The sequence below is a fragment of the Cryptomeria japonica genome, chromosome 2, assembly GCF_030272615.1.
Source record: "Cryptomeria japonica chromosome 2, Sugi_1.0, whole genome shotgun sequence".
NCBI classification, from domain to species: domain Eukaryota; kingdom Viridiplantae; phylum Streptophyta; class Pinopsida; order Cupressales; family Cupressaceae; genus Cryptomeria; species Cryptomeria japonica.
The window spans coordinates 478020-622046 of record NC_081406.1 but is presented as its reverse complement, the minus strand read 5'-3'; the positions used below and the strand labels follow the sequence as shown (position 1 = coordinate 622046).

The 144027-nt window shown below is 37.4% G+C and overlaps 1 protein-coding gene across 1 annotated transcript; it reads left to right on the top strand.

The window, feature by feature from the left end:
- The first annotated feature begins 24015 nt into the window (after window positions 1-24015).
- On the top strand, window positions 24016-98464 carry LOC131073814 (myb family transcription factor PHL7). Its single transcript, XM_058010330.2, has 7 exons — window positions 24016-25224; window positions 26331-26535; window positions 26730-26806; window positions 26967-27006; window positions 62275-62332; window positions 97504-97573; window positions 97666-98464. Exons 1-7 carry the CDS (start codon window positions 25000-25002, stop codon window positions 98086-98088), a joined length of 1098 nt encoding a protein of 365 aa, XP_057866313.1. The 5' UTR covers window positions 24016-24999; the 3' UTR covers window positions 98089-98464.
- The last annotated feature ends 45563 nt before the right edge of the window (window positions 98465-144027 follow it).

Here is a 144027-nt window from a genome sequence, read left to right as displayed (position 1 = left end):
GCACTGTGCACTCATTGCACAGGTGATATCTCCTAAGGCCTAAAGGAGATGCAAGATCTTAGGAGGAGTAATGCACATTGAAACAATCATTCACCTCCTCAGTGAAGAAGGCAACTTGGAAAAACATGTTGTTGTCGGTATGAAGGAAGAAGATGACAAGTGTGTGTAGAAGTTTCCCTAACTACACGCCTACTGATCAGTGTTGGATCACCATTGCATGATTCAAGAGTAAAGGTTAACAATTGGAATTAGGTGTTAATCGGTTTGTGCAGGATGTTACCAGTTTGAATGCTAATAGGTACTTGCAGGTTATGTAAGGTCCAATGAAGTTGGAAATTCATTGCATTAGCCCCAGTAGCATGGAATGTGAAGTAATGTCTCAGGTTCAGGATCATGTCATAGGTTGTGGTAAAATAATGGAGCTGAAAGATCATCAGATGATCTCATATGCACAACTAAACCAGTATATGGTGGAGATTGCAGTCCTAGTATTGTACCTGACCGAAGACAAGGACCTGAGGTGTAGTTCAAGTGATCGTGAATGTAGAGCTAGCTTGCTTGAACTTGCAGGGATACTGACAACTCAAACTACAGGAGATGGAAATTGCAGAGGTGTTGCAGGTTGATCGGCAGGTGAGCAGTATTCACTGACACATCAACAATTGGTATCAGTCATTCTGCAAAATGAGCTCAAATGGTTTAGGACCCGCATACTCAATCAGTGTCAGTTGATGGTTAAGTTCGCCATCTCAAGTGGTGTGACTTGAGAAGATGTAACAACTGGTGACAAGATAACAAGTGGTATCAAAGGAAGTGTTACATCCAATAAAGACAAAGCAGGAGAAAGAATTTTGTAAGTGACCAATAAATACAGGGAGGAATGATATCCTGACAGTTCCCTTTGTCATTATTGTGAAAGGGGGAGAAGGATTATGTAGTATGCAAGATACATGTGTTGACATCAATGGCAAAGGGGGAGATTGTTGGCATTGTGTTGTCATTGATGCCAACCAGTATGGGATGACCACTAGTAGTAGAGATGTATGTGCAACACTGCTATGAAGAAGTACAAGATGAGATATCTTGCATATCCCCTTGTGTTGTAGAACATCGGTAATGGTAAGGAAGATGACCTCAGGAGTCACCAGTGCAACAAATTAGTGTCTGACTTATGTGATGAGATAGAAAGGTGTTTGAGCGGTTGTTTGTGATGAAGAGGTAGAATATTACCTGAATCCCATCAACACTAGAAGAGAAGAATGAACCAGTATGCTCTGAGGTTGCAAAACAACAGGACTCCCACTAGATGAAGATGCAGTCATCATGCGAAGCAATGACTAACAATTAATGTGCCCACATCAGTTCACATGTGCCTATTTGAAGAGATGTTGCACAACAAGAAAATCACATGAGCTTATGGCAGAAAGAAGATGGTGGTACTCCACCAAGTAAGTGGAGCTTATCTCCTACTATGCATGATTGAGATGCCAGTACAGAGGAAGTGTGAAGTGTTTGTCACCTTGACAAACTGGTAGAGGAAGGAACAACATTAATCAGGAAGAAAGGCTGAGTAGATGAAAACATAGGAATCTGACCTCACTGAAAGAAGACAGAGTCTTGTGAAGGTTGATGACATGGTGTCATCAAGAGTGGTAACCGGTATATGAGTCTACTGGTTATATAAGCAAGGTGCAGTTGCAAAAGATTTCCCAATTGTGTAAATGAGAATACTTTGGATTTACCAAGTTTGGAGACCGGTTTGAGAGTTCCATCGACATTTCAAGATGAGGGCAGATATGATAAGGTAACCAGTAGAATGGTTGAGACTGGAAGGGTTAGCAAACTGGAAGAAGTAAGGAAGCGGTAGAGTGGTTGGTCGGTGATCCTACTTGGATCGACTTGAAGTGCCAAGTTGGCAGTTAGTCGATATGGATGCCACAAGGAGTCAACGTGGCAAACCTGCATTTGGATAAAGATGAAATGTACATCGACAGGTTTGTTGTAGGGTTGGTCGGCTTTAATGAAAGGTCACACAAATCATGAGACTTGCTGCAAAGCGATTGCAGGGGTTTGAGGCTTGAGGTCTGGAAGACAACTACGAGTCTGCCTAGAGTGATTGAGAAGATCGAGGTGATAGAAAAAATAACACAACATATCTTTCGTGATTGACCAAGGGATCAACTATTAGGGTAAAAAGCAAGTCGCCAGAGATGGAAGGCATGATCTAGGAGATGCGAATATGACAGAGTTGTGCATTTGGATGTCAGAAAGATCAGATCATGCAAGATCTGATTGGATTTGGTTTGCCTTGGGGATGGTGAGGAAACCCTAACCGCTTATATTTTGAATTGGTTTTTGGAGGGAAAATGAGTCTCCAAGTGTGTGGCTGAAGAGGAAGTTTAAGGCTATGGAAGTATAGAATATCGTGGGATTACGAAGTTGAAGGATTCAGAAAGAAAGAAAGAAATTAGCCCAGTGCTCTAGAGCATATGAGAAGAGAGTGAGAGAGAGGGAGAATCTGGTTGAAGCATTCAACCGGTTGGAGTGAAGAACCAGTAGTGTTCAAACCGGTCAAGCAGAAGAGAATGAGGTTGCAAAGAAGGTAAACAAAGAGTAGATCTGGTGAAGAGCAAAGAGCTTATGAAGGAGATCCCATAGAGAAGCAGTAGGTGAAGAACAACAAGAAGAGTGAGTCGATGTAACAGAGAGGATATCTCACCGACAGAGCAAAATATATGAAATGGTTGCAAGATTCACTTGTAACAAGATAACCACTTATGTATTTGATGTTTACTTTGTGAAAACTGAGTTGTAGCTCAGTGCAGGGGTTGTAGCTCCTTGGGTTGGTGCCCTAAAGTTAGGGGTTGGTGCTCCTTTGGGTTGTAGCCTATAAATCAGGTAAGGGTTGGTACTCCTTGGGTTGGTGCCCTAAACTTTGTAACTATGTTTTACTGTGAGGTTGGATTGGAGCAGTAGACTCCAACAACATTGCTCACCGAGGTTTTTCCCATCTTGGGTTTTCCTCGTATATGTTGGTGTTATGTGATGTCTCTTTGTGTATGTGTGTGTATTTGAGTTAGTTTCATCACTAACCGGTTAGTCTGCATTGTGTTTGATTCACAAACCGGTATGCTCACAAAGAAGAGCTAAGGGAAAGGTTTTGAGAACCACAGATTCACCCGCTCCCCCTCTCAGTGGTGCATTGTGTCTAACAACTTAAGACACAATGCTCATTGGAGAACAACTTAATTTTTTGACATGAGTTGACACGAGATCTAGGTTCCCACCCAAATGATGTTACCATTAAGGGGCCCACAAATGGGCCTTCATTGGGAGGACTAGAGCACTGGGCACTCTGGTCCCTGCTAGCGCCCTAGTTCTGACCGATTAGGGACCAATAAATGAAGGGAAAAAGGAGCACATGTTGAAAAAGATGAACTTATTGCATGGTGTGAGAAAAATCAGGGCTCCAATCAAGCCTCGGGACACGAACGCCAAGGTGAGGGCCCAAATGAGGACAAAATTGTAAGGGAGTACAATTTAGGACGCTATAGGTGCCCTTCGGATATGTTGTTAATTGCATTATGGTTTAGTGGATCATATTATTTTGGTCCGTATATGTGTGGGAAGATGTCTTGAGATGTTTATTTGGGTCTCACTTTGGTTTGTCGAGATCTGCATGGAGTATTTTGCATTGGAAGTGGTTATGTGGCCGATTGGTTGATTATATCTACATGTTATGCTTAGTAACGTCCTTTGGAATACGTGTTAGCAGGTGCAAATTATTAGATCATTCATGGGATGATGTATTATGATATGTTTTGGTTCCCTCTTTCTCCTAGGGTGGACCAATGTAAGTATTTTAGGTTCGAATGGCTTATTTTGTGTAATATTGTTTATTCTATTTTGGTTGACCCTTGATTAAGATTTTAATATTGTATATCATATATAAGATGTGCGGATAGATGAACTGAGTATGGATGAGAAGCTAATTGTGTGAGAAGTGCATGGACATTATTTGCAAGCATATTTGAGTTTGTGGTGATGCGAAAGTTTGTTTGAGAAGAGCTTTTAAGCTAATATATTTTTCAGGACAGTGTGTTGTGACAGTGGAGATCATAAGAGATGTTTTCCATGTTACTGGTCACTTGATTATTATTCAAGGATAATTTCATGATTAGGATAATCCTTCTCAATTTTAATTCAGCTATTTCATTCGTTGTTGATTGATAGTGAGTCCTTTAGCAACAATTTGTATCTTATCTTGAAGAAGTGTTCTTTTGCGATACAAGTCTTTTTGTATCTGGCCTAAGACAATGCACCTTAGTTCTACAAGTCCTTCAGGTGTTGGTTCTCTTTGGCTACAAACCTAAAATGTTGTAAACTTTGTTATTCATATCGTGAGTTAGATTCTCAATGTGGTTTTTTCCTATTAGGGTTTTCCACGTTGGTGTTCATATGTTTATGTGTTTTTGCTTGATGTGCTGATGATTAAAGTGTTGATATTAAATAAGTTGAGTAATAATTGTTTTTGAAGTTCCAAACTGATTCATCCCCCCCTCTCAGTCTTGTTGGGTGTTCAAAAAATATATACACTTTTACCCTTTTCAAACAATTATGCCTACATCCCTTTCAATATATGATTGATACATGCTAGTGCAAGTACATAACCACTTGTACAGGTGAAGGTGGAGCATACCAGTTCAATTGTAATACTTTAACACTATGAAAACTAAACTTGAGATACACCAAATCATCTATGACTTGAATGGAACATACATTGGACAATCATGAACATATCCTCAAAATTTCATGGCCATGTGAAACAGTACGATGAAATGTAGAGCATTTTGGCTTGACTTTTGAGACTCTTTACTCTAGCTTAGCACAGTTTGATACACTGTCATCTCCAAATTTCTTTGTGAAAGAGATTGTGACATGAATCTTTTGATATAACACTCTTTCAACATTACAAGCTTGACTTTTAAACCACAAGACAATGTTTTGCTATGCGGAGGAATGCAAATTAGAAAACAATGTATTTGCCTTAGTAGATAGTCTATTAATGCCTTAGATAATTTTTTCAGTGCCTTACCACTATGTGCAGCACGCCAAACTAATAAGATATCACAAAAAATCACTTCAGACATGTGTACTTGCTACCACATCAAGAATGATCATGTTTGATATAAAACTCATAAAAATATTGACTTATCAAGGATACATAGTATGGATATGAACTTCAGAAGGTAAGGTACAACTGTGTATAGAAATTACTTACTCCTTGTCTTCCACATCATCGCAGTGCTGAATATTTGTCTTTCACATCTTCACAAGGCTAAATTGTAGCATAATGATAACATGTGGATCTCATATCTACACTAATCTCCTCCTTAGTTATGTCATAGGTTATCTGCACGCATCTCTTACCCACTGTACTGCTCCTATCAAACCTCTGGGAATGATGGGGATCCGATACCAATCCTTTGACTGCTCTTTCTCTCTCCAGAATGTTTAGTCATATAAATGCACCTTTGGTTAAAATTTGAGTATAACATGGGTTGACATCAATGACAACATATTGTTCCATATTTGCAACAAAATGAGCTAGAGGGTGACTTTGATCTTGCAAAAGTGGGGACCATAAAACATTAGGTTTATTGAGAAAAAAAGTCATCCCTAAAACCAAATCCATTCCAAGAAAGCCAAGGCTTAACAACATCCCAGGCACGCAAAATTCTTTTTCCCACCAAAGTTCTCTTGATGTGTATTGCATCCTTTATGGTAAGAAGGGTTTGAAAACCAATCCTATTCTAGGTAGGTTGATCAACTAGGTAGCCAAAGGAGATGCATTATTGAAGAAAAAAATTCAAGGCTTCATTTCCAATGAGGGCACGGATAATCCATTTGACCAAAAGAGGCAACCCTTATCGTTGAGTGGATAATAGTCCCACCCCTCCAAAATCATGGGGGAGGCAACAAACATCCCATCAATCTGATAAAAATCCTTGTGGTTGTCGAAAGAAGCCAACAAAAAACCTTGGATAAGCTTTTGTAACTTTCGATATGTGGCTTTTGAAGGAGCCAATAGGAGAAATAATAAACAAGAGTGACCACAAATTTTTTTGGAGCAAACTTGGAATTTCCTTGCTAGGAAAAAGGCTTTGTAATTTGGTAAGAAAACTTCTTTTGAATTTTGGAGGGAACGATATATCATAGGGCCACTTGAGAAGCTTGTAAAGCAAAGAGAATGCCCAAAAATCTAAAGATTTCACCATGGTTGATTTACTTCCAACCGAAGGATTGGAGGAAAGGAGGCATTGGAAGAATAGATTGATGCTAATATTGAGTCTCATGCCTTTGAATGGCTGAGCTTGACGCTTGATAGAAGTTGTCCAAACACTTGAGATTAACTTTGATATTTTTCTCTTCTTCAATGAAAGTGAGTAGAAAATCATCAACAAAGTGGCCATTAACAAGTTTGCTAGATGAATCAAGCAATGTAATGGCCTAGATTAACTCGTGGGAAACTTAGCGAGCTAGAAGATATCCAAAGCCTTTAGTAACAAGAACATAAAGAGAGGAGGCCAAAGGGAAAGTTTGGTGAAGGGAATAGAGAAACCAAAAGCATTAGATTGACAACCATTGATGGTAATAATTAAATGAATTAGGGGCCAAACTCCAAAGCTTGGAGCATAACAAGAATAAAAGGCCATCCAATATGGTCATACGATTTGGTAACATCAATTTTAAAGAAAAGGGTTTTCTGCTAACATCGTTGAACCCATTTGATGCCTTCCTAGGCAACAATTATATTATCTAGAATATAGTTGGATTTTATGAAATTTGTTTGTTTAGGATGAACAATTTGAGAAGAAGATGAAACACTTTCAAAGCTAAAGCTTTGATAATGATCTTATAAGACACATTGAGCAACGTGATGGGCCTCCAATCACAAATATCTTCAAGATCACCAGTTAAGTATGAATTTAATATTTCCTTCATTAATAAGTTTCATTAAAGAATTAGAATGTAAAATTGTTAAGTTTTGATCGGATTTGAATAAGTAGGTAAATTTTAAATTTTATAATACCTTGATCACAATCAGAGATCAATTCGAACTAAGAATTCAGATATGAATTCGATCTTCTGAATAAGTATGAATTCGAACTATGAACTCAAATATGAATTCGATCTGTAGAATAAGTATGAATTCAAACTATGAACTCAGATATGAATTCGATCTGTAGAATATTGGCTTGTAGAGTGTTTATATAATTTTTTGATTATATGTACCTTCGATATTGCTAAAGATTACAGACTACAGTATGTTGTATGCCACAATCTGCTTTATGCAAATCGAAGTCTTTTGCTGTATGCGTATTGTGTCAGTCTTATTCCCATTTCGAATCCGAATGCCAAAGATATATATACATATGTATCAACCACAATGGTTGTCCAAAGGGGTCGTGAATTTTCCCTAAGTCTTTTGCTTATGATAACCGAAGTTGGTTATGAATAGACCGATGCATAACACATGACTTGTTTTGTTAACAAAACCCGATAAAATAATATTCGATTTAAAACATAAAACTCGATAATACATACGTATTAATAGTAAGAACCCGATGATGCATATTCATATTCATAATAGAATTAGGAGATTAATAAAGGCTAATAGATTTGATCAAATGTGTAAGGTCGATAGGCCACTTACACATTTGATCTGCAAAGACGGCCTTATAGGATTCCGACTGCTGCTATATTATCAACACTCCCTCATAGGTAGGGAGGAATCCTTCTTAATCTCTACAAGTCACATCACCTCATCATGATGACTAACACAATGACTACACTCATGTACATGAATGAATCTTATCACCTCGTCATGATGACATATTACCTCATTGTGATATTTGACCACAATGGCTACTCCCATATGTGAAACAAAAAATTATCACATCACTGTGATATCAACCATCATGGCTTATCCATAGATATCACTTCATGTAATATCCACCATTATGGCTTATTCATAGATATCACCTCACGTGATATCAACCATTATGGAAAATCCATAGATATCACCTCATGTGACATCCACCATTATGGTTATTCACAGATATCACCTCATGTGATATCAACCATTTTTGTGAGATTGTCACCTCATAATAATGGTGAGATGTACAGGTGTTCATCATTGTGAGATCGTCACCTCACAATGATATTTACCATGGCTCATCCAAAGGGTAAACACACAAGTACAAGAAAATCATCACGTAATCTCTCACGTGATGTTTGTCATGGCGTCACACACATGACATCCACCATGAACCATATAAAAGGGTGTAGATAAGGGCTTTCACCTTAAGTCTCTCTCAAAGATAAACACAATAACAAGAGTTTACACTTTAAACATCTTATAAAAATAAGAATATATTAGTACAAAAATATAAACAAATCAATGATGTTGAGACTCAATCTCAACTAGGGCTTCATTTTCCACCATACCAAGCTTACCTCGAAAGTATACAAACTTATTTTGGTGAGAGGATTGGTGAGAATGTCTGTCATTTGCTCATCAGTACTAATGTATCTCAATTGAATAGCATTCCTTTCCACCATGTCTATAACATAGTGATACTTGATCTCTAGAGAAACCATCTTGACATGGTCCACTCCCTCTGAACCAATATGACCAAGATCCTTAGATATCAATTGAAGCACATCCTCTTAGCTTCTCCCTTTGTCACAGAAGAATCCCTTGCTCACATGGTCCCAATCATGGAAGATATCTTGCTTCAGGAGACTCTCATCATTTGGTATGATCCTCATACAACTGGAAGTGCTAGATCCAAAGCCACCATGGATCTACTGTCATAAGATCGAGCCCTAGGCAGGAATATGACCATCTTGAGACTTAGAACAAAATCTCCTTGCAATACGCTCCCTCTCACTGGAAGAGCCTTCTTGTCTCAACTTGCTTCATAACTCTAGATGCTACCATCACCTGCATAAATGCCTCTATGGATTTCACAAGTGAACTGTTGCACTTCTACAGGTAAATATTTGTTTTATAAAAAAAATTGGAAATGCAAAATATCAGAATCTCCACTAAAGTCCTTTGCATATTCTTCCTGAATTTTAATCTCTTCATCACAAATAAAACTTCAAAACTCTATAACTTGAAAAGCAACAGGTTGTGATTCTAAAGATGTCCTGTATGTAAGGGACAAGTTTCTCATAGTAAATTGAAGAAATTTAAAAAACAAGATATCCAAATGCAGCTTGTCGTAAGTGGACATCCGTTGACAATGTTGTTTCACAAATAACACTCATAATGCAATTGCATGAATTAATAACTACATATGAAATTCATGAACATCATTCAACCATAAAACTTATCTATTTCAATCAGACAATGAATCCATCTGAATCCTTTTGTGGAAGAGTCTCACCAACATCCACAATGGAAGCTTGAGGCATAGTCCTGGTTGGACATTTCATTGTGTAGTGACCATATTTGTCACATCTAAAGCATTGGATTTCTGAAATATCCTTCCTTATTTTGAAGTGTCCTTTCTTACCTTTCTTCTTTAAGGAGTGAGAGGCAAGAATAGGAATATCTTCATTTGTAAAACTTTGACCAATGCCTCTTGTGAGATTTTGCCAAGATCAAGGGCACAATGAAAAGCATAAAAAAAGAGACAATAGAATGACAAGAACAAACTGTATTCTCATCAATATGCAAATGATCATCTGGATTCACCTATACAATGAATATAGGCCTACTTATATAGGCAAGGCCGTATGGATGTACGAGCACACAATCATGACATGTGGCTCAATGAGAAACAAGGGTAGGCAAGAAATACTAGGGGTAGGTAGGAGAAATAATATAATATTCCACATGAGGTGGATGACCCACCGAATGTGGAGTATAACAACAAAATAAGACCACAAAAGGTGGAATTTCTCCTACAAGCTCTATCCCTATGTGCACACTTCCCTAAGTGTCTCAAATCCAAACTACGAAGAGATGCATTATCCTAAGTTAACTTAAGTAAAGTGTAATAATATCCATAATGAATATTTATTTACACCAACACCCCACCTTAAGTGCAACTTAGGGGAAAGAAGACTCAAGTCAACAATGCAAGATGGGTCCTGACAACTAGGCCATGATAGGTACCCATGTACAATATGCAAATGCAAGCAAAACTATGCAATGCAATCTCTCACAAACAGAGAAAGGGAGAAAACCCAGCAGGAAAAAACTCCTCCCCAAAAGAGAGATGAATGTACAAAATAACTCTCAAAGAAGAAGGACAAAGCCTCAAAGAGGAAAAGTTCCCCCCATAAGAGAGGAAGGAGAAATCAGCTGACTCCCCCTAATGACACATCCCGCACCCCCAAGAGAGCTCGCAACTCCTAGAACTTACTCTCGATGAAAGGTTTGGTGAATATGTCTGCAACCTGCTCCGCTGTAGGACAATACTGCAAATCAATGACCTGTTCCTGAATCAGCTCTCGGATGTAGTGCATATGAATCTCGATGTGTTTGGTCCGCTGGTGCTGGACCGGGTTCTTTGAGATTGCAATACCACTCTGATTGTCGCAATGTAGAACTGTCGGTCGTGGAGTGGTGAACCCAAACTCTGTGAGAATTTGTTGAAGCCAAATGGTCTCAGTCGCTGTGTTAACAGCTCCTTGATACTCAACCTTAGTCGAAGAGAGAGCAATAGCATGTTGCTTCTTGCTCTGCCAACAAATGGGACCTGAACTAAGGTGAAAACTGTAACCTGAAGTAGACTTACGATCATAAAGATCGCCAGCCCAATCGGAGTTTGTGTAACCAACTAAGTGAAGTCTTGTGCCTGCTGCATAGTGAATCCCATAGTGATGTGTACCCTAGATGTAATGCACGATGCGTTTGGCGGCTTTCCAATGAAGCTCATGTGGTTCCTGCATGAAGCAGGAAAACATGCCAACTGCAAATGAAATATCAGGGCGTGTATGAGTCAAGTAGATGAGACTACCCACAAGCTGACGATACAATGTGGCATCAACTGGTGGAGAAGAACATTGAGCCTCAAGCTTGACTCTTGAAAGAAAGGGAGTCAGGGTAGGCTTACAATCAGCCATATGAAAGCGTGCAAGTAGATCAAGAGCATACTGGAGCTGCGATAGTGTAATCTCGGAAGGTGACTGTGAAATCTCTATCCCGAGAAAGTAATGCAAAAGACCCAAGTTAGTCATAGCAAATCTGTCATGCAAAGCAGATTTGACCCTACTAATGATGGATGCGATACTCCCTATAATGATCAAATCATCAACATAGAGCACAAGTATCAAGTGAAAGTCATCCTGTCGCAAAATGTAGACATTCAGATCAGAATGACACCTGGTGAACCCTGCTGAGAGAAGAAAGGAATCCATCTTGGTGTACCAATCCCTGGGGGCCTGCTTAAGGCCATAGAGAGATTTCCTTAGTCTGCAAACCAAGGAAGTATCCTAGATGAAACCTTGCGGCTACTCCATATAAATCTCCTCATCAAGATCCCCATGAAGAAAAGCACTCTTCACATCCATCTGATGTACAACCCAACCATGAGCTGCAGCAATAGCAAGTGTCAAGTGAATGGAGTTCATCTTGGCTACAGGCGCAAAGGTCTCAGTATAGTCAACACGTGCAACCTAAGAGAAACCTTTCGCAACAAGCCGAGCCTTATACTTATCCACACTACCATCTACTACAAACTTAGTTCAATAGATCCACTTACATCAAACCATCTTCTCCCCTTAGGGAGATGGACTAAATCCCATGTGTTGTTCCTCATCAAGTAACTATACTCTTCCTCCATAGCTTGGTCCCACTCAGGAACCCCTGATGCTTCCCAAAATGTCTGTGGATCGAAGCGGTAGCAATGAATGCATGTGGAAGATCCTAATGCTGTGATCGAGTTCTCCATGTATCTAAAGGATCCCCAACAAGAGAACCCGCTGACTCAAGTGTTTGTCGAGCCCAATGAGGTCTAGGTGGAGGTGGAGAATGAGGCTCCTCAACTGCAAGTGTTCCCTGCGGAGGTGTAACCCTGCGAGTAAGAGTTGAAGGAGTCTCATCATCTGAATCACTAGCATCACTATCCACAATGGAGGAAGGTGGAGGAGGTAGAGAGGCTAAGCTAGGAGAGCTTTCCTCAAAGTGAACACTCCTCTCAATAAACACCTCATGTGTTTCATGATCCATCAATCTATATGCCTTAACACCCTCAGGATATCCAACAAATATGCAAGGCCTACTCTGCGGTTCTAATGCCTTGTGTTTCTGCGGAGGTATGCGAGCCCATGCTGGACACCCAAAGACTCTAAAATGTCTCACAATTGGTTTTCTACCAGCCCAAGCCTCAAAAGGAGTAATGCATTGCAAATATTTGTGAGGAACCCGATTATGGATGTGTGTAGCACAACTGATAGCCTCTACCCAAAAGGTAGGATCAAGAGAACGTGCATGTATCATACAACTAGCCATTTCTTCGAGAGTTCTATTCTTGCGCTCTGCAACTCTATTTTTCTATGGAGTGTATGCAACAGAATGCTGAAGATCAATCCCCTCAAATGTACAAAAATCCTCAAGTCTCTTGTTCACGTATTCCCTTCCGTTATCTTTGTAAAGAATCTTGACCACTTTCCCGAATTGCTTCTCCATGCAAGTCTTGAAGTCCTGAAATCTGTCAAATACTTCACTCTTATGAATGAGAAAGTAGACCCAAGTGAAGCGGGAGTAGTCATCAATGAAGATGAGGACATAGCGGGCTTTAGTAAATGAAGGTATTGGAAATGGACCTACTACATTGTTGTGAACAAGTTGAAGAACTTCCAAAGCTCTCCAAGCTTTCCCGTTATCAAACTTCTCCTTGGGATGCTTGCCCATGGAACAACCTGAACATACACCCTTTGAAAAAATGATTCGAGGTAGACTTGTGACCATGTCTTTCGTGTTGAGCTGCTGAAGATAGCGGTAGTTGAGGTGACCAAGCCGCTCATGCCATAGCTTACTTTCAAAATTTGAATGAGTAAGCAAGGCCCTAGAAGGAGAACTTGGCACAAAGTGGGAGAATGAATAAAGCCTTGATTTGTCATTGACTTGTCCCACTGCTACCAAGGAATCATTATCAATTTCCTTTACCACAACTGAATCAAGTGTAAACTCAACCTTTTTCCCATTCCCATAGTGAGTGATTTGGTAGACAGAGAGAAGGTTGGTAGACAAGTTAGGAACATAGAGAACATTCTCAAATGTTCCATCATCCATGTCAACTGAACCTTTCCCTTTAACCTCTACTTGTGTATCATCACCTATGTAAATGTGAGGTACCTTGGATGACTCCAATGAAGAAAACTGCTCCTTTGTAGAACCCATGTGGTAAGAGGCACCCGAGTCAAGTATCCACTGCTGTGAAGAACCTGTTGTAGCCACAAATGCTTGCCCTTTTCCCTTAGACTGTGAGGAAGAGGAAGGAGATGAATCCTTCTCTGTGTAGGCGGATGGCAAGTTGATGTTGTTTTTCTTGAGAAGATTTGTCAACTCATCAACTTGCTTGGTGTGGCATCAATGCTCATCATGACCATACTTCTTGCAATATGCACAAGTTGGTTTATCCTTCTTAGGTGGAGTCCCCTTCTTGGAAGAGGATGAAAAATCGCCTTGTGATGGAGAGGATGATTGTCCTTTTTCCTACTGTGGCTTTGACGTAGAGTGCTTCTTCTTCTTGTTGGAATCTTTGCCTTGACCTCCTTGATTCCCTTGATTAGCCACCAAAGCCGTGGACTTTGAAGACTTGAGAAGCCCCATTGTTCCAATATCAACATTTATGTGAAAGCATCAAATGAGGGCATAACATAAGAACTCCCCACTGTCAAATGATGAGTTTGGAAGCTAAACACAAATGCTGCATATTCTGGTGCAAGCTTTTCCAACAAGTTGAATATCAACTGAGCATCCTTTTTGTCAATTCCACAATCCTTAAGCTTTGCTCTTAGCTCATTTGCTTTGGTGACATAATCTTGGATTGTATCAAAACTCTTGGGATCCAAGTTGGTGAGCTCATTGTCAATCTTGTAACCTCTGATTTCATCAACTTGACCATACAATTTCTGAAACATATCCCAAGCCTCTTTGATTGTTGTACACTTCTCAATGTGAAAAATGAGGTCATCTGATACATACTTACGCAAAGTTCCAAGAGCCATGCAATTCTTAGTGAGCCATTCTAACTGAGCATTAGGTTCAGCCTTAGGATCAGGTGGTGCTGTTGTTGTTCCATCTATGTAATGCGTGAGACCTTTTTCCATTAATTTGCTCCATACTTTAATTTTCCTTGATGCATAATTATGTGGAGTTAAAGGTGGAAAGTTATGAGGACTCATTGCAACAAAAATGAAAGAGCACAAGGAAAGAGAGGCACAATCACACAAGACACCCCTCCAAATTCACTCAATCAAAGAACCCCCCCCCAAAAAGTGATGATTTGACACTTTATACTTAGTGCGTGTACAATGAAACACTTGCAAAAAATGGCAAAGTGGACTTGTGATTTCAATTTTCCAACTACCTCAATAAGGCCAAAAGAGACTCATACTAATAGTGCAAGAGATCTAAACCAAGATCCAAGCAATTTACAAGTACCAAATAGGCCAAATAAGACCAATATCTGAAAGTACAATTTTCACTCAAAATATCTAAAATCTGATCATAGATTATGAAAGTAGATGAAAAAACACACACTTAAAAAAAAAACGGCACCTGAAAAGAAGGTTGTATGAGCTCAAATGAGGCCTTTGAAGTTGTAGAATTGAGGATTGGATAGGTACAGCTGAGAGAATCCAAAATTTTTGAAAAACCTGTGCACTAAAATAAAAAAATAACCACACCACTGCAAAGAGCATGAAAAATTAGCCCAAATAAAAAAAATTTGCACCAAATAAGGAGCAAAATTGAGCAAGTTATGGGCCTCCAAAGTTGACCCAAAAATCCAAACTGCTCAACGGAGAGGGGTCTAAAAATTTCCAAAGAAAATGCTGACTAGGTGTTGACTGTGCACTGTTGACTGGGCAAAAAGATTTTCCACAGGAAAAATTTTTCGATTTTTTTTTTTAAAGAAATCTGGAAATTTCGTACTGTACTGCCCGAATTGGGCAAAATATTCCTCCACACCCAAAAATCGATTTTCGCCAAAATAGGTTGAGTTTATACTCAATTTTTATCGAAACGACTTCCCGGACGCAATGGTGAGGTCGAAAATGCTTTAAGATGCCTCAAAAAAATGCAGTCCCTTAGATCCGAAAATAGAAGCCTTCCACGATGTCTCCAAACACCAATCAATGAAGCCCCAATGAATCTGATACCATGTGAGATTTTTTCAAGATCAAGGGGCACAATGAAAAGCATAAAAAAGAGACAATAGAATGACAAGAACAAACTATATTCTCATCAATATGCAAATGATCAACTAGATTCACCAATACAATGAATATAGGCTTGCTTATATAGGCAAGGCCATATGGATGTATGAGCACACAATCATGACATGTGGCTCAATGAGAAACAATGGTAGGTAAGAAATACTAGAGGTAGGTAGGAGAAATAATATAATATTCCACAAGAGGTGGATGACCCACTGAATGTGGAGTATAACAACAAAATAAGACCACAAAAAGGTGGAATTTCTCCTACAAGCTTTATCCCTATGTGCACACTTCCCTAAGTGTCTCAAATCCAAACTACGAAGAGATGCATTATCCTGAGTCAACTTAAGTAAAGTGTAATAATATCCATAATGAATATTTATTTACACCAACACCTCTTGTGACCAATCTTGACTCTTCTTGAACGCAGTCTATCTTCAATTGATCAAACTTAGGGAGTTTTGATCTTGCGCTTATCCCTTGAATAAATGATTCCCAAGATGAAGGGAGACCATTGAGTGCCAACATGGTTAACTCTTTGTCGTTTATAGTGTGTCCAATGGTAGAGAGTTGATCTCTCATTTCAGTAATCCTCATGAAGTATGAGGTGATGGATTCTTCTTTCCTCGTTTTGATGTGGTGAAGTTGTTGCTTTAATGCAAGGGCTCGACTTGTGTTGTTGATCTCATACATTTCCTTTAATGCTTTGAACATGTCATATGTTGTCTCCAACTTGGAAATAATTGGCACAATGTGATCTTTCACAAAGTCAACCAACATCTTCTTTGTTTTGTGGTTCTTTCTCTTCCATTGAAGCTTCTCATCCTCTTTGGTTGGTTCTGTTATGGCTTTCTTCGTGAATTCATCTAATTCATTTTCACCCAAGGAAAGCATAATTCTAGACTTCCAAGATACAAAGTTTGACGCTCCCTCAAGTCTGTCTTCAACTCTAATTTCGTTCACCATCTTGACGTTGGTAGACGTAATTGATCTTGAAGGCAATAATGGAGGATAACCCTGCTTCTATGAATCTGATATGATCTTTTCTTAAGCTTGCTTAGATACCATGCTAAGTTTTGATCAAATTTGAATAAGCAGGTAAATTTTAAGTTTTTATAATACCTTGATCACAATCAAAGATCAATTCGAACTAAGAATTCAGATATGAATTCGATCTACAAAATAAGTAAGAATTTGAACTATGAACTCAAATATGAATTCGATCTACAGAATAAGTATGAATTCAAACTATGAACTCATATATGAATTTGATCTGCAGAATATCGACTTGCAGAGTGTTTATATAATTTGCTAATTATATGTACCTTCGATATTGCTAAAGATTATAGACTACAGTATGTTGTATGCCACGATCTGCTTTATGTAATTCAAAGTCTTTTGCTGTATGCGTATTGTGTCAGTCTTATTCCCATTCTAGATCCGAATGCCAAAGACATATATACATATGTATCAACCACGATGGTTGTCCAAAGGGGTCGTGACTTTTCCCTAAGTCTTTTGCTTATGATAACAGAAGTTGGTTATGAATAGACCAATGCATAACACATGACTTGTTTTGTTCAAAACCTGATAAGATAATATTCGGTTTAAAACATAAAACTCGGTAATACATAATCAATACGTATTAATAGTAAGAACCCAATGATGCATATTCAGATTCATAATAGCATTAGGAGATTAATAAAGGTTAATTGATTTGATCAAATGTGTAAGGCTGATAGACCACTTACACATTTGATCTGCAAAGTCGGCCTTATAGGATTCCGACTATTGCTATATTATCAACAAAAACTTCTAGATAAACTTAATGCAGGTACTTTCCAACACAATCCTAAAGAACATTTCAAAATTCATACGAAAACCCATCACACCTAGGGATTTTGTCATGCCATTGCACTCATAGCCTTTCTAAGATCAACAATAAAAAATAATATTTCTTGTTTTCACCTAGGGGAAGAGCACTAGTAGCCGTAATAGCTAACTTCACGCACCCACAGATCCTAAACGATATATCGAATTTTGATTTTTTTTTTTTGTTGTCTTCGTATGCGACTTAACTTCTTAAACCTATTGATTTGGCTTCTGGGTAGTAACAATCCGATCTCTATGGGTTGTTATGTGTCGAAAGGTCGAAAAGTGGTCATTTCAAAGTGTCGACCGATACTTGACCTCTTTTGCGCCAATACCCGCACACCAAAACACCAATATCCATTTATAAAATACCTAAAAACTAAAATATTTTTCACCTTTTTATAAAATATAATTAACCTAAAAAAATCATGACATGCATATAATTAAAAAAATGCTCAATGCTCAATGTTTAAAATGGGTGGTCAAAAAACATGTTGACCACCCATAACCCCCTTCCCGCGGAGGTATGGTGGCCCCACGTGGCACAAACTACCACTATCTTTTTTGCCCTAAAAACTTAGGGAAATAAAGAATTTTGAAGGTATTTGCACTCGCAACCTTCCATCGGCGGCCTCCTCCGCAAGCTTGGCCTCCTCTGCAAACTCCGTTGGCAGCCTCCTGCCCAACCTCAACGTCCTCTGCAACCTCCGTCGGTGGCCTCCTTCGTATCCTCGGCTCCCAGGTAACAATAACTTATCCTCCTTGCATATTGGATGTCCAATGACGGTTTTGCTCCTTTGCAGCTGCATAATGCTTTGTCTATTGATGAATTCTCTGTTTATAATGTCAAAATCATTGTAGTTAATGCGAAAAAAATTGATTATTGTTCATAATAGTTTGAAACCCCTTCATTATTTATCATTTCCTTTTATGGGTGCAATGTTAAATGGTTTCTCTCTATTTATAATGTCGAAATCATTACAGTGAATGCGAAAAAAATGATTATTGTTTATAATTGTTCGAAACCCCTTCATTATTTATCATTTCCTTATATGGGTGCGCTGTTAAATGGTGTCTCTCTGTTTATAATGTTGAAATCATTACAGTGAATGCGAAAAAAATTGATTATTGTTTATAGTTTTAAAAAACCCCTTCATTATTTATCATTTCCTTTTGTGGGTGCACTATTAAATGGTGTCTCTCTGTTTATAATGTCGAAATCATTACAGTGAATGCGAAAAAAATTGATTATTGTTCATAATAGTTCGGAACCCCTTCATTATTTATCGTTTCCTTTTATCGGTGGGCTGTTAAATGGTGTCTCTCTATTTATAATGTCGAAATCATTACAGTGACTGCGAAAATAATTGATTATTGTTCATAATAGTTCGAAACCCCTTCATTATTTATCGTTTCCTTTTATGGGTGGGCTGTTAAATGGTGTCTCTCTGTTTATAATGCCGAAATCATTACAGTGGCTACAAAAATAATTGATTATTGTTTATAATTGTTCAAAACCCCTTCATTATTTATCATTTCTTTTTATGGGTGCGTTGTTAAATGGCGTGTCTTTGTTTATAATGCATAAATCAGTACAATGAATACAAAAACAATTGATTATTGTTCAGAATTGTTCGAAACCCCTTCATTATTTATCATTTCCTTGTATGGGTGCGTTGTTAAATGGTGTCTCTCTGTTTATAATGTTGAAATCATTATAGAGCATGCGAAAATAATTGATTATTGTTCATAATTGTTTGAAACCCCTTCATTATTTATCATTTCTTTTTATGGGTGCGATGTTTAATGGTGTCTCTCTATTTATAATGTCGAAATCATTACAGAGAATGCAAAAAAGATTGATTATTGTTCATAATTATTCGAAACCCCTTCATTATTTATTACATTTATACAAATATACACACACACACATATGTGTGTGTGTGTACACGTGGCACAAACTCTCGTTATCCTTTTGGCCCTAAAAACTCGGGGAAATGAAGATTTTTTGTGGCATTGTCATTGTTTGCTCTGCCTTCAATTTGTTAATATACTCACTGTAAATATTATCAGGCATACCATACATTACTTCCAATAAATTTCATATGAGAAATACAACAACATCATTCAGCCATTTACTCATTTTATTTTCAGCCATATGGTTATTGTCTATATTATCATGCATACAAAAATAGAGACACAATACCATTTTATTTTATTCAAAGATGTTCAATGATGAGTTACAAAAATAGATTTGTTTTTCATCATTTATCTCAATGGCATTGAGGGTTTCATTTCAATGATCTCTCTCTGTATATATATTTATATGGTAGCATTTTTTGTTGTTGTTGAAAGATGTTCAATGATGTAATTGTTCACTATCTAGTAGAATATCAACAATATCCAATTTTCAATCACATCACAGTTCACTATCTCGTGCTTCTAGTTTCTCTCCTTGTTATGTGATGTTTCAAGTTTTCTACCTATGTCTGTGTGTCTATCTATATATATATACACACACACAACACAGTTACATACTTATATATATACACACACACAACATAGTTACATACTTATAACTCCTGCATGGCTTTTTTGAGTTCTCTGGCTATATGGTTATTGCTCTCTCTCTCTCTCTCTCTCTCTCTATATATATATATATATATATATATATATATATATATGTATATGTATGTATGTATATGTAGACACACATTACAGGTACATACTTACAACTCCCGCATGGCTTTTTTGAGTTCTCTGGCTATATGGTTATTGTCTATATTACAAATAGAGACACAATACCATTTTATTTTGTTGAAAGATGTTCAATGATGAGTTATAGAAATAGAACTTTTTTTCATCATTTCTCTCAATGACATTGAGGGTTTCATTTCAATGATCTGTCTCTCTATATATATTTTTACGGTACCATTTATTTTTTGTTGAAAGATGTTCAATGATGGATTTTTTCACTATCTAATAGAATATCAACAATATCCACTTTTCAATCACATCACAGTTACATATTTTACTCCCGCACCTCATGCTTTTAGTTTGTCTCCTTGTTATATACAGTTTCAAGTTCCTTGCCTATATGGTTATTGTCCATATATATATATATATGTATGTATATATATACATGTACATGTACATGTATATGTATATATATACATGAAGAAACACACAATAGCATAATATGTTCTATAACGATGGTTGATGCGAGTTCTCTGGCTATATGGTTATTGTCTATATATATTTTTATATGTATATGGACAATAACCATATAGCCACAAAACTTGTTGTAATCAACAACAGTTTCCTTATTCAAGGGCGGTCATTCAGATTGGTACACATTGAATAACTAAATTCCTTCTACAGTCAATGTTAAATGTTATAAATATTTCAATTTAAATTATATTGTTTTCAGTAAACCAACATTTCTTTCAATATAGTCATTGTAAATAATATTAACAGCCATGTTGGATGTCTAATAATGGTTTATGCTCCTTCGTAGCTGCATTATGCTTTGTATATTGACGATTTCTTTCTATGCGGTTTATAGTTTCATTTCAATGCTCTCTTACAGTTTAGTGTGCCTATGTGTTTGTCATCCACACACACACACATACATATATGGTTATTGTCCATACACACATACACACACATGTACATGTCTCTGTGTGTGTGTGTAGAATAAAACTGAACAATTCGAAGCAATGGAGGTCTGCATATTCAATATGACATGAAAGAATGTTTCCCACAAAAATTCAAATTTGAAAATTGGTAGCTACCACAATTTAATGCATTGCACATTCGAATTATATTATAAGACAAAATTTTTCATGTCACTTTGATTACAATCCAATTCATTGCATATTTCTGACTTCTGCAAATTCCCTTTGCACATTCCTTAGGTAACTCTTTCTTTGCAATATATATGTACGTTATACATATGCATATGCATATGTATGTACATGTGCATATGCATATGTATGTACATGTGCATATGTGTAATTCTATGTACATGTGCGTATGTATGTAGCTGGATATGTATATGTATGTACTTATACATTCAATAATGTATGGATGTTTTGTTGTTACAACGTTACGCTACCCTCGATTATTGTTGTTTTTTGCAGGCGTGCTAGAGCATCGAGGGAAGAACCATACTTGTGGAAGATCATCATATCAATATAAATGTGTTTATTAACACACTTCAATTCTTTGGAGATTATGCCTTTAATGCTTACATTTTATATTAATTTGTGTAGATATCTTAGGTAGTTATGCATTTCTTATTAAATGTGTTTCTTAACACACCTTAGTTTGTTTTGCATTTTGTTGTGATTGTTATGGCAGGCAATGATCTAAGACTCACTATGTCAAAGACAACAAGCATGCCTCTCAGGTAAAGTCTATATGACTTTACTTTGGCAATGATCTAGTAGACAATGCAATTTGTGAATTGTTTATGTTTCAATTTCTGAATTGTTTGTGTTTTATTTGTTTAAATTTCTCACTTAGTTCATATGTTTCAATCTTCTCTTTGTTGAAATTGTACTTTCGCAATGATCTAGTAGACAATGCAATTTCTGATTTGTTTATGTTTCAATTTCAGAATTTTGATCTTTTTCAATTTGTTTAACTCATCATTGAACATCTTTCAACAACAAAAAAAATGCTACCGTATAAATATATATAGAGAGACAGATCATTACACACACACACACAGGTACAAAACTTGAAACATTATATAACAAGGAGAGAAACTACAAGCACGAGATGCATGAGTGGAAGATGTAACTGTGATGTGATTAAAAAGTGGATATTGTTGATATAGTATGAAGATGCAGATTCATTTCTCAAATGAGTAAATGGTTGAATGATGTTGTATTTCTCATATGAAATTTATTGGAAGTACTACATGGTATGCCTGATAATATTATTTACAGTGAGTATATTAACAAATTGAAGGCAGAGCAAACAATGAAAATGCCACAAAAAATCTTCATTTCCCTATGTTTTTAGGGCAAAAAAGATAGCGGGAGTTCAACATATTTTTTTACCACCCATTTTAAACTTTGTAATAAAAGTTGTCTGGCCTGGTGTATATATATATATATGTGTGTGTGTGTGTATATGTGTGTATGTGTATATATATAGTCACTGTAAGTAATAGTATCAGGCATACACATTATTGTAATGATAAATAATGAAGGGGTTTCGAACAATTATGAACAATAATCAATTTTTTTTGCATTCACGGTAATAATTTTGGCACTATAAACAGAGAGACACCATTTAACAGCGCACCCATAAAAGGAAATGATAAATAATGAAGGGGTTTCGAAAAAAATGAAAAGATATTCAATTGTTTTGCCATTCTTTGTGATGATTTTGGCGTTATTAAACATTCTTTGTGAGGATTTTGGCATTATTAAACTATAAAAGAGCATTGAAATGAAATTATAAACCACATACAAATAAATCATCAATAGACAAAGCATAATGCAGCTAGGAAGGAGGTAAACCATCATTGGACATCCAATATGGTTGTTAATATTATTTACAGTGACTATATTGAAAGAAATGCTAGTTTATATTATTTACAGTGACTATATTGAAAGAAATGCTGTTTTATTGAAAACAGTATAATTTGAATTGAAAGATTTATAGCATTTAGTTAACAATATTCATTGAATAGAGGGAATTTAGTTACTTTGTGTGTACCAACCTAAATGTGCGCCCTCGAGTAAGGAATGTGCAGAGGGTATTTGCAGAGCTCAGGAATATGCAATGAATTGGATTGTAGTGAAAGTGACACGGAAAATTTTGTCTTATAATATAATTCAAATGTGCAATGCATTCGATTGTGGTAGCTAGCTATTTTCAATTTTAAATTTTTGTGGGAAATAGTCGGTCATGTCATATTAAATATGCAGTCCTCCATTGCTTCAAATTGTTCAATTTTCTTCCCTGCTTTGAATGAAACTTGGTTTTTTAAATTGGATTTTATGCAAATTCTTGGATATTGGGGAGCCTTACACTAGTTGTTGCAAATGCAGGTACCAATGCAGAGCCATTTAATGCATGAAGTTGTGAAGTGATATTTGGAAGAATGTACACTTGAGTGTCTAAGAAGTTTACAATTGATTGTTTTTATGTCATGTAATGCACCAATAGCTGTGCATATGTAATTGTAATTGGAGTACATTTGTACTCTTAAGCCACTTGCATAAAGTGGCAAATGTAAACATTAAGTTTTAAAAAAAATAAAAATGTTTATTATTTGTGCAAGATGTTTTGTTTTAAAATAGGAAATGTACCAGTAGTTGTTTATTTTTTTAACTTTTTGGTTTACAACTACTAATTCATTTGTGAACATGTATTGGTGTTAAAATAAATATTTACTGGTATTTTTTTATTTATGTATTGACATTTTTTTTTTATCTTTTGGGGGGTCAACATGGTATTAAGGTGACGGTTATTGGAACTATTTGAGCTATTGGTACTCTTCCCCTATTACTTTTTTTTATTAACCAGCTAAAATTAATTATAGTTATTGAATGAGAAAGCTTATTTTCCTTTGCAAAAATAAAACCAATTTCAAATTTCATAAAATGAAACACTGCTGGTCGGTTATTCGTTTTGTTGAATAAAGTAGTCCTAGTGCGCTTACACCTTTGCTCACCAATTTCTGCCACTTAGAACCTCTTCAAGGGCAAGAATAATTCTCAAGAATAAAGCCCAGTGGATTGCAGAACGATTCTTCAGTATAGGGCGGCTGAGGCTCAGAAAAGAAAAACCGCTTTCGTTAATATCATCAGTTCTGTTCTCTTAGCAGTTGTTTAAATCTCGTATCAGAACCGCACGGTCCAATTTTCCCGTGTACTTGTCAGAATTGTCTTCTGTGCCGCCAGAGGGTGTACAATTCAGGTTTTAGGAGACAAGATTTTAAAGCAGAACTGAGATAATTTCTAATGAGTTCACAAGTTAAATCAAGTTGTAGAGACCAAATATATTATGTGAACCATAAATGTAAAGCTGCGATGTGATGTAACATCTAATTGCGCAAAGAGCCAATTAAGAATCAAATTGCTTTTGGAGGATGGATCTACTATTATTAGTTGTTATTATAAATTTCTTGTTGAAGTATAGCCTCCTCAAAGATGGCATACATAAATTTGTCCCTCACATGTTTTATTTTTGTCCATAATATAGATTGACATTCCGCCATCTCCTGTCAAGTTAAGCCGAGACATACATAGGCGCTGCTACTAGTCTTGCACTATATAAGGAGCTGCGGGTTCCTCTGTTAAGGCTTTCTATCACTGAGTTATGGCCACAGGAAAACCAGGATACTTACCGAGGATGGAGTAGATATTAAAGGACTTCTGCAGTTCAATCTGCTGTGCAAGTCTTTGACGAGAATAATAACTTCTTTTAGTGCAGAAGTGATTCTTTCCCACTTATACGCTCTCAGGACTCGCATCTGTAGCTCCCCACTCAAGCACATACTCTTCACAGTCAGGGTTCACTCAGGCGTGCGAGGCTTAATCTGCAGAAGAAACTTCTGAATTTTCTTTCTTGGGGATTCGTTGGTGAATTAATGACGAAATTTAAGTGAAGCCTAGAACGAAGGATTATTTGGCTCCAATGAATAAGAATTGGGAAGCGGCACTTCCATCTCACGAGGGAATAACCATGGGAGCTCCACATACCCTTCCAGTTTCTGTTTCATATCAGAATGCAGAGGATTTGCTGAACAAAACTTGTATGGAAAATAATTTATCGTCCCTGCAAGCCAGACAAATGGACTGGCCGGAATTGATAGAGCAATATGATTGGAGCGATCTCCTTGTCGGGGATCCTGTTATGAATGTAAGCATTCTTCTTGAACTCTTTCATGTATTTTTATATTTCGAGTGTGCTACTCAGCTTTGTCATAGAGGTCTAAACGTAGGAGTGGAAACCTTTCGAACAATATAAAGGTAAATGGAAAACAATCAATCATGGACCAAAGTGGCGATTGGCTTGGTGGTAACCTAAAGTACTACCTCTACTGTAGTGTTTACTTAGTGAGGAAACATTTTGCTTGCTATTTCTTGGCTATTAACCTATTTTTTCAATTCCCCTGAACAAAATTCCTGGAATTTATCTGACACTGATGCACTATAATATATTATTCACAGTAATTTTGGGGGTATTGGAGAAATCAGTGTTTAGGTTTTGGAGATTCCAGGAAATATAATATCCAGATCGCAGAATGTAAGATTTGTCCCTATATTTGGTAAAGTCTTACCATGGGATCCTTCAAAATAATCATTTTCATTTGTAGTACAAAAGTCGTCTTAAATTAACTAGCAGTCTGTAACGACTTATATCCTCATGGAAAATATTCAAGAATTCTGTTCTTCAGTGGTTAAAGCCTCTGTGAACTATGTGAAATTGTGAAAAGCTATAATTTGTCTTCATGCTTAGAAATTTTTGTAGAAATTTTTAGGTTTAAATATGAAATTTGGTCAGGTAATACATCGAGTTCTATTGCTTGAGCGTTATATAAAATTCATCTATATTTAACTCGTAATCTGAAACCAATTACATCTTTGTTGTTTAAAAGGGAAGATTTGCTACTGAGGTTTTGGGAAAGCGATTTTTGTTGCTTAAAGCTACTAGGAATTATAAATAATCAGACTGTGGAAAGCTCCAACTTGTGTACATGCTTAACAACTCTTTGAGATTTAGGAACTAAGATTGGATGTTTAATGATATTAGGAAATTTTACTATTTGATTTTTAGGATTGATTTTCCTGTTTAATTGTCAATTTTATTAGATTCTCATAATACTAGAAATGAAATCTTATTATTGAAGGACTTGACAAATTCTGTATGTAGATATTTTGCTTGCATTGGTCTTTTTCAATATGTGGATGTGAAAAATTTGTTTATCTTTGATTTTCTTTTATACTAAACACATGATATGTCAGATTCCAAAGCCTTCAACTACAGAGTCTGCTGCACCACCTCTGACGCAGTCACAACAACATTTCTTTCCTTCTTCAATGGGAACTCATTTTATTGCAAGTTCCACTCCAGGTGGACCTGGGGCTTCTAGTAAGCCACGGCTGAGATGGACACCGGAGCTCCATGAGAATTTTGTAGAAGCAATTAACAAACTTGGTGGCGCTGAGCGTGAGTATGACATAGCTTACAGATGACTAAAATTCTCTCTGTGTCAGTGGATAACATATGTCATCAGTAGGCTAAGCATGATTATAATAAGTAATGCGTAAAATATGAAGAAGCAGATTGATTTTTTTCCTTTTTTTCTTTTCTTGTGAGATTTACAGGGTGTTTTCAATTATGACAATGTGATGGGCATGCAGGGGCAACTCCGAAGGGCATTTTAAAGCTGATGAATGTGGAGGGTTTGACAATCTATCATGTAAAAAGCCATTTGCAGGTAAAAGGCTCTCTTCCCTTTTGTCCACTGCTGGTTTGACAATCTTTCATGTTATTTGCAAGGATTTTTTCTTCTGTCTTGTTATCTTTCTAGGCATTATAAATTCTTTGTCTTGTGGGTATACATTGTAAGATTAATTTGCCCTGTGCCTAAATTGCAGAAATATAGGATCGCAAAGTATATTCCAGATTACACAGATGGTAAATTTATAATTCCTTTGTATGAACCAAATTTATGTTCATAGAGACTATATAATTTTGTCTTAAGCACTTCTATTCTTCTACCTATATTGACCACGTGAAAATTATAATTTGCCATTACTATAAGGAACTTTCTTGATCAAGACTTCAGCTGGATAAGCTCTGAGAATTGTGATCTTCAAGTTATCATATAGACTTGCATCGATATTATTTAGGATACATTATCATCAAAATACATACAATGGCTGCATCAATAATCTTATATAAGGGATAAAACTCAGCATTTTGGTAAATTGCTGAAGTTAAAACCAAAAATATTTATTATTTTTCCTGTTTTGGGGAGCCATCATAAAAGAGTCACATTTAAAAAAAAGCAGGCAGAGCTATTCTAGATTAGAAGGATTCTTCTAGATGCGATGGAAAAGAAACATTAATAAATGCATTCGTACTCATGTGCACTCATTTGAACATATTCCAGTGGAGATGGATTCTACAAAAGAGCTCTTTTCTTTTTAATTCAATGCCGATGTTGATAGGAAACTATCATTATTGAGGATACATGCAAGTTAACACTTTTTTGTAGGAAAGAAATCAAGGGAATTGTCTTCAATGTATGTTGAATGTGCAGAAATGATTTACATAATCATAATTTATTATTTTCATACACATGCCGAGGATTTCCAAAGCAAGAGGTACATGAAAATCATTAGGATAAAGAAGGATGAACTGAATACAACATGCAGTAATAAAAGGACAAATGATATTGATCTTGATGGTGTCATCACAATTATAGTATAGCCACTTATGTTTCGTATTGAAGATTTTGGTGTTCAGCATGCAAGAATTTCCTTTCTCAACGTTGTGTCATCTTCAGTACTATGTTCAAGAGAGAATGATGATTCTTGGAAGAGAGAAAATTCATGGTAGTCAAGCCAATCTTTTTAAATGCATTTAGCATTTTGAATGTTAGTTGGGTTGGCTCTAAGTGTCAAAGTTCATCTTTAAGCACTCTCAGCATTATAATTTTCCCAAAGTATGTTTATATAAGGTTTCGGTGCTTCACTGCTCCAATGTATCATCCTTGTTCAAATATATGAATGTAAATTCTTCTTCTTTAAGCATTTTCAGAATGCTGTATTTTCTGAAATATGTTTATAACTTAATAATAGTTTTCCATTCTTCACTCACTCCGAGTTCATCATCCTTGTCAAAACTAAATGAATGTTTTCCATTCACAATAAATGAAGCAATTTATTTTTCAACATATCCACCCATTCAAAATGCCTCAAATCACATTTCCTTTTACAATCTCTTACCTAAGAAGCTGAAAAGGAAACCCATGGACCAATAGAATCATGGACAAAAAAGTTAAAAGTTTTGGAACATGTAAATTAAGTATTATCTGGTCGAATGGCCTAATTAGCATCTTTAGAAGTTGGAAAGGAATTGCATTTTTATTTGAGAGAAGTGTTCCTAATTGGGGTAAGGAGTCTTGGTCACGGGGGAGATGTTCTCGACTCAATATCCAACACTATTAAGCTTGCAATAATCCTCTTAGTTGCAAACCTAACACAATTATATTTCTATGCTTATAGGTTATTTTGTGTGCAAGTTTTTTGAGTAAATTGTATAATTATTTTTAACATCAATGTTTTGGATCATGTTAGGAAAGGTTTGTTGTAAAACTTCAAATAATGCTTATTTTAATGTTTGTTTAATTGTGGCCCCTCTTGGAATGGAGCACTACCCTTTGAGGAATCTTGAGATCCCTTGCAAAATCATCCTGCCACTTGGATTGTATCTTATGATGCGTAAGAAGAGTTATATTGAATCTTAAACATTGGGGGCTACAAGGAGACTTCGAGGAACACCCTTTATTGGCTATTTTGGTTGTGTAAGAGTGTGTAAGAACATCTTGTGAGAGATATTATTGCTCCTATATGGAGCACTTGGTTTGACTAGGTGCTTCCTGATTTGGGAGTTATTATCTTTAGGGGGCTTTGGAGTTGGAAGCATGGATTAAAAGGTGCTCCATTTTGGGCCCATACTTGTTAGAAACCACCACTTGTTTCTTGGTTTGCCTATTGCCTATAATCAAATGCTTTAGTTATAGTTTGGACATGTTTTTGTATGATAGGTACATGTTGGATTAATATTAGACACAAGGATTGAAGACATTTTTTAGCATAGTTGTGTTGTGCTCCGCACGACACACCCCATCTCCTTAGACGGGGACTCCCTTTCTACAGCCTTCCCATTTGCTTGCCCGAATCTGAAATGAAGGGTCGTTTTTTATATTGCCTTGTAATCTTTGAGGAAATCCTGATGCTCAATGTTAAGATTCATAACCAAAAATGATAAGTTTGCGCATCCGTTCAAAGGGGAGAAGTGAAATCGCCCTTTTGTATTGGGTCTTCAAAACCCGAAATAATCTCGAAATTGCGTCTCAAGGCACCCCCGAAGAAACCCCTGAAGGCAGTTTTGTCCTGGTGTTGAGTTGAATCCATGAGGTCATTTCTTTTAGTCTTCATTTCGTGCTAGTTAGAACCCCCCAGTAGCAGGCCCGAACAAAATGCCAACGTGAAAAATAAGGAGAAAGTTTGGTGATTTTTGTGGCCCGATAAAACCAAAGTCTAAAATCGTGCCTTCATAACCCTCTTCAATCACCGAAAAACTCCCGAATTTGTTATTCATGAGTCGTGTGTTTTATATGCCCTCCCAATCGCTGAGGAAAAGCCAAAATCCTCAGGGTGCTAGTAGAATAAGGATTGCGATTAAACCCTTGCCCAATGCTTCTGCTATCGTGCCTATAAATCCTGAGTATTAGGCGACGTGGTGAGTGTAATGGGCAAGAAATCTCAGGTGTCTTCACATGCAGAGGTCAAACCCGACTTTGTTATCTCTAGCTAGTCGCCGAAAATAACCCCCCCATCTCGCGACTCCTCTCAAATCCCTTGCATATGCTGAACATAGCCTGGAAATGTTGAATGCCTAAAGAATTCGAAACTAGTGAAAAGGGAAAATTTCAGGCATCTGTGTAAAGAAAATGACTTGCGCCTTTGTCATTTTGCGAGAAGAATCCTGATAAAAGCCCTAAAAGTTTAGAATGCCAAATTCACAAACTCAATGCACAGTGATTGAGTTGAAGAGCATGCTAAAGCCAAAATTGCCATCCTCTTGCTATCATTGACAAATCCCCCTAGAAAGTGCCCAAAAATAATACTGGCTATTTGAGTGTTTTCTTTTTAAGTCGATGAAAAGGAAACAAAGCTTTGAATAATATTTTGGTTGTAATGGCTGATAAAATGCCGAGATGACTAAATCGCTAGTGCTAGGGAGATAACAATGAAGGGGGGTAAATTAAAATAAAGTTTGAAATATTTTAAGGCAAATCGCCTCCCCATACCTTCATTTGCTGAAAAATCCCCTTAAGTGCAAAACGTTAAGTGAAAAGTGAATAAGTGGGGTTTTTTGATAGGTTTGAAAGCATAAAGCACTTTTGGCACTTTCCCCTCAAAATGCCAAAATTTTCCCTTTAAAGTGGCACTATCTTAAGCCAAAAGTGAAACGAAGAATAGGAGGTCCGAATTGTTTTAAAAAGTAAACATCTTTTATTTTCCCCTCTTATTTGCCGAAACGAAGACCAATGTTGCCTTGAAAACATTTAATATTTGTCAAAATTACTTAAATTTTTTCAAGGAGATTGATTCAGGTTGAACTTGTTTTTGTAGATCAATGCCGCTAGAAAGAGACGAGGGAAAACTTAAAGCTCAGATTGAAGAGCGTTAGGGCTGGAGGATGAAGATGTTGAGCGTAGGATCAAAATGGTGATCATCGAGCATTGAAGAGCGTACCATAAAGTTGGGACCGAGGTGATGCTATTGTGAGTCTCTGAAAGGCATCATCAACAAAACACTCAGAAATTGCACGGCTGGAAATTCCAAAAAATCAGTTTGTAAAATTGAATTGTTTTAATGTAAATAGCTACCTGTGAGCCTTGTTTAATGCATTTAAAACAAGGGGGTACACAGTTTAGTTATTCCTCAGCTGCCTGATTGACCAAATTGATGCCAAACAGTTGTAGGTAGCTGAGGAAGTGGTTGAGAATGTGGCAGTTGGGAGGACAACTGAAAATAACTAAGCATGGGCTAAAGCTGCCAGGCTTCTAGAAGGCAGATTAGAGCCATTGGATGCAGTCAATCTTGGCCTTTGATTCAAAATTGTAAAATCTATAAAAGGCAAGGCCTCTCTCATTGTAAAGGGTTAGAATTTTAGAGTTAGATAGCTAGCAAGTTAGATTCTAGAGTTTATAGGTAGTTAGAATTTTTAGGAGTTGATTTTAGAGGTTAGATGTAGTTTGCAGATTAGGAGTAGAATAGAACTGCTGGAAGAAGTTGTTGTAATGGCATTTGCAATCAATATATGAACATTGAAATATGGTGTTTGTTATATTTGTTTTTTTTTCTGTTTGCATGGTTTCCCTTCAGCTGGTTAGAATTAGAGTTCAGTGATTCTGATGGTGAAGTGTGAGGGTATTTGATGAGGTTTCTGGTTCATACCATTGGGGGCTTGTTGATTGTTGGTTAACAGATTTGTCCTTTGATGAAAATGAAATAATCACAACTCTATCGCCCCTTTAAAGAACAAAATAGTAACCAAACAGTTGGGTAAACTTATGAAAGTTTCCCTTTGAATTTTTCTTAGATACAACTCCCTCTTAGATTTTCAATGAATGAAAACAAGAAAATAAACTATGCATATACTTTTAACAAAAAAGTACCAAAGGCATTTCCACATTTATACATCACTATGCTGTAAATGCGGTTTTTAGAAATATAGTTCTCAAATGACAAAACTCATAGGCTTTGTTATGTCTCACACCCTTTCATTCAAAAGAAACTTTTAGACTAAATTTTTCATCAAATGCATAACATTTCTTAAAGAAACAAGAGACTATTTTGACATAAATGAATTCCAACAGAAATTCAACTTCATTCATCAAATACAGAGATTTGAAACTCCAAAATATTCACTTTCATTTATTCATAGATAAATGAGTGTTTTCTTTTCAAAATATTATGCAACTGTAAAATAAAGTATATCAAGTTTGAAAGCCAAAAATTCTTGGACCTTCACATAGTCTTTTTAAAACATATATATAGCCACAGATTGGCTAACTGTAGTTTAGGGAAACACAGAGTTACATAACTCTGCCCCAGAGTCAAGATTCAGTTTTGAAATATAACCAGAAAACTAATTTCTAAAAAACCGTCCTAAAATTCATCATCAAATAACTTTAAAGGGCTTGCACGACCGAGATTGAAGCTATGGAGCAGGATCCTCGGGCTGATTCTGTACTGCAATGGTGACACGTTTCCATTCTAGATGAGCGGCCGAAGAACTCTATACAACAACAAAGTTTGGGAGTCCAATATGAGTGATCCTCTGTCACCACACTTCCTTGTCTTGTCGTACTTGGGCCACAATATCGCGTGACTACCCAGGTGTTTAATGCATAGAAATAGTAGGGACTCAATTTTTGCCACAGTTGAGAAATCTTTTGTCGTTAGAGTTTTTGCTTCTCTAACATAATTAATTTTTCCCACGAAGGGTTGGGTGATGACTTCCAGACTCTATTGTTTTCCCATCCTCCTTCAGACATCTGATTCCTATGCATTTCAAGTCATTTTGCATGGATAAAATGAGTTGAGCTAACTCGTTTCGTAGTTTGGCTGACTCTTCACATCCCTGCTTTACAATAGAGTTACGCTACTCAATGCTTTGGGAGTCCAATATGAGTGATCCTCTGTCGCCACACTTCCTTGTCTTGTTGTACTTGGGCCACAATATCGCGTGACTACCCAGGTGTTTAATGCATAGAAATAGTAGGGACTCAATTTTTGCCATAGTTGAGAAATCTTTTCTCGTTAGAGTTTTTGCTTCTCTAACATAATTAATTTTTCTCGCGAAGGGTTGGGTGATAACTTCTAGACTCTATTGTTTTCCCATCCTCCTTCAGACATCTGATTCCTATGCATTTCAAGTCATTCTGCATGGATAAAATGAGTTGAGCTAACTCGTTCCGTAGTTTGGCTGACTCTTCACATCCCTGCTTCACAATAGAGTTACGCTACTCAATGCTTTTCTTGCACACGTAGAGAACATTATCATCCAAGTCCTGCACAGGTTTTTCTGATAAAAACTTCATAATGCCATATGTTTGCACATCATTCATTTGAGCCACCACAACTATCCACTTTGTTTCCTCCTTTTTCCAGTTAGTAATTTCTGTTTCCAGCTCTCTCATTACTGTTATGTTTTCATATACTTTGCTCAGGTTCTTGAAGTACTCTGTGCCAGATTGAGTAATCCCATCCAACCATTCCAGAAAGACTTCTGTCACCATCTTGCTCTTTTGAATTTGACCCAAGAGCTTCTGATTAGCAGGTGACTTAGGGTCAAATGACGTGGGTGGCTGTGAAATTGGCTGGGGATTGGGATTGTGAATAGCATCTATATACTCAGCCATGTGCCTCAGTGTCTCCTTGAGATCCTGTTTATCTTTTTCGTCCTTCCATGTCCTGCTTATTATTCTTTTTTGTAGAAGCTTCCAAATGGTGTACATTAGCTACCCGTGATCCAGCGTCTAAATTAATCTTTTGAATGGTGAAATCCTTCGTTGAAGGATTTTCTCTCTCTTTATTTGAAACAGGACGAGCTATTTCAGCAGTCGAATTGCCAGTATCTTGGTCAAAATCCATTTTTGAAACTGTTTTAAGCTTTTTGGACTTTGGAGTCCTTCCCAAACATTTATTGACCATATCCTCAATGGAACTGAAACAGGAACCACATTTCTCTTTTTGCTGCTGAGAGTAGTTTCTAACCATGAGGAGCACTAGAACCTGCATCCTTCTTTGTTTGGGATTGTTCAGCACCAATATTTGCTAAGATCAATGAACCTCCAATATCTACTTCTTCTTCTTCAGGCTTCTCGGTATCACCAACTTCTACGGTGGACATCTCAGTGTTTTGCTCTGTCATTATATTCTCAGCCTCTGGAGACTCTTCTAAATCCACCACTACTGTATTTTCAGGTAGCTTTTTGCTCTTGTTTTTGGTTCTTGATCTGGTGATACGGGTTGGAAGATGTCCTACAAGTAGTTTTTTTGAACCTCTGGTAGTATCTGCCTCAACTTTAACTTTGGTGCCACCTGCAACACAAGTTTTAACGGATTTATTAGACAAAACATTTTGAACTGGAACAGGAGAATCTTTGATTACTAGCTTTCGAAGTCTCCGTTTCTGTAACCATTGCTCAGTCCTGCGAATAACATGGAATGTTCTCATTTGAATTTGATCCTCCTCTTTCTTGTCCCATTCTATTTCTGGAATTGGGGAACCCTGTACTTTCTTAGCATACTGCGGATCAATCAAGTCCTCGCCATTATCTACAACCCCTGTTACATTCATTTTGAGCTGAAAGGTATTGATCTGATCCATTGTGAACCTAGAAAATGTTCTCCTCCTTCAAATTCATCAGTGCAATCCTCCCAGAAGTCCTCAAGCAGTGGGATTTGAGAAAACCTTCTTTGAGAGCTAGATACGCTTGAGCATAACCTTTGCTGTCAAAATTAGGCCGAGCTGTATAATATTGAAGATTAAGCTTTTTGAAGTCAACCTCTAGGTTCAACGCACCAAAAACAATTTGGCAAATATAATAATCCAGTTCAATTGGGAAAGAAACACCTGAATCTTGCCTGGCTAGTGTCCTCTTATCAATGCGAGCAAGCTGCCTACAAAGTTCAATCAGCATGAAGCGGTCAAGGGCAAACCTTGGTAATTCAAAGGGTTCTCCTTCGAACCCTCCAACTCTGATGTAAGTGAACCGAGGATACTGAATTAAATAACTCCCATATTTGCTTATTAGTTGCATAGCTTCATTAGATAGTCTTTTGTTTACATTCCCTTGAAGTTCATAGATTAATCTCCCTACAAACACATCATGAACCCTTCGGAAATTCACATGGCACTTTTGCAGTTGAAGGTGTGGATGATAATCATAAATATTCATTCCATCAACCCATTCCTCATGATACAAACGAGGCCAAGGCCTGACACATGCCAAACAATAGAACAAATATGAAGACATATACAAGTTTTTACTCCCAAGGCAGTTACTTAATCCTTCACGTAACCTTTTAGCAATTAGCTCTGCCCAATCTATATAGCGTTTCTCATCTAATATGACCTGATGAAAAAGTACATCCAGTCTTCCCAATAGAATGCCCGCTGGTTCCCTTTCGCCTTGTGCAACAAAATAACAATGTTCCTTACCTCCCTGATCAAGTGCTCTTGGGTTAAGGGCTTGGGTAACTGATGTAGGAGCACCGGTGTAGTTCTTACCGGTTTAGCAGTTAGCAGTGGAATTGCTTGGAGATCGTGGCATTTCTTCATGTTTGAGAGTTTAGCATTGTGGTTTTGGGTTTATTCCCTTGAGTTCGTGGTCTTTGTCGTGTTCGAGTTTCATGGCATTTGGATTTGATGCCGGTGAGATATCGATTCCGGTTGATATGTTCTTACTGGTTAGTCTTGTAGTGTGTTGAGCGAAGTTGGATCGGGTTGCGGTTGATTTCTGTGACTTGCGGATCGTTGAGTTATGTTTCTTGTGCCTTGTTCGATGTTCCCAGAGAACCGCGTGATGTTTTGTGCATTGGAAGTTGTCCTTAATGATTTGAGCCAACTTGTTATTGTTTACATGTTTCATGAACCGGTTGGTCTTTGGACCGACTTGATCAAGTTATTAGTATTTGCAGATGGTATAAATAGAAGTTTGCGAATCATTTGAGAAGACAGAAAACGAAAGATAGAAGATAGAGTTTAGAGATCGAACGAAGATGTAGAACCGGCGAGATTCTGGTCCGGTGGATTGAAGCCGGAAGGGCTAAGGTCCGGATTGGGGTTGAATTGGCAGATTGTTTCCAGAGGCCGATTTAATGTGTAAATGATTAGCGGATCTTATATTTGTTTTGTAAGCATTGTTGGTATCCTAGACTGCGATCCAGCATGTGGCATATGTAATTCTTCAAACTGTTATAAGAATTGTTTATATTGTTTACCGGTTATGTATTCTGTGATGTTACTGGTTGTTCTTTCTGCTTTATCTAGTGTTGTATTACCGGTTACCGGTATATCTTGCATGTTGTTTGTGTTAGGCTGCAAGGATGGGATGTCCTTCATTGGATCTCCCTACCTGTTGTGACCATTTCACACATCGCCCCATTTGAAATGGGGACCCCCTCTTTTTGCTCGTTTTTGCTCGCCTTTCGCTTTGCTTTTTAGGGTTTTGGTAGTTTGTCAGTTGTCTGGATTTAGGGTCAAGCCTTAGGGTTTCCTTTTCGATCTTTTCAGACCAGAGTCCAGTCAGTCTTGAGAGCTTTTGAGCTTCCTTTTGTAGGATGCAAATTTTGAATGAAATGAATTCGCCAGAATGGTCTATTTTCAATTGACATTTTGAGTGCAGAGTCTTAAATTTGTCTAAGTGTTGATGATGAAATGTGAATTTTGTCCAATTGAGTAATTTTGACCAAATTTTGACCTTTTTGATATTTGATCCCGGGCATTGGAAATGATTTGTTTTTGCCTTGTGAAGTGATTAAATTTGTGAAATCTTGATATTTTGGCCTGTAGGAGCAAAATTGCTCCTGTCCCTCAGTGAAGGACCGGAGCTCGTTTTCAAAAATCTCACTGTCTCTGCAGGGTCAAGATGAATTTCGAAATGGAAGTGATAGAGAAAGGCGTGATCTTTCCGTTGAATATAAATTGAAGAATTTCACGAGCACGGAAATGCCTCAGGGAAGAAAATCGCTCCTGTCCCTCAGTGAAGGACCGGAGCTTAAAATCAAATATTGTTTTGTCCTTGCAGGATTTTAACGACTTGATGATTTGAAGAGGTCCAAGGAGAGATGTTTTATCAAATGAATATAACTTTAAGTGCCGTAGTGAAGGAGAATGACCCAAATATGCAAAATCGCTCCTGTCCCTCAGTCAGGGACCAGGGCGAAAACCATTGTAGCTCCTGTCCCTCTCCCAGGGACCGGAGCGAAATCCTTCATAGGGCATGTTCTGGGCAAAGATCAAGCAAGTTTTTGGTTTGAAGGCAAGAAAAGATGTGACTTGAACTCGTTGAAGACAAATTGAAGATTGTGAAACGTCAACAAGGGACCCAAATGCCCAAGTTCGCTCTTGTCCCTCAGGCAGGGACCAGAGCGATTTTTGTCTTAGATGATTTTTTTGCCAAGTTTGAGAGAATCTCAAGACATAAATGGATGAAAGGAGGTATAACAAGACAAGTGAAGATAATTTTTGAAGTTAGCAAGGTGAGATAAAGCCCACAAGAGCAAGATCGCTCCTGTCCCTCTCCAAGGGACCAGGGCGATGTAATGAGTATGTTGCCTTTTCTTCAAGTTCAAGACACTCCAAGTACCGGATACATGGTGGCAAGAGCATTTCGAAGCATCCCAATAAAGAACGAAGTATCCAAAGTTGCCAATATTGAAGGAATCACACCAAGACACCTAGTTCGCTCCTGTCCCTCATGCAGGGACCAGAGCGAAATTCTCATAAATGCCTAGATTTCAAAAGTTAAACAAGTATCAAATGATCAAGAAGGATCGAAGGACTTTATTTTACCCAATGAAGGCAGTGGCAAGTTGAAGAAGGCAAGCATGGACCCAGGACCTTGAAGTTCGCTCCTGTCCCTCTCCAAGGGACCAGAGCGATATCTATTATATTTGCCAATTCATGCAAAATTCATGCCAAGTCAAGGTTTTGCAAGATCGCTCAAGGTCAAAGGTATCTTTTGAAGATGATATACGGAGGTTCCAAACGTCAAAATGCTATCAATTAAGCCAAGGAACTTATATCGCTCCTGTCCTTTGGACAAGGACCAAAGCGATTTTCATTAAAACACTCATGCTCCTTCAAAATCAAGACAATGCAAAGATAGGCAAGATCGAGGACGTCATTTGGAAGATTCTGAACAAGAAACAAAGATTGAAAGTTTGCAAATTTGAGCCAGGACACCAGGATCGCTCCTGTCCCTCTCCAAGGGACCAGGGCGATATTTGCTAAAGCACTTGTTGTCATTCGAAGATTATGTCAAAACCAAGTTGCAAAAGGATTGAAACGTCTTTTGAAAGGTGATGAACGAGGAGTTAAAGTCAAGAACGAAGAATTTCAAGCTAGAAGACAAGGATCGCTCCTGTCCCTCTCCAAGGGACCAGGGCGATATTCCTCTAAACATCAAAGTGCCTTGTAGAATTCAAGTGAAACGAGAGTGGAATGGAAGAATAACATTGTTTGTTCCTCACAATGAAGATTGAAGTTCGAAGTTACAAAGATCAAGGAGAAAACATCTAGATCGCTCCTGTCCCTCTCCAAGGGACCAGGGCGATAGTAGTCATAAAAGGCATTTGTTCACACAAGCAAGACACTTTAGCTCGAAATCCCTAGCGAAAATGCCAAGTTCAACGTGGAGATGAAGACTTTGAACGTCAAAAATGCAAAGAATCAAGACCAAGATGATGGATCGCTCCTGTCCCTCAGTCAGGGACCAGGGCGATGAGGTTTGTAATCTTTCCACTTCTCCAAATTTTGGCGCTCAAACACAAACATTTTGAATTTATTTAAATGCTAGGAAAATCGATATTTAATTAAAAGCATTTAAATAGCGCATGGTATTCATTAATTAATTGTTTTTTTTGCCTTGTAAAGGAAAATCGAATTTATTGATAATATACGAAGGCATTTAATAATTAATTATTAATTATTAATAAAAAATTAAAAAAGAGCGCTGGGTTTATGAAAGTCGGCCTTCTATTTTATTTAAAAATTGTTTTAAATTACCTTATTAATTACCAAGTCGGCCTTAAGGTGAATATGAGGTGAGCGCTATAAAGGGAGGTGAAAGACTTTTATTTTCACATTATCATTTTATCATCTCACATGCGATCTTGAGGGAGAAGTGCGAATTGTGTTTGAAGAGTGCGAATTTCATTTCAAGCAAGGTGGTGCGAATTTATATCAAAGGTGGCGAAGTTGCTATTTTGAAGGAGAGATCACGTTGAAGACTATATAACTTCAATTTTGCCTAGGCGATTTTATTCATTTTGCATTCTAGAGTTAGCTCTCAAATAAGGTATGACGATTTGGTTTTATTGTTTTTAATTTTGTACGTAGATCGTCATAGCCTAAATTTTGAAATTTTGAATTTTGAATTCCTAGCTCAATTCGTTTTTAGGAAATGATAACTCTAAGACTTATCATGAGGTTTCCTAAAAATATTCTCTAATCTATATTATACATTGCAAGATCTAGTTTCTCATTATGAAATGTTGTGTAGGTATGGCGACCCCGAAGGCGGGAGCATCCACCAGTCGTTCAGCTCTTATGAAAGAAGATCAAAAGACTGAAGAAGTGGAGACCAAGATCGTGTCGAAGTGGAGCAACATTGGAGATACCAACTTGGGTAACTTTAGCACGAAGAAATTTCGAGAGGTCCCTTACATTGGCAAGCCATCACCTGTCGCCCGGAGAATAATCGAGAGTGGCATCATTAAGGCGGCCGGCTTTCCTCCAGCTGTTCAGTGCCATGAGTTGATGATCGAGTGTGCTCGTCATTATGATCCTCAGTCCAGAACGATCGTGTCCAAGGAGGGAAACACTTTGGCGTACCTTTCAGAGGAAGCTATAAGTGAAGCTTTCCATCTTCCAGAACACAGGGACATGATATACAAGAGCATAGAGGGAGCCAGGTCAATGTATGAAGATGATCCAGATGCTTGTCTAAGCATAATTAATAAGAACTGGTTACTCAAGAGCCGTCCCCGTCTAAGCAAGGTACCAAACACACCACACAGGATTGACTTCCAGGAGGAGTACAGAGATTTGATTACAATGCTCAACCGAGTCACAGGAGCCCCTCAGGCTTTTTACTTTGAAAAGTGGATGTTCTACTTCATCCAGGTGATTGTTCAGGGAAAGGGTACGATACATTGGGCCAGGATGATTAGCCATTGCTTGGAGGTACAGTTGAGGAGACTCAAGGCTACCAAGTCCTTCCACATGAGTTCATACGTCATCTATGCATTGATCAGGAGTTTTGAGTACGCAGGACTACCTCATAGAGGAATGATTGGAAGAGGACCCGGCGAGGTCAGAGCTTGTGATTCCTATGCCTACTTGCATCATCCGCTAGGAAGCAACTACAAGCTAGTTAATGATACCTTCACGATGAACATCACAAGGACGTTGCAAGGTGGGATTCACAACAGATTATCTCAGGATGCACAAGAATTGGTGAAGAGGTACGGTGCTTGGTTTATTCAATTTCCGAAATTCACTTATATTAGAGTGCATGGATGTCCTTTACCTCCATACATGTTGCCGAGATATCCGACAGACAGAATTGTGTTACTTGAAGTAACAAGACAGTTGGCAGCGTATGCGAAGGCATTCAGACACAGACATGGGAATGGAGTTCCAGTACCTATCATTTTGGGCAATTCAGTTGAGGTATGTCTTAATGCTTTAGCTATGGATGACGCAGAGAAGGAGTTAGCCTTGTATTCTTTTTCAACCTTTGCTTTGAGTGAAAGCTTTGATCCACATGGACATTTAGAGGAGACAGTCGGTAGGAAATTTAAGCATGAGTACCAAATTGAAGATTTTATGATGAATCTCTTAGATGATCTTGAAGTGAAATGAAAAATGCATTCTAGATTGCCTTTGGATTTCATCAGGAAATGCAGGATTTACAGAGTGGCCGACCAAGCACACGACAGTGGCAGACATATCCAGTCATCCTATGATCGAGAAAGCAAATCAATAAGGTTAGATTGGAATGAGCCCGAGGTCGTGGATTTAGATGCTTTAATGGCTCCAGTTTTGTCTTGTACTCGCAGATGGGTTGACGTACAGCATTAGAAGTTGAGAGAGCAAGGCATAGCTATGACTTTCACTTTGGAAGAGAAACCAGCCGAAGGTGGAGCTAGTGTGAGTGAAGGCAATCCTAATCCTAGAAATTCAGGTGAAGGTAACCTTCGATGTGCCAGTGAGGGCAATCTCCATCCAAGAGGTTCGAAGAGGAAGGAGAGACCTGGAAAAAGAGAATCTTCCAAGAAGAAACAAGAGGCTAACAGAGATCGATCATCCGGTACTTCTTCTAGACCAGAGAAGAGGACACTTCAAGTGGAAGAATCCATGGAGTCGATGGTACAGAACGACAGGCAGGAGGGAGGATAGGCACCGCAAGGGTCACCAGATGGATCTCTCCAAGATTATGAGTTAGATGAAGATAAAGAAGACAATGAAATAACATCTCCTCCCAGACAAGAAGAAATAGTGCATAAAGAAATTCAAGTTCAAGAGACAAGATCGGCTATCCCAGATTGGTTGAAGGAAAGATTAACCAAGGTGATCGTGATAGAAGACAAGGACAATGCAATTGATTTAGAGAGCCTTGTTGGACGCTCACACGAAGTAACAGAGAAGAGGAAGGCTACCATGATGTCCAAGATGATTCGAGATGAGACTGGATCCAGAAAACTGCAGATGGCTACACCGGCAGTAGACAAATATGAAGGTGAGATTCTAGCAGAGGAATATGATATACAGACTTTTGAGCTAGGACCATCCACAGCTGAGCAGACGTTGGATGATGCCACCGATTCATTTGAAGCATTGAAAGACAAGCTTAGAGAAGAGATGGAGAAGAATAGAAAGCTTGAGAGAGAGGTCGGTGCATGGAGGACATATTTCAGTCATCTCAATGAACCTTTGGGACGTCAGGATCCAGCTAGATCACCAGTGCAGGCACTTCCACTTCAATCAATCAATGAGGCAGAAAGATTCAGGAATATGGTCCAGCGTACAAGTACTTGGATGGATAAATCTCATACAGTTGCCATAGAGTTTGTAACAAGGATGATGAAGATTATTCATCAAGCTATCCAGGTTCTTGAGATAATCCACAATTTGATGATAACAGTAGCCGCATTTGCCCATACCAAAGATGTTATCATTCCTGTCTTGAAAGTAATTAGACACACATCAAGGAAGGTCTTAGTGCAAGAGAAGATCATGGATGGAGGACCTCACAGTTTGCTTCAGTGGTCAACCTTACTCCATATGAAGAGTGTTCTCTTCGAGGACATCAGTACTAAATGTAGCCAAGTTGAGGAGGTGATCAATCCTATCCAGGACAGAGTATTTGAGGTACTTCGTACCATTCTTGGCAGGAGGATCGAGGTCGAGACGGATGTGGATATGCAGGAATTAGAGGATAGAATCAAGGTCATCTTTTGCAAGGACGCAAATGTCACAGACGAGCAGTATGATCAGATGTTTGCCACCATGCTCCTGATTGAAAGAACAAAGGAACTTGAATCTTCATGGGACGCAGCTCTTCTAGATGCATTCGATCAGGTCATTCACTTAGAGGAAAGTATGAAGAATCTTCCCGAGATTCCAATTGCAGAGATCGAAGGAATCGTATCCAGATTCATTGCATATGCTAAAAAAGAGAATTGGAAAGGGAATAAGATTCTAGATGATAGGTTGTTATAGATGACATGGCATCTTAGTTGTCATTGGTTTATGTCTCCTAGGTTTTTGTGCCAAATTTAATATTTGGCTATGCATTTAATATTGTTCAGTAAAAAGGAGGCCATTTGTAACAAACCCTAATTAGGGTTTAGGTGTCATGATCTTGACCGTTGATCTACTTTCAATCTGGACCTTTCATTGTAATTGAGGATGCTATTTATACCCTCATTTTTCATTTCATTTGTAATAGAATAGATGTGAGAGAGATAATAGTTAGATATCAGAGAGTTTGTTGTATTAGAGAGATTAGAGTTAGAAGCAATTTTATTTTTGTAGCAAGATTGAGTTTTGAGGAAAAGGAATTCAAGCAATTGTTGTACATGATGACTTGGAAATCAATGAAATATTGAAGTTATGGTGTTTTGTTGCAATTTTCTTGGCTATCTTCATGGTTGTTCAATTTATTTGAATCATGCTCAATCAAAGTAGTGTGTTAATTTGAAGGACATAGTGTGAGACTTGATCTTTGGTGGGATTCGTAATCCAAACCACTAGCTTCTTGCTGATTGTAGGAACGCCTTGCGTGGTCAACTGGAGATATTTGAATCATTTAACCTTCAAACATTATTGTATCTTGGATATGTACCTTCGTGGTAGTGTCTTTGATCTTTGATGCGTTGAAAATCATTTGTTACCTTAGAAGATCGCATCAATTTCAATTAAGTTGTTATCTTATGGCAAAATTGAAGTTGGTTGAATCTTACCAAGTCTTGTTCACACGAAGTCACTCTTAGGGTTAGACTAGATTAAACTTCTTCCAAAACCCTATCCTTATGTTATTTTTTTGAAAAGCTTCTTAGTTTAGTAAAATCTTAACCTTTTGGAAGCGTAAGACCCCTTGAGGATACAGCAAATCACATCATACCACGGCGAGCTTGTCCACACGCAGAGACCCTACTAACCAGAACATTGGAGTCATCCTAACTGATCCTTCATGCGAATCTTCAGCAGTTAGAGACTTTATTCAAGAGAGGATAAGATGCTTTTAGGTATTTTATTCTGTGTATGATGGTGTACAAAATACACGTCAACACTACCTTGTTTGCATCAAATGGTATAAGAGCTGGTTTGTGAACCTATTGTTGGAGGAAGACTCGATTATGCACAAGTTGGTTGGAGAGGAAGTTGAGGCAACTTGTGGACTTGTTCAGATCACTGATTGTGAGGCAGAGCAAGGTTTGTAGGTAGACCGCCGATCCTAGAGCTTGAGCTTGAGGCAGTTAGTGGGTGGAGACTTGAACATATCGCCGATTGAGGCAGGCTGCAGAGTAGATCGGTAGATCGCTGAGGAGAGGCAACCGAAAGTTGTAGTTAGATCGCCAAACCCTTGAGGCAGTTGCAAGTACCTATTGATAGATCGCTGAACTAGATCAAGTGATGGGACTCACTTTTCAATTAACCCCGAGAGTCTGATGCGGGAGCATCAGTGCAGTTCTTACCTGTTGAGTAGTTAGCAGTGGAATTGCTTAGAGATCGTGGCATTTCTTTATGTTTGAGAGTTTAGCGTTGTGGTTTTGGGTTTATTCCCTTGAGTTTATGGTCTTTGTCGTGTTCGAGTTTCATGGCATTTGGATTTGATTCCGGTGAGATATCGATTCCGGTATTGGCCCGGTTGATATGTTCTTACCGGTTAGTCTTGCAGTGTGTTGAGCGAAGTTGGATCGGGTTGCGGTTGATTTTTGTGACTTGCGGATCGTTGAGTTATGTTTCTCGTGCCTTGTTCAATGTTCCTGGAGAACCGCGTGATGTTTTGTGCATTGGAAGTTGTCCTTAATGATTTGTCGACTTGTTATTGTTTACACATTTCATGAACCGGTTGGTCTTTGGGCCAATTTGATCAAGTTATTATTATTTGCGGATGGTATAAATAGAAGTTTGCGAATTAGTTGAGAAGACAAAAAACAGAAGATAGAAGACAAAGTTTAGAGATCGAGCGAAGATGTAGAATCGGCGAGATTCAGGTCTGTTGGACTGAAGCTGGAAGGGTTGAGGTCCGGATTAGGGTTGAACCGACAGATTGTTTCCAAGGGCCGATTTAAGGTGTAGATGATTTGCGGATCTTATATTTGTGTTGCAAGCATTGTTGGTATCCTGGACTGCGATCCAGCATGTGGCATATGTAATTCTTCAAACTGTTATAAGAATTGTTTATATTGTTTACCGGTTATGTATTCTGTGATGTTACCGGTTGTTCTTTCTGTGTTATTTGGTGTTGTATTACCGGTTACCGGTATATCTTGCATGCTGTTTGTGTTAGGTTGCAAGGATGGGATGTCCTTCATTGGATCTCCCTACCTTGTTTGCATCAGTAACCTAGAACCGCCTTTTGGAAATTTCAAGAGCCAGCTCCTGGCTATGACACTCCTATACTGTGACTTCTTTTCTATGAAGAATCCATAGGATGTGGTTATCGTCCAGTCCTCATACGGTTTCTTAGCAAGGATTTTCAAAACAGCCATAACAATTTCTCTATTTACATTCAATAAAACACCCCCATTTGCATTTCTAATACATTTGTGTTCTAAGTCATACCTACCCATGCACTCGAGCGCTAATTCTGGGTACGGTATAGCATTAGGAAAAACAATAGCTTCTATTAACCCACTATTCACAATCTTTTCCATCATGGGTGAACCAGAGGGATTCTTAGCTCTTTCTAAGAATTCATTCAAATTAGCATGAGCTAAAGATGTGTCCCCAAATTCTGAGAGAGAACAACTGAGACTTGATTATGGCCCTAACTTTGGTGGAGCGGGCCTCATTTTCAAATTTTACTCAAACTCAGCACACTAACATAGACTGCAATGACACACCCACTACAGCTACTACAACAAAAATTAACCAATTTCTTCTTTGAGGCATGAAAATGATAGAGACGGTGAAGATTTTTAACTCACCTTTCATGCAATTCAGTGTTTGCTAATCCTGAGAAGTGAGAAAATTACCTCCAACGCCAAACTCCCACCTTCCCTAATTTAGCTTCTCCACGAAGATACAAATCTTTTTGAGGTCGATATAAATGGCTTAAAACTCGGTTTCATGATTACCACATCTCATTCATTTGTGTCAAGTTACTGCTGAAGTGACACTTCTGACACATGGTTTTATTACAAAATACTTTGCACGATCTCTTATCAAGAAAATGATTACCTCCTTAAGTGAGAATTCCTTAAAATAAATCGCCGAGATTCCCGAAATATCCTCCTCCATGCTGGTCATTTCCCTCCTTTGGCCTCCTGCTTTTACGATGTTTCCATTTTGAATATTGAACTGCCGAACCATTGAACCATTGAACTCTTGAACCAACGAAGGTTCAAAGGTTCAAGTTCATTCTCCGCACGGACTTTTCTGCACAAGTTAGACTTGCTGCAACTAAGACATCATACACACAAAGACTCAATGAACCGATGAACCAATGAACTCTTGAACTAAACTCCAGTTTCAAACAAAAGGTTCAAAGATGCGAACACTTAGACATAAAGATGCATTGGCCGAGACAGACTTAAAGTAGAAAGATGACAACTTAAGAGAATTAATAATGCTGAATTAAACACACATTATCTCGGCACAAATATACCAATGTGAGAAAAATCAATGAGTGCAAAAATAGGGGGTAACACTGATTGTAGGTCACTGTGTATGGTTAGTCTGAACCTTACTAGTTGCTTAGTTCAACCGTAGGCATTCGTCTTAGGCTGCGCCAGAATTGGGTGCCTAAATGAGTACCTCAAGTCTGAAAATCCTTCATTCCCTTGGAGCTTGCACTATCCCTGTGAAGTTGTGAGTATATCTCTGGTGCTGTTACCATCACTGTCCTTAGCCCCCCTAAACCCTTCTATTTTGTTATTTATTTTCTGCAGTTTGAGAACCAAGGTATCGTCAAATATAGGCCAGCTTGTTGTAACCGTAAGCCCCTTGTGTTACCAACAAAACACATCAAACCGTTAAGCTATCTCGCTGTCAAGACCTGACATTTGGAACCTTGAGGTTATCCCCTTTGATCATCCAGAACAACATTAGGGATTTCCTTATTCAAGGGAGGATAGGATACTTAGCATTCTATTTTGTGTTGACTGGAAAGAGCCGAAGTACGACTTTAGCCACATCAACAAGTTGAAACTCTCATTGTATTGTAATCACTTTCTTGTTGATAATATATTTAGTGCTATCATGGGCTTTTTAGGTTTTTTCTCGAAAGGGATTCTTGGGATAAATTGTGTAAATCTTGTTATTATGTAGAAGTAATTTGGATTTTGTAATTAATTCAGCATAACTTTCATCTATTAGTTTTCTCTGTTGCTTTCCTTTGGCATAGGAGCTTAGTGCTTGTTTAAGATCTTTGAGAGAGGGTATTTTGGCCCTATAATAATCTTTGTTTGAGTGGGAGCTTTGTGTATGCAAATCCAGTTTTTAAGGTATAGAAGATGGTAAGCACTTTCAAAATGGAGGTCAAGAAGTTCAACAGTTAGAAAATGGAGGTCATGTTGATCATCTCTTTTTTCCAATCCACCTAGGTGACAACCAATTTGGATACCAATACTTTACATATTAGAATTAATAGATTAGTGAGTTGACACTTCTCTTAGCACATCATTACAACTTAGATAACTCAGATTCCCTAGCTTCCTCTCCCTTAGCATCATGGCTTTGCTCATCCTTGTTAGCATGACTCAACCCTATTATGACAACATGGATCTACTACACACTAATTGCCCTCTAGATGATGCAGTGTGGAATTAGGTACTCACAATAGGTAGCCAACTCAGAAAGCCATACAAACAAACAACTCACAATGCACTATAGAAGCAATCACAATCCATAACGCATTCTTTATTCCTCAATTTTGGATTAAAACCTTGCCTTTAGGAGTACACATTTCCTTTAATTTAGGGACTAATCATCACATACCAACAACTAACTTGTTATAATAGCAAATAAAAAATACTTATTAATAGCAACAATGTATGGACTAAATAGCTTATAATCCCATTTACAATCAATTAAGGCTTCACAAACCTAATAGGCTTCTAAAATTTAGTCCATAGTAAAAGTTACAAGATTAAATAGGTCTCTAGTGCTAGTTAACTACCTGTTGTGACGTATTCACACATCGCCCCATTGCAAATGTGGACCCCTGCTTTTTGCTTTCTAGGGTTAGTTTTCTTGGTCTTTTAGGTTCTTGGCTATTAATCTTTGCATTGGAGAGTTGCCAAAGGGATCATTAGGATAGCAGGGTCTGCTTGAGTTGAGGTGGGTTAGTAGGTGGTCCAGGTTAGGGTCTCTTTGAAAGCCTTCTCTAGGTCAGGCCTTGCTCTTGTTTCTAGGTTAAGTCTTGATTGAGCTTGAGGAAGTCCTTATATCCTGCTAGGGTGGCCTTGCCTTTAAGACCTAGGGCATTTAGTCAAGGAAGTGATGAAGAATTTGAGCACAATTGCCAAATTCACTCCTGACCCTTCCAAAGGGACAAGAGGGAATTTCCTTAGAAACCTCTTTTGCTCCTAGTCTAGACCTCAAAGCTTGCTCCTACATCTTGACTGAGTGAGGAATGACCTATTTTTGCCTTGTGAACAAGTTGGAACGAGATGGGATGAGGAAATTGAACCTAAAACATGAATTTCGCTCCTAACCCTTCCAAAGGGTCCAGAGCGAATTTCTCTAAAAACCTCTCCTGCTTCTAACATGGGTTAAAATCCTTGATTCCACGCCTTGATTGAATGAAAAATGATCTATCTATGCCTTTGGAAATGAGTTGCAACCAAGTGAAATGAGGAAAAGTGAGGAATTTATGCAAAAAAGCAAAATTTCGCTCCTGACCCTTCCAAAGGGTCTAGAGCGAAATTCCTAGATAGGTCCTGCCCTTCCAAAGGTACCTAAGCGAAATGGTTAAGATGCACTTTTGATCCAACGTTTTGAGCTAGGCACCTCCTTAAAGTGATTTGTTAGCATGTCTTGAGGTGAGAATAATGTGAATGAGGGTGAAGATTGAGTGTTTGGAAGGTATTTAAGACTAATTCCTCAAATTCGCTCCTAACCCTTCCAAAGGGTCCAGAGCAAATTTCCTTATATCTCCCTTCTTGGTCCTAATTTGCCTCATAAACCTTATCCCTATGGCATAGTTGAGAGAGTATTGATGTGTGAAACAAAGTGAAGTGATGAAAAGTGAAGGATTTGAACATAATTGCAAATTTTGCTCTTCACCCTTCCAAAGGGTCCAGAGCGAAATTTTTTTAAGCTCTTGACCCTTCCAAAGGGTCTAGAGCGAAATCCTTCAAATGGCTTATTTCTTCACTAGGGACATCAAATGGTGGGTATACATGGCAAAGAAGGGATTCAAAAAAGACAAGTCTAAAGCAAGCTAAGTGAAAAAGGATGAGAATTGAGCCAAAAAGAGAATTTCGCTCCTGACCCTTCCAAAGGGTCCAGAGCGAATTTCTCCATAAAACATTATATCTTGCTCAAACCTATGAACTTACTCTTTCCCAAGTATTTTTGAAGACAAAACACTTGTTTTTGATGATTAAAGGATGAGAAATGGAGTTTTGTGAAGGAAAATCAAGCAAAATGTAAATTTCGCTCCTGACCCTTCCAAAGGGTCTAGAGCGAAATTCCTAGCAAGACTCTATTTTGCGTAATATACTAAATAAACCTTGTTTTGATAGCAAATTGACTTGATGGTGATGGGAGGAGGTGTGATTGGTTAAATTCAAGGCAAAGAAAGGACGAATGGATGAAGAAATTTGGCCTAGGAAGAATTTCGCTCCTGACCCTTCCAAAGGGTCCAGAGCGAATTCTCCTAAAAACACTATTTTCCTCCTTGTTCAAACCAAGATCTTTGTTCCTAGGACATGGTTGAGGGAGGATGGATATATACTTGCCTTAAGAACTGAATGGAAGTGAAGGCAATGATGGATTTGAGGTCAAAAGACAAAATTCGCTCTTGACCCTTCCAAAGGGCCAGAGCGAATTTTCATAGAATCCTCCCTTTGCCTCAAATTTGGACTAATTTTGTGCTTTGAAGCCTTAGCTAGGATGTCATCATGCCTTGGAAGCAATTGAGGGGTGAAAAGGTGGAGGATTTGGGCCTAAAATGCAAATTTCGCTCCTGACCCTTCCAAAGGGTCTAGAGCGAAATCCTTAGGATAGCCTAATTTTCTTGCCAAAAACGTTGAAATGGACATCACTTTGAGGGTAGATGGGCTTGATAGTATGGGGGGAGGACCCAAATGCCTAGCCTAGGAGCAGAGTTCAAGGAAATGATGAAAGGTTGAGTGCAAGTGCAAATTTCGCTCCTGACCCTTCCTAGGAGGTCTAATGTTTTGCCTAGGTCCTTGAGCAAGACCTATTCCTAGGTAATTTTGGAGGCGAATGATTTGATCTTGGTAAGGTAAGGTTGAAAATGACTTCTAATTGAGCAACTTTGTCAAATTTTGCTCCTGACCCTTCTAGAGGGTCTAAAGCGAAATTGATCTTAATGCCTTCTTGTTGATGATTTAAGGTAAGAAATATCATGTTAGAATGAATATATTATGTATACTTAATCATCTTTTGTTTGTTTTGCAGATCAACAAAATCGAGATGGAGGAAGAACAGGCCAGGACAAGGGCGACCTCTTCCAGTTTCATCATCATCAAGAACACCTCAAATGCATGGAGGACTCAAAGTGCTTCCAAGTTGGAGGACTTCAAGTGTTCAAGGAGTTGCAAATAGTAAAGCTAACCATCCTCAAAGATCTCATTCTACCACATGGAGAAACCACAAGATATCAGAAGAAAGATCTTATAAACACTTCAAGGCTATATGAGCTACCAGAGAAGGAGTTACTTGATCGGGAAGGCGTCTTCATCAAACACATGGGAGTCAAGGAGGTACATCATTCATCGAGTACATCAAGGACGAAGGAGGATCGCCGAGGTCAGTGCAAGGGTACGTTGAAGAAGCAAATAGTTTCAGAAGAGTTAATCAGAGTTAGCTTCTCAACATCACCAAATTGAGTATCAAAAGAGATACGAGCAAGTACTCAAGGTGGCATCCTAGTCACTATTCCTCCAGTCAGATAGCTCCACCTCAGCATGTCCAGATTCAATGTACCTGACTCACTTGTGATGGCACAAACTTCGAGGCACCTAACCCTGCTTCTTATTGGTTCTCAAATTTTGAATTTAATTTTCTCATTGGCTAAGGGATTTTGTTGTGACAAACCCTAATTAGGGTTTTCTATCTTGTAATCCTAGCCATTGATTGTAAATCAATCAGAGCCATTGAAATGTAAAGAGCTCTCTATATAAGGCTCTGGCTCTTCATTTGTAAAGGTTAATAGTTAGTTGATAGTTAATAGTAAGTAGAATAAAGTAGCAATTAGAATAGATTAGGAGAAGGCAAGAAATTGTTGCCTTGATTGTAAATGAACTCCATTTTCATTGAAGTTATGGTGAAATGTGTCGTTTCTTTGCAATATGCATGGTCTCTTGTTGAATCTTCATTTTAGATGATAGATAATTAGATTGAATGAAGGAAGTCACTGAATGCACTCACGTGGAATCCACCTAGTCCAAACCACTAGCCTCTTGCTGATTGTAAGGGCGCCCTGCGTGGTCAACTGGCATTGAATGAGCTTAATCTCAAATTGTTATGCATCTATTGTTCATGCATTAACTTTAATGGTGATCAGTGTTTGACGGTGATGATTTGAACATCTTTAGAACTACCCTAGAAGATCGCACCGAGCTGGTGTTGAATTGTTTAGTTTGATGGTGAGACCTAGCCCAGTAGGACTCCACCTAGTCGTTCATCTATCTTCTTGCATTCTAGGTCCTAGAATAGATTTCTTGAACCCTCAATCTTTTGCTATTTCTTCATTATCCCAGTGAGTAGATAGGACTTGAGTTCCAGCAGATTAAACACTCAGGCAATCAAACGTAAGTCCCCTTGTGATTCCAGCATAATCACATCAGACCAAATTGAGCTTATCCACACGTAGAGACCCTACATATATGAACCTTGGAGTCTTCTCGAATGATCCTTAGGCAAAATCTTCAGCATTCGAGGAAATTTTGTTCAAGAGAGGATAAGGTACCTTGGTATTTTATTCTGTGTTCGCATGTGCATGAAAAACACATCAACACTACCCCATATAACCTCTCATTCCACTTTACATATTATCACCAACTGAGAGGAAGGACTTAATTTGCATCAACCGGGAGTTATTAACATTAGAAAGGAAGCCTCACTTCATAGACTAAAGCCACTAAAAGTGTAGGTAGGATATCATCACAAACACCAACAATGCCAAGCAATGAATTGTTGACAACATGACCATATATGGGAATAGGTGAGCATTGGTAGAAGATTGTTAAGTGCAATTGCTGACTAAAAATTGAAGGCACAAATTGCTAGTCAAATATTTCTAAAAGTTGTTGCTAGGAAAATTGTGATCATTTAGAGCTGGCAGCACATAAAGGAAATAATTCTCACAATTTTATATTAACTGCTTAGTTTAAAGGAAAACAAGAAATGGTGAGAACAATATTTCTAGGGGATGCAGATTGCGAGAGCCTTGGATGCTCTTGCATCAGAAACACCAGGTAAGAAGTTTTGGAACATAGTTCTTCACAAATTTTAGCTAAGTGTAAGTAATACCCTTTTGGAAAGTGCATTTTCTGCAACAAAGTCCATTACTGACACAAGTACTTCAAAAGATTTCTTTCATTCGCTTCTTCCAACACTTAGCTGGAAAAAATCCCACTTCCTTTTGCCAAATTTGCTATCTCAAGCCTCCCATGGACCTTTGTCCACATAAATCAACCTCCACCTCACCATCTTCTTCCTCTTTATGTGGGATTCAACCCCACCACTTTACCAGCTCCAGAATCATCTTTACTTGCACTTAAATCTTCTTTGTGGGATTCAACGCACTATCATCCATCCACCTTCACCAAGACTTCTTTCACCATTCTTTACTCTTCACTTCACCTACATATAGACTATCACAACTATTTTTAGTTTTACCAAAAATAATCACTTCCTTATCTACTTCTACAAACACCACTTTATCGGCATTAACAACGTTATGAAAATTATAAATATTTATCACCATCTCTTTATGTAATGTCCCCTTATGTAAATTCTTAGGAATGAGGGACTTTCAACTCATAAATCAATTGCAAGAGACTTCTTTCCAAAAAGACAATAATAACACTTAAAATGATGATAATTAATGCTACTTAATTGCAAGAATGATAGATTATGATACCACTTATAATGTGACGATATATGATATATTACTAATCAATAGGAGAGTATTACTGCTATCTCTGATATATCTATTAGATCTATGCAAGGATGATCTCTTGTTCTTATCTTATCTGCACTTCTGCTATAACAATAGGAATTGTGCAATATGAATTGTGTAATCAATGTTGCTGATAGCTATCTCTGATATGGCACTAAGAAATATGCTTCAATCTGCTTATAGCAGATTATGTATTGTTCTGTTCCTGATTTATCTTTATGAGTATGCTATTATATATTGGTGCTGTTCCTGATTTCTCCTTGAATCTATGCGACCTGATTAATGCCAAGAGGCTGGTGCTCGATCGAGCCAATCCAATAAAGGATATGAATAGAAGTAAAAGACAAATTCTGATGATTCCCCCTTGAGAATGGGATTGATCCCCATTATATATCTTGCAAGATCGAATGGTTGCATCCTTTGAACGTTTTAGGGACATATCTCTTCCTAATTGTATCTCTTCATGACTTTATACAAATCGGTTTATTAAGCAAATCGCGTTTCAAAATTAATTGTGTAATCGCTGCCTTCTATGTTTAATTGTTATTTGTTATCTTTGGTCTAATTGATATTCATTAGTCTCTTCACTCGTTGTTAACTTAATCATCCTTGATCGATCCTTAATCGATCCTTCTTATGCAGCGATAATATGTTTTCTCCTTGCTTGATATGATCGATCCAAAGCAACATTAAGTGATGCTTATGATATACAGCGATATGCTTGCTGATGGTAACATAGTGTTTGTAGACTGATTTTCTTAGCAAGTCAATGGTAAACGATGCTTGATTATTCTCTTTCTGTTATCTTCTCTTCACAGCGATAGTACTGATGAATGCTTACGATGTCTTCCTTTGTTTGATATTGATATCGATGAGGAGTTGTCTTCATCTATGATTGATGCATATAAGAGTTTCTCAGGAATTGTTGCTATGATACATACACTTCTGTGTGGTATCTGTATTATGATCCATGAGTATTACTAAGTCCATGCTATCAGACTCCCTTCATGTTGTATTGGTGCTTGATAGGAAAATCGTGAAGTCTTATGAATAAGACGATTTTCCTCCATAAGGTCTTGATGCTACAGTCTCTATTGATATAATATGCAAACCTAAACTTCTTTAGTACGTACAAATTGACACTTCCTATTTACTAACTAGTTGAAGGTGTTCAAGGTCTGCCACCCTTGACCATATATGTGTTTTGTTGCTTTCTTGCTCTTAGTTTAAGGATGGGGACATCACACTTTATCTAGTACATCCTCATTTGCACACAAAGAATTACAACAAAATTTATTGAAAATCAGAAAATTTATTAATCAGATCCTTCTCTAAACCCACTTCTTCCTTCTCTTCCTTTTGTACATTCAACTGCACTTCATCCATTAATGTCCCCCTTTTCACTTGCTGTAATACTTGTATATAAATCAGCATAGTCACTATTATAAATATTAGAAATTTTCTTATCTTTCTTCTCTTCCTTTTCATTATTCACAAAATATTCATGTAATGATTTATCAAACCGAACAGCTCTTCAATCTTCTTCATATCCTCTTCAAGCAAGAGATTCTCTTCATCAACTCCTTGATCAAATACAGGGCATTCAAAAACCACCTTTTCAACCTCTAAATCAACTCTTCCTTCAAAAGAACTTCCACAACAATATTTTGAACTTCTATAATGTAATGCCCCCTACTTGGTTCAAGATAGTTTTAACCATAATTAATTGATTTCCAATATATTTATAACTTAACTAAATCGATTAAGAGACAAAACTATCTTAACATGAATCCAACTTAGGATGTTCTACCTTTCCTTAAGTCCATCAAGTACTAGCTATCTCACCATACTAAATAATTAATCCTATTTTTGATTTATAAATCATTTACGCATTTATTAATTTTTAATTAATAAATACTTATTATTATCAATCAATTAATAAATACTTTGTTTTGGTGATTTAATAAATATTTATTAATTTACTCATTAATAATTTCTTTTTATTATATTAATATTAACTATAATTATTATTTTAATATTTATTATTATCCATCTTTATGTTATCCCCCATTGATCATTCTAATCATATAGATACATAGATAAGTAAATATAGTAATGTGGCAGACAGATCTGACACATAACAGATCTGGTCTGCCATTCTTATGTTCTTATATATTGGCTTTACATATATTTCACTCTTATGCTAATATTATGTAATTTGCCTATCTGGGAATTTCCTTTATTTAACCTTCGATAGGTTCCTCTGATTTGTATACTTAAAATATATGCCTCAATTTAATAAATTGTTGCTACATATGATCTTCTTATAGATTAGTCTTCAGTTTGGTGTGTGTATATATATATATATATATCATCTGATTACTTCCACTGTCTTCATATAATTCTCTTTCTTATATCATATTCAGTTCTATTATATAAATTATTAAAACCTTATTGCCTAAAGGTATTAATTATTTTTAATGGTTGTAAGGGCAGACAGATCTGACATGCATCAGAAACTGGTCTGCCACTACATATGATATTAGGAATGACTGTCATACATATTGCAGTCTATAGTAACATTAAATTCTGCATAAAAATTATTATCAGACTTCGTATATTAAGCATAGACATTAAGTCATCACCAAGAGCAAGGATTTTTACTGCCTGTCTTAACTGTTCTTCGTTCGAATGCCTGGAACACTATCCTTTATGATGAACACGATGGCCTAAGCTGGACGTACTATTTTAACTTCCGATATTTTCCTTAGTGCCTATGTGATTATTATATTTGCTATTCTAATCGAATCTTTATACTTAGGCTATATGGTTATTTAATCAAAAGTGGACCCCGTTTCCTTAGGTCTACAAAGTATATATAAGCAATCTGATTCTTGTCTTTTGGACAAAGCTCTACTACGATTATCCAATAAAGATCAGAATGAAGGAAAATAAAACTACTACTTCTATATCCCTTCATGGAATAGTTTCAACTCCTTATGTACCTTGCAATATCGAAGGGATTGCACCCCTTGAATATTGAAGAGACATATCTCTTACAGATCGGGTCTCTTTAAAGCATAGCGAATCGGTATTGTTATACAAATGATAATAATTAGTCTACTTGTATAAACGGTAGCATCAATCTTCATCATTGTTACCAATAATAAGTTGTCTTATTAATAGTTATGACTAATTATTTAATTAGTCCACTTGTACCTCAAGTCAATTCTCTTTGCCGAGTATCGATACTTTGATAGTAATTAGATATATTCTGTTAACGATGGCCTAATTCTCATATATAAATTATGTTTACAAATATGTAAATTATATTTTTAATATATATAAATTATGTTTATCATATAACATTAAATTTTTTTTTTTTATTTGAATCTTTCAAGAATATTAGTAATAAATATTAATTAAACAATATTTAATTCAAATAATCATTTGTTGTTAATTATTACATTAATCAATAATAATTGTTTCATTAAATACATATATACATATATAACGATCAAGGAGGGACATAAAAGTTTAATGAATAAACAATCATCAACGAGCAAAGTAATTAAATATTATTATCAATCAAGACATTAAATATTATTATTTATCAAGTATTACTGATACGGGGATATGACAGACTACCAAGTATTACTTTTTAGTTATTATATCTTCTAATCCTAAATGCAGCTTTTCTTGCCCTTTTTATACATTTATTAGTGATTAATCGTTGCAAAGGCAGACAGATCTAACATGCCATTACTATTACTTTAAGATACAATTAATCCAATTTACCTTTCAAACAGTTGATTTAAAAGAAATATGACAGACTACCAAGTATTACTTTTTAGTTATTATATCTTCTAATCCTAAATGCAGCTTTTCTTGCCCTTTTTATACATTTATTAGTGATTAATCGTTGCAAAGGCAGACAGATCTAACATGCCATTACTATTACTTTAAGATACAATTAATCCAATTTACCTTTCAAACAGTTGATTTAAAAGAAATATTAAATACTACTGTTGTCAGGTTGGCATATACATTATTGCCTTAGAATGTGTATGGTTTTGTTTTATTAATCTATTTTAGTAATACAAAATTGGGGCATGACATATAACTATCGCAATTTTATTTTCAGAAGTATCCTCTTGCACTAGGATTTCCTCTTTTAACTTCATATCTACAAACAAACAGTGTTATACACAACATGATTTTTATTATTACCCTTCTTCACTACACATTTTCATTTTGAACTTCTATCACCATCACAATTTTATTTTCAGCATTATCTTCTAGCGCTAGGGATTTCCTCTTCTTTGTTTTTGCCTTCATATCTACATATTACAGTGTTAGACAAAACATGATTTTCATCATTACCCTTCTTCATTACAACCTTATCCACTAACACATTTATACCTTTTTAAAGACATGTCTCAACCACAATCATGTTATTTTCTTCCATCATGCCATCTATATGATCTTCTTCATCCTTCTTGATCACATCTATGGCAGCCCCTCTTCATTACTTAGCCTCCAACCTCTTCATTCTCAAATGAATGTCTATTATCTTCTTAAAGATTGTTTTCTCAGGTTCATCAACTTGTATGGACTCATTTTCTTTTGTGTCACTGGTGTGACATTCTTCACCATTTTTAGTCATGTCTCCAACTCTTCTACATTGCTTAGCTTCCAACTTTTTCAATCTCAAATGTATGTCCACAATCTTTTCAAGGTATTCTTCCTTTTGGCACCGCTCCAAAAAATTCTGCTCAAACAACCTCTTTGAGACCATTCTCGTCCCCCATTTTGAAGACATCTTCATGAGCAACTGTTCACAATTACAGGATTTACACCTATTAAAAACTCTTTCACAACCACAACTTTCCTTTACCCAACAATGTGACTAAAAGATGCAAGAGTAATGTCTAAAATGGCATCAAAAAAAGAAAACAAAAATGGCAAGAACGATACTTTTTGGGGTGCAAGATTGTGAAAGCCTCGGATGCTCCAGCATCACTAGATCACCTAGGTAAGCTCACATTACGAGCTTCTTTCTACTACAAGAGCTACACCAACGTTGGATGTTAGGGTTGTATCTAGAAGAAGTGCATTGATTCCTCCTAAGATATTACAGCATGGTCTTCCACCTTGGAAACTCCTCGGTAAGCATTATCTCTTATAGTGACAAATGTTGGCTTAGATGACTCCTCCATTTCGGATGCAGACAGGGTTATTTGATGAGATTTCCTTCTAGTCTTCACTGACCCATGCTTTTGGGTGTCTTGTTTGCCCTTCATTGCTATTTGTTAGTGGTTCAATGCTTTATTTTGTGTTATGTTCTCTATTATTTTGATGCTAGAGTTCTTTGTTCCTAGAACTTTCTATTGTTAATTGCTGTAACCTCTAGTCCCATTAACTTACTTTGGTTATTTGTGGACATTAATATAATATAATTTATTTCAAAATGGTTGAAATTCTCATTCTATTGTATTCACTTGCTTGTTGATAATGTATTGAATGGTGTTGTGTCCTTGTTGGGTTTCTTTTTGAAAGTATTTCCGAAGATAAAAATTGGGTTCTCTGTGTTAAAGCCTTGTTATTTTATTGAAATAGTTTGGATTCTAGAACTTGTTTAGCACAACTTTCCTCTATTTCTTTCAGATCACACCTTATTACCCATCATCAGGATGATAAAGCAAATATTGTAGAAACTAACCCAAACTTTATAATGCACAATTTGCCTACAAAGTGGGGTTCATGTCTCAGGGAGTGCAGAAGAAACATTAGTAATGATAAAGTAAAGAGAAAAAAGGAGCAAAAAAATGATAGAAGACAGATAAAACATGAGGATTCAAGGTAAATAATATATTTTTTAACAAGGGAAATGAATCATAAACAGTTTTCTTTAATAGATATAATATTGGGTTCTATTAAGGGGCCTCATCCTGTCTTAAGAAGATATGGACTATGATAAAAAAATGCTGCCTACCTTAGAAACTGCAGCTAAAAGCCAGCAACATCTAACCATCCTGACAGACCAAACAGTAGACATTACACATAAGCTATAACAGACAACCAGCATTGACAGCCCTAACAACTGGGTGTAGCTAGGCCTTAGAAAGATCACCTATAACACATGCACACACACACACACATATGTATATGTATATGCATATAGTATATACACATACATACATGTATATACATGTGCATACACATATGTGTATATGTATATATTTATATACATAGCAACCAATCTAATGGGAAATCTTGCCAGTGCATTGGGGGAAGACCTGTAATATAATCTATCATGCCTGTTAATGATATCATGCAATTAGTACAATAAAACTTGAAGATGGGTTAAGCAGATATATTTTAAATGTTGGGTAAGAACTAAATTTCCTCTGCAATTGATCACCTAGAAAGAAATAAATTGACATATGCTAGTACAAAGGTTATCTGTGAATTCTATTGCTATATAGATCAGAAAAACGCACTTTAGGAGGAAAGTCTCCATTGTCAATAATCATTGACAAATGTCTGTAGATGACTTGAACGCTCACTACCTGTGACCAGAACGGTACAAATGGAATCTCAAATTTATTAGCAACATCAAAGGCCATGCAAGAAAAGAGCTGCCAATAAGACAGGAAACTGGAGGTTCACAGCTCTGTGTTAAGAGTTTGTCAGGAAGATCTTCTGCAGAAGTTCTCATGGTGATCATGAGTGCATTGAAGGCTTCCACTGCCATGACCTCTCAGTTGAAATCAAGTGGCAAGCCATCTGAAACTTGAACAAAGCAAATATTAAAACATGGACTCTCTAGCAGAATAACCTTGATTAATTGTCTGGGCTACCGTGTTTAGGTCCTTGAATGACCATTGTCAAGAAGAAGCTAGATATGTCCCTTGTGGTAATTGAAGAATAAATTTGACATGAAACACGATATTACATCATTAATGTAAAGATGCTAATGTGTAGCTTAAAAATTCAATAGAAATTGAGCATAGGCCTTTAGACTTTCAAATTTCTTACCCTATTATGTTTTATGACAAGGCATAATAAAGTCCTGTATTATGCTCAGCATGCTCATATCTATGTGAAGTAGCATATTATCTTAAGCAACATATTGGAGAAGCTTGTGGAGATTGACTATACACTTAACAGTTGTATGTGGCTGAGTTCGTGACCTTTGGAGATTTATAATACTTTTCCAATGTATCCTTTTCTATATTCCTATAAACAAAGTCCTGTAATTGCTTATAGGATTCATTCTACATTCTGTACTCATTTCCCTTACAAATACTAGGTTTTTACTTATGTGAAATGCAATCATTTTATAAGCTGTTTTGCTTCCGAGGATTGCAGATTTGTTGTGAAGTGTTGAGGGTTTATGTGTGTTTTTTCTTTGCCATGCGTTGTCTTCAAGGCTGCCTTGCATTTTCTTCTGTGCCTGGTTTGTTTGATTTTCTGAGTTCGTGGATTTGTTTTTTTGGCTGCATATTGTCTGGGGTTTCCAGTTCGAGCCATGTTTTGTTTGTGTCGTGGTTATCTCTGTCTGCAGCAAGCTGCAAATAGTTTGTCGGTTTATTTTTGTTTTTTACCCTTTTTTTTTTTCACACAAATTCGTGGGTACTGTGCAAACTGGAATTTCTGAAGGGTTTTGCATTATTCTTTCCACAAAAATCATGGTTTCTTGCAGTCTGTTTTGGGTCGTAGTGCTCATTTGCAAAAGTTTTGACGATTTTTTGAAAAAATCGCAGCTGTTTTTCTGAAGTAGTGGAGGGTTTGATGATTTTTCCTCAAAATCGGGGATTCAGTTTGAAAAGCTGCTCTCGGTGTCTCTGGCTACAAGGAGGGATTGATAATTATTATCAATTTGTATCGTGGGTCTCCTATTGCTAATCGATATTATATAATAAGGTTGCAAAATGCAAGAAAAATGTGCTATAATATTCTAAAAAATGAATTTAAAGATATAATAAGTTTGCAAAATAAAAAAGAAATAGCTTTGTTACCCAAACGTCAAGTTGGAAGGATTGTGGTAATCTTGGTCTTATCTAGAAGATCAGTAAAACCAGGGAGGGTCTTCTCAGCAGGCTCTTGTCATGGAATGTTCTGAAGAGAAGGGAGTGGCCTTTTATGCATTCAGGACCAAAAGACTTGTAGACTGTCTTCTGTAGGGTTGTTAGTACGATGACCATTAAGGGAGGGCATTAAAATAATATTGTAATGTTTTTATAATGGTCATCTTAGTCGTTTAGTTAGTATTTAGAAACTTCTGATTATGTCTTTTGTGTTTCTTTATATGGTCGTTTCAATTATGGAAAGATTGTTTTGTATTCTCTATTTAAGGAGTCTTTTGTCTCCTTTGTAAATATCAAACTCTCAATTATTATAATAGAAACAACATGACCTGCCCTCGGGGAAATGACAGATATTGGCTTTAAACTTGACACAATATTAAAATTTCATATGGGATACATAGATGAGCAAACAGGTCAATGGGATTGTATAGTACTTTTATCTTAAGAAAAGTCAAAACGAACATTTGACACATCTTCAATAAACAATAAAGAAAAAGAAAGACTGTTTAGTATGTGACATGGAAAAATAGCCAGCTAGCTAGAATACTGCAGTTCTTAATAATGCTATCATAGTTTTTTTGAAGGATACTTGTTCCTAATTGTCTACAAACTTCCTTTATTTAAAATTAAGATGCATCTCCAGTCCTGGGCATAATAGATTATACAGTAAACATGATGGTTCGAAGTTGTAGAGAGTCAGGTAGGAAAATAGCATAACAGATTATACAGTAAACATGATGGTTTAAACTTGTTGAGAGTCAGGTAGGAAAAATTTACCAAAGCCATCCACAAAGTGGCTTGTTCCCAGTTTTTCAAACCTTGGATAGTGATGGAACATACATGCAACACAAACATTGAGATAGCTTTTTCTGATCATCAAGAGAGACATTTGAACATTGAACAAACTTTTTCTTTAGAAATTTGAGATAATTTCTACTAGGACTTAGTTTTCAAACAGTCTATCGAGAAACACCCTTGTTAATCTACATTTTTTACCAAATCAAATGGTTCCCTGGTAATATTAGAGGATCTAACTTCTGAATGTGATTAAAAACCATAGAATATTGTGGTGTTTAGTTTAATTTTAGAAAACACCACTTCATGGGGCTTCTTATTTTTTGAATCTGTAGAAAAGTAGTGCATATTTCTTTGCTAGATTTTATAAAGAAATTATCTGTTTGCCTTTTTCTTAATGATATAGTCTTTTGGTGTTAAATGTGACAGGAAGCACGGAGAAAGCAAGAAATGTGCACAATGACATCTCATCATTGGAGTTGAAAACGTAAATTTTCTTTTGTCCACATGTAATCTTGCTTTAGTTATATTATTTAGAACCTTAGTGCTTAATCTTCTATGTTTTATTGTAGATTTGTCCCGGGTTATCATTTTCCTATTATGTCTGTTTGACTTCACACCACCTTTGATCTTTTTTAGGTATCTAGCTGAAGGAAAACATTGCAACATAAGTAAAATATTTTTTAATCATAAAAAGAAGAAACAACCACCATCACTGCTATACCTACGAAATTCAAAATGAAAACCATGTGGGGTCTAGATGAAAACTTGCAAGCCTAACCCAAAACTTACAAAATTAATTCAAACATTAGCAACCCCTTCATCAGAAACTTTAACTCCCAAAATAACATTTATGATATTTCTGCAACATCAGTATGCTACATCAACAAGAACCCAACTTCCATATAATTCATTGACATTTGTAATGAATGGGAAACATTTATCCCTCTTCATTTAGACGACTCCTCAAACAAAAGGTTGATGCTAGTGGCATTTGTAATGTAAAAGTATGTAGGTAGCTTTAGTTTCTTTATCTTTTACACCTTTTCTTGACTTTGTGTATTGATCCATAGGTTAAAGGAAAGTCTAGTTCTTCATCTAAATGCCAACACACCTAGGTCTAGAATGCCGTGTAGTTAGTATACAATGTCTATTATGGTTTACTTGACTATCTATTAATTGATTGTTGGCTTTGGTGGAGTGGATTGCTCTTGTGTAAAGAATACTAGTGTGCTCTCTGGCCTCAAATTATATAGGCATTCTTTTATTGAATGACCCATAACTTGGCAAATCTCACAAAATATTTTTTTTTTAGGATAGTTACCTTCGGTGTGATCTTCACTTTTGCACTCAGTACACCATAGTTCATTAGTTTCATAAATTGGAGGTGGAGAGATAGACTTCATCAATCCATTCATGTAGTGAGGTACTTGTTGATGTGTTTTTAGACACCTCTAACACAGAATAAAATATTAAGTATTCTATCCTCTCTTGAACAAAGTCTTCCTAAATGCTAAACTTCGTGATCAATTGGAAGACTCCAAGGTTCCGAATGTCAGGTCTTGATGTGCTCTTGGATACATCAGTTGTTTGATGTGATATTGCTGGGATAACAAGGGGACTTACGTTGAATCTTGAATGTGCTTGAATATTTCTGGTATGTGGAATTTCACTTGATTTGAAAAAAAGGGAAAAAAAGATAGGGTTTAGGAATCTTAATCTAACTCTAGGAATGTAAGAGCAATGGACAATCTTTGATGAAATTCAACGAAGTTTTTCTTTGACATGCAACAAACATCTCCACAAGACTAGTGCGATATTCTTGTTGATGTTTTATAGCTTCAGTCAGAGAAGTCTCATATGTATAAGTAATGCATATTATCGTTGATATATATATATATATATATATATATTAATTATTACAAATATATGTAATAATAATAAGTGTCATTATTATTATATATATGAATATCTATATATACATAATGAATATTTATTACTGTCTATACAAATCAGAACATGGGCACTGTATCTATAAGTATCGATTATATTGATCATTTCATTTGATCAATATGAATCGACTTTTTCTCATTGTTTAGTCCTTAATGTAAGGTTCGTAACACTCATAGATAACACAGTGTTTTCCACACGTACCGGTTATTCAAGTAACAGAACATTCACATATCATAGCATAAGTAGTAATGATAAACAACTAGACCAGAAGAGTTACATCTTTATTGAATTATCCAGAATATATCCATACACAATCTCCCTTGCCGAGGTTCCATCCAAACAATATATAGACCCTACGGTTGGCCAAGTTGCCAACCGTCACCAACTCCCAACTACCCGACGGGAACCTCTCGGCGACGCAACATAACCATAAACACGACATGAACACAATTATAACTATCATTCTTACTAACATAAGTTATTTACCCCTAACATTAGCCCCCCCAAAAAGTAGTCGTCTTCCAGACGACTAAGACAATAAGAGCTGAAATACAAAACATAAACTAGGATCGAGAAGAGGGAGGAGGCGTCCCTATAGTGGCCGGAGAAGAAGGTTGTTGTCCAGTGTGAAGTCTTAGGTTCTTTTCTGCCAGCAGCTGCCGTTCCTGTGCCTTCTTTACCCTGTGGGCAGCTTCCAACAATTTCTTATCTTTATGCTCTATTTGTGAGGTGAGCTCTGCCACCTTGGCTGCCAGTACTTGCACCTCCTTCTGCATGCTGCAACGGGCCTCATAGGTGGTCATCTTCATTTCCAACTCATTCCGCAGGTTCCTTTCTACTGCAGCCAACTGTGCATGCTTCTCCCCTTCCTTCTCCAGTTTTGTTATATACAGCCGCTGGGCCTCCTGCTCCATTTGGTGCCACCGCATCCACAAGTACACATCCCGGAAGGCCCCCTCCATGCCGTGGAAGGTGGTGCCCAAAGTGCCCTTGCCTCCCACAAGGTGCCTGTGAGTCCATTCCTGAACCATTTTTGGTGTACTACGATCCGACCACCCTTGCTGCTCGAAGTGGCATGCAAACTCATCTGCACACCCCGTAGTCATGAAGTGACATAGTTGCGTAGCGTCGGCGGAGTTGTTGGCCTCCATCTGCCTAGTCAACTGTGCCATTCCCCATGCAACATCGGAAAGCCCCTGTAGCTCTCCAAGGAATCGCTGGAGTGAACCTGCTGGATCACTCGGATCTGATGGAGTGAGGTGGAGCCCTGCCAGTGCACCTTCTGGCCTGCTTTCCCCATCATAGCTGCTCTTTTGGTCTTGCCCGCCACTTCCTGGAGCCTGATGCTCTCGGTCAACAGACATCCCCACGTCTTGGTCTGTGATAGTAATAGTTCTGTCTGGTGCCAGGTGCACCCCCATGGCCATGCTGTGTAGTGCGGGGGAGGGGGGAAGGTGTGAAGTGAGTGCGAACTGCCCCAGCCATCCGTCTAGCGAGGCATCTATATCTTCATCCGAGAGTGTCTCCAGTGCTACCAATGCCTCCAGGTTATCCCCAACCATCGATATATTCCCTACCTCCTCCTTCCCTACTGGTGTCGTTCTAGTACCTGCTGAAGCCGTATCAGTACCTGCTAGAACCGTACCAGTACATGCTAGAATCGTATGAGTACCTGCTGACATTGTACTCGCACATGCAGGTACCGTACCAGTACATGCTGACATTGTACCCATACATGCTAGTACAGTATCAGTACTTGCTGATGTTGTACATGTACTTGTTGGCACCGTACCAATGTCTGCCGTACCAATTCCCTGCTGCGCCATTATGTCTACCGTACTGGTACCTGTTGTGACGTTTTCACACATCGCCCCATTGCTCTAGGGTTTGTTCTTTAGGTCTTTTAGGGTTTTTGTCAGTTGGCCTTTGCAATTTTTGAGTGCTGTCGGGGAGATCAATAGGATAGCAGGTCCTGCTTGAGTGATGTCCTAATCCTGAAATTTTGGCTAGGTCTGAGAGTCCTGATCCTGAAAATTGGCTAAGTCTGAGAATCCTGATCCTGAAATTTGACTAAGTCTGAAAACTGAAAAACCTCAAAAAACTAGATTTTGCAATATAACTCCTGGAGGTCTGAAACCACTCTCAAACATCCTGAAAGTATATATGGAATATAACTTAAAGTATAAGTGACATTTCCTTTCTTATACTTAAATGTTATATTCCATAAAAATTATCCTGATAGAGAGTTCAAATAGTCAAATTTCGCTCTTGTCCTTCACTGAGGATCCAGAAAGGTAAAAGCGCTCCTGTACCTCTCCAAGGGACCAAGGCGAAGTGCTCCTGTCCCTCACCAAGGGTCCAGGGCGAAAAAGCTTATTGGAGTCATTCCTGACCTTGTTTGGTCAAATTGAAACATCAAAGGCATGATGGAGGACAAAATGAACGTGATAGAGCATCCAGACTTGATCAAAGACGATGAAATGATGGAGTTTTTGTCTAGAAAGGTAAAAGCACTCCTGTCCCTCTCTGACGGACCAGAGCGATTTTCTTTATATACACATTTTTAAACCTTTCTTGGGCTTGAACTCTTATTCATGGCGTATAACAAGATGATATCTTCCTTAGCCAAGAATTTCGAGATGAAAGATGAAGCATTTTGGCTTAGAGGGCAAAAAGTGCTCCTGTCCCTCACTGAAGGACCGGAGCTTGATTTTCAAATTTGCACTGTTCTTGCAGGATCAAGACAATTTTACGATTTGAGGAGGTCAAGGGAAGCATGTTTTGTCCATTGAATATAATTTAAGCGGTTCACAAAGAAGTAAATCAACCCAAATGACAAAAAGTGCTCCCGTCCCTCTCCAAGGGTTCAGAGTGATTTTCCAAAAAGTATGAATTTCTTGCAAAGCCAAGGCAAGTTTGTGATTGAAATGAATGGAAGAAGACATGATTAGCCCATTGAAGATAATTTGGAAGGCTAGCAAAGGACGGATAGGCTTGAAATTGCAAAAGAGCTCCCGTCCCTCACTAAGGGACTAGGGCGAAAAACATATTATCTAGCCTTTCTCGCTGATTTTGGACAAACCTAGGCCAAGGCGCAAGTTTGAAATGATGTTTAAAATGCTTCGAGGTGGAATTGAGATACAAGATTTGCAAGTTTTGATGACAATTGGCAAAAGTGCTCCTGTCCCTCTCCAAGGGACCAGAGCGAAATTTCCAAATATGCCCATTTGCCTTACATTTTGAAATGCTAATTTTGTTTCCAGGACTCAAGAAGGAGTGAAATGTGATATTCTACGCCTGGAGGGTAATTCGAAGATTAATGTGATCAAGAATTTGCACAAGGACTCAAAAGTGCTCCTGTCCCTCACTGAAGGACTAGGGCGATTTTTATAAAATCAACAATTTCCCTCCGAGATTTTGCTAAGGCAAGGTTGTGCGAGATGGGAAGGATCTTCTAAAGCATGGTGAACAAAGATTTGACTTCAAAACTTGAGAATCCTAGCCTAAAATACAAAAAGTGCTCCTGTCCCTCACCAAGGGACCAGGGCGAAAATCCTTGGAACATTCATTTTGCCTTGCAAAAACGAGTTGGGCATGCATGGAACAAGTGAAAGAGATCATTGCTCACTCCACAACAAGAATCGACAAATGAAAGATGAAGGATTGAGGACAAAAGTAAAAAAAGTGCTCCTGTCCCTCACCCAGGGTCCAGGGCGAAAATGTCCTAAGGCACGTCCCTTCTAAAAGATCAAGTGAATTAAACTCAAGACTCCAATCAAAAATGTCATTTTAAAATGCCTAGATGAAGTTTTGAACGTGAAAATGAGGAATGCAAGGCCTGGATTGAGAAAAGTGCTCCTGTCCCTCTCCAAGGGACAAGAGCGAAGTTAATGGCATTCATTATTTTTTACCATATTTGGGCATTAATATCCTCCAAATCGCATTAGATGCCAAAATTGCTAACTTTGGAATATTTGAAAAAATTAATTAAATTGGCATTTAATAAATTAATTTTGGGCCTCAAAAAATCGAATTTCTATTATAAAGGCATTTAAAATTAATTTTTGTGAAATTAAAAATTAAAAGTTGAGCGCACAAGGCATTATTTTGCCTTTATTTGACAAGTCGGCCTACTCCTTTTGAGGTTTTATTTATTATTTCACCTTTTATTTGCAAGGTTGGCCTCATGGGTAAGTGGAAGGTGAGCGCTCTATATATTGGAGGTGTTGTTTCACAATTCAAATCATTCAATCATCCTTTCAAGTGCGATTTGGAGATCAAGAAGAGGGTGCGAAATCTGGTCTAGTTGGGGCGAATTAACCTCAAGTGTTGAAAACTAAAGGTGGTGGAGTTGATGCTTGTGAAGACTAAAGGAGGTGCATTTTATCCAAGGGAGAGCTTTGATCTACACTTTGCCTAGCAAAATTCATCTATTTTTACATCTTTTCTTAGAGTTTAATACTCAAGAGGAGGTATGGCGAAATCATCTTGACACCCTCATTCAAGGTTTGATTTTTTAAGACATTTTTTTTGGAAAAATCTAAGTATTACATGGTTAATTAGGAAATGATAACTCAAGATTTATCATGAAGTTTCCTAATTAAAATCTTGAATCTTCCTTTTAAAGTTTAATTTTTAGATTTCAAGATATATTACTAATTGTGAAATGTTTTGTAGGTATCAAGATGGCGACTCCCAAGCTCTAAGGATCTACAAGTCGGAAGGCTCTCCTCAAGGAAAATCAAGCCAGGAGAAGGGCGACCTCCTCCAGTCTAGCATCGACGAGGATGTCTTTGTTCGATCAAACATCAACAAGGGCGACCTCTTCCAATCCAGCATTCCAAGGCGAGGTACATCATTATTCTGCACATCAAGGACACAAGAAGTCAGAGCAAGGGTTCGTTGAAGAAGCAGATAGTTCCAGATGAATTAATTAAAGCTAGCTTCTCAACAACATCAAGTTGAATATCTACCAAGTTACAAGTGTCAGACGAGGTGGCATCCTAGTCATCACTTCTCCAGTCGGATTGATCCACCTCAGCATGTCCAGATTCAATGTACCTAACTCATGGGTGATGGCACAAACTTCTATGTACCTACCCCAACTATCCATTGGTGGAATTTTCCAGAGAGGACATGTGTCCAAGCAATACAATTTTATCATTGGTCAAGCATTAAATGTTATGTAATGGTTGTAACAAACCCAAATTAGGGTTTTCATTGTAAAATCTTGGCCATTGATCTCGAATTGATCTATAAGCCATCGAATTGTATTATGGGCACTATATAAGCCCTGACATTTCATTTGTAAAGGCAATAGATATAGAAACAGTTAATAGAAGACAGATAGAGAGTAGTTAGAAGGTGATTAGCTAGTTGATAGAATAGCAATTAGAGTAGAGTAGAGAGAGAAGGCAAAGATTGTTGCCAAGATGTTGCTGTAAAAGACTTGTAACTTCATTGAAGAAATGGTGAAATTTATGGGTCGATTCAACAATTTGCATGGTCTCTATACTTCTCGTATTTGATTTCGTGTTATTAGATGAGTGGAAGAAATGTGTTTGATTGATGGTGAAATTCGTATATCCATAATACTAGCAGTTTGTTGATTGCAGACTTGCCTTGTGTAGTCAACTGGAATAATTCAGCTTAAGCTTAACTTCAATTGTCGCTTCTTCATTGATATGCATCAACCTGATGGTGTCTATGCCTGTAGTGATGATTTGAACATCATAAAGCTTTCCTTCGAAGATCGCACTAACCTTGTGGAGATGGTCCTGTGATGTCAAAACAAGACTTAGTTAGAATTTCATCAAAGATCATTCATTGCTCTTACATTCTTAGTGTTAGGATTAGATCCTTTCCTTGCCCTCATTTTTTTTTCTTTTTCAAGTCTAAGGCAGTAAAATCCTGTGTTCCAGCAAATATTCAAAGCAGATCACAAGTTCAGTCATCAAGTGTAAATCCCCTTGTGATTCCAGCAAATCACATCATACCACAGAGAGCTTATCCACACGTAGAGATCCTACAACGAAGAACCTTGGAGTCATCTTGATTGATCCTTTTCCGCGATATCTTCAGCAATCAGAGGCTTTACTCAAGAGAGGATAAGTTACCCTTGGGTATTTTATTCTGTGTTTGATAGTGTACAAAATACACGTCAACAGTACCCTCCGTGGCTTCTGCTGCAAGTACAACCAAGCTGATTTGTGGTAATGATACTCGCCGCTGTGCTGGTGGTTCCCCTTCGTTGATTTTTCGGAACAACACCCCTACTGGTTGTACGTCTCCCACGAGGCTGGCCATCGTAAGCGCTTCCTGCGGTACCAAGTGTGCCGAGGATAATTTCAGAGGTGTGAACTTTACCCTTGTACTCTTCCATTGTGCCTGTAACCCTCCATGCTGATCCTCCTCTTCCTCCTCTTCCTACTGCTGCGACTCTACTTCCCCTTCATCCTTAGCAGCTGTGTGTCCTGCCATATGGAACCCCTCATCACCACTTTCCTGCTCCTCAATCTCTTCCACTTCCTCCTCCGAATCCTTTGCGCTGCTGACATCTTCGACCTCTATGGATCCGTCTAGTTTTCTTCTCTTTTTGGTCGGCTGTGCGGTGTCACCTAATGTGTCCAGGTGGGTATAGTAGTACATGTTAGGTTTATTTGGTTCCACCCATCCATGCAGTTCGAAGGTTCCCCACATTTCTGGTGGTACTTGTAGGCGTACGGTGTCCAGGAACATGCTGATGGCATGATGGCACATGTAGAATGTCTTGTGTTCCAGTTTGAGAAAGTCATGGATTCTTTCTGCCAGGAGTTGCCCCCAGTTGTATACTTTCCCACACTTAATCCCGTTCATTAACCCTATCATCCAAACATCTCTGTTGGATGCGCGACTGGCTCCTGTAAGGCGACTTTTTACCAGGTCCATTAGCATTCTCCATTCTCCTAGTGCAATAAACGTACGCTTCACCCCCCTGCCGTCAGACCAGACACTCTTCCACTATTCCTCTGCGAGGTCGTCCCTGCATACCAAATCCATCAACCATTTCTTTTTTTCCTTGGTGAGTTTTTTGGTTGGTTTGGCCGCAGATGCCCCCTTCTCGGGTATACCAAATACCCTCCTGAAATCCTCCGGTTTAAAAGAAACTCGCACCGTGCATCCCTGAAACTGAATGATGGAGGCTCGTTCTTGCGGGTTATATCCGGACACCATAGTCCGTAGTACTGGCTCAAAATCCTTGATGCTGAACGTGGGCATTTGGATGGCATGGTCTACCTGAGCCTTCCTGAGGGAGTCCTTTATCACATGGTCTGGAGGAGTTTCTTCCCACCAGGTACGACATTCGCTGCCGGTCACACTCTCAAATGCTACATTCTCCGTTGTGATTCCCTCTAAATCCTTCTGTACCTTTGGCCTGTTCCTGGCTTTCTTGCTGCTACCTGGATCTGTGGCAGTCATGGCTGCACTGTAATTGCCTTGTTCTGTTCTCCTTCCTTTGTCCCGTCCTTGGTCGTTATTATAACTGTTGGAAAGTGTGCTTCGCCAATTTGTACGGCCCATTGTACTATCCACTGCCTTCTCACCATACAGATTCCGTAGTTTGATTTGCCAAATGACCCTCTTACTTCTTATACCTGCCTGTTGCCTATGTGTACGGACTATTGTGTGCTGGTCTTCATACGGTACCGTACGGTACTTGTTTCCATGTCCGTACGACTTCCTCCTTCCATGTGTTGGCTGCCGTACACTGTTGTACCGACTTCTTAGCTTACTGTACGGTTTGCACTGAACTTCGTACGGACTATGATGCCGAGGTTGTCGTACGTAGTTGAATTCGATGCCACCCGTACAGATCAGATATGACTACTGTACACCACACACTTTCTTGTGATATGCTTTCCGTACACCGTACACTGTACAGGTTATTCAGTTGCCCTTTGTTTTCTTCTATCACACCCGTATGTGTCGGCCGTACGCCGTACGGTTTAGGCGTTTGACTCTCCCGCTTCCCAGTTCGGGCAATCCATACGTCGTACGGATTTGCCAATGCTTCTTCACATGCCTCCATGTCTGTACGATCAATTCGTATGGTGTACAGACTTAATTCCCCTCCTATGCCCGACCGTACGGTTACCTGTCTTCGTCCTCTCAATTTCGCCTTGCTACCAGGTTTGCTTAGCTTTCTTCTCTGCTCTGTATCCAAATGGGCCTCTTGGGGGTCTTTATAATTACTGGCTTTTGCCAGGGTTAGGGTTAGGCATAAATGCTTTATTAATTTAATATAAAATAAATGCCTTTTTATCCGTCGTATTTTTTCCTTACTTATTTCCTTTATTTTTGCCTGGCATTTTAATTTTTTAATACTTGCTGACCCTGACCTTTTTCTCCTCTCCATATATCTCCCTTCCCTAACTTTTAATACCCCCCTTTCCTTGTACTTGATGGGTTTGTCTCGTTCAAACTGGTGGGCTGATGTGTCATCCACTCGTGCCATTCCCTCCTAGTACCTACCGTACTCCGGTGGAAATGACTGTTCGTCCATCCTGTCACTTGATTCCCTAATCTCGCATACTTGCAACATGTGGCACTTTGGGTGGAAGACCTTGTAGTCCTCCATCTGCCAATGGAAGAGCCCGACCAGCGAACTAGTTCCATCCTCGGAGCATCCGTCCAGTTCTAATACTCCTTTTTCGTTGGGCTCCCTCCCTCCTTTGTCTCCTTCGGAACCCCACTCCCATCTATTCGAGTCCTTCGAGTCGGAGTTAGATGACGCGAGCTCTTCACTGACGAACTGATTGCTCAGGTCAATCATATACTTATGGCCTTCACTCTCGATTGAGAGTGTATTCTTCTTCCAGTTATGATTGGCTCTAGCCATGATTAGCCACCCCCTTCCCAGAAGGGCGTCATATGCTTTTCTCTCCAGTGGGATGAATACAAAGTCCAAAATGAATTGTTGTGTCCCAAACACTACCTTTTGTGCCATGAGAGTATCGAGAGGTTTGATACCGTGTTGGTCTGCACCAACGAGATGGAATGTTGGTGGCCAAAGAGTAGGCTTGCCAAGGCTTCTCCATGTTTCCTCCGGTAGTACGTCGACTCCGGACCCGCCATCCACAATGGTGTTTGTGAGCTTTTGCCCCATTACGTCCATCTCCACCATGACAGGTTTTCGTCCAATGCTTATCGTGAGTAGCATAGGGTCCATGGCGTTCGTACCAAGTTCCTTCACCGGAGACGTACTATGTGGTTCTATCATCGTCCGGTGTTCCTGGCCGACGGTGGTGTCACCGACTGCATTCGTCAGGGCCATCCTCAACTGTGGCATGGTTTGTAGAAGGTCGGATACTCGTGCGGGTATTGTGGTCTGTAACATCTGCTTAATGATAGTTTTCTCTGGTCCTGACCGGAGTGGTGTACTGGCAGCCGGGTGTGAGGCCCTCCGCTCTTCTGCCATTGCTCGCTCGATATCCGCCCTGGCTTCTTGGAGTCTTTCCTTCTCCGTGCGAGGGTCAGGATACATGGATTTTTTGTTTTGCAATCTTGTGATTGCCAATACGCCTTCCCTTGGTCCTTCCACCTCCAGCATATTCAGCCCTTTTTGCCTTGGACAGTCTATGTCCTCATGATTCCCTGGACTGCACCATTTGCACAACAAACTTCCTGCGTCACCCCCGTTTTGACATTCCCGCGCAAAGTGACCCCATTCGTTGCACTTCCTACATTGAATCATGGGTCATCCCTTCGCGTCGTATTGAATTCTACTCCTTGGCGTGTTATTATTGGACCTGTTGTTACCCCGTCGATTGTTTCTGTACCCTCTAGGAGAGGCGTCAGAGTTTGCTGCCGGCTTCGGAGGTGTCGCTGGCGGTGTGACTTGGTTGGGTTGGGCGTAGAGCACTTATGTGCTCCGTGCTTTCAAGTTGTACGGGCATTCCTTAATGGAATGTCCCATTACTTGGCAGATGTCACAGAAGGCTTTGCGGGGACAACTCTCCTTTCCTTCCCTGCCACCTTCTTTGCCAGCCTTTAGTTCTTTCATCATCCTCATCATATCCCTTCGGAGTGCTTGCACGGTTTTGGACTCCCCATCACTGTCTTCATCCGTACTATCACCATTGCTCACCCGACGCTTCCCTCGAGATCTTATTTTCGCTTTCAATATCCATCTCACGGTTGTATGCTTCATCATACGAGGGCGGGGGGACCACCTTCATCTTCCGTCTGAGGGATGGTACCAATCCTTCAACAACCATCTCTTCTTGAGGCCATCAGCCGGCTGGTTCTCCATTAGATGGAGCAGTTCCCTCAACCTTCTACTATATTCCCGCACTCTTTCACTTTTTCCTTGCTTGGTATTGTAAATCTCTGCCACAATTTCATTGTCGTCCCGTAGGAGTTTGAAATCCTCTTCGAAAGCCTTCTTCAGATTGTTCTAGGACGTTTTATACTGGGCATCCAAGTCCATATACCAGTCAATGGCCATTCCTCGCAGAGTGGCTGGAAATGCCTTCAACCAGTAATCCCGGTCATCCTGGCCATTTGCCTCCCAAATGGTCACGCATGTCTTACAATGCCGTACGGGGTCCTCTGACCCATCGCCCATGAATTTTGGAAGCTTTTGTTTCTCTGGGGTGTGTGCCATTGTTCTTGCCTGGAGGGTTTTATGTAGCGCTTGGAAGTGACTATATGCTAGAAAGGTATTATGTGTCCGGGAAGTACCGTACGCTCTTGGTCTGGTTGGACCCCTGTCCGCAGGGCTTTGGTCATCCTCGCTCCTATAGTCCCTCCTTCCCGAGGTTTTTGGATCTGACCCTCTTATTTTGATGCCCTCTGACAAGGACAAATTCCTGATGCTAGATAATGTTGCTTCAAAAATAGTGGCGATCTCTTCGTGTAGGTCCCGTACCGCCTCCTCTCCTTGTTCAGAATATTCCGACGGGTTGCTCTACGACTCGGCTCCGAAGTCCTCTTCACTTGACGTCAAGTGTGGGGCCTAGTCAGCAAGATCTTCCTCCGCTACGTCTAGAAGTGGCAGGTTCCTGGTGACCTCGACCAACTCCTTCCACGTATACGGCCTTTGTCTCTCCAGACTACGACTCCGACTCACACTCCGACTTCTGCTGCGTTTCTTCGGGCTCTTGGAGTCAGTAACCTCCCTTAGCTGTTGTCTCCGTTCGGCCTGTTCTTTTATGCGGAGAGATCTCTGTACAGTTCCCTCGTCTACTCCTTTGGTGGCAGTGGTATGTTTGTCCTTGTTTGGCCGTAGGGGCATCAAGTGCCAGAGGTATGGCGTCGACTCGCCTCCCTCTCCTCTTCCTCCCTACGGCTCCGCTCCTCGTACCTTCGGAGTACTTGTTGCCGATGGAGTTCTCTTGCAGTTTCCTCCCTTCGGTCTTGAAGGGTAATCAGATTTCGCGCGAGTAACCTTGGAATACTTCCGAGCAGGTCAAAGACGGGAGTGCTGACGGTGAGTTCACCACGTACCGTGCCTTCCGAGACGGCTCTCTCCCGAGCCTCTCTCTGCACGTACTGCGTGATCGACACGTTCCACAACTCTACCAAGTCTGCCGTCAACTGATCCTCTTGTGCCTCTTCTGTGGTAATCTCTTCGTGCATGTCGCTGTCCACGACAATTAATTGCTGGTTGAATGGCCGGCCCATTAATACCTTCCGCTTGCCGCCATAGTTATCTCCAGGTTCGTTCATGCAATGGCGCCAAAATGTTTATTCCTTAATGTAAGGTTGGTAACACTCACAGATAACACAGTGTTTTCCACACGTACCAGTTATTCAAGTAACAAAACATTCACATATCACAGCATAAGTAGTAATGATAAACAATTAGACTGGAAGAGTTATATCTTTATTGAATTATCCAGAATATATCCATACACGATCTCCCCTGCCGAGGTTCCATCCAAACAATATATAGACCTGACGGTTGGCCAAGTTGCCAACTGTCACCAACTCCCACCTACCCGATGGGAACCTCTCGGCGACACAACATAACCATAAACACGACATGAACACAATTATAACTATCATTCTTACTAACATAAGTTATTTACCCCTAACACTCATGAAATAAATCCAATATATATTTATCGTTGTGCATATCGACTTAAGTCGATCTCTTTCAAGAAGATTATTGAAATCGTTATTGCATGTAACAATAATGATTAACGATAAGAGAAATCGTGTTTGAATATTAACTGAATAAATAACGATTAAGATATCGTTGTCTTGCACAAACCTTAGGTGTAGAGACATCGCAATGAAGAGGCATGTCTCCACGTACGTGGAGGCATGTCTATTCCTCGACATGTCTCCACGTACGTAGAGGCATGTCTGTCCATTGAGATGCCTATACTGTAAGGTATATAATATGGTGCAGTTCGAGTTTAATAAGGTAAGTACAGTAATTATAAGTGCAAGTAGACATGCCTCCACGTACGTCGAGACATGTCTGTCCATTGACATGCCTATACCGTAAGGTATATAATATGGTGCAGTTCGAGTTTAATAAGGTAAGTACAGTAATTATAAGTGCAAGCCTTTTAGATATCGATCTGCCTCATACAACAGACTCTCATATAGATTATGCAGTAAGTTGTGTTCCCTTCATATGTGCAGCAACCTGCATTCAAGAGTTCATTGACATATCGTTTAGTAAGAACTAAGTAAAAAAAAACAAACTGTTCACATATCTAATTTCATCCAAACTTTAACATGGTATTAGAGCTAGTTTGAAGAAAAGACCCGATCAGATTTATAAAAGGGAAACAACCAAACTTCATTAAAATCTCTAGATTTCTATATTTGTCAAAATGGTGAGTGGAGTTAGGCTAGAGGACCGACTTGAAGGAGCTGCAAATTTTGTATCTTGGAAGTTTAGAATGATGCTCACATTAAAGGAACATGAATTAAACACTCTTGTGGAAAAGGCCTTACCCATGCCCGATGAAGAAGACGAAAAACTCCTATGGACAAGAAATAATAATAAAGCTATGAAACTATTGGTGGATGGAGTAAAAGATCACATTGTTCCAATTATCTCAAAATTAGATACTGCTTATCTGATACTTTCAACACTAGAGAACATGTAGTAAAAGATCACATTGTTCCAATTATCTCAAAATTAGATACTGCTTATCTAATGTTTTCAACACTAGAGAACATGTTTGAGATAAATAATACTAGCAGGATTCTTGCTCTAAAACAGCAACTACACCACATCAAAATGAACCAAAGTGAAACTATCACTTCATATTTCATGAGGATAACGGAACTAAGAAACCAATTATCTACTATTGGTCACACATTCGATAGCAAGGAGTTGACTATGCCGACACTCAACGGACTTCCCACTTCTTGGGAATCTTTTATTCAAGGAATTAGTGCTTGATCCAAACTCCCCAAATTTGATCGATTAAAGACTAATTGTATACAAGAAGAATCCAGATTGACTACTAGAGGGACTGTAATTAACTCCCAAAATGAAGAAATGCAAGCCCTAAACTCTTAGTCTCACAAAAGAGGAAAGAGGAATAACTTCAAGAAGAGTAGAGGTAAAGACTCAACTAGGAAGCAATCCTTCTTAAAAGGAAGAGGGACCTATCTAAAGTACAATGCTTTAGATGTGATAAATATGGTCACATTGCTGTAAAGTGTCCTGACAGACTAAGCCTCAAGCCTCAATTGCTGAAGTCGGTGAGCCCAACATAGACTCTGAAAGACTTGTATTCTACTCTTTTCTATCTAGTCAAGTATCAACCAACCTCAACACCTGGGTAATAGACAGTGGGGCATCTCGGCATATAACAGGGTTCAGAGAGCACTTAGACACTATGATAGAAAAATCTGATTAGGAAGTCACAATTGGGGATGATTCAAACTACCTAGTGAATGGGATTGGAACTTGTACTATTCAACTAAGATTAGACATTGCCCTTCAATTAACAGGTGTACTATTCGTACCAGGCATCAAACGCAACCTAATCTCAATATCACCTCTTGAAGACAAAGGATATAGAATCACCTTCATGGATGGAAAAGTCTTAGCGTGGTCTAAGAACTCAACCATCAAGAAGGTTCACACCATTGGAGTTCGACATGGTTGCCTATACAAACTTTGCATCTCTCCTTCACAAGCACTTATTCATGAATCTTCTAACACTTGTGAACTGCGGCATAGATGATTAGGGCATTTTCATTTTCGTGCTTTACCTTCTATAGAGAAAATGGTGACAGGGATACCTAAGCTGACTCAAGAACATGAAGGAATCTGCAAAGGGTGTGCCTTAGGAAAAAATACCAAGGGCACATTTCATAATAGTGAAAGTAAATCCAAAAATGTATTAGAAATTGTTCATTTTGATTTATGTGGACCCATGTCAGTACCCTGCTTAGGAGGATTTTTGTATTATGTCATTTTTGTAGATGATTACTCTAGGAAGACATGGATATATTTTCTAAAGTGTAAAGAGTTTGATGAAGTCCTTAAAAGGTATAAGGAATTCAAAGCTTTAGTAGAAAACACCTCAAGTAGAAGTATAAAGACTCTTAGCTCATATAATGGGGGGGAATACATCTCTGAAAACTTTAAATTTTTTTGTAATAATGTTGGGATTAAGAGGGAGTTCACCGTTCCTTACAACCCTCAACAAAATGGGGTTACAGAAAGGAAAAACATAACTATAGTAGAAGCAGCCAAATCCATGATGCATGACCAAAACCTTCACACCTCGTTCTGGGCTGAAGCCTCTAGTGCTGCTGTATATATCCAAAATAGATGTTCACATTCCTTTCTTGATAACAAAACTCCTGAAGAAGCATTCACAGGAATAAAACCTGACATAGGTCACTTAAGAATTTTTGGCTGTCTTGTTTACATTCACATCCCTAAAGAGAAAAGATCTAGATTAGAACCCTTTGGGAGAAAGGGAATCTTTGTTGGGTATAGTGAAACTTCTAAAGCTTATAGGGTCTATATTCCAAGTGAAAAACAAATTGAATTAAGCAGGGATGTAATATTTGAAGAGGATGTTGCATTCAAAAGATCTAAGAATGTTAATGAATCAGAAGATGAATCCCCTCAATACAGTGAAAAGGATCACTCCTCTGAGATTCAGAATGAGACTCACGAACCTACTGAAGGCAACACTCACATTGAACCTATGGACTATATGGTTGAACCTAGGGACACTAATGTGACAAAGAAAAGACCACTGTGGGCCAAGAAGATAATTGAGGAGGCTGAAAATTATGCAGCCCCAAAAGGAACTTTCAGGGAAAGTAAAAGACCTAATAGATTCTCTAGCTACATTGCTCTAATGAGTGAAATCATTAATTCAGAACCTTCTACTGTTGAGGAAGCCTTCCAACATCAAGCCTGGAAAGAAGCCATGACAGAAGAGTATAAGTCTATTCTCAAGAATGATGTCTAGGACATTGTGCCTAGGCCTAAGAACAAATCAGTAGTGTCTTCTAAATGGCTTTTCAAAATCAAACATGCTGCGGATGGAAGTATTGAAAAATACAAAGCAAGGTTTGTCGCCAGAGGTTTCTCTCAGAAAGAGGGAATTGATTATGAAGAAACTTTTGCTCCTGTTGCTCGATACACTTCTGTCAGAGCTGTGATTGCTATTGCTGCATCTAAAGGATGGAAAATCCATCAAATGGATGTAAAGATTGCATTTTTTAACGGTGTGATAGAAGAGGAAGTCTATTTGGAACAACCTGAAGGATTTGTAGTACATGAACAACTTTCTCATGTTTGCAAATTGAAGAAAGCCTTATATGGGCTCAAACAGGCTCCTCGAGCATGGTATGAAAGGATAGATCACTATCTATCATAACTTGGCTTCTCAAAGAATGATGCAGATCCGAATCTTTATTTTAAGGTAATCAATGGAGATATGTTAATTCTTATCCTTTATGTTGATGACTTGTTAATAACAGGCGAAGAGCATCTCATCATCAAATGTAAATAAGAACTTGCAGCTGAATTTGATATGAAGGACTTAGGGCCTCTACACTATTTCCTCAGTTTAGAAGTGTGGCAGCAAACTGATGAGATCATTCTAAATCAAGGGAAATACACTATTGACATTCTAAAAAGGTTTGGAATGATGGATTGTAAGCTTATGTCCACTCCCATGGAAACAAATTTACACATTAAGAGAAGCAGCTACAAGTTCTGAACCAACAGATTCTACTCTCTACCGGCAGATGATTGGATCATTGATGTACTTGGTCAATACTAGACCAGATATTTGTTATGCTGTGAATGCACTCAGTCAGTTCATGTGTGAGCCAAAGCAGTTACATATAGTTGCAACAAAACACATCTTGAGATATCTTCGTGGAACAATTGGATATGGCTTAAAATATAAAAATATAGATCTAAACTTATACGGATATACAGACTCAGATTGGGCTGGAAGTGTTGTAGATCAAAAAAGCACATCAGGGTGTTGCTTCAGTTTAGGATCAGCCATGATATCCTGGTTTAACAAAAAGCAATCCTTAGTTGCTCAGAGCTCCACAAAAGCAGAGTACATTGCAACATCTATGGGAGCACGAGAAGCAGTATGGTTGAGAAAACTCTTTGTAGGATTGTTTGGACAATCCTGAAGTCCTACTATTATCCACTGTGACAACTAGAGTTGTATAAAGCTTTCAGTAAACCCAGTATTTCATGACAGGTCCAAACATATTGAAATACCTTATCACTATGTTAGAGACATGGTGGAAAGGAAGGTAATTCAGTTGAGATATATTAGCACTGAAGATCAACAACAGACATTCTCACCAAGCCTCTAGTCAAAACAAAGGTAGAACACTTCAGAGCTAAGCTTGGTATGGTTGAAATGTAAAATTCTGAGTTTTGAATCTCAGCATTGTTATTGTACTAATATATTCTAAAAGATGTTTAATATAAACTCTTTCTGTCATTTTGGGCACCTGTGTACATCATTAAGAAGTGACGAGTTTTGAATGATAATCACTTGTATTTTTAGTAGTTATTGGAAGGTGACGACTTTAGAATAACTCTACAATCTATCATGATAGATATCATATGGTTGATATCTGCGAACATGTCATGATAGTGCATATTTCTTATAACAATTTTATCATAAGGTTGATATCCTGAAATTGTTGAGATATATCATGGTGGATATTAAGTGCTTAGTATCTGTGAGTATGCCATGATTGCATACATCGCTATGGTAGGCATCATATGGTTGATGCTAGTGCACATACCATTTTGGGCATGTTGAGTTCTAGTAAGTATCATAAGTGTTGATACTTGTAGACCATTGCTCTTGATATCATATAATGATTTCTACTACACTATGTGTAGTTTCCTATATATATAAAACTTGTAATCCTCCTCCCTAGCTAAGAGGGAGTGTTGATGTTTTATAGCTTCGGTCGGAGAAGTCTCATATGTATAAGTAATGCATATTATTGTTGATATATATATATATATTAATATATGTAATAATAATAAGTGTCATTATTATTATATATACGAATATCTATATATACATAATGAATATTTATTACTGTCTATACAAATCAGAACATGAGCACTGTATCTATAAGTATCGATTATATTGATCATTTCATTTGATCAATATGAATCGACTGTTTCTCATGAAATAAATCCGATATATATTTATCGTTGTGCATATCGACTTAAGTCAATCTATTTCAAGACGATTATGGAAATCGTTATTGCACGTAACAATAATGATTAACGATTTGAAGAATCGTTAAATACTAAACGATAAGAGCAATCGTGTTTGAATATTAACCGAATAAATAACGATTAAGATATCGTTGTCTTGCACAAACCTTAGGTGTAGAGACATCGCAATGAAGAGGCATGTCTCCACGTACGTGGAGGCATGTCTATTCATCGACATGTATCCACGTACGTAGAGGCATGTCTGTCCATTGACATGCCTATACCGTAAGGTATATAATATGGTGCAGTTCGAGTTTAATAAGGTAAGTACAGTAATTATAAGTGCAAGCCTTTTTAGATATCGATCTGCCTCATACAAAAGACTCTCATATAGATTATGCGGTAAGTTGTGTTCCCTTCATATGTGCAGCAACCTGCATTCAAGAGTTCATTGACATATAGTTTAGTAAGAACTAAGTAAAAAAAAAAACAAAAAAAAAACTGTTCACATATCTAATCTGATCCAAACTTTAACAAATACTATCCCATCTATCCTTCCTTGATGAACTTGTTTCGCCTTTATCCATTGTTGTCACTTTTTTTACACTTGCTGTATGTGACGTTGATTTCAGAAGGAAAGTAGGTGGCAATCTTCGATCTATAATTCTACCCAGTGTTGTGACCTTTATAAACTTGTATGTGGTTGAAACAACTGATTTCAAACTAACATGCAACTTATTAGAAGCAACATGCAACCATAAATTCTGACATGCAACTGATTAGAAGCAACATGCAATCATAAATTCTGACATGCAACCCAAATCAACTAACCATGATTGCTTGGAAATAACATGCAATGCTAACCCTGTTCATAAATTGCTCATGAACTGACATGCAATTATTTGGGTATTCACCAAATTGCCGTGGAATAACATCCGACACACATGCAATTGCAAAATTTGACATGCATTGCTAAAACCCTAACATGCTGGCAAGATCACCAACTCTAATACCACTGAAATATCCCGAATAGGATATGCACTATAATTTCCTAAATACTGCCCTAATTCTCTGCATTTTGGTTTTCTGCTCCAAACCATAGAATTCTGATTTATATTTCCGGTTATAAAAAATATAGACAACAAACACATATGCCAATAATGATCCCTTATGATAATATCTTCAAGCAAGAACTCATTCAACCGTACATGACATAAAAAATGCATACATATATATAGAACAAATCTGATTTTAGGATTACATAGGCCAAACATGCTCAAATACAACTCAAATATCTGCCATTACACATTAGACGTATAAATAGGTTTGTACATACTAGAATGACATAGAATGATGCTCAAAACTTGCAATATTTCAACTTGCAAAGATATAACTTTGAAACCCCACGAATCTCTCCAAACTGAATAATGAAGTGCAATTGTGAATTCTTGAGATGAATTCACCAAGCGGGCTGATCTGGGTTTTCGTCCAAATAGCCAAAACCTCTAGGGTTTCCGTCCTAGGGTTTATTGAACTTGCAAGCTAAGCTCTCAAGCTCTCAAGGAAAAGTTTCTTTCAAAGTAACAAGTCAAGAATGAATCCTCATTGCACTTTTTCCTCCTTTTATAATACTTTTCCTTTTCAAAAGTAATACTTTATTTTCTCTTTTAATTTACTTTCCCCCTCAAAAGTGACTTGACTTTATAATTTGTCATTGACTTTTTTATAAAATAAAGTATGTCCAACTGCTAATTAATTAAATTTAAATAATCCCATAGGACTTAGGACTATTTAACATTTAATTACTTAATTATCACTCGAAGAAAAGGGGACATTACAGTATCAAACTTATTGATGAACTACTAACTATTCTTTATTAACCTTTACAATTGAAAGAGTGGAGCCTTATGTAGTGCTCTCATTACAATGAAGGGCCAAGATCGAAAGATGAAAACCCTAATTAGGGTATGTTACACCCATTACAAAGCATTTAATGCTTGACCAATGATAAAATTACATTTTATGGGACACATGTCCTTCCTTGAATAATTGACCAATAGATGACAATGGTAGGTACATGGGACTTTGTGCCCACATGTGGAAGTTGTCTTCTTGATAGATGAGTCAGGCTCATTGAATTTGGATGCCTAATCTTAGAATGATGTGACAGGATAAATGATGACTAGGCGCCACCTCAGCTTACTTGATCTTTGTAACTCATCACAAGTTTTAATTGTAAATGAGGCATATCTCTTGATACTCAACATTTCCAAGCTCGATCAAATTGCATTGATGATGACCTTGCTCAAGTTGATCCCCTAACTTTGATTACCTCATCTGGCAATACTGGCAACGACTTCTTGGATTTTCGGAGGAAATTCAAGATACTTGTAAAAATTACTCCTTAAGTGTTTGATCTTCCTTGTTGATATTGCTTGGAGTTTGTGATGATGATCCCATCAGCAGGCTTGTACGAACTTGAGACTTGAAGTGCTGCAATGTCTTCCTTAGGCTCTTGTCCTTGCTTGTGTGGTGAAATCTTGATATTGTATGTGAGTTGATGAGCCCCCATCCTGGAGCTGATCCTCATCACCTATTGCTAAGTCTTTCATAGCTTGAATCTCTCCTTGGCTAACCTTCATATCCTGAAAAACCAACAAATCTTGATCAAGATATAGAAGAGAACAATTTCATTCTTTAAATTTATAGATAGTTCCCCTTTGTTTGATTTCTGATTTTCACTTTCAAGGTCTGATTTTGTGTTTGATTTTATCATACTTTCTGTCTGAACTCCATCTCAGGTCTGATTTCTGAGCTTTGACCTGATTCCTGTCTAATCATATGCCAGGTTGGGCTTTTCAGGGGTCATTGACAGTCATTGTCTAGAAGTTCGGGGTTTTTGGTGAGGAAAGGAAGTGAAAAGTTGGGGATTCTGGAGGTCAAAGGAAATGTCTCATAGGCTGATTGGAGATTTTGGGGGTCAAAGGAAGTGAGCAACTGCTAGGTTGTGGATATGCAAGGGCAAAGGAAGTGAGGGATCGGGGATCTAAATAGGCAAAGGAAGTGATGCAAAGTGTAATGCCCTTGCTAGTTAGAGATCATTGTCCTGCATAACAGATTGTTAGAACACAACAAAATATATACATAACTAATCTCATTTGCAATTAAAGTTCAATTACTTAAGTAACACTAATCTCAATTCTTATTTAATGAAAAGGTTACGAATGCAGTACTGGTACATGTCCTTAGGCGGCTGTGAAGCTCGCCTTCTTGGGACCCATCTTGGTTCCAAGCCATCCAAGAAATTGAAGGTTAATTCGATTCCTGTCTTGGATGTAATTGCCATCCAGGAAATCGAAAGTTAATTCGATTCCTGTCTTGGATGTAATTTCTTACACCCAAGCCATACCAAGGAAGACCTTCATATATGATCCATTCCTTGCCTTGGATGATGCATCTCATCATCCAAGTCTACCAGAGGGGACCGGCCAGATCCGTCTCTTCTTGGATTAACTTTGTCAACCAAGCCATACATATATGCATATAGATATTCAGTATATACTGCCTACCAGGGATTATCATAATCCCTGAATTAGACTACGGGGATTTCCCCCCAATAGCCTCCATCAGATAATCACATTATCGCCATTCATTGATATACCATATTTCATAACAATTCATATTATTGACATCATTTGAATTATAATTTAACATACAACATTCGCTAAGATTCTGTAACATACAACATTGTAATAATGATGAAATAATTCTGCAACATACATATTACAATATTCATGATATAATTCTGCAACATACATATTATAATATTCATGACAAAATTCTGTAACCACACATTATATATTGATAATGACATAACTATTAACAACCAAACGTATATTTGCATATAATGTCTATTGTTATGTTCGATAAAATTGGTTATCCAACTATGTATTAATTGTTCGTATTAAGTTGTTTGTCATTCTTGAGTATTTATAAGTGTTGGATGGTTGATGGCTGTGTTCCTTGTGGCAATAGTTGGATCAACTATAATCCTTGGCCGACCATCTGTGGTCTTCTTTATGATAATTTCATTTGTGAATAAGGACATATTTTACTCTTGCATTTGGTATGCATTTTCGTTTGCATTATTAATTCATATATTTAATTTATCAGATATAGCAATAAACATTTGGCACCGTTGCTTGAAAAGAAATTGGGTCAGATTTAAATGATTCATGCCTTTAGATCTCAATAAAGGTGAGAAGAGGGCATAAGGTTGTCAAAACCAAGTGGTCAAACAATCTTCAAGGATTATAGAACAAAGAGGACATCGAAGAAGATTACGAAAAACATTTAAGGAAACTCCAGTCGGACGATTCCCAAGTTGGAGCCCTTCTCAAGAACGAAGTATGAACCGAAGCATTATCCAAAGCCGTAGTCGGGAAGAGAGGAAAACCTTCACTGAAGAATTCTCAAAGGGAGAGTGGGAAGAAATTTCCAGACACTTACTACTCCTGGACGAAGTGTACAAAGACCTTGTCGACCAAGAAGGATAGTCATTTGTACAAACAACATCAAATGACGAAGAAGGAAGAGAGTCTTTAACCGAAGCATTTGAGAATAACATATGCCACACTCGACAACTATCCAACTCGGGAGAAGAACTGAGAATTGGGGGAACTAAGCCAAAAACCTCGGGGAGAAGAGAGTTCGGGAACGAAGTGGAAGGTAACTGGAGTGCAAGGGACAAGTGGATGTGTAGAGGACTTGTACATAGCCGTGATTGCAAGTGAAGCACCTAAGCGTTGGGAGAAAAATAGTCCAACCAAGTCCAAGGCATAGAGTGTGTATCGATTGAGAAAGATGGTGACTCCTTTGGCAAGTCCAAATGTTGATAGGTAGAAACTCCCTAAATTCATGGAAAATGGATCCGGGGACTCGATAAGGCACTGCAAGACATGCAAAACTATTCTGATTGCAAGAGGTCATGAGGACAAAGACTATTGGTTGAGAGCGTTTCTAGCAATGCTACGAGGTATAGCCATTGACTAGTTCACAAAGCTTGATGATGAATCCATAGTCTCTTGGGACGTGATGAAGAAGGCATTTGAGGTTGATTTTAAATTGCTACAAGACAACAATGAGATCGTAGCCAAGATTTATAGCGCCAAATAGGGGAAGAACGAGAATGTACGGGCTTACAATCGAAGGTTCAAGGAGTTGTTGGTTAAGTTGGAGAATCAACCAGCTGATGTGCTAAAGAAGTGATGGTTCATTGAGGAAGTAACTCGCTCGCTGTGCAAGAAAATGAAAGTGGTACCTCCATCATCGAATGTCAATGCTTATAATCGAGGGATGGACATTGAGAGTGAATCCAAAACATCCTCTCGGCGAAAAGGAAAGATGAACGATGATGAGAGTACCAAAGGTAGCAGCGACGAAGAATCAAAAACCATTTAGGCCCTATAATAGGATACAATGAAAATGATGAAAGAATTGAAGGTACAGAAAAAAATCAATAAAGAAAGTAATGAATTATGGTGTACTAAGTGCAAAATTGAGGGGCACATGAAAGGTAATTGTCCTAGAAAGATGTTTTGTGAGATTTGCCAAGTGATGGGTCATTCAATAAAGGAGTGCCCATACAATTTGAATACTAGAAGTACACTAGTACACTTCACACCGGGAGAATCCACTCCATCAAAGCCACATAATGCATCGCCATGTAGTCATTGAAATCAACAATGACGAAATCAAATACAATATGACTTCAAAGGACGTCCTATCATATAGAGTTGACAAGGTAGTGAATGGGGACAATTGGTGAGAGAGTACTCGAATAAGAGAGATCTAACATATCTCTGATTTGGCACCTTGACGTGCCTGATAATTCCTTTGCATGCTCTAGATTTGGCTGTTCTGATTTCTAAGATACCTGACCTCAATTGACAGCTTCTTAACTTGTTCAATCAACTCCTTCATCTCATCCTTTTCTTCTTGAGTTCTAGATGAAGACATCGTATTCTGCAAATAAACCGGTTGTGGTGACAACATTTGTGACATTGGAGCTTCTGGATGTGGCACCGGTTTATTTGTAGGGGCGGGAACTGGATTGATAGTAGGGGCATAATTGGCCATACTAGCTTGTCCAAAGTATGCGGGTGTCCCTGCAATAGTTGCCGATGATTGAAGGCTAACCTTGACAGCGTCAACATAAGCCTCTTTCAGATCAGTTGGAGCTAGATGAGCCTTCTAGACGAAAATGAAGGTAAAACAATCCAAGGCTGCATAATAAATTTATCTAGCAGCCTCATCATTTATATTGTATGGTGAATGTAGCCTAGAATAGGCCCTTTGGAATCTATTGTTAAAGGCTCCGATTGGTTCACGTTCTTGCCTTCTTACTTTGATGAACTGCCTGTATATCTCTGGCAGAGAAATAGGCAATCTGAACTTCCCCAGGAATGTATCTTTCAATTGTTGCCATGTTGCGATTGAATCTACGAGCAGATTGATGTACCAATAGAATGCTTTCTCACCTAGTGAATATGGAAATAATGTGCAGGTGACATCCTCATTAAGGATATCTCTATTCTAGAAAATGTCTTAAAATATCTTGATATGCTCATCAACAGTGCGATTAACATCATTAACATGGAATATGGAACAAAAATGCTCCGGATTCTTGGGCATATCATGATAGGCAGTGAATGCCTTGAGAGGGGAAGCATTTTGAGGACGCCAAGCAACCATTGCTTGAATTGGTTGCTACTGGATAGTTGCTGGTGTTGCTACTTGAACAGGGCCTTGCTGATTGCTTGCACAATTGCATTGGTTGTTGAGGTGGAATTTGGGATAAGCGGGTAAGATCTCCTACGCTCAGTGAATCTTGACTTGTTGAAGCCTTCTTCTTGCCACGCCTTGGTTTTGGAGCAAACTTTAACTCTTGCAGCTCCTTTGTCCTCATAGTGGATCTCAACATTCTTTGGATTCTCTTTGGTGAGAATGAGTTGATACGATCTAGTGTGTATCTTCAAATTCAGCTCTTCAAACTATCGAGGACGTGGAGCTAGTGGAGAGTTTTGGTTGAGGAGTGCTGTTTCAATTGCTACTTCGATTTCTATGGCTTTCTCTTCTTCTTCTTGCAACACGAAGAAAACACGCATGTACTCAGGTGCACTTCTCTTCAATTTCCAGGCAAGATTGTTTAGTCCTGAGATGATGTCTTCTTGGTCGTCGCTGAATCTCGAATTTGGCTGTAGGATAGGGGGTGTACCTCTAGGCGGCAACACCATCTTGGCTCATCTGGATAATTCTCCTTGAGAAATTGATTTCTTCTTCAGTGAAAATTCTGTTAGGGGCCCTCCTCCTAGTGCCAATTCTGTTGAGGGTGTTTTGTGACCACACACCAACATAGAATAAAGTGCCAAAGGACACTATCCTCTCTTGAGCAAAGACCCCTCGTATGCTAAGATTGTGAAGATCATAGAGGCGACTCCAAGGTTCCATTTGCGAACTTGTGACTTTATGTTGGATATGAGCTCTTTTGGCTGGATGTGATATGTTGGTAACACAAAGGGACTTACGTTTGAATTGTTCTTCACTACTTCTGCAATGTTGGCTAGAACTTCTTCATTGGATATTGTAATCTCGTGATGCTTCTTCTTCGAACGAACACAATTGGAATAAACTAAAATTAAAGGGGAAAGGGTTAGAAGGATCTAAATCTACTCCTTATGACAATGATATCAATGGATAGTGCTATAATGGATGAATTCCAAATAAACCAAGTTCTACTTCGCCAAGATCAACTACAACTCCACAAGAACTAGTTCAATCTTCCATGGATGCTAAAGGATTTTCACATTGAGAAAGTGCATTTGAATACCCAAAATGGCACAATCCAAATAACTATCCACAATCAAACTTAGCACAAATTTAGTGGTTCGGGCTAACTTTACACTGCAACTTATAATCAATAAGATGCAAAAAGTATGAACCATGGAAATTCATTAAACATTACATTCTCCATTGAAATCGAAGCACTTTATCTAACAATTCAGAAATTGGAAGGACACCATGCAACAAGTTGAAATAAACATGAATCCACCATATCTTCAATGAAATTAAATTTTATTTGTCCAAGTCTTACAACAATGTGTTCTCCTTCTCCTATTCTACTTCTACTCTAAGGAGCAAGAGCTCTCTACTTCTAATGAGCTAACTATCTAATAAATTACAATTGAGAAGGTAGGGCCTTTTATAGAGATCCCCTCACAAATGAACGACCAAGCTTGATTTGAAATCAAGGGTCGAGGTTACAAGATGCAAAACCCTAACTAGGGTTTGACCAAAAATAAACCCTTTGTGGCGCCAAGTAGTGGGCTGGTAATAAATAAGGCATCGCACCCACTTTGCATTAAATGATCCATCATTCCAAGTAAGGCGGCCACTATGCATTAAATGAACTGCCACTCCATCAAACATTTAATAGATTCTCACCCAAAATAGCACGCACACTATCCCTCTCCTTGGCGGCAAATGCATTGAATTTGGTCATGACGATTTGGAAAGACATGATTGGTTGGAGAAGATGAAGGGGCACCACCTCAGCATGTTGGACACCATGTGGACCTGGTGACTTATCACGAGGAATATTCTATTTTGCATTATTTTGTGATCAAGGTTCTAAATTTGATTAACTTTTCTGAAATTATCTTTCCTTGATCATTTTCTTCCTTCCATGTACTTGCTTGGGAATTCACCTTCTTGGAATATCTTTCCTTATCGACAATTCTGTCATTCTTGAAGTATTTCATACTTGAACTAGATCTCAGGAACTTTGAATGTCTTCCTTGAATGTTTGAATTGGAATTCTTCCTCCTTGTTCTTTCCCGATTGGGATCTTGGATTTCCGAAGGAAATTTGAGATAGTTGTTAATTCTCCTCATTTATTCTTGCTTGAATCTTGAGGTCTTTGAACTGGCATTCTTTGGAATTGGAATTCCTTTATGCTTTTCAAACTTCCTTGGAATGATGCCCTATAACTAGAGAGATGAATCTTTGATGCCCCCTTTTTGTCCTTTGACTTGCCAAATGCCACCTTAAGCATTAAATTCCATGCCTCATGTCATTTCTCCACCTTGGGCACATAAGGGATATTTTGAAGGATTTCTTTGCCTTAGAAAATTTTTCATGATCTTTTCCATTCTTGAGGAATTCTCGAGCGCATATCAATCCTAGAGGAGGAAAATTCCTTTTCTTGTGAAATTTTGCCATTTCATGTTCTGCGGATGCTTGGGCGTGTTGTCCCGAAGGAGGAATTTTTTTGACAACCATTTTTCTGTTTTCCAGGAATTCTGTCTTGTCTGGAGTTCGGAGGAGAGAAATTCTCAACACTTGGTCAATTTTTCACTTTTGTGGAATTTTGCATACTTGGGTGCTTTTTGGCATGGAAGGAGGAATTTTGGCATTTTTGAAAAATCTTTCACTGCTAGTGAAATGTGCTCCCTTCCCTGTCCTGGGTGCAAATTTGAGGTGGAGGAATTTTGATAGGGAGGAAAAATCCTCCTTAACCAAGGAAATGCGCTCTCCTCTTGTCCTTGAGCACAATTTTGAGGTAGTGGAGGAATTTTGCCAAGGAAGGAAAATCCTCCTTGACCAAGGAAATGCGCTCTCCTCTTGTCCTTGAGTGCAATTTTGAGGTAGTGGAGGAATTTTCAGTGAAGGATGAATTCCTTCATGTCCAAGAATAGACTTTTTGTGCCTTTGCCATTTCAAGAAAGAATTCCAAACAACGAAAATTTTGATCGTCTGCCTGCTTTCCAACTTTTTTGGATTTAGAACTTGGATATTGAGGAATTGTTCTGCCATCACTGTCTTGCCAGCTGCTAGAGATCAACTTTCCAAAAATAGACTTACTAAAGATAGTAAGTTCTTCCAAACATCAAATCAGGGCAAACTGGGACACAGTGCAACTAAAAATAGACACTGTTAAAAATAGTAAGTTTATTTAAATGCAAAATTAGGCCAATCCGAGCCATAGTGAAACTTACTAAAACTACTTAATAAAAATAGGAAGTCCTCAGAATTCGCTCTAATTTCATTGGTAGCTTGGGTTCTCATTTCAATGCTTTGTTCAAATTTCTCAAAACCCTAAGTTATTGACCTCATTTCTAAGTCTGAAGGGTAAAAACCCTAAAATAGACAATACAAGCTTCCAAACTTAGCCAAAATTTGACTGTTTCTCTTTCATTTCATCATATCAATTCTCAAGGTTATCCTGACACTTAGACAAGTATCCATCATTCCATCCTTGGATGATGGTATCATCCACTCAATGATGTCCTCCCCTCAGCATCCAAAGTCCTACTCCCTGCAATGTACCTGAAAAAGACAAGGAAATGTTGTGAAGTACAAGTATCAATCAAGTTCATAGTTAGCAAAATGCAAAGTTGGAAGGATAAAGCAATAAGCACAATGCATTTCTCAATACATCAAAATAGCCAAATTTCTCCTAAATACTTGTAGACTTAGCCAAAATTCGACTGTTTCTCTTTCATTTCATCATATCAATTCTGAAGGTTATCTTGACACTTAGCCAAGTATCCATCTTTCCATTCCTTTGCATGTGCATTCTTTGTTCTATCTTTGCAATCCCTCAACATCCAAAGTCATGCTCCCTGCAATGTACCTGAAAAAGACAAGGAAATGTTGTGAAGTACAAGTATCAATCAAGGTCATAGCTTGCAAAATGCAAAGTTGGAAGGATAAAGCAATAAGCACAATGCATTTCTCGATACATCAAAATCCCAATTCTCGACTTGATGACAATATTAAGATTGTATCATGTCTAGGCTGTATATTCCTCAAGAATCCATTCCTTGCTTAGGCATTTCATCACCTTCAAAGATCAAAATCTAGACCAGCAAGACCTTATAGCTCACTCCTTAGGGTTGGGAGATGACACAAACAGCAAAAGACTTGGTTTATTCAGCAAAAAAGAAGGGGTCCCCGATTTCAATGGGGTGATGTGTGAAAATGTCACAATAGGATCTGATAAGGCACCGCAAGACATGCAAAACTATTCTGATAACAAGAGGTCATGAGGACAAAGACTATTGGTTGAGAGCGTTTCTAGCAATGCTACGAGGTATAGCCATTGACTAGTTCACAAAGCTTGATGATGAATCCATAGTCTCTTGGGACGTGCTGAAGAAGACATTTGAGGCCGATTTTAAATTGCTACTGGACAACAATGAGATCGTAGCCAAGATTTATAGCGCCAAATAGGGGAAGAATGAGAATGTACAGGCTTACAATCGAAGGCTCAAGGAGTTGTTGGTTAAGTTGGAGAATCAACCAGCTAATGGGCTAAAGAAGTGATAGTTCATTGAGGAAGTAACTCCCTCGCTGTGCAAGAAAGTGAAAGTGGTATCTCTATCATCGTATGTTGATACTTATAATCTGGCAATGGACATTGAGGGTGAATCCAAAACATCCTCTCGGCAAAAACGAAAGACGAATGATGATGAGAGCACCAAAGGTAGCAGTGATGAAGAATTGAAAAACCATTTAAGCCCTATGATAGGATACAATGAAAATGATGAAAGAAATAAAGGTAGAGAAAATAATCAATAAAGAAAGTAATGAATTATGGTGTACTAAGTGCAAAATCGAGGGGCACATGAAAGGTAATTGTCCTAGAAAGATGTTTTGTGAGATGTGCCAAGTGATGGGTCATTTAATAAAGGAGTGCCTGTACAATTTGAAGACTAGAAGTACACAAGCACACTTCACATTGGGAGAATCCACTCTATCAAAGCCACTTAATGCATCGCCATGTAGTTATTGAAATCAACAGGGATGAAATCAAATACAATATGACTCCAAAGGACGTCCTATCATACAGTGTCGACAATGTAGTCAATGGGGACACTTTGCGAGAAACTACTCGAATAAGAAAGAGAATGTACAACTATTGTGCAAATGGTGTGGCCCTGGCGACCATGAAGACATTGGATGTTTGAAGCAAAAAGATAGCATTAAACTAATTGATGTTGAAAGGCAAAATGAAGTTCTAGCCATTACTCGTGCCCAAGCAAAGAAAGCAACGCACCCAAACCCATGTACAAAAAAGGAAAGGCTTCATGAAGCAAAGGTCGAAGTGGATAATGCTATGGATAATGAACGACGCCAATGGATAACGAATGACGCCACTCAAATGCAAATACAAGTACGATAGCAAATCAGTAACAATCCAAGAAAAATATTGCACGACAAGTATTGCAAACTACCATAACAGTTAAAGTAGTTGATTTATTACAATGTATTCTTGAACTTTGAAATGCTATTGTATTGAGGGAGAATGAGATGGTGCATTCTATGACCCAGTTGGAATTTGTTGAGTATGAAGATCCTATAACTGAACGTCCATTCAAGTGATTGACCTGATGTTACTTACGATTAACATGACAAAGGAACCAATAGGGGTGAATATGGATATCCTTGGAAGGAATCTCATTAATACAATTGTTGATGGTGGATCTGGTGTGAATGTACTTCTAGAAGACACTTGGAGAAGTCTCAGCAAGCCAACTATTTGGACACCAACTTTTCAATTGGTGGGCACAAATCAACAAGGTATTAAAGTACTTGGAGTTTTAAAGGGACAAAAGGTAATTATGGAACCTAGACATTTTTGTTGAATTTTGTGGTCATTTTTTGAGGAAGAAAGAATATGATGCATTACTTGCGAGAGGATGGTTGGTAGCAGCCAAAGCCGATTACAACTGGAAATTGAATAAATCTTCATTGAAAACAAGGGTCGGAAGTATGTAATTGATTTAAAGAATCAAGTTGTTAGGTGAAGAAGCAGTTTCCTTGGATTTGTTAGATTTAAAGTCTAGAGAAGAATGGGAAGAGATCAAAGGTCGGATGGAACTGAGCAATGAAGGAATTTTGGAGTTAGAGTCATGCTCGGAGGATGAAATAAATTCTATTCGTGGATTATTTCACTGGCAAATGGAGGACTATGAGGTATTTCTATTAGCGTGTAATTTTCTTGAAGCTATAACTCTTGTTGAAGAGCAACTGATGAAAGCATGTAAAATTATGGATGATGCATTCGACAATATGAAGAGCAAAATATGTAAAGTGGGGCATATAAATAATTGTAAAGGGAAATTAACTTCACTAAAAAATTATAGGAAAAGAAAGAGGGAATTAGGAGTGATGGAAAATGGAAAGCAAAAAATAATAGTCGGAAAAAATTAAAAAATTTAAAGGGGAGCTAGCAAGTGAGAAAAAATAAAAAATTTGAGTTATTAAAATATTATGGGCAAGGACAACTTAATTAAAATTAAAGAAAATTGGGAAGTGGAGAAAAAAGGAGGTCATTCAAATATTAGAGTTAGAGGATGTTATAAAGTTCAAAGGCCAGTTTATTAAAGTGCCAAGGAGAAAAATTATCAAGACGATAGAATTAAAAAATACTATAAGTATGGAGAAAAAAAAAAGGCAATTAATGGCCAAAAATATAAAGGTGAGAATTAAAAAATTTGAAAAAGTGGAGATCTATTCTCACTCTTGGTGATTTTATATTTCTCACTCTTGTCAATATTATATTTCTGACTCTCGACGATATTATATCTTCTACTCTTCGTAGCATCACATTTTTTATTCTTGTTCTCGGTGGCACATTCACTCTCGGCAAACTAGGGTTTCACCATTCTTGGTGGCAATACATTCCATTCTTGGTGAGAGAAAGATTTCATCATTTTCAGCAACACAATACAACTTTGTCAAATCTCTCGGCTACGATGATTGAATCACTCTCATATCGTACGACACTCCAACCTTCCCATCGTATGCCAAAATTTTTTCAATGCATGGTAGGCCATTAATAGCGTATGTCATTGCATATTTGGTGTAGGCTTGCCAACATTTCTATTGTATGGCTTGGCAAGGTAAGGCGACTCTTGCATTGGATTTTTGGTGTACGAAATCTCATCCACAACAATGTATGACATAAGAGCATTCACCTTGAATGGCCGCTTCAAAAATTTGTCATATGGCCTATGCACAAACTTGTCGTACAACACCTTCAAAAACTCGACATATGGCCTCCAATTGTTTTTGTCATACAGCATCCAAGCATTGTCCTTGTACGACATCCAAGCATTCAACTTGTATGGCCCCCCAAGCATTCATCTTGTATGGTTTGAAAGCATTAATAGTGTATGGCATTTTCATTATGTCATAGTACGGCAATTTTTTGTAACATCATTCAAGCAATATTATTGTGGCATCGTACGATTTGACGCCCTTGTGTGTATACGACATTCTTAGCCAAGGCACATTCTTGGAGTATTTCTTAGTGATTTGCCTCATTGGCAAAAGACATTTCCTCACCACTCGATGATGTCTTTCCTTAATAGTATGACGAAGAAGATTCTTCATGACATGTCACATACATTGGTCGAACACTCCAAAATCGCTATTTTCTGGCATCATCAACATTGCGTTTGGCATCTAAAAAAATCATGAAAATGATGTGCACAATGGCGTTCTATGTTGTTATGAAGGTCTTAATTTGGGCTTGGGGCTTGGTGGTGGGGGCTCTACCCTTGACCTTGCCCTATATTGTGATAGGGAGCACACCTTGGGCGTTGCCCCAGGACCTCGTCAAGGGTGCTGCCCCTCGACCTTGCTAGGGGCACTGCCCCTTGACCTCATTGGGAGTGTTGCTCCTAGATCCACATTTGAATTTTCAAGTACACTACAAGTTTGAGTTTGCACAATACAAGTCATTGTCTACACTGTTGTCATCAGTCTTCCCGAATACTACTTGATGTTTACTTGTCGTCTGGACGACAACTTTTTCTTTTTTGGGAGATGACGTAGTCAATGTACAATGTCTATTGTTATGTTAATAATATTGGCTATCCAAGTATGTATTAATTGTTTGTCATTCTTTGGTAGTTATAGGCATCAATTGGTTGATGGTTGTGTTCCTCTTGGTAACCATTGTGTCTTTCAGATATATTGTGTAACTATTAACTTGCATAAAAATGTAATTTTTGATGATGATTTTAGTGACACATCAAATAACTTCATAATACATATCATTTTTATTGACTGGCCATTATATGCGTAAGATGATTCAATATTGTACTGTTTCTACATTTAATCTAATAGAAGATGGTTCACTGACATTTTACACACTCATTTGATACATTTTCTAATTGTATTTTGCATAGAATTTATGTTTTTTTTTTTAAATTACTTTCTTTTAAGGTGTTAAGTATTTTTTAAGTTGTTGAGGTTTTACCAAGTTGTTTAGTCTGAGTCAAATTCACATCTCCCAAGTTTTTACCAAGTTGAAATTTCTAAACTATGATATATATTTTATTTTGTAAAATGAGACTAATTTTCAGGTCAAATCATCCATTTATTAGGATTATTAAGCAATATTAATGATATCAAATTTCTAGTTGTTTATCTCCTTTGAATCTATGACTTGTTAAAGCAATCAAAATACAATATTTCACTGCAGTCCAAAGAGAAGATCTTTTATTCCATCTCTCCAACACCAAGTGCAACAATATGCAACATCATCCTGCACTCACAAATTGCATGGGATGCTTACACTATTTCAGTGCATCGACACAAAGACAATAGACTGATCCTTCAACAATGCTTTGAGGGTGATCTCGAGAGAAAAAGCGTTGTATACACCTATCATAAATGACAGAAATATAATAAATAAAATAATGAACATAATACTAACAAGCATATGACCATGTGACATGACCCTTGACCTGTCATGGTTCAATGATATAGTATGATTATCCTCAGGGCTTTTCATAAAGTTCTTTTCCTTCATGATTTATTGAGGCTGTAAGAGTTATTTTAATCTCTTTGGTTGTCTGTTTGATGAAATCATTCTTCCCAACAGAACTCTCCTAAGTATCCATACTTGATAAAACTCTGTTCTTTCTAAATAGTGGTATGCAGATTACAGAGGCTTTACGGCTACAGATGGAGGTCCAGAAGCAGCTACATGAACAGCTTGAGGTATTCATGTCCTTTAATCTAGTAGTTTTTCTTGTGCTTAAGCACATATGGATATTCTTATGGCATTGTGAAGGTTTGATGCAATGGTGCAGATTCAAAGGAATCTTCAACTGCGGATTGAAGAACAAGGAAAATACCTTAAGAAAATATTTGAGGAACAAGAAAAAGCAGGTAAATTAATTATGACTCATGGACCATTAGCAGGTGGTTGCACTGATCCAGCCCCTGAGGGGGACCCAACAAAGTCTTCCGAGGTAGATTTTAATGCAGGATGTTCAGAGCCAAATTTAAGCACATCAGAGAAAGATAATGAAGAGTTTCAAAAACTGCCTGTTTCTAAGAGAAATAGTGCAGATAGACAGCAATTGATAGCAGAGCTTAGAAGTTCAAAATTTACTGATGGCTCTGATAAGATATATCACAAGTCCGCTCTGGATTCAGAATTTATGCCAGAATTGCCAGCTTCAAAGCGAATTCGACCAGATAGTAACATGCAAAATTTGGATCTGCAGTGAGCAGCCCTTGTAAATCACTATATGCATCATCTTAAGACCCCTTAGGTACACGCTTTAGTTGTAGATTTATAGTCTCTCAATGAGAGTAAAAAGTATTGCAAGGTAGAACTATCATGTTAGGTTTTGATGAAGGTTAGATTGCAACAGTCCTGCTTATAACTCTCATGAATATTACTCTTGGATAGAGAACCAACTGTGAAAATTGTATGGTGCTTTAATGAGCGACTATTTCCAAGTGCATATAATTTTAGATTTATTCAGTGGTCCATTGGTTTATTCGAATTATTGGGGCTGTATGATTACAGGAAATTTAATTCAAATGGTTGAAGGCCAGTATTACGATGGCTTATACAGGCCATCAGAGGTAGTTTATTAATTTTTCGTGTCGCTAGCTTTTTGAAAGACAGTTCAACCTGTACAAACAGTATCCTTATTTTTTTAATCTACCAAGCATCATCACACTTAAATTGAATGAAACTTGTGCTAAGACATTTTTCATATTGGAAATAATCTGTTTTTCACTCATATTACAGACAATGTTAAGTTTCTATGCCATGAATCAATGCATGAATTAGTTACTATTTTTTTATTTGTATTCTATTTAAACCTGTTCTAAATAAATCTCCATTCTGCTTGTCATGCATTTCTGGGTTGTCATTTTATCTCACTACCTCTTCTCTAGGGATGGAGAACTGATGGTGCATTTATTAATGATTGCTTTTTATTATCGGCACATGGATAAAATTTTGTTGTTCTTCATAGTTGGGATATTCATAAAATAGTTGAGACAAATGTATGTGGGAAGGACATCATGCAAAAACAAAGTCTTCTGCAATAGATAGAAGTCTTGGTAAATAATTGGTAACTTGTTAGGAAAACTTGCAAATAGTACCTTAGTATTATCAATTTCGGAAAATAAAAAGTAAACATATTGTAGTGAACAGATTACTAAAAGGAAAAAGCTATTGACGTTGTGCCCAGTTTGTTATTTGCATGCTCAAATGTCAATCACCTGGAAATTAGATGAATGTTTGCAAATTAAACTTTGAAGATCATATGACGCTGTGAAGGAAAGTCAAGCTATTCTAGCTAAGTCCAGGATCATATGATGATAATGACTACTAACTCCTTTTAGATTAAACTGGTCGTAGGACTAAAGTTTCTAGATAATGCAATTTGGATTGAATCCTCTTCATGACGTGTGATTGTTGTTGGGTTTTTGAAGGAATATGCAAACAATAACAAAACTGAAAAATACAAATAATACACAGGAGAGAATATATCAAACATAAAATTAAATTAATTAATCCATTCTCCGTTACTTATTCATAATACAATTACGTGTATATATAGATTCAACAATATAATTGAAAGTTTCCAACTATTTCCGACTACCCATAAACAAATAACCAAATACATCACTAATGTTCATTATCTTTCATTCTCCCCCATAATGAACATTAGGAAAAAAAAAGGGTCATTATTTCATTATTTCTCCCCTATAATGATCATTTTGAAGAAAACTTCCAAAAGATGTGCTGCAGCACTATCTTGACTTGGGGCTTCTTCCAAGCCATCTCCCAAAAACAGTGAATCTTAATTCTCCAATTATCAATGCAATCACTCTGCAATCAAAGATGTTCAATCTCCAATTAACCATTATGAATCACTTTTCTAGTGCTTACTCCAATCAAGACTACACATGGCCATCATGGCCATCTCTAGCTTTAATTCCCGAAACTGTAGAACCAGCAATCTCAAAATTTGCATCCCACAAATCTGCAATATGGAGGACCAAACAATGTCCAAAGCTATCATCGACTTATACAAAATCTCAAATAAACGAACAATGTCATAGTATCAATAATCTCTGTGAAATTTCAACTTGAATCAGTTATACACATGCCAATAAACATCCCCTTTGTAAATAACAACTGCATCTCATGGCAACTCAATCTGTAATTTTATCCACAATCCATTTTCATGCATCTCGACATAGATTTTTTCTTCAATTCTTTGCTCCAACATGTCTTTTCCCAAAACTTTTTCATTCCACATAGGGTACAGGGATGTAAATCTTAACATTTTTTTAATTGGTCATATTTTGTTACAATGCAAGTAATGCATTTTGTGAATTAACTTAACATGTGTAACATTATTATCTGTAACATTGTTTTTTTTATTGTCATTTATCTTAGACCTTCATACTTTAGCCTCATTGTTGGTTCAATTGGCTCTCTCATTTCTTGTTCATGATTGCCTAATCCTTGGCCTTTGTACCCTATTCTTTTCTTAATTTTCAAACCAACATTATCTTCAAAACAAGTAGCAACATTTGCATAATCACATATTTGAAGATTTGTAGGCTCAAACATATTATCACCTTGCTCACAAAAAAATTCAGTAGATGAAGAACACACATCTTCTGTGCCACAAGAAACATCACAAACCAAGGGTTTTGGCCTTAGACATTCATTGCATGCTACTAATTGTTCATTCTCTTCTTGCAATTTTAAGATTTTTTTCATCTATAAGCTATTTTCCTCTTCTATTCTCTTTTAACTTTTCTTCCAAATCATTATTTTTTTCCTTGACCTCATCAAATAATTTTACTTTTTGTTCTAACTTCTCATTTTTCTCATTAACCTTTTTCTAATTCTTCCGTACGATTATTAACTTTACTTAAAAATTGACATTTTTCTTTCTTCCTCTCTTTGAGAATTGTAATCATGTGTTAGAACATAATGTTATTAGGGGTCATACCCTTATAACATTTATAATATATAATGTTCTAATATAAGATTATAAAACCTTATATATTATGATGCAAGGGCATTTCCTCCCCTTTCTTTATTCTGCATTTTTCTTTCTTTGCTTTGTACTTTTGGTTTTGTCTCTACAATTCAGTTTAGGCTTGTTAAGTCCTCGAACTTCCTGTCAAGGGGCTTTTGACTAATCAACGATAAGAAGACAATAGGCATGGACTCTTTTCTTTGACTTCCTGGCCACATTAGCGACATGAGGGCAATTAGCAACAAATCAACATTTACAAGAAGTTAGTCGTCGTGGAACAACTGCCCAACATTGTGGTGAAACGACTACCGCCTATTTGTAGAGGGATTGCTAGTGTAACGAGGTTGGTCGTGTTTGGAAAGAACTGGTTGAAGCACATTGTAGTTCGACAATGAGGAACCAGTCGTTACAAAAGCTCGGGCATGTAAGGAAGAAGGCTGTAATAGCCTGTGGAGAATTAGGTGTTTGTTTTGTTAGATAGACCAATTCCTCAAGGGATCGAGGGGCATTTTGTAATAGCCGAGAACATTGTGAAAGAGAATAGTCTCTGTTCATTTTATATTGAATGAAAGCATGCTCTATTTCCTGTCATAATGGAACAAACTGAAGTTGTATTAATTCTATGGTTTTTACCTGAATTTCCTATCATTATTACCCCTATCAATTCCTTGTAAGTTCCTGTGTGTGTTTGACTGATTTTGTGATCAGCAAGGTGTGCCATCATAGTGGTATCAGAGCCTAAAAGAGATTGGACTTGAGTTGATTGGACATAATGCCTCCAAGGAGAATGGGCATAGGAGGAGCCCGAGGAAGAGGCATAAGAGGACCTAATGAAGGAATCCAAGAATTATTGCAACACTTGATGGCCCAAATGGATGATATAGAAAGGGCACAGAGAAGAGGAACCCCTGATGATGATGTCGATGATAATGAAGAGGAAGAACGACCCCAAGAAGATGAGGGGGAAGAATATGAAGAACTTGAAAGGTTTGAAGAGAGACTGTTGAGGACAGTATTGATTGTGGGTTCTAAACCCAAGATAGAGGCTACTACATATTCAAGAAGCCTCAATGGTTAAGATCTAATTGACTAGATCAATGACTTAGACAAATACTTCGAGTATGAGGGAGTGACAGAGGAAAGGAGAGTGGAATTTTCCTGCACTAGATTGAAAGGTCACATTGCTATGTGGTGGGACTTTGTCCAAACTGAGAGAAGAAGGAACAATAAAGAAAAGATTAGTTCATGGGATCGTTGGTTGCAAAATTGAAGGCCAAGTTCCTTCCTCGAGACTATCAAGCAAATATTTTAAAAAATGTAGAATTTGAAACAAAAAGACATGACAATCAAAGATTACACCGAAGAATTTTATAAGTTGGTGATTTGGTCTAGCCATAGTGAGGATGATATGGAGAAAATAGCCAGATATATGAATGGTCTTATGTATAGTTTACAAGACGAATTAAGTCTTGTGTCCCCTAGAATCCTTGAAGAGGCTTACCAACTTGCCTTAAAGGCAGAGGAGAAATTGCAATGAAAGCAAAGTCAACAAGAGAAGAAGAGAGGAAGAGGTTTTAGAGGAAGGGACATCAATTAAGTAGAGGACAACAACACCATCAAGGAGAAGAGGCTTGAAGTAGTAGTGGGACAACCAACAATGATAGAGGAGGTTACCAAAACAAAGGTGGAAGATCCTATGGAAGAGGTGGTTCACAAGGTAGAGGAAGAGGGTTCGTTGGAAAATGCTTTAAGTGTAACCAATTTGGGCACAAGAGTTGGGAATGCTCTGAGTCTTCTCGAGGAGGGCATATGAAGTTTGAAAGGAGTAATCAAATTGTTCATGTTGACCAAGAAAGTGTGGGGTCAACTGTTCACCATAAAGAGGAGACGAAATCCGAAGAATCTTTGTTACTCAAGAGGGTATTGTTGAAGCCCCAAAAAGAAAACCAAGAACCCGTTCAAAGGAGAGCCTTATTCAAAACCAAGTATAAGTCAAAAGGTAAATGTTGTAGATTGATTATTGATAGTGATAGTACGGATAATATTGTTGTAGCATAGATGGTAGATAAGTTGGACCTTAAAAGAATCGAGCATCCATCTCTGTATAAGGTGTCATTGTTGCAGAAGGGTTATCAATTGCTAGTAAGTTAGCAGGCTTATGTTGAATTTCAGATTGGTAGTTACAAAGATAATATATTGTGTGATGTCATGCCTATGGATGTGTGCCATGTATTGCTTGGAAGACCATGGTAATTTGATAGGAAGATGACACATAACAGAAGGGAGAACATATATACCATAGAAAAGAATGGAGTCAAGCATACCTTGATGCTTCTTCAAGAGCAAGAAACGGTCAACAGTGGTTGTAGTAGCAACAAGGTTATGTTGGTGATTGGTAAGGAATTCATACATGATATGAAGAATGAGGAAGTAGGATTTGCTTTGGTTCTTAAACCCGATCATGTGTTTACTACTACAAAACTTGATGATTTGCCTCTTAAAGTACAATGTATTTTGAACGAACATTTAGATATTATTGCATCTGATTCGCTCAGTGAGTTACCACCTATGAGAAGCATTAGCCACCATATGGATTTGATTCTAGGAGCTAGCCTTCCAAACAAGGCAGCCTATAGGTTGACACCTATGTAAAATGAAGAGTTAAGGAAGGAAGTGAAGGACCTTTTGAAGAAGGGTTTGATAAGGGAAAGCCTAAGTCCTTGTGTTGTTCCCACAATACTTGTGCCAAAGTAAGGAGGGGAATGGCATATGTGCACTAATTCAAGAGCTATAAATAAAATTACCATAAGATATGGTTTCCCATTCCTAGAATTGAAGAGAATGGATTGTTTAAGTGGTTCTATTTATTTTTCTAAGTTAGACTTGAAAAGTGGCTACCACCAAATAAGAATCAGACTGGGTGATGAATGAAAGACAACCTTTAAGACTAGTGATGGTTTGTATGAATGGCTGGTTATGCCTTTTGGATTGTCTAATGCACCCATCATTTTTATGTGACTAATGAATGAGGTTTTAAAACCATTCCTTGGTAAATTTGTGATTGTATATTTGGATGACATTCTGGTATTTAAGAGGTCTAAAGAAGAGCATCTAGAGCATTTGAGACAGGTTTTGAGGAGGCTACATGAGGAGAAGTTGCAGATAAATCTCAAGAAGTGTGTCTTTTTGCAGACCAAACTAATCTACTTGGTGTTTGTAGTGTCCAAGGATGGGTTAAAGATGGACAAGGAAAAAGTTCAAGCCATACTTGACTAGCATACACCAAAAAGTGTAATGGAGGTAAGGAGTTTTCAAGGGTTTAGCAAGTTTTCATAGAAAATTTATAAATAATTTGAGTCATGTTGTTGCATCTATTCTTGAGACTATTAAGGGGGACAAGAGACCATTTGAATGAACTAGGAGGCTGAAGAAAGTTTTCAATTTCCTAAACAAAAGGTTAGTGAGCAGCCATTCTTGCTTTGCCTGATTTTGACAAAGTGTTTCAAGTGGAGTGTGATGCTAGTGGATTGGCTATTGGGGCGGTCCTCAGTCAAGAAGGTAAACTAGTAGCATAATTTAGGGAGAAACTAAATGAGCCTAAAAGGATGTATTCTTCTTATGATTTGGAATTTTATGCTTTGGTTCAATCCTTAAAGAAATGGAGACATTATTTGCTTCCAAAAGACTTCATTGTGTATACAGATAATCACGCTCTACAATTTGTAAACAACTAACACAAGTTGAATCAGAGACATGCCAAGGAGGTTGAGTATCTCCAAAGTTTTATCTTTGTTTTGAAACATAAAAGTGGACAAATGAATAAAGTTGTTGATGCTTTGACTAGGAAGAATTTGTTGCTTTGTGAAATGCAAACTAACTGTGTGGGTTTTGAAAGTTTGAAATAGTTGCATGCAGAGGATGCAAATTTTAAGGAAGCCTTTGAAGCTTGTAGTGATCCTATTTGCAGGAATAGAGAACCATGGGTGGAGTATATGATTCAAGAGGGTCTATTGTTCAAGGGAAATAAGTTATGCATTCCTAAAGGATCCATGAGAGACAGTTTGCTGAATGAAAAACATTGTGGTAGTCTTGCTGGTCACTTTGGACATGATAAGACTTATTTGCAGTTAAGCACTCATTATTATTGGTCCAAGATGCAAGTAGATGTGAGAAGATATGTGTAAAGGTGCAACATTTGTCAACATGGCAAAGGAAGAAGCCAAAATGCTCAGCTATATTATCCACTTCTAGTTCCAACTGGGCCTTAGGACTTAGTGAGTATGGACTTTGTGTTGGGTTTGCCTTGCACACAAAGAGGCAATGACTCTATTTTTGCTATGGTAGACCAATTTTATAAAATGGTGCATTTCATACCTTGCAAGAAAACTAGTAATGCCACTAACATTGTGAACTTGTTCTTTAAAGAAGTAGTGAGATTGCATGGAATTATGAAAAGTATCATTTCTGATAGGGATACTAAATTTGTGGGTCATTTTTGGAGGACCTTATGGAAGAATTCGGGCACAAATATGAGTTTTAGTTTTGCTTACCACCACCAAACGGATGGTCAAACATAGGTTAATCGAAGTCTTGGAAACATGTTGAGATGTATTGTTGGCAAAACACCAGGGACTTGGGATCTAGCTTTGGCTCAAGTTGAGTTTGCATTTAATGATTCTCCTAATTGAAGTATTGGATTTAGTCAATTCTATTTTGTATATGGTATACATCCAAGGGGGGTTCTTTAATTGAGAGATCTTGCTAATATGGAAAGGCGTAGTGCAACAGGTGAAGATTTTGCTAAATCATACATGATCTCCATGAAGAGGTCAAGATGAACATTGAATCTAGCAATCAATAGTATAAACAATATGCTGATAAGAACCAAAGGGTGATACATTTTTAGGTTGGAGAGCTTGCATTGGCTCACCTTTAGAAGGAGAGATTTCCTAAGGGGGAGTATAATAAACTAAAGATTTTTTTTTTCCTTGCAAAGTTCTCAGAAAGTTTTCAAATAATGCATATGAAATTGCTTTGCCTTCGGACCTTGGCATTTCACCTATTTTTAATGTAACATATCTGTATCCTTACAAGGGAGATGTTGAGGATGGTGCAGTAGAGAAAAAGTTGTCAAACACTGGAAAACAACAAGGAACTTCATCTTCTCCGCAAGATGTAGAGTGCATTCTGGATACACAGCCACAAAATATAACTTGCAAGCATGAATACTTCAAATATCCAATGAAGTGGCAACATCTTCCAGTGGAAAATGCTTCTTGGCTCATCGAATATGAACTCAAGCAGTTGGGTTATTCTACTGTAGACCTCATGAGCAAGTGCTCATGATCTTTTTTTCTGCTTGGGGAGTTTGATGCAGGGTCATTTTCTCCCCTTTCTTTGTTTTGTGTTTTTCTTTCTTTGCTTCATACTTTTGGTTTTGTTTTAGTTTGTCTCTGTAATTCAGTTTAGGCTTGTTAAGTCCTTGAACTTCCCGTCGAGGGGCTTTTTGACTAATCAACGATAGGAAGACAATAGGCATGGACTCTTTTTCTGACTTCCTGGCCACATCAATGACAAGAGGGCAATTAGCAATGAATTGATAGTTACAGGAAGTTAGTCGTTGTGGAACGACTACCCAACATTGTGGTGAACCAACTACCGCCTATTTGTAGAGGGATTGCTAGTGTAACGGGGTTGGTCGTGTTTGGAAAGAACTGGTTGAAGCACAATGTAGTTCGATGGTGAGGAACCAGCCGCTACAGAAGCTCATGCTTGCAAGGAAGAAGGTCGTAGTAGGCTATGGAGAATTAGGTGTTTGTTTTGTTAGACAAACTGATTCCTCAAGGGATCGAGTGGCATTTTGTAGTAATAGTTGGGAACATTGTGAAAGAGAATAGTCTCTGTTTAGTTTACATTGAATGAAAACATACTCCGTTTCCTGACATAATTGGAACAGACTAAAGTTGTATTAATTCTCTGATTTTTACTTGAACTTCCTATCATTATTGCCCCTATCAATTACTTGTAAGTTCTTGTGTGTGTTTGATTGATTTTGTGATCAACAAGGCATGCCATCATATTATATGCTTCATAAGCATATCCAATTTAAATAATTATAATCTAAGAACTATTAGATTATTAATTATTTGTAAATGGGGTTATTGAAAAGGTGTGACTAGTGAAGTCACCCTTCCTTCTATATTTAAGGAGGCTCTCTCTCATTTGAGAGGTGCAAATTTGAAGCTTTATGTGCGTTGTATCACTACGCACAAGAGGTATTATTGGCCATGTGGAATTATTGGAGGACTGTCCCTAAGTTCTAGTCTATTGTAGATGGACTACATTTGAAAGTGTTTTAATAAAATGATGCTTTATGGGGTCTTTTTACCCGAAAGTGTTTTTCTCATGTATATCTCGTGTAATGTGTTAATTTATGGTTGTATGATTCTTAATGCATTTATTTTATATTTTATTTATAATGATTAGTATCCTAAAATCCTATTTTCTAACATGGTATAAGAGCAGGTTAGGCTTTACTAATCATTTTTACAAGTTTACTAAAAGATATATATAGAACTTGATCGAAAATCCCTTTATGCAAATTCCTACAATCCATGCCACAAATAGTAGTGACATTATTGTTCATTACTTGCCTTTTTTATAAGAAAAAAATGCATCATATACTACACTAGCTGAGCAACATGATTAGAAGGGCACCATTTTCCAAAAGCAAACATAAGCTAACATTTGGGCTTACACCTCAAGAGGTAAGGATTTGATTTTTTTTTCAAAGAAAATTTTCTTTTGAGAAGAGTAGACTAATAGTTAAAAAAAAAGTTACTTTCCTCTATCAATTTTGGAAATGTTGAATATAAAAAAATTAGTGCATCTTGTATCATGTAAGAGAAATTGGTATTCATCTATAATATGTGCTAAGAAAATTTCTGTCAACCTCAAACATCATTAAGTCGTTTTATATATGGACTCATCACGGAAGAATAAAATCAAATGTCAACCAAGGTTAAAATTTCTATAATAGTAATTTTTTAATTTTCATATAAATGACCATTCAATTATTTCCAAAAAACTATCAAATTTTTTATCTCACGTAATCTTATAATCATTGAAAATCGGATTTGATTATACTTATAGTTTTGTTACTGTAATAAATACATACATAATACATTGAATAATTTAAAATTACAATTAAATAAACATATCACTATCTATATATAGATATAACCATGCCATAAAAGCCAATGATCTTAAGATTTTTGAAATATGCATTACAAGTGATCTCTCTAATAGATTAGATTCCCTACAAAAACTAAAGGACACATCTTTTTAATGTAGGGTCGAATGATTCTTTTTTGCTAGATCACCAAACCATGAATTTTCTCATAATTCCCAAAGCCGAATGACTTAAAATAGATCCTATTCTTATTATAAAGCATGTTAGAATAAATCATGCTTACCACTTAATTCGTAAGATACCTTTTAGAATTCTGTTTAATTAAGGACTCTTCTTTCAAAAAGGATTTTTTTTTATAATCTTTATTTAAAATAAGATTAGTCTTTAATTAAAAATTAATTAAGATATATTTATCTATATATACACTTAATAATTGTTATATATTAAATTATAATAATGAAAATATAATTTCATATGTATTTGTGTGTAATTTAAGTCATTTAAAAGTTTAAATTTGTATATCAATAACATATTCTTATCAACATTTTAGGGTGGAAAATTTTGCCCATTATGGCTGCCGGGTTCATCGTCTTTATGCATTCTGAGGCAACTGCTTTTGCTGCTGGGGCTTTGGGCCTATCCTCAACGACTCCTCCTTTGCTGCCTACTCCTCCACCATCTGTCATCACATCGGGTTTTGATGCAACTGCTTTTGCTGCGCCTGGTCCTATTTCAATTGGGGTTATAGGGACTTTGGGCCTACCCTCAATGGTTTCTCTCCTAGTGCCTACACCTCCACCTCAAGCTGTGGGTGGGTTGGTTGCCACTGTGGATGGTGGTATGACTAGGGCTTCTACTGGTGTTGGGATCCCCCCTCGTGGACCTTTTTCTACTGCTGGCAGTAGAATCTTTGTTTGTGTGGCCAAATTTGTTGTTTCTCATCCTTCCAAGGGGAAATCTAATCCTCTTCCTTGTGCCAAGACTTCCCCTGCGGTGGTTTGTGGCCAAGATGTGGTAGAAAACATTGGCTTCTACCAACTCTATGGATTGGTATGCATATTTGTTGGGTTCTGACCTTTTTTCCCTGACTTTCATTGTTGGGTGAGTGATTCGTGGAAGCCTTTGGTTGCTGGTAGTATTGAGCTTTACTCTTGTGCTAATTGTTTTTCTATTGGACATTGGTTGATGTGTTGTCATTGATGTCAACATATTCTTTGGTGTATTCTAGTGTTGTAGTAAGATTGAATGAATTGGTTTAGCCTGTGTATTGCAGATAAGATGATGTGGATTAAAAGGTTTTTGGTATATTGTCTGTAGATGGTGCATTCCCATTTGCAGAGGTTCGCATGTTGATTTGATCGAGTTATGAGGTTCGGTATTGTGGTTGATATTCAGTTGTTCATGTTATTCGGTATTCTAGTTCATGCTCTGTATTGCTCCAGAATTGTAATATCTTTAGTTGCGGATGTGTGGGATGTATTCTACATTGATGTGTGTCCTCAGTTCGATTGGTTCATGATTTGGAAATCCACAAGAAAATCTTTCAGGTTGACAATCAATTATGTTGATATTCTTGAGCTCCCGTAGAGAGATGATGATGATTCTAGTAATCCGAGTTGTTACGGTTGTTGTGGTGCTGTTCACCTTGCTTGTGAATGTTTCTTAATTGTGTTCTATGCATATTGGTGGTCCGCATTGATTATAGCATGCCTTATTGAATCTTTTCTTTGTTCGGTGGTGTTCTTCGTGTTATGTGGCATTCATGGTGTGGTAGCGTGTTGTGGATGATCGAGACATAATTCTTGGAGGTGTTTCATATTTGCAGTGGTTGTTTAGGTCCAGACTATATCTTAGCCGACATTGTTTTGGTCCGCATGCATTGTTGTAGCATGCAAGGTTATTATTTTGTAATATGTAGTGTGTGTTGAACCGACCTATATTTCATGGGTTGATGACTTGTATAAATGAATGTAATAATCATTGAGAGGTATCATGCTATGTGCAAATATTGTATCAATTATTTAGTAGTAGGGAAGTTGTGCAAAGTTGTGCGAAGGAGCGTGTTGCAGAGAAGATTTGACAGTTAGCTTAACCAAAACTGTACCCAGGCATATGGAGATGCTATTTTAACAGTTCATGTAATCCAGATTGTTGTTCGAATTCCTTTGTAAGTCCATGAAACTTCCTATAAGGCAGTGAGCCTTCCCTAAGGGTTGTAGCCCTTCTAGGTTTCTTGTTTGAGCAGTGACCTCTAGGAAGTGTGCTTGAATGCATGTGCATTCCCCATTGTAATATTTACATTTACTCCTAACAAGGTATTATCTCATTGTGGGTAGGTTCTGACCGTGGTTTTTCCCTTAACAAAGTTTTCCATGTCAAAAATCTTGGTGTCATGTGTGTTGTTGATGTGGTGTTGTTTCATGCTTTAAACTATTAATTATTAGATTTGATTTGTGGTTTAAGTTGCAGTAAGTTTTTGAGCAAACTAATTCACCCCCCCCCCCCCCCCCCCCCCCTCTTAGTTTTCTGCATTGTTTCCAACAATTGGTATCGGAGCTAGATTCTCCGGAAGAAGCTTGACCGCTTGAGGAGATCCAAGATGGCAAGCTTTGCTTTCACGAAGGATAGTCTGAAATTTGATGGAACAAACTACACTCTTTGGAAAAGCCGGATGCAATGTTATTTGAGATGCATTGGAGAAGAGTATTGGAAGATTACTAAGAATGTATATAATGTTCCTCAGAATGGTCCTACTACTTCGGATGAGATAAAGGAAGTAGAATTCAACATTAGAGCTAAGGAAGCATTGCTGAGTGCCTTGTCAGATTTTGAAATGACTAATGTGATGGAATTAGAGACTGCTCATGAGATCTAGGCAAAATTGGAGACCTTGCATGAAGGTGATAGTCATGTGAAGATTGATAAGTTGCAGAGCTTGAAGGGTAAATATGAGAACTTGAAGATGAGTGAAGATGAGAACATTACTTCTTTTATGCAGAAAGTGAATGATCTTGTGTGTGGAATCAGATGTGTTGGTGGAGTATTAGAAGAATTTGAAATTGTTGCTAAAGTGTTGAGATTCTCCTACTTACAAACATAAAGTTGTTGCTATGATGAGATCCGAACTATGACAAATGTGATTTGAGATATGCTGATTGGTAAACTTGCTGCTTTTGAGTCGAGCGAGTTTGGAGACTTTCTTCCTAAAACTGAATCTGCATTCAAAGCTACTATTTTTGGGAAGAAGAGATATGATCTGGGAGAAAGTTCCACAAGAGTATCCAGATATGAGAAAGAGATGAAAGAGATGGAAGATGAAGAAAGAGAGCTTGAGGAGCTTGAAGAACTTATTGCCAAATGATTGCCTAAAGGTGGCGGTAAGTATGAAGGAAAGTTACCTCTTAAATGTTTTTCATGTAATAAGATAGGATATTTTGCATCAAGGTGTCTGGAAAGAGATATAAATCCTAATAATCCATTTAAGCCATATAAGCCTAAATATTAGAAGAAGTGTTATTATGCTGTTGATGAAGGTGTGATAGATGATGAGTCAAATAAGGGAAATTTAGGAGATGATTTTGTGTTCATTGCTATCAAGGAGGATGATCCTGTAACTACAGATTCTACAAGATGCATTAATGAGGAGAAAGCTTTGGCTAGTAAAGTTGAGGAGAAAGATGAATGGGTAATTGTTAGTGGTTTCTCTCATCATATGATAGGTGATAAGAGCAAATTTGTAAATTTGGAAAAGTATGATGTTGGTATAGTAAGATTTGGTGATAACAAAGCTTGTGTAATCTGTGGTAGAGGTTCTATTTCTCTTGATGGTAAGCACAATACTGATGATGTGTTGTATATTAAAGGTTTAAAGCATAATCTTTTGAGTGTTGGTCAGATGGTTGATAAGGGATATAACTTGCAATTCAAGAATGACAAATGTGAGATCTTGAGTAGCTCTGGAACTGAGATTGCATTAGGTACAAAGACTAAAGGTAATATCTTTCACTTGAATGCTGGTTGTAAAAGTTGTTTGATTGCTCAGATTGATGAAAGATGGTAATGGCATAGAAGAATGTGTCATGTAAATTTTGATTGCATGGTTAAGATAAACTCTACTCAAGTAGTGAGAGATCTATCAAAGTTAATAAAGCCTTGTAATTCAGTATGCAAGGAATGTCAATTAGGGAAGCAGACACGAGTTACTTATAACATAAAACAATATAATTCTAATGGATTGTTGGATCTTGTACATACTGATCTGTGTAGTCCTTCTAGAGTGAGAAACTTGCAGGGTGACAAGTATTTCATGTTGCTGATTGATGATTATTTAAGAATGATGTGGCTTACCTTCTTAAGGGAGAAGTTTGAAGTGTTGGAGAAGTTCAAGATTTTCAAATCTAGGGTTGAAACTGAGAGTGGATTGAAGTTGAAGTGTCTGAGATCTGACAAAGGTGGAGAATTCACTTCTGGTGAGTTTAATGCATATTGTGAAGAGAATGGAGTTAAGAGACAATTATCTGCTCCTAGAGCACCACAAAAGAATGGTGTTGTGGAGAGAAAGAATAGAACAATTCAAGAAGCTACTAGAACCATGATGATTAAAGGAAATGTTTCACATGTGTTTTGGAGAGAAGCTATGAGTACTGCAGTGTACACTCTTAACCAGGTAAATGTCAAAGGTGATACTGGTAAGAATCCTTATGAGTTATGGTTTGGTCATGCCCCTATTGTTAGGTATTTTAGAATTTTTGGTAGTAAATTCTATATCAAAGGAGATGAAGATCTTGGAAAGTTTGATGCTAGATGTGATGAAGGAATCTTTTTTGGTTATTCTACTAGAAGTAAAGCCTACTGGTACTATAATAAAAGATTGAGAAAGATAGTTGAAAGTGCTAGTGTGAAGGTTGATGAAGGTAATGTAAGACAAATCAAATCTCGCGGATATGATTCTAATGATCAGGATGCTAGTTCAGATAAATGAAAGCAAGTGCAGACCCAAAGTCAAGTTCAGATTGCTCTGGAAAAGCTTGAGAATGAAGGTGCAGATGCTAATGTAGAAGAAAGAGTTTAAGAGCCTGGAATTCAAGAAAATTCTAAAACTCTTAGGTATATAAGGTTGAATCATTCAGAAAATTAAATTATTGGAGATAAGAATAAAGGTGTGATGACTAGGAGAAGACTTGCTGAAGAAATTTGTTTGATTTCTAAGATTGAACCTAAAAATGTTGATGAAGTATGTAAAGATGAAAATTGTATTAAGGCTATGGAAGAAGAATTGAATCAGATTGAGAAAATTGATACATGGACTCTTGTTCCTAAACCTAGGGATAAAAATGTAATTGGAACTAAATGGGTATTCTAGAATAAGTTGAATGAACAGGGTGAAGTTGTTTGAAATAAAGCTAGACTTGTGTGTAAGGGTTATTCACAAGTGAAAGGAATTGATTATGAGGAGACTTTTGCTTCGGTAGCTAGAATTGAAGCTGTTAGATTATTTCTTGCCTATGCTGCTCACAAAGATTTCAAGGTTTATCAGATGGATGTCAAATCAACTTTTTTTAATGGTGAGTTGGAAGAAGTCTACATTGAGAAATTAGGTGGATTTCAACTGACAGATGAAAAGGACATGGTTTTCTAGTTGAAGAAATAATTGTATGGATTGAAGCAAGCCCCTAGACTCTGGTATGACATACTGGATAAGTATTTGATGAAGTTTGGATTTAATAAAGGTACTGTTGACAACAATTTTTATTTCAAGATTGATCAAAATAACATTTTAATTGTTGAAGTTTTTGTTGATGACATTTTCTTTGGAGGAAATGATTGCCCATGTAATAAAATTGTTGAAGAGATGTAGAATGAATTTGAGATGTCTATGATTGGTGAAATGAAATTCTTTCTGGGATTGGAAATTACTTAGTTGGATAAAGGTATTTTCATATCTTTGTCCAAGTATGTGAAGGAATTGTTAAAGAAATTTGATTTTGAGGACTCTAAACCAGTTGGTACACCTATGGTGACCGAATGTAAGCTCACAAAAGGTAATGATTCTTTGAAAGCTAATTAGACTAGATATAGATCTATGATTGGTGGATTGTTGTATTTGACTCAAACTAGACTTGATATAATGAATGCTGTGTGTCATGTTGCTATATTTCAAGCTGATCCTAAGGAAACTCATTTTACTTCTATAAAAAAGATATTCAAATATTTGAAAGGCACAGTTGATTATGGTTTGTGGTATGCTAAGAATGATGACTTTACCTTGAGTGCTTTTACATATGCTGATTGGGCAGGTGATGTTGATGACCGAAAAATTACTATTGGTGATGCATTCTTTTTGGAAAAGAAGTTGGTCTCTTGGGCAAGTAAGAAGCATAATGCTATTTCTTTATCTACTATAGAGGCTGAATACATTGCTGCTGCTAGCAATCGTACTTAGGTAATTTGGATGAAGCAAATGTTGAAGTATATATGAGTTCTTTATGATGAGCCTATTGCTATATATTGTGATAATTCAAGTGCTATCAATATTTCAAAAAATCTGGTGTTGCATTCCAAAACAAAGTATATATCAATCAAGTTTCATTTCTTGAGAGAGAAGGTGAATGAGAAAAAAGTGAGATTGGAGTATGTATCTACAAAGGAACAAATTGTAGACATATTTACGAAGCCTTTGCCTAAAGTTACTTTTGAGTATCTGAGAGAGAAGTTAGAGGTGATTTCCCCTCCCGATGAGAAATGAGATGCATGGATTTTCATTAGTCCGGCGAACTTCACAGAGATATTTTGTGATCCGAATTAATGAGTGAGGTTGCTACTCAGGGGGAGTAGTCAGTGTTGGTGTTAAGTGATTCAGATGTGCATATTTATGAAGCTAATTCAAAGGGGGAGGGAATCTTGATTCCTATACCTTTGTCATTGATGTCAAAGGGGGGGAGAAGCATGTGAAAAACTCTATGGGAGAGAAGAGCATTTTGATATTTGTGATTTGAGTTGTTTGTCTAAAAGGGTGAGATGATCCTTGTGATTTTGAGGAGATTGCTGTGAGTTGATTTATTTCTTTGCATTGATTGTTTTTCACATTCATATGTTGCCATCAATGCCAAAGGGGGAGATTATTGGACATTGGTTGATGTTTTGTCATTGATGTCAACATATTCTTCTGTGTATTCTAGTGTTGTAGTCAGATTTAATGAGTTGGTTTAGCATGTGTATTGCAAATGAGATGATGCAAATTAAAGGGTTTCTAGTATATTGTCTGTAGATGGTGCATTCCCATTTGCAGAGGTCTGCATGTTGATTTGATTGAGTTATGAGGTCCAGTATTGTGGTTGATATTTAGTTGTTCATGTTATTCGGTATTCTGGTTCATGCTTCGTATTGCTCCGGAATTGTAATATCTTTAGTTGTGGATGTGTGGTATGTATTTTGGACATTGATGTGTGTGCTCAGTTCGATTGGTTCATGATTTGGAAATCCACAAGAAAATCTTTTAGGTTGATAGTTATGTTGATATTCTTGAGCTCCAATAGAGAGATGATGATGACGTTTCTAGTAATCCAAGTTGTTGTGATTTTTGTGGTGCAATTCACGTTGCTTGTGAATGTTTCTAGATTATGTTCTATGCGTATTGGTGGTCCGCATTGATGATTGTGCGCATTATTGAAGATTTTCTTTGTTCGGTGATATTCTTCGTGTTATGCAACATTCATGGTGTGGTAGTGTGTTGTAGATGATGAAGGCATTATTATTGGAGGTGTTTCATATTTGCAGTGGTTGTTTAGGTCCAGACTATGTCTTAGCTGACATTGTTTTGGTCCACATGCATTGTTGTAGCGTGTGAGGTTATTATTTTGTAATGTTGAGCTGACCTATATTTCATGGGTTGATGACCTGTATGAATGAATGTAATAATTATTGAGAGCTATCATGCTATGTGCTAATATTGTATCAATCATTCAGTAGAAGGGATGTTGTGCGAAGGAGTGTGTTGTAGAGAAGATTTGACAAAAAGCTTAACTGGAACTGTACCTAGGCATATGGAGATGCTATTTTCACAGTTCATGTAATCCAGATTGTTGTTTGAAAGCCTTTGTAAGTTAGTGAGACTTTCTATAAGGCAGTGAGCCTTCCCTAAGGGTTGTAGCCCTTTTGGGTTTCTTGTTTGAGAAGTGAGCTCTATGTAGTGTTCCTGACTGCATGTGCATTCCCCATTGTAATATTTACATTTATTCCTAACAGGGTATTATCTCATTGTGGGTAGGTTCCGACCGTGGTTTTTCCCTTAACTAAGTTTTCCACATCAAAAATCTTGGTGTTATGTGTGTTATTGATGTCGTGTTGTTTCATGCTTTAAACTGTTAATTATTAGATCTGATTTGTGGCTTAAGTTGCAGTAAGTTTTTGAGCAAATTGATTCACCCCCCTCTCAGTTTGCTACATTGTTGCCAATATTTTCATTGCTTCCTTTGCTTCTTTTGATGATCATGACTTGGTGTTGAGCAAGTTGTGGGCTTGGGGAGTTAACTCTCTCTCGATAAAGCCTTGGACACCTTCTTTTAACCCTCTTAACGAACCACTCAATGTGCGTCTGGTATGTGTTTTTCTTCCCAACTTTCCCCTTCATTTCTGAGAGAATTCTCATTACAAGGCAATTGGTTGTGCTACATGGGTCATTCTACCTTTTCTCATATTTTAATCAACATTGACATCTCTATGCCTCTCTCAAGGGATGTGGTTCTCATGGTTGGGGATAGACCATGGACTCAATCGTTGGATTTTGAGGGCCTCCCCTTTCGTTGTCGGAGATGCTTCTCAACGGGTCACTTATCTTCAGATTGTTCTCTCTCACACCATAAAGGTGTTTCTACTTAGTGGAAAGATACTATTGTTGATCATTTGACTGTCATGGCTTCTGATTTTGATGATTCTGATGACTCATGTGTGGACGATGGATCCTCCTGGAATGAGGTTGTGCCTCTTACTATTGATGTGTCCTATATTCTCTAACATATTTGGGGTCATTTTTTGACAAACTATCATCTAAATTTTAACATATTAATGTTGTAGATCCGACGAAATGACGAAAATATTTTCGTTGGTCAAATTTTGTCGAAATATTTGACGAACAAATTTTCATCAAAATTCTGAGGCTATGTTCGTCGAAAATTAATACATACTGTGGCGGTCTAATTTGTCAGAATTTCGTCGAAGTCGTCAAACCTCCCACGAACCATGCACACTATTACCGTCGGTACATGTTGGGGTTTTCATTGGAAGTCTGACGACAAATGGCACTATGCTTTGATGGGAATGTTGTACCTACGATGAAATTTGTCGTCGCAAGTACAACATTCTCGTCGAAAAATGATGGGGATAACGTCGGAATTCCGACGACAAATGTAAGTAAGCTCCGACGAGAATGCTTTACTTGTGACAAATTTTTTTGTCATAGGTACAACACTCTCATAGGGCCTATGTTAGGCATTTCCGTCAAAATTCCAACGGACAAGCAATATTAAAAAAAAACAAAAAAAAAAGTCCATTCTACCCCATATAACATGGACACACCAATTGCCATCAGGGAATATAGAGCATTGCAACTATGGAATATGATTTGATAATCTTTCTCAAATATTGAACTACCCCTATATAACTCCTTACTTCAATGACAATGAAAGTCTTGGATCACTTCAAAATGGCTTCCACTTTTACTAAATTCCTAATGATGGTTGGATCTCAACTACTTCATAGACTTAGCTATCTTTGATCTCATACTTAGGCAACTATTTGGTGTATTTGGTGACTGCCCTTTTAAAAAGTTAAATGAATATTTGCCTATGTATCCAACAATATGAATATAAACAACACAAATCTATTTTCTACAATTCATGGGTTAAACTCCTTGTCTCAATGACAATGAAAGTCTTTGATCACTTCAAAATGGCTTCCACTTTTACTAAATTCCTAAATATGGTTGGATCTATGTCTAATAAATTTTGATCCCAGCTACTTCATAGACTTAGCTATCTTTGATCTCAGACTTAGGCAACTATTTGTTGTATTTGATGACTACCCTTTTAAAAAGTTAAATGACTATTTGCCTATGTAATCAACAATATGAATATAAACAACAAAAATCTATTTTCTACAATTCATGGGTTAAACTCCTTACCTCAATGACAATGAAAATCTTGGATCACTTCAAAATGGCCTCCACTTTTACTAAATTCCTAATGATGGTTGGATCTCTATCTAATAAATTTTGATCCTGACTACTTCATAGACTTAGCTATCTTTGATCTCAAACTTAGGAAACTATTTGATCCCAGATACTTCATAGACCTAAGAAAAAAACCATGTCAGCAACAAAATTTCCATGTCAACAACAAAATTTCCTGATAGTAAACAAGGAAAGTTCACCTGTATGTTGTAGGACTAGTATGATAAGAGAGGACTCACAAAGACATGCACAATGATTTTAGTCCTCAGAGCATAATTGGTAATGTACTCAAGAAAAGATAGAAGATACAATTGTGACAGTCCAAAGGAGTACATCTACAACCAACATAAGAGCAGTTAATGGACAAGACAATCCTCTCAAGAATATCAAGGATTTTTACTGCCTTCCTGAGCATAATGCAGTCATAAAAGCATTACCAAAGCTAGAAATTTGATATATAGTCTTATACAGTCTTTCTACCAAAACACATCATGAATAAGGGCACATGATTCACATACAGTCATACACAACATGCATTAAGATTGTAGTCATAAATAGTATATCTCATAGTGCAAGTAAGCTTTAAACACAAAGGTCATATGACAAAAGGGACCATGTACAAGATCAGAAAGCAATAATATAACAGTGGAAGGCATAGTCATAGGTTTCCTCAAATAAAAGTATGCAACAATGGTAATATAAAGAGTGTCTTCTAATAGTTTTCATCATCAAAGTTGAGGTATCCATGAACAAAAGATTCAACAATCAGCCTCAATAGTATAGGAGAGATCTGAGAAAAAAAACATGAAGGAATACTGTCATATTCTATTTGACTACTACAACACAATGGAAAAGCTATGTATTGCAGGATTGTCCTCATGAAGCCCCTATAGGGTTTAGATTGAATAATTACAATCAATGGTAAATAAAAGAGCAAAGATTTGATGTTGTTGCAACATACATAAATATAATAAAGGAATAGTGAGCATTCAGATTTGGTGAACAGTGTCAAAGAATGACTCTCACTATTGTTTTGTTTTTGCAAAAGGATGAAGACAGGTTTACTTCATTTTTCCAGTTCACAGCTCGAAAAGCAGTCAAAGGAAAGATAAATCATAGAGCACCTTCATAGTATAAGATAATGAACTCTATAAACATCATTTAGCACCAAAGGCCTTTTCATCTTATTTGACAGAGATATAATCTACAGGCATAACAAGGGTGAAATAAGTGTTAGAGTCATCAGGTCTTTACTTGACTAATTAAACAATATTTGTTTAATTCTTTAAGTTCCCTATTATCTCTTTTTACACTTAAGCTAACATTAGGTGCATAATAATTAATTATTTTATTAATTATTATGTGCAAGCCTAGTTTTTCCCTTTTAGGGTTTCTTGACCTATTAGAGGTTAATTTTCTTTTCCTTGTATCATTATCACATTACACATTTTGTGAATATTGAGCTCTCATCTTTTTGAGCATATTTTCTGTGTATTTCTTTTTCTGTTATTTGCTTTCTTGCTTCTCCTTGTAACAGGTTATTCATCTTGCAGAGATATTTAGGCTCCTATGGTGTTGTATTTCTCAACTCTCACATGGTATCAGAGCTTCAGATCTGTAGCTATCTGTTCTTGTTTTAAGAATTTTTGCATTGGAAGCAAATCTAGGGTTTCAGGAAGTTTTTTTTTTATGTACTTAGGGATAGGCCTTTTTTTTTTTTAGCACTTTGGGCCTAAACGGACCTCACCATCATTCTCATACGGCCCAAAAACCCCTATAGTCATATAAAACTTGCCTAGTTTTGACTCTTGAGCATCTGGGGGTAATTTTTTTTCCGTACCAGGTCGTACGACCCTGGCACACAGTTCGAGAAAAAAATTCAATTTTTTTTTTTTGCCTTTTTACGATAAGCAGGCCGAATTTTTGATTTTTTGAAAAAAACAAACAAACATGGGCCCCCACCGGCCACGGCCCCGCCGGACCCTGCTCCTACCGTCGGCTTCTGCTCCTGCTGCTAGAGACCTCCTCCTCGCCATCGGCTACTGCTCCCGCCATCGGAGACCGCTTCCCTGCCCGCCGGAGCCCTCCTCCCCACCGCCGGCTGCCTTGTTTTTTCTCGCCGCCGCTGCTCCCTCTCCGCCACTCCGCTGCTCCTCCCCGGGGCGCCGCTGGAGCGCCACCACTACCAAGCCCCTGCCACCGGACCTGCACCCTCTTTATGAGAGCATACGAAGTCATTTTTTCAAAAATGAATAGGCATCGGAAAGCTGGCTTCGAGTCGGACCTCGTGCTGTTGGATTTTTTGCTCGATTCTGCTGTTTGTTTGTACTTTTTCCTGTCAAAGTCGTTCTGCACTTCCGGGGCCATAGAATGGGCAAACGAACTCCGTTTTTCAAAAACGGATAGGCATTGGAAAGCTCTCAGCATGCTCTATTTAGATATGTGATCTTGTTTCTCAAAATTTTCATCGGGTACATGAGATCTCAGTTTGAAGTGTTTTTGCTAATGCACTACTTCCTTCTCATCAATATGTACTAGGGTTTGGGTTTATCTATTGTAGGGGGCGTGTTTTTTTCTCGCTTTCTATCATTTATATCAGAAATCAAGAACACCAAAACTCTCAAAACAAACAAACCCTTTTGCATTTTCTGTCTATTCTGAAAGATCACATAATAAAAAAAACCAACAAGTAGGTGCAGGTGCAAAGTTTTCATGGTAGATCCTTTAGTCGAGTTATTGACATCACACAACTATCACACCTGGTAGCCCCACATCATGAGGCTTCTCCGGGCATGAGGGTTGTGGTCTTGTTTGGATGAGGTTCAACCTCTATTGCAGCATATGAGCTTCTTCAACATAGAAACAAGATGGATGAGGCCATAGGTTTTCTCTCTTTGCATGTCTTTGATAGTCTTCTATTTCACCTTGATGAGTTTCTCACTCCTCGCGCTATGTGGTTGAAGTTTGAGTCTCTCTTCGAGAGGGTTAATGAGATTCAAGCATTACAGATTGAGGCAGAGTTGGTTTCCTTGTCACCTAATTCCTTTCCCACCATTGAGGATTTTTTGAACAAGTTCAAGACTACCAGATCTGTTCTTCAGGGATGTGGAAAGATCAAGACAGACACATAGTGCATTCACTTGATTCTTTCGAAGCTTTAGGGTCATTTTCAGTTTTTTGCCTCTGCTTTCTACTCTACCATGGATGGCTTGGGTGCTCATTTCACCATGCCTACCTTTGATGTCTTTTGTGAGCGTTTGTCTTGTGAGAAGTCTCATGTTTCTCAGCTGGATATGCTCTCAGGGTCCAAGAACAAAGCATTGGTTGCTCAGTCCTCTAAGGAGAAGCAAAAGCAGAAATCGAAGCCAAAGAAGAATTTTGTAGGCAGTGAGCATTGCTCCAAGACCCCTCCTAAGTCTGATTCTAAACCACCATTTCCTCTGAAACATGTGAAATCTTCACAGTTTGGTGAGTCTTCCTCCAAGACTAAGAAGAAATCAAGAGACACTTGCAATTTTTGTGGCAAGGAAGGACATCCAGTTTCCAGGTGTTGGAAATGCTTAGAGGCTTTAGAGGAAGCCATGCAACAACATCACACCTCCTCACCTCATAAGTCTTCTCCTTCCACAGGGAGAGGTCATGCTCTCACTGCTCGAGCTTTGACCTATGGGTCCACATGGATACTAGATTCTGGTGCTTCTCACCATATGAATCACACTCAACAATTGGTTACTTCTCTTGCCTCTTGTGGTACTTCACAGATTGCAGTGGGTGACTCAGTTCAACTTTCAGTCTTGGGTTCAGGTTCTGTCTCTTTGGATGGGGGTACTCTGCAGGATGTTCTGGTTGTCCTTGACATCTTGATGAACCTCCTGTCCATTTATCAAATTTTCCATTCTAGCTCTGGTAAGACAGTTGAGTTCTCACCACATGATGTGGTTATTCGGGACCTCCATGACTCTAATTTGGTTGTGGCTACTGGGAGTGTTGATCCTGCATCTCGTATGTACAGATTTGATGGATTTGAGCCCTCTGCGGGTGCAGGTTCATCTCTTATATCACATGCAGATTCAATGAGTAAGATTCGGCATGAACGCTTGGACCATGTCAATTACAGATATCTTCAGCAGATGAGTACACAGGCACTTGTTCTTGGGCTCCCATAGATTTCCTGCACTGATGGTCTTTGTCATGGTTGTGTGCTTGGCAAGCATCATAGAGATCCCTTTCCGAAGGGAAGAGCCCCTTGTGCTTTGGCACCCTTGGAGTTGATTCACAGTGATCTCATGTCATTTCGCACTCCTTTTTTTGGGGCCAAGTATGTACTCACTTTTATTGATGACTTCTCCAGACGCACATGGGTGTGCTTTCTTAAGTATAGGTCTGATGTCTTTGATTCATTTCGAATCTTCATGACATTTGTAGAGAAGTAGTCTGGTTGTTCTATTCAGTGGATACGTACATATAATGGGGGAGTATGTGAATCAGGATTTCAAAGATTTTTGCACTGAGCATGGTTTGCAACATTAGTTTAGTGTTCCCTACACCCCTCAACAGAATGGTGTCGCTGAGCGCAAGAACAAAACTTTATGGGAGATGGCAAATTGTATGATTCAGTCCAGGTCCATGGATTAGTCATTTTGGGTTGAGGCAGTCAGTTGTGCCAACTATATTCAGGATTGGATGCCTCACAAGGCGATTCGACATATGACTCTTGAGGAGGCTTGGTCTCATGACAAGCCTGATGTTTCTTTTTTCTGAGTGTTTGGCAGTGAGGCATGGGCTTTTATTCTTGATGCTCAAAGGAAAGCCATGGAGCAGAAGAGCCGACTCCTCATTTTTGTTGGCTATTGTGAGGATGTTAAGGCGTACAGGTTGTTTGATCCTGATTCCATAGAGAGCCTATTTCGATGGGATGTTCAGTTTGATGAGCGCCTTCCCATAGTGGATACCCTGACTCCAGTGTCTACTCCTCTGCCTACTCCTCCCATTTCATCTCTTCAGGATTATTTTGAGGATGATTCTGATGATGGTACTGATGATCCCCCATCCCCACCTCCACCTGCTCCACCTCAGATGCCCAAGTGGGCTCACTTTACTGTTAAGGCAACAGGTTCTATGGCTGGTGATCCTTCAGATACTCGTCGCACCCATTCTCATACTATGGTTTCTATTCTTTTGAGTCATGCCATTTCAGATGATCCTCAAAAGTTTTTAGAGGCTACAAGACACCTTGAGTGGGATTGTGATATGGAGGAGGAGTATTCTTCTTTGATGAGGAATCATACTTGGGATCTCTGTCCTCTTCCTAAGGGCAAAAAGATGGTTCGGTGCCGTTTTTTGTATCGCACTAAGTATGCTGCTGATGGTTCAATTGATAAGTACAAAGCACGTCTTGTTGCGAAGGGTTTCTCACAGGTTGAGGGTATTGATTACTTTGAGACCTTTGCCCCTGTCACCAAGATGAACTCTATTCGCTTTGTACTATCTCTTGCAGCTTCTTGGGGATGGCCCATTTTTCAGATGGATGTGAAGAGTGCCTTCTTGCATGGGGACCTACAGGAGGAAATCTACATGGAGAAGCTTTAGGGATTTATGCAGGACAATTCTTTGGTTTGTAGACTTCAGCGTTCATTGTATGGTCTCAAATAGGCCCCTTGGGCTTGGTATGAGAAGATGGATTCTTTCTTGCTCTCCACTGGTTTCACCCGCAATCATTCTGATCACACAGTGTACATTCAACTTCTTGAGGGTGAGATCCTAATTCTTGTGCTATATGTTGATGATCTCCTCATCACAGGTATCTCATCCTCTATGATTCAACATATTCAGCGAGCCTTGATGGACCAGTTTGAGATGACAGATCTCGGTCTTCTGCACTATTTCCTTGCTCTTCAGGTGATTCAGTCTTCTGATGGGATCTACATTTACTAACAAAAGTATGCTCTTGACATGCTTCGACGCTTTGGTATGCTTGATTGCAAGCCTGCTCCCACTCCTTTTCAGTCAGGGGTTGTTTTGATTACCACATGTCCCACTCCTTCAGTAGATTCTACACTTTACAGGCAGTTGGTTGGCAGTTTGTTGTACCTGACACACACTCATCCAGATCTTTCTTTTGCGATTGGCCTTGTCTCTCGATTCTCCCATGATCCTCATGAGAGTCATTGGCAAGCTACCAAACGTATCTTGCGGTACATTCAGGGCTCTATTTCTCATGGCATTCTCTACACATCAGAGGAACCTCACATTGTTGGCTACACTGACTCAGATTGGGCTGGTGATGTCACTGATCGAAAGTCTACTTCTGGCTTTGTTTTCTGTCTTGGCTCTGGTCCTATCACATGGTCTTTCAAGAAGAAGACTGCTCATGCCTTATCATCTACAGAGGCTGAGTACCGAGCTGTTGTGCTCGCCAGTCAGGAGATCTTATGGCTTCGACAGTTGATGATTGAGTTTGGTTTTCCTCCTACTAGTCCCACTGTTCTTTGGTGTGAAAATCAGAGTGTTATTCATATTTCCCGCAACTCGGTAGAGCATCAGTGGATGAAGCACATTGAGCTTCACATGCATTTTATCCGCTAGTTGATTCAGGATGGTTCTCTCATTTTGGAGTACATTCCCACTACCGAGCAAGTTGCAGACATCTTCATGAAAGCTTTTGCACCGCCACACTATCTTCAATTGCGCTCTATGCTTGGGGTGAAGGAAGTTGTCATTGGGGGGTCTTTATGAGGCATTCCTTTCTTCTTCTTCTTTCAGCATGTTCTTTTATCTCTTTTTGGAGAGGAAATTTTTTCCACTGGGTTTTATCCTTTTTTTCCGTTTCATAGAGATTTCATCTTATTTGGGTACCTGATCAGGCCTTGTTGCCGTGACCCATCTTTCCTACTTTCAGTAGTTGTTCCATGTTTTAGCTTCTCCCTAAGTCTAGCTTAATGGGGGGTGTTAGAGTAATCGGGTCTTTACTTGATTAATTAAACAATATTTGTTTAATTCTTTAAGTTCCCTATTATCTCTTTTTACACTTAAGCTAACATTAGGTGCATAATAATTAATTCTTTTATTAATTATTATGTGTAAGCCTAGTTTTTCCCTTTTAGGGTTTCTTGACCTATTAGAGGTTAATTTTCTTTTCCTTGTATCATTATCACATTACACATTTTGTGAATATTGAGCTCTCATCTTTTTGAGCATATGTTCTGTGTATTGCTTTTTCTGTTATTTGCTTCCTTGCTTCTCCTTGTAACAAGTTATTCAGCTTGCAGAGATCTTTAGCCTCCTGTGGTGTTGTATTTCTCAACTCTCACAATAAGTATGTAGTGCTTTCATGATAATATCCGATTGCCTTTTAAACGAACATCAAGGACCAAAAATGCACAGTCACCGAGATATACAATAAGGTGATATCAGTTGTTAATCTGAAACTATAAGAACATTTTATGCTTTGATCCAAGGATATCATTAGAAAGAGTGAAATTAGTAAAGCCCATTAAGTGTGCCAAAAGGAAAATTTGTAACCCCAAAGATTAGGTGAATTTTGATCTTAGCTACTTCATAGACTTAGCTAATGTTTGATCTTAGACTTGACAACTATTTGGTATATTTGGTGACTGCCCCTTTAAAAAGTTAAATGAATATTTTCCTATGTATTCAACAAAATGAATATAAACAACAAAAATATATTTCCAACAATTCATGGGTTAAACTCCTTGAGTTAATCACAATGAAAGTCTTGGATCACTTCAAAATGTCTTCCACTTTTACTAAATTCCTAACGATGGTTGGATCTTTGTTTGATAAATTTTGATCTCAGCTACTTCATAGACTTAGTTAATACCCCTAGAAAACTTGGTGCAGGGGCACCTCATAATTGATCCATATGGTCATGTCATATCATGGATGTAATAAGGGTTTAAGGCCCATTTGAATGTTTTCATGTTTGTAAGGCTTTTAAGTCATTTTGTTCATTCAACTATGTACTCATGTAATGGGGTTTGTAATAGGCCCTATTAGTGGTCAACATTGGTCAAACATGTTCTAAATGGCCAAGATGAGTAGAAATAATGTTTTTGGTCTTGTATGGACATATTTGGTCCTTATGCAATGGTTTCATGGTGTTTTGGTCGGTTACAAGGCCATTTGCAAAATATGTAAAAGTTGTCAATATTGTTATGACAACTTTTGTTGTCAACTTTACAACATTTTGGATTAGTTGGTCTCCAATGGTTCAATGGTTCAAAATTCAGTTTTGGACATTGGGAGACATTGTTTTGACACATACAAAAGCCTTTGAGGCTGAACATGTAATCTAAGTTTGACATATGTTGTAGAAGGCCCAAAAGGGTATCCTAATTTGTCATTTGTTTGTTTGGTGTTTTGGGAGAATTGTGAGTTATTTCCCAAAAACTAAAAACCTAGGGCTAGTAGGATTGTGAAGCATTTGTGAAGAACAGGGATATTAGGAAGTTTAAGAATCACTTCCAATGATTTAATCATGTCTCATAGGATGTAAGAAAAGGCAGTGTGTATGGGTGGTTTGGGCCTGTGCCATATTGTTGGTGTGTTGCCTTTGTAAGGGTATGTATAGCCTATTGGGAATTAGGGCTATAGGAAGGAAGGTCACATTGAAAGCATGTGTTGTCAACCAATCAATTGTTGAGTCATTTGAGAAGGTTAAAGTGATTGAGTAAGTCCCTTGGAGAGTGTGTATGTGTGTTGGGATTGGGTACTCTACCAAGTTTCCACGTGACCCTGCATCAAAACTCCTTGCCTCAATCACAATGAAAGTCATGGATCACTTCAAAATGACTTCCACTTTTAGTAAAAACCTTACAATAGTTGGATCTCAGAATAATAAATCTTGATCTTATCTACTTGATAGACTTAGCTAATCTTTGATCTTAGACTTAGACAACTATTTGGTGACTGCCCTTTTAAAAAGTTAATTAAATATTTGCCTATGTAATCAACAATATGAATATAAACAACAATATCTTGATCAAGTACCTTACCTATAATGGTCTCCACTAAGTAACTTCTTGTGTTGTTGTTTGTGTTGGCTCTGTTGGACCCTGCAATTAGATTCAATAAATATTGTAGACACCTAAAAGTTGCACAACAAATTAAGTGAATTTATTCATTTAATTATCCCTATTTCTTCCAATTAAGATTTAATTATTTTCCCTATTTTCTAAATTAGCATATTAATCAAATTAAAGATTTGATTAATATTTCCCTTCTTCTACCCTAGCCATTTAATTAAAATCTCCCTCATAGCCATTTAATTAAATTCCCCCTCTAGCCATTTTAACTAAATCTAAATTTATTTAAAACTCCTTTTACATTTAAATAAATCTAAATTTATTTAAAAATCTCCCCACTTGCAAAATCCTACAAATGCAAGTTGCATCCAAAATTAAAATAAATTAATTTTATTTTAATTAAATTCTTTTTTCCCTCACCCACTTGCAAAATCTGACATCTTCTACTTGCCTCTTAAACCTCTTCTAGAGCCTTCTATATTCTTCTAAACCCTTTTAATTAGCCTAATCAATTCCTAATCATATCCTTTCCCTAAATTTGAGGAGGCCACTTCTCAAATTTGGAAGAAAGTCTTCTAAATGCATTAAAGACTTTATTTCTGCAACAAGCTAACTTGTTGAGTTCCCCAAATTTGGAAGGACTCTTACAAATTTGTCCCCAAAGTCTTCCTAACCATTAATGGTTAACTCAACCTTCCCACATGGTTATAGAATTTCTCTCTAACTTAACCCTTAGCTAACCCAAGGGTCTCATCAAACACTCATGGCTTTGACCCTAGTTATCCTATTAACCCTTGCACAAGAGTTTACCCCTTGGGTAAAGGCTTTATCCATTGGTTATCCACTAACCTAACCATAACCTTACCTCCTAAGGTAACCTTCATGTCTCCTCAGGCATTTAATGCCTCTTACATCTCCTCTCAAGCCCTCTCAAGGTGACACTTGTCAACTTGGGATTGGATTGAATCCCTCACATGGATTGATAACTTTCAATCCTAGCCCTTGTTGAGATTATTCAATCTCAACCCTCCATTGCCCTATTTTCCCTATAAATAGAGCCCATTCCTTCTTAAAAAAAAAAAGAAGTCTTTTGTGCATCTAAATTATAGTCACATTGTAGGTTAAGGAGCTCTCTTTGTCATCTTCAAGCATCAAGCATTCATCTCATAACATTTTAGTTTCATTCAGCTTAAATGCATATCCTTTTCTACCTTAATTAAATCATCTAGTAGCATTTAATCTTCAATTTGGAATTAACCTAGTTTCATAGCTTCATCATCTTGAGCATTTAGTCTTGCATCTTGCATTTCATCTTAATCCATCATCTTAGATTTCACTAGGATCTTATTTTCATCCATTTTGATCCTAGAATCATTTAAATCTCATTCTCTAGGTTGTCATCCAAGAGATCAAGTGCTCTTCCAAGTGAGGGCCACCTTGAATCTTGAGGATCTTTAGAGATAGAGGAGCATGGAACATGCTTAGAGTTTGGTTTTTCAAAGCTAGCTTCTTGGTTTTGGATTTTGATTTCTAACCTCTAACATAATGTTTCATGTGTGTGTTTGAAGTGTTATTCTCTATTGCAGGCTGATACCACATTCCAGACATACACATATTATTTAATAAGATTAACACTGGAGCATAATGAAATATTGAAAAGTGCGTTACCTTATTGAGCTTCTCTTTGTTTCAAGACTAGTTTAATTCTCTACTTAATAGGGCCAACCGCGTGAAGGTGGAAGCTCATTTGGCCTCTCCCCCCCCACAACATCACTTTAAATTCCTTGTTAACATATAACATTCATTCATTCTTTCATCCATTAATAAAATATAATATTCATTAACATTCATTAACAAATAATACGATTGCAATCATTTATTTTTCTGTTTTTTTTGAAGCTAAGTAAAGACTAAGTTGAGCATCATTTTCTTCATCATTTTCCCCTCTTCAGTTGTTGTGTCCTCTGCTCATGATCTTAATGTATGCCTAGTCCTGTACTCAAACGAGGACACCTATGCAAAGGGGGGCCCGCTGCAATAACAAAGAAATGGGTTAAATTCATAAGATTTTTTTATTATTGTTACAAGTATTTCATTAATTAAAAGAACATTACAGGGGTTCTCTTTACCTGATAGGGCCACATCAACTTCCTGATCATTTTGTCTATCCTCATCGTCAACATGCTAAACACCCTCTAAATCCTCTGGAGTTGAAATGCGCAAGGTTACATTAATCATTACACCAATTACAATTAAATTTGTTTCAAGGAATAACAATGGTCCTTTTTACCTGATGGGGGCACATCACGTTCCTGATGTTGTCTACCCTGATCATGCTCAACTTGTTCACCACGCTCTACATGCTCTAATATAAAAACCAAAAAGGTTACATTAATTACTACACCAATTTCAATTAAAGATGTTTAATTGTATTAATAATTACATAAAAAAATTTGTATAGCACATGAATATCTCCAGTACTGGGATGCACACCACGACCTTCATCATGTGCAGGTTGTGTTCCACCCTTAGCAGGCTGCATTCCAATGTCATGTGCATTGCTATCATTGCTTGCTTATTTAAAACAAATATAGTCACTTTATGTTCGAAATTAACATCAAATAGATTATTGATCAAGTATTCAATTTTAAATATTTTTCATTTAGCTTATGTTGTCTGTGCTTTTCTAGTCTTTCCTTAGTTGCCTTCGATGTGTCGGTCAACCTATGAAAAGTTTGAAATATGTTAGATTATGTAAATATAAAGAGTTATTAGTACATAATTACATTATTAATAGTATCATATACCTTCCTTCGCCCGGTGGTGTATGTCCTTTTCTCTTTTCAACTTTCTCCTTTCCATCCGAAACCAGGTCCTTCCACTCCCTCTCTAGAATCATGTCCTATATTGGTCCCTCACATACTTTAGATATGTGCCAACTTTTGAAGGACCTTGGTTTTGTTGAATGTGTCATTTCCGAACAACACAACCAAACGGTTTATGAGTTCATATTTTAATTGTTGATTTGGGGCATTCCATCATGTACGTATGGTGGGCCCGAACATCTCCAATGTAATATCATTTAGATTTTTATAAAACCATCATTGCCTGCAAAAAAATCATGGAATCATTAGTCCAAAATGAGTGATCAATAAGTAAATTACAATTGGACTATATATAATAATAATTTTAAAGTACATGGAACAAAATCATCGGTCACCACAAATGTGACCGACAATGTTCTCATACTAGTAATACGAGAAGATCCAATAAATGTTGCTAAAATATCACCACTACTGGCCTCTGCATCCCCAGGTACATGTCTTGCTGCATAGGTCGGTGCAGTACTCGATGCCTGCATGTTGCGTGTTGCCGACATTGCAGTCGACAATATAGGTACGAATGATGGGGTTGGATGAGGTGGTGTATGCACAAGAACATGGACAACACCTGAAGAATTTAATACATTAAATATATGAGCAATAACACATTAATGGATGGACAGGAACATTGAAAAATATGAGTTGGTGTATGCATAGAACATGGTCATCACCTGAACTGCCTGGAGTACCCCGATCATGGCCACCAGCTTCATGAGGATGCAAAAATTACTGTAAAAACAACATGTACATATTTTAGTTCATGACATAAAAGAGTATAAAATATAAACCATGAATGAACTTATGCTATAATTAAAGATTTCATGACTACTTACTTGCAAGTTTTGTGCTCTCTCTGTCAAATGTTTCACTCACTTTTATCTCATCAGTTTGAGGGACTATGAATAACAATTTAAGAATTTATTTCTTAATTTTTTTTTGTGTCTGGATGATCGTACAGATCTTTGTTGCACTTTAGGCTAACAATGCCTGTTCCAGCTGGAAGCGTTCCGGCCAGACTGATTTGGCAGCCACACAGCACTCGCGTGGCAAGGGGTTTCCTGCCGAAAGGGTTCCAGCCAGAAACCCCTTGTGCTATATAAACCCAGAAATCTGCCCAAGCCCCTCATTATGCATTGAGCAACTTGGAGTTGAGCAGGAGGGCGAGAAGAATTGCAGAGATCCGACCGAAAGTGTTTCAGCGGTAAGTCCATTTGTTTAATTTTTTTAAAATGTATTTATTGTATCATATTAATTTATGTTTTTATTTTTTAAATAGTTTTAATAGAAAATTAGTTTTTTTATAGCAAGTTAGTTTTTTTTTTTTTACGTTTTTTAAAATAGTTTTAAAAAAAAAATAGTTTTTTTGTATTTATTGTATCATGTTAGTTTAGAAAATAAGAAAATAAATACATACATGTACATAAATACATACATACATACAAATACATACACAAACATACACATACATACACATACATACATACATACCTACATACATACATTCACATACAGTCACATACATACACATACATACATACATACATACATACATACATACATACATACATACATACATACCTACCTACCTACCTACCTACATACATACATACATACATACAGATAAAGTAATTATATGTGCACCTAATGACATACACATACACATACACATACACACACATAAAAATACATACAGATACATACATAAACATACATACATAGGTCTACATACATACACGCACACATACATGTACATACCTACATGTATATACACATACATAAATACTACCCATACATACATAAATACACATAAAATAATTATATACACCTTAGGAAACACATACACCTCAGGGCATGCTATCAGGGGTCGTGTGTGGTCTTGACGGGTCACACATGTGTTCTAACACATGTGTGACCCCTTAGGACCACACACGACCCCTGATAGCATGTCATGAGGTGTATGTATGTATGTGCATTTATACATACTAATGTGTATATAATTATTTTATGTGATCCCTGAGGACCACACAAGGCCCCTTACGTCACATGTGCACCCCTTAGGACCTATTAGGACCACATAAGACCAAATGGTGTCGAAAGGGATCTTATGTGGTCCTAAGGGGTCACGCATGTGTTCTAACACACAGGTGACCCCTTAGGACCACACAAGGCCCCTTACGACACATGTGCACCCCTTAGGACCTAATAGGACCACACAAGACCAAATGGTGTCGAAAGGGGTCTTATGTGGTCCTAAGGGGTCACACATGTGTTCTAACACATGGGTGACCCCTTAGGACCACGCAAGGCCCCTTACGACACATGTGCACCCCTTAGGACCTAATAGGACCACACAAGATCAAATGGTGTCAAAAGGGGTCTTGTGTGGTCCTAAGGGGTCACACATGTGTTCTAACACATGGGTGACCCCTTAGGACCACACAAGGCCCCTTACAACACATGTGCACCCCTTAGGACCTACTAGGACCACACAAGACCAAATGGTGTCGAAAGGGGTCTTGTGTAGTCCTAAGGGGTCATGCATGTGTTCTAACACATGGTGACCCCTTAGGACCACACAAGGCCCCTTACAACATATGTGCACCCCTTAGGACCTAATAGGACCACACAAGACCAAATGGTGTCAAAAGGGGTCTTGTGTGGTCCTAAGGGGTCACACATGTGTTCTAACACATGGGTGACCCCTTAGGACCACAAAAGGCCCCTTACGACACATGTGCACCCCTTAGGACCTATTAGGAGCACACAAGACCAAATGGTGTCGAAGGGGTCTTGTGTGGTCCTAAGGGGTCACACATGTGTTCTAACACATGGGTGACCCCGTAGGTGCACCCCTTAGGACCTAATAAGACCGCACAAGACCAAATGGTGTCGAAAGGGGTCTTGTGTGGTCCTAAGGGGTCACACATGTGTTCTAACACATGGGTGACCCCTTAGGACCACACAAGGCCCCTTATGACACATGTGCACCCCTTAGGACCTATTAGGACCACACAAGATCAAATGGTGTCGAAAGGGGTCTTGTGTGGTCCTAAGGGGTCATGCATGTGTTCTAACACATGGGTGACCCCGTAGGACCACGCAAGGCCCCTTAGGACACATGTGCACCCCTTAGGACCTATTAGGACCACACAAGACCAAATGGTGTTGAAAGGGGTCTTGTGTGGTCCTAAGGGGTCACACATGTGTTCTAACAAATGGGTGACCCCGTAGGACCACACAAGGCCCCTTACGACACATGTGCACCCCTTAGGACCTATTAGGACCACATAAGACCAAATGGTGTCGAAAGGGATCTTGTGTGGTCCTAAGGGGTCACACATGTGTTCTAACACATGGGTGACCCCTCAGGACCACACAAGGCCCCTTACGACATGTGCACCCCTTAGGACCTATTAGGGCCACATAAGACCAAATGGTGTCGAAAGGGGTCTTAATGGTGTCACAAGGGGTCTTATGTGGTCCTAAGGGGTCACACATGTGTTCTAACACATGGGTGACCCCTTAGGACCACAAAAGGCCCCTTACGACACATGTGCACCCCTCAGGACCTATTAGGACCACATAAGACCAAATGGTGTCGCAAGGGGTCTTATGTGGTCCTAAGGGGTGACACATGTGTTCTAACACATGGGTGACCCCTTAGGACCACATAAGGCCCCTTACAACACATGTGCACCCCTTAGGACCTATTAGGACCATATAAGACATATGTTAAAATTAATTATTGTATATGCAATTGTAAATTAATTTGACTTAAATTGTTTTAATTGTAAATTAATTTGACTAATTGTAATTGTAAATTAATTTGACTTAATTTAACTAATTTTCAAATTAATTATTGTATATACAAATATATGTAATTGTAAATTAGACATATATTGAAATTTAAAATTAAATTTATAGTTGTTGTTTAAATTTCTTTTGTGCATAGATCTAGAAATTTATCTTAATTAGTGTATGCATTTATGACGTTTAAATTTTTTTTTGTATATCGAATTTTTTTAATTTACATGTTTAAAATGATGAAAATGTATGTATACTTTTATAATTATTGTAATGTGTACTACATACATGCACATGTGCAGATATATATATATCTTGATCTATGTTGGTGTAAATATTTATTCATCATGGATATTATTACACCTTACTTAAGTTTACTTAGGATAATGCATTTCATAGTAGTTTGGGTATGAGACACTTGGGTGTTTGTGCCACATTTGGATAGTGTGTAGGATAATTTCCACCTTTTATGGTGTTGATCTTGTTACTACTTTATCATATCCACTTATTGTGGAGTGATAATTCCACCTTCGGTGGGTGATCCACCTCATGTGGAATATTTTATTGTTTCTCCTACCTACCAACACCTATTTCCTACCTACCCTTGTTTCTTATTGATCCACATGTCATGTTTGTGTGCTCACATATCCATATAGCCTTGCCTATATAAGCAGGCTCATATTCATTGTATGTAACAACGATTGATGATCTAGTTGATCATATTTTGCATCTTGATAAAATACAGTTTATTCCTATCATCTATTTTGTTCTCTCTTATTTGTGCTTTCCATTGCCTTTAGATCTTGGAAAAATCTCACATGGTATCAGAGCCATTAGAGTGCCATTGGTTTGCCAATTGAGAGAAATTTGGGGTTTTGTATTTTGGAGCTTTCTATTGCAGGTTATTATTGGAGCTTGTTGGGTCAAATCTGAGGTCACCATTGGATTGAGGAGGTTCGAGAAAGTTAGAATTACCTTTTGTTCCATCCAAATCTGACATCTGAGGCCAAATCTAGAGTCATTTGAAGGTGGAGGGTGGCGACTTGTCCCAACAGCGATTTGCAATTTTGGAGCATTTTTGGCCAAATCTGTCATTGCCATTGTGTGGACCTGCAGTATCTGTGGGTACACCGCAGTGTACCTGTGGATTAAATTATTTTTTTTGCTTTTTTAATTAGTTCTTTAAATAATAATTTTTTTTTTTTTTTTCATTTCAAATTTCAAAAAAAAAAGACTGCCTTTTCTATTTTTTTTCTTTATTTTTTAATAAAGTTTTTTTATGGGCTTATAATAAATTATTTTTATTTAAATTTTTAAAATCTTTTTAAAAACAAAAATATCATGGAATAAGCCAAATTGGGAACACAATTTTTTCTTATCACTTCATACCCGTCTTGCAATGCTTCCAACCGACAGCCAAAGGGGGGGGGTCGATTTGCTCCTTTATATCTCTTGGCCACATCCCAATCAAAGGTGTCTTTTTCTGCAATATTCTACAGGGCTTCTTGGTGGAATCATCTTCATGTTTCCATATTTGCACTATCATGTTGTATGCTCTTGCATGAGCAATGTTGTACTCACACTATCATAAAGTGCCACACCTCTTTGTATCTTGTCATTGTTGACATATTTGATGTAATCCTCTTGTACATGTAGATTAGGAATATCTTGTGAGGCTTGGTGCATGGCTCCAATTGAGACTTAGATTGTACACATTTGTGCATGGCTCCCTTGAGACTTAGATTGTACCAATTTATGAGTATCCAGATGATGCTCAAAGAAGGTTGTCTCCATGCCTGATCTTTATTTTGTTACAGTGAGTGATTCATCGTCATCGACTTGGTACCTGGTTTTGTCACACTTTGACATTATTGGTGTAACATTGGCTCTCTTTCTTCCTAATGGGAAGGTATTTTGGTCAACATCATTGGACCATCTTTGCAGGAGATTCGACATTGAGGGGGGCTTCATGGTCTCCTCTTCTCTCTTATGGGGGGGACATATTTTATTCTTCTCATTCATCATTGAGATAATTGTGTGCTTTCTTCATCTCTCTTTTGGGGGGAGTTTTTTCCCATGTGGTTTTTCTCTCTTTCCCTACTTTATGGAAGATTGCATTTGCATTTGTACATAGATACCTAACATGGCCTCATAGCCGGGACCCATCTTGCATTTCTTAGTTGCCTTGTAGACTTAAGTGCATTCCCCTAGGTTGCACTTAAGGGGGGATGTTGGTGTAAATATTTATTCATCATGGATATTATTACACCTTACTTAAGTTTACTTAGGATAATGCATTTCATATTAGTTTGGGTATGAGACACTTGGGTGTTTGTGCCACATTGGGATAGTGTGTGTAGGATAATTTCCACCTTTTATGGTGTTGATCTTGTTACTACTTTATCATATCCACTTATTGTGGAGTGATAATTCCACCTTCGGTGGGTGATCCACCTCATGTGGAAAATTTTATTGTTTCTCCTACCTACCCACACCTATTTCCTACCTACCCTTGTTTCTTATTGAGCCACATGTCATGTTTGTGTGCTCACATATCCATATAGCCTTGCCTATATAAGAAGGCTCATATTCATTGTATGCAACAATGATTGATGATCCAATTGATCATATTTTGCATCTTGATAGAATACAGTTTATTCCTATCATCTATTTTGTTCTCTCTTATTTGTACATTCCGTTGCCTCTAGATCTTGGCAAAATCTCACAATCTACATTACCCACTCACATCATGTTTGATGAGCCTGTATCCCATAACACTAGTATTTTTGGGCCTAGTGTTTATCCTCCTAGGAGTGAGTAGACATCACATAGGTTTGCCACAACTCAACAAGAGAGATAGCAGCTCTAGAATTAGACAACAGAGGCACTCCAACGTTCCCTAGATGATTTAAATATCACATTGGGAAACATGTGTGATGAAAGAATAAGCAAAGGGGTGAGATAATTAAACAAGAGCTACTTCATATGATTGACCTCGTTGACAATTATAATCCATATGATGAGGTCAACGCAGAGGAGTTCTATAGATCCCTTTCACGTAGTGTATGTGGTACAGTGAAATGGGACACAGTGAATGATAGGGTTTCCATAGTTGATGTGAAAACCATGTTTCCTCATTATCAGGCCTTTGGTAGGGTGAAGGGTTATATGCCTACCAGGTGCACGAATGCACTAGTAGCACCTTTTATCTATCTTAGATGGTTGTCCACTCATCACAGGTGGCCCCAAAAGGATGAGTTGCCCCTTTATTTCTGCAAACAATTGTTTGCAAAGTTTCATTTGTTGGATGATGTTGACTACACCGATTTTCCAAAACATGCTGGGCAAGGGAAGGAAAATTTTTCATATAAGTTCAGATGACCAGGTGCACCCCCGTGTGTTAATAAGCGGGCATTGATTGGTCCAAACCTTGTGGTTCTTCCCAAGAGTGCAAACCTAGCACATGTTGTAGATAGTGTACTAGATGACACTCGACAGTCCATCTTTTCCAGTATTGCTACTATAGTCACACAGGTGGATGAGATGACATCAGATCAGGTGGGTAGATATTTGTTGTTCTCTCATACTAGCATTCATGGAGCTCATGATGCATCAACAAGTGATGATCCATATGTTTGAGTAGACATACCATCGCCGATGGATGTTGCACGCATGCATGACCTAGTACTGGATTTCCGAGGATGTTCACTACCATTCTTATAGAGCCAGACAGTGAGGGGGATCATGTTGCAAGTGGCTCCTTGTATGATTATGACATTAGCAGGATCAAACGAGCCTTACATGCTGCAGGAGGGGTATGAATTATAATATATAATTTACTAATTTTAATTTAGCAATTTTATATAGCTACTTGATTGTACACATGAACTGCATAGATTAAATTAATTATATATTGGATTCTATTTTTGAACTATATAGGGTATCACGTTAGGATCGATGTATGGATATTTGGATGTTGCCACTGACCCAAGTGTTCATCAAGAGACACAGGTACATATAAAGTTTAATTTTTGTTTTGTTTTGTTTTTAAGTTCTATTTAAAGGGATATCTAGGTGTTGATTAAATAATTTCAAGTTATTTAAATTATATATATCGAACAAAATGTGTGCATTGTCTAGGATAAGCGAGCATTGCGCAGGATGAGCCATTCATCCCGCAAATGTTCTAGAGTTGAGCATGCACGTGGTGGAGGTGTTAGAGACCCCAAGGTATGTTTATCTACAACCACGTACATGTACATGTTCAAGTAGATTCGAGTTGATCTTTAAAATAAATTTTATATATAAAATAAAGTACATGTGAGTTCATGTATAATTTATATTGCAGGCATAGGGGGCGATGTTTGAGGATTTGCACATTGCCACCGACCCTGTTCATCAGGAGACACAGGTATACATTATAACTTTAAATTAATTGTTTCTTAAATATTTAAGTTCTATATTTAAAGGGTTAGGTTCCAAGTTATAAATATATGTGTATGTATATCTAACAAAATTTCAACATTGCAAGATGCACCACTATCACACAGGTTGAGCTCCTCGTCACATAGACGTCCTAGAATCCTGCATGCACATGGTGGTAATGTTAGAGACTCTTTAGAGGTATGTTTGTCTACACAAATTCTCTTAATCTATGTTACTTTAAAAAATTTACTCTAGTATGAATTAAATGTTTAATGTATGAGTTTATGTGTGCATACTCTATTGCAAGTGCATGGATCGGGACATGTTTTAGGATAGGGCCTCGAGTGACCCATTGTTTATATATGTGCATGTGCACACATTTTCTAGACATTTCATATTTTCACATGTGTACTAGACATTTCATACATGTGTACTACACATTTCATATGCGTATGTGTACTAGATATTTATTTTCCATATTTCATGTGTATGTGTACTAGACATTTAATACATGTGTATATGATAGATAGACATATATATGTATGTGTTAGATAGATTTACATTTCATACTACTTTGCATGTTTATTTATATATATATATATATATATATATATATATATATATATATATATATATATATATATATATATATATATATATATATATATATATATTACGTTTTTGAAAGTCAAGTGTTTAAATGATAGATAGTCATTTGAATTTAGTTAAGTGTTCTAGTTAAGTGTATGTGATAGATATAGTCATTTTAATTTCAAATGTGTATGTGACAGATAGACATATACATATATGTGTTAGGAATCTACATTTCATACTAGACTTTGCACATTTTTGAAAGTTAAGTGTTTATGTATATTTTAGTTATTTACTGTTAAACAAATTTAGTCGTTAAAATTTAATTTAGTTGTTCATTTTAGTTAAGTGTTTATGTATGTTCAATGAACTTACTTCAAAAATTTAATGAACTTATATTTATATATTTAAATTTAATGAACTTATATCCATGACACAAATATCCCCTTAAATCCCCTTAAGACCACTTAAAACACCTTAGGACAACATAATTAGATGAATCCATACAACATAATTAAATGAAACCATATATGTATAAATATAAATTAAATAAATACATAGATGAATAAAACGAATCCATGCATGTGTAAAAATAAATAAAAATCCATGACGCAAATATCCCCTTAAATCCCCTTAAGACCACTTAAAACACCTTAAGACAACAAAATTAGATTGAAATTTAATTTAGTTGTTCATTTTAGTTAAATCCCCTTAGGCATAAAAAATTAGTCATTAAAATTTAATTTAGTTGTTCATTTTAGTTAAGTGTTTATGTATGTTTAATGAGCTTACTTCAAAAATTTAATGAACTTATATCTATATATTTAATGAACTTATATCCATGACGCAAATATCCCCTTAAATCCCCTTAAGACGACTTAAAACACCTTAGGACAACATAATTAAATGAATCCATACAACATAATTAAATGAATACATAGACTAATAAAACAAATCCATTCATGTCTAAAAATCTAAATGAATCCATGACACAAATATCCCCTTAAGACCCCTTTAGACAACATATATATATAGATGATCTCTTGGATCATGCATATCTATAAATGAATCGATACATGTATACATACATTTAAAGATGATTTAATAAGTGATTCACACATTAAAAATTCAAGATACCTGTGTAACTATATATACATGCGTAACTATATATACAACATAATTAAATGAAACTATACATGTGTAAATATAAATTAAATGAATACATAGATGAATAAAATGAATCCATGCATGTGTACAAATATAAATGAATCCATACATGTGTTTAAATGACCCCTTAAGACAACATGTAATGAAATGAATCCATACACATAAATAAAATTAAAAATTAAAATCAATACATACATGTTCAATGCATAGACACAAAATATTTAATTTAAGAATAAAACATGTAAAATCAACATATAAAACATAAAATAGATGCATCAACAAAACTAAATTTCCACAAGTTATCCAAATGTAAATACATGTCTAAATATCTAAATATATATGAGTTTATCAAAATAAGACCTATCTAATATAATCTACTTATTCAAACATGACAAGTGAACATAAAGCTCCTGGTACATATAATCTGGATCCTCCCTATCTTTTATAATCTCTAATTATTATTTTTGATCTTCAATAGGCAACCTCCACTTTTGGTTGCCACGTCCTCTTTTTGGCAATGTCTCCAACTGCAATCTTGTCGCTTTTACTAAGTGACTGTAGTGTATAACTTTTTGGCCAGGCATATAATCAATGAATGATACAACATTTGTATCTATATTTATTTGTTGATAATAGGTGCCTTCAACAACAACTGAACCAGTGGGATATTGTTGCCAATCATCATCGTTCACTGATTCCAATAACTTGCATTTTGGTTGTGTGCATCTCAATAGATAATAATCTACACTTTCAGTATTATCAGGATCAACAATCACTGCAAAAATAGACCACATGCATATATATTTCAAGCAATATTAGTTCATTATACATTTTTAAATTAATTTTGAACAATATTAAATTAAATAAGAATTTAAAAATCTGTACATGTACATATATAATTTACAAACTATGCATTCACGCATCTATAACAACTAAATCAAAAACACATTCATAATCAATTGAATATAGAGGATCATGAATATCAATAATGTCACTATCTTCGTAAGGAGACATTGTGTAAAATTCTTTCATTTCCCATTGCAAAACATATCCATCAACAATATTCTGACAGTGAGTATCTATGTTGTTCGCAATGCAATCAACACAAAAACATGATTTTCCTCTTGCAAGAATAACATGAGGCTTGCTAAATCCCATAGTCATGACTTGATGAAAACTTCTAATACCATTAATTGATTGATAATTATAAGGATTTGATCAATCAATATCTGATAATACAAATAATTTAGTCCATTTTAGTTCATTTCACACATGCATGTACATACACACACACGCATGCACGCACACGCACACGCACACACACACACAAATTTTAAAAATAATTCAAGAACACTTGAATGTTTAAGAATATCTATATATATCTACCTATAACTTCCCAAAAATAACGCTTGTTGTAAGTTGTATCATGACCAGCAAAATGATTTTTGCACTAGTCAACGATATCATTAGAATTATGTATGGTGTTAATTGTACAGAAGCTATTGCTTTAGAAAATTGGACAACCCATATATATATATATATATATATATATATATATATATATATATATATATATATATATATATATATATATATATATATATATATCTATGAAGAGAATTAAAACAGTACACAAATATGAAGAGAATTTACCTGCAAGTTCATGTTGGCGAAGTGCATGCTTCACACATGCTCCTGCTCCATCATGCTCTCCTTTTCCATGTCCACTCTCAAAGAAGTTCCACAAAAAATTTATGCTATGTCGAGCATGTTGTAGGGATAACCAGTTAAAATCTTGTGCAGACTTAAATTACCCTGACATGAATAACATATATATATTTAAACTTTTGACCTGTTATACAATCAAAACATATATAAGAAAAAAAACAAATTATAATCAATTTCAAATCTAATGTACTTACTGACACATCTATCTGACCAGATCCAATGTTGTGTACATTCTATCCCACGATCTTTAATATCTTCAAAAAATATTCCAAAACAATGTGCTACATAGCTCCTATCATGACATGTATCATCACTAATATAGAAATGAACCTCCTTGATGATAATGCATTCATTTTCAGTACTCTCTATACCATCCACCTGAAATTGTGCATGTCTATAGAAAACTTGTACAAATATTGCAACTTGATCGTAATGATAATATTGACTGAGAATTTCTATGTGAGGATTAAATGTATAGTTCTCGGAGAAATCTACAATTGAAAGAATACAACCTGGCGGAAAACAATTCTTTGAATCACGAAACTATTTAGCCTGCCATCTTGTACCATGACAATGTTGGATATGTGGATATATCATATTATGAAATCTATCTATAAACTGAATGTAGGGCAATTCACTCTCTTTCAACATATGTTTTTTGGATTCAGTTCCTGACTTAGTTTGGTATGTCTCATATTCAAAGCTCTTCCATATAACTAGTGCATGAATATCAATATTCTCAATTTGCAACATAAACTTACTCAAAACTCCACAATCATTGCATTCACCTTTTATACATTGTATTTTGAACTCATCTGAATCTTCTAATTTTTCACATAAAATAGACTTCACAAATTGTGTTGTACTTGTAGGAATGACTAGATTTGGATTAATTGTTGCCATGAACTTCTTATATGATAAGTGTAGATGAAATTCAACATGATTTTGACAACAACAAGTTTCACGTACCTTATTTATGCGTACAAAGCAAGGACACAATCTCTCAAACATCTTTTGACAAATCTTTACATCTGAAAATTCTTGCTTGAATGCTTCAAACATTTCACTTTGTGTTGTATCTAAGAAATGTTTTGGATGTGTAATCTTTTTACCATCTTCATCTATCATCTGTATAGTGTCCCTTCCATTGGAAGAAACATGAGATTGGTTGGTCCAATAATCAATGATTTGTCTTTTTACATCTTCAAAAATTTATTTTCTAGGAACCCTACAGATATTTACCCAATTATTTTCAATGTTTTCATCCAACATATTTCTCTTCCTAATGTATCTTTGAACAATTCTTCTAGATACATGCATTAATTGAGAAATTGCATTAACTTTATTTCTACGAGTCAATTTCTTACTAGTAATCATAGTCATCAATGCTCTATGTGCAACACTTAAATCAACACCTTGACTTGTGTTGTCAATATAATTCAATGCTTCTTGTAAATTTTCAATTATAGTTTCTTTTACTAATGTATCAGGAGAAATTTTCTTATTATCAACACCCAACAACTCCAAAATAGGTTTCATTTCCCTTTTCCTAAATAACTTAGCAAATAATTGTGCTCTTCCAATAATAGACTTATTTTTAAAATAATCATCCCACAATTTCTTACAATGCAATTTTAATGTGCTTTCAGGTATCATATCTTCAGATGGAATTTTATTGAAAAGACTATCTTCATCCATTTCCATCAAATTTTCCATACCAAAATTTTCTTTTTCATCTCGTACTTGAGTAGATGTTTCTTGAAATCATCATGTTGATCTTGAACATCAACAGATTGTTGTTGACTACATTTTGTATGACCTTTCATCTTATCATCCCTTTTACGATCATACAACCTTGATCTAGTCCTCTTATTCCCCATTGCAAAAAATATTCAGATCTTCAAAATTTCATGCTTTGAACATAAAAACAAAAACATGCAAATTTACCATATATAAGAAAAAAACATATTTGCGCGCACCTTTCAAGTTCTTTTAAATTCTAGAAGTTATCTATATACATTTATATACTTATCAGAACAATGTTAGAGTTAAATATATAAATCTAAACTTCATTTGTAAACTATGAAA

Excerpts from the sequence above, each read along its gene's own strand:
- LOC131073814 (XM_058010330.2), top strand. The coding sequence starts at position 25,000 with ATGAATAAGAATTGGGAAGCGGCACTTCCATCTCACGAGGGAATAACC. Across the intron at positions 26,536-26,729 it reads CAAACTTGGTGGCGCTGAGC|GGGCAACTCCGAAGGGCATT; the intron begins GTGAGTATGACA and ends ATGGGCATGCAG. Across the intron at positions 26,807-26,966 it reads ATGTAAAAAGCCATTTGCAG|AAATATAGGATCGCAAAGTA; the intron begins GTAAAAGGCTCT and ends CCTAAATTGCAG.